Below are 144,179 nucleotides of genomic sequence, written 5' to 3' on the forward strand. Positions count from 1 at the left end.
CTTTGTTCTCAGGCGAAGTCTCACGACGCGAGACTTCGCCCAAGAGTTGGGCCTGCATAGGCCCGGCTGCTGATTGGTCCGGGCGGGGCTTGCTCGCCCTATTTAAGGGCGGGCAGGCCCGAGGCTCTGCCTTTTCGCCCGGACCATCACCCCGAGCAGATGCTTGTCAGTTCTGCTCGCGGCGGCCATTTTGGGTGCGGCCTCGTGCGCGGCCGCCAGTTTGTGGCCTGGTTGGTTCGGCGAAGAGGGCCTCTCGAGTGTCGGCAGCATTTTGGGTGGCAGGAGCAGCTTCTACAATAGCGGAGCCAGCATCGGCTGGGCTCCGCTCCGGTTTTACCCTCCGGTTGCCCCGGGATCGGGGGCGTGGGGGGGGTGCCCTTTGGGGGGTGCGGCCTGGTTTTCCCTTCAAGGTTGGGGGGGACATTTCTTCGCATCCAGGGAGCCCTTAGGGTGGGCTAGTTTCTCCAGGCCCCCTTGCTGAAGCGGTGGGCGGCGAGGCCTTGCTCCCACTGCTGGGGGGGGGAGTGGATTGGCCTTCCTGGTGAGGCCTACTGTACTTAGGCCGGCCTTGCTTCCCGGCTCGGGCCTTTTTTGGGTCAGGGTTTTTGCATTGGATCGTATTAACTGTGAAGGTATGGCCCCAAAGAAGAGGCAAGCTCGGGGCCCCCCGGCCCAACCGGTGGCATGGCCTAGGAGGGCTTTGAGGCCTTCTGCCTGGGCTCAGGCTGGTATGGAGGGGCCCCTTGGGGTGGCCCCGTCTGAGGGGGCGGTGGGATTTATGCCTGCAGCCCCTCAACCCGAGGTTTCTCCCTCTCTCTCTTGGGCCAGGGTCCTAGAGAGGCTTGATGACCTGGAGCGCTGGCGGTCCGGAGCGGGCCCAGGCAGACTCCCCCTGGCGGCATCGGCGGCCTGGGGAAGGGATCCAGAAGAGGAGGCGGCCCAGGCCGGGCAGATGGCCCAGACCGGGCAGATGGCCCAAACCGGGCAGATGGCCCAAACCGGGCAGATGGCCCAAACTGGGCAGATGGCCCAGTCGGGGCAGATGTCAGCTTTCCAGGGCCCAGCTCGGATGGGCCCTCCGTGGATGTCTTCCACCCCATATGGGGGCAGGTGAGGTTGCACCACACTTAGCCAATACACCACTCCTCCCCGTGCGGGATCCGGGGTTTAGCCCGCCTGCGTTGGGGAGTGGCACTAGTTTTTTGGGGTCCACTTCGGGCACATGTGGTCAGGTGTGGGCTCCGCCGGCCCCGCTGGCAGTAGCACCGGAGGTAGCTTTCCCACCTGGGGCAGGGGTGGGGGGTTGGATCCCTCCAGCGCCTGCTATTATGCCCCCGCCCCCTTTGGTGTATCCACCGGGGCTAGGATTGCTGGGAACGGGGGTATCCACTGTGTGGGACCCGTTCGCCAGCATCAAGCCTGGGGCCATTCCATGTGGGCTCCCCGCTACGCCTTTAGGGTACCACCTCCACCCATCAGTGAAGGAGGCAATTTGGCGGGGGGAGTATGTGGACCTCTTCTCCCTATTAAATAGGGAGGTCCCCAAGCAGGACAAAGATGTCGTGCCCGGGGAAAAAGTGAAGAAAACGAAAGTCACAAAGTGTTTCAGCTCTTGGCTGTACGCTTTTTTTACTTTTGCGTCCGTAGTGATTCAGAGGCAGCCGGTTAGGGCTGCTGCTCTGCTTAAATACATCGATTTAATTGCCAGGGCTAACTTTGAGTACGGTGGCACCATTTGGAGGCATTACGATAAGGGTTTCGGATGCGCATAGCCCATGACCCCTCCTTGCCCTGGGATATGGTGGTCCCGGACCTGTGGTTCCAGGCCACTTATATGTCCAGCAAGGAAGGTTGTGACAGGACCGACAGCGGTCACTTCATGGAAGAGGAGCCCGTGTCTTCCACGCCAGCCAAGGCGGCTGCGGGGGGAGCTGGAAAGGGGGTTTCCCAGGCGTGCCATGAGTTTGCCGCAAAGAGGACATGTTTTCGTCCCTTTTCCAGGTTTAAGCATGCGTGCGGTAACTGTGGGGGGAACCATGCCTCTTCCGTGTGCCCCCGCCCCAAGAAAGGGGCGGAAAAGAAGGGTGGGGGTCCACCAAAGCCTCCCCCACCAGCTGGGGGTAAAGGGGCCCAGCCCAATTAATTTACAGGTGCTTGAGGGTTGGTTAAAGGACTACCACCCTCGCTCGAGAGTGGCTGCTCTCTTGCTAGGTTTCTCTAAGGGATTTAGGATCCCTTACGTGGGGGTTAGGAAGGCCTTCATGTCCGACAACCTCAGATCGGTTGTTGGACATGAAGACATTGTTAGAGACAAGATTCGGAAGGAGGTGGCCGAGGGCAGGGTCCTTGGGCCCTTCCCGGAGCCGCCCTTCCAGAATCTTAGGGTGTCTCCCTTAGGTGTTGTCCCCAAAAAGGCGAGTGGTGAATTTAGGTTGATTCACCATTTGTCTTTTCCAAAAGGTGAGTCAGTGAATGACTACATTCCTGACGAGCTTTGTTCAGTCCGGTACGCGTCCTTTGACGCTGCCGTGGCTATGGTTAGGAAGTGTGGGGTGGGAGCCCTTATGGGTAAATGCGACATTAAGTCGGCATTCCGGCTCCTCCCCATACACCCAGATGATTTGAGCTGTTGGGCTTCCATTTTGAGGGAGGTTATTACGTGGACAGAGCTTTACCCATGGGTTGCTCTCTCTCGTGCTCTCTTTTTGAGAGTTTCAGTACCTTCTTGGAATGGGCGCTCAGGAGGCATAGTGGTCTGGGTTCGGTCGTTCACTACCTTGATGATTTCTTGTTGGCGGGGCCTGCGCGTTCGGAGCAATGTTTTGCTCTAATGTGGGACTTCGAAGCCCTTTGTGCTCAGCTAGGGGTGCCTTTAGCCTCTGAGAAGACCGAAGGCCCCACCACCAAGATTACCTTCCTCGGTATTGAATTGGACTCAGAGGAGCAATCTTCTAGATTGCCCCTCGATAAGTTACTTAAAATTAAAGGAAAGCTTGATGAGGTTCTGGGTTGCCGGAAGGTTACTCTCCGGCAGCTCCAGGAACTAGCGGGGATTCTCAATTTTGCCTATCGGGTGGTGGTCCCGGGCAGGGCTTTTTCAAGGAGATTGTACAACGTGATGAAGGGGCTGCGTTTGCCCCATCATCATACCCGCCTCTGCGCGGGGGTCAGGGCTGACCTCCGCGTGTGGCGGGAGTTCTTGGACAGGTTTAATGGCTTGTCTTTTTGGAGGCACGAGCTTCTTTTGGAAGCTGAGTTGCAGCTCTGCTCCGACGCTGTGGGGACTTGCGGTTTTGGGGTAGTGTTAGGTGACCAATGGTGCTGGTCGGCGTGGCCTTCGGAATGGAGTGCCTCTTCTCTGGTTAAGGACCTGACTTTCTTAGAGCTCTTCCCCTTGATAGTGGCCTTAGAGCTTTGGGGGGAGCAGTTTAGGGACAAGACTGTGCATTTTTGGTGCGACAACCTAGCGGTTGTCCATGTTGTGAACGCCCTGTCCTCTAAGAGCGACAGGATCATGCGGCTTGTCCGCCATTTTGTGCACAGGTCCTTGTCCCTAAACACGTTGTTTTTGGCTAGGCATGTCCCCGGGTTGGATAACGGGGTCGCTGACGCCTTGTCCCGTGGTCAGTTGTCCAGGTTTCGGCCCCTGGCCCCGTGGGCCCGAGAGTCACCGGAGGCATTCCCCGGCCACCTTTGGAGTCTGGGGGGGCTTCCGAGCGGTGGAGAGATGAGGCATCCAGGGCAATCTCCCTATCTGTAGCGCCCGGCACCCTCAGGGCATACCAGCGTGCAGGTAAGGAGTTTGGGGATTTCAGGTAGGGTAGGGGTTACCCCCTTAGTTGGCCTGCCCCTGTTGAGCACCTGGCAGAGTTTTGTGTCCAGCTTAGGCAGCGTGGCCTGTCAGTTAGGACTATTAGGTCCCGGTTAGCCGGCCTCGCCTTTCTGTCCAAGGCGGGGGGGTTTGCGGATTTTTCAGGTGACTTCCGCATCCGGAAGATGCTGGAAGGCTGGATGAGGGAGCATGCGGGGGGCCCTGGTGACACTCGTCGGGCTCTGACGGTTCAGCAGCTGTCTTTGATTAATGGGGCTTTTGACAGTCTGTGTGCCTCCTTGTATGAGGCACGTCTTTTTAGGGCAGCGACTTGTGTCATGTTTTTTGGGGCCCTCAGGGTCAGTGAGGCCATGGCATCGTCTCAGGCTGACACGTCGCTCCGTGCCTTCCAGTATGCTGATCTGGCCTTTAGGCAGGGGGGGGGTATCCCTTGTCATAAGGCATTCTAAGATGGATCAGCTGCACAGAGGGGTTAGCATCCAGCTTAGTGCGGCCGCCGACCAGTCGGTGTGTCCGGTGGCCGCCCTACAGCTTTATTGTGGCTTGCAAGGGTCTGGGCAAGGGTACCTTTTTAGGCATTGGGACGGTACCCCCCTGACCCGTTACCAATTTTGGGTGTTAGTGTCCAGGGCAATGGCCCAGGTAGGCATGGATCCCGCCGGTTATGGAACGCATTCGTTCCGTATCGGCGCCGCCACTAGCGCGGCACTTTCTGGTTTCCCGGCCCATCAGATTTGGGAGATCGGCCGCTGGCGGTCAGTGGCATATTTGGGTTATGTTAGGCCCGCTGAGGATTCTAGGCAGGGCTTAGGCTAGGTAACCTCTCTGTGTGTGCCCTCTTGCAGGTCCCCATGCCAATGCAAAACCGACGGCGCTGCTGTGTGGCCACAGCATGATTTTTTGGGCCAGCCGCTCAGCAGCCAGAAGCGCCATCGGGACCCAGTTGTCATTGGGACGGTGGGTCACTGTCGTTTGGATGGGCCGCAGAGGTATGCGGTGGGAGGGACTCCTACCATCTTTGCTGGGAGGGCGGCATCCTGTGGCTGCGCCCAGATGGCTGGTCTTGCACCTGGGTGGTAATGACCTGTGCCTGCTTGGGGGTCTACCGCTGATCATCCAGGCGAGCGAGGACCTACGACGGCTTCGCAATGTGTGGCCCACAACGCAAGTGGTGTGGTCACAGATCCTCCCAAGGATCGTGTGGAGGGACACCCTTTCCCTTAGGGCCATTCACCGGGTCAGGCGTAGAGTGAATAAGGCCCTGGGATGGATAGTTAGGGAACTAGGTGGGGTTGTAGTGGCCCATCCCCTCATCACTGTAGATCGGCCGTGGCTTTACCGGGCCGATGGCGTTCACCTGTCAGAACAGGGGAATGCCATTTTCTTACAGGACCTGCAGCGGTCTCTGCGTGAGCTGGCGCAGTTAGAGGGGGGAGTCGGGGGGCCAAGATAGAGATCTGACCCCTGCTCCGTGGCAGGTTAGGGGCAGAAAACTGGGTGGTGGTCTAGCAACTGGTGTTCTCCCTTGGGCATCTTTGGGGATGATTGACAGGTTCTCTCCAAGCTTGTGGTGGAAGCGACCTGAGCAGTTGGGGGGAACCTGTCTTTGGGTCACGCACCTTTAAGTCCCCTGTTAGGGGTTAGCTGGTGTGACCCCCCTCATGCAAGGCATGGCAGGGTCTCAGGTGAGGGAGGGGTCCCTCACCTGGACTAGCATCGAGCTACGCCCATAAGTTGCCCAGGAAGTTTATGTGACGTAACTTTTCCGTCCCGGAAGCAATTGTTTGACCCTGCAGGTCTATTGTTTGGGTCATAGTTGTTATGCAAATGTTATGCTAATTTATGCTAATTTATTTGAATAAATTATGCTAATTTAATAAAAATGACCCAGTTAAATCCAGCTCTTGTGTCCGTGTCGTTACTCCGCCTCTCCTGCAAAAGGTTTGATTAATAATTGTTGTGGTAATAAACAAAGGAGAAACCACACAAGTCGTGCCAGTTTCTGAAAAGTTTTGGAAAACAAACACACAATTCCACACACTAGATACAAATAATTAATATTAGGTCGCTATGTAGTTGACAAAATATGTCATTTATATAACAAATAAATATATGTATGTAGTGAAAGAAAATATTAATTGATGATAAGCAAATAACTATCTATGTACAAATATCGAATACCCCTGAAACTGAACACTTTATATGTTCTATAATTTTATAAGCTGATTTGTCTGTCTACTTTCTTTCATTTTTTCTTTCTTTTTTTTCTTTGTATGTTTTGTTTGTTTAGATTGTTTTTTATATGTAGAAACTTAATAAAGTTTTTTTTTTAAGTTCTGGATATAAAAAGGCACTAGTATTCAAGAAGCAAAACTAATCAGCTGAAATGTGAAGTGTCAGTTCACGTATACATACTTCTGGCATCTACGGGAATAATGTCATAATTATTTCAACGAGGCTTTCTTGACCTTGTAAATCTTTAGCACTGCAGTTTTAAAATATTAAGTCATGTTACATTTTAAAACAAATGTTTTACACTAAGACAATCAAATACTGGTTTTCTTGTCTTGGGAATGCAAGAACAGCGGCCATAGAACTCATATAAACAAGGGAATATAGATATGAACATGAAATTAGATAAATACAATTCTGAATCAAGAAAATATGTTATTACCTGAGAACATGATTCTTTGGATACTGGGATGTGACTAGTTTCCTTTAAAAATGGAAAAAGGCAGAAAAAGCCAATTATTTCTATATTCCATAAAAGAGGACAAAAAGCTCCTGCCACTGTGGAGAGCAATCAGTCATTGATGAGGTTGACCATTGATTGTCTATAGTTAGATAATTGAAAATAAACCCCCTCCTCTAAAAGACAATTGTTTTGACTGCACCATAGCCTGACATGAGGAATTGATCCCATATGATTTTTCACCGTATTTGTGCAAGACAATAGAAGGACCTGAACATCAGACTCAATTCTCCTACTTGGGGGAAAATATGATGTAAGAATTTTATATGCACTATAAAAACAAAGCTGATTTTCTTCAAATTTCACAGGCTAAGCATATATAAAAGAAAATAAAAGTAGGGATCCATCACTTCCCTCTTATGTGCACAGACAAGAGCATTTTAACAGAAATAATGATCAAAGACCATATGGGAAGATTGTTTCATGTGTCCCATAGAAAAAAATCTTGCATTTCAGGGACATTTGCAAATAGATAGATAGATAGATAGATAGATAGATAGATAGATAGATGGATGGATGGATGGATGGATGGATGGATGGATGGATGGATGGATGGATAGAGAGAGAGAAAGAGAGAGAGAAAAAGAATAGACAATAGACAATAGATAATAGAGAATAGGGAATAGGGAATAGGGAATAGAGAATAGAGAATAGAGAATAGAGAATAGAGAATAGAGAATAGAGATATATGGCAAGATGGTGGAGATGACTATTTAATTCAACCCCTCCCCCTTTTTAATATATCATAAAGGCTTTGATGGTTATAGGCAGGGGTGAGCTACTGCCTAGGAATGGAATGGGATAGTGAAAATGGAGCTCCACCCCAGAGCACCGAATTTACACTGAAAGATGTTGAAAGAAAATGCAAGGTGTCCTGATAAGCCACACCCACAGTGTGGTAATAAAAATTTTGGTAGCCTTTCACTGGTTATAGATACTATCTTAACTATTTGACATTTCTGAGAATGCCCCTGATATCAATTTATACTTTTTAAACTTTAACTCAGAGTATCTTTCTAGACCAGTGTTTCCCAACTTTGGATACTTGGAAATGTATGGACTTCAGCTCTCACAATTCCCTAGAAAAATCTGGGAGTTGAAGTCCACTCGTGAAATTCTAAATGTTGAAATGCCAGAATTCTATTTTGGATATAAGGAGTGTAAAATAAATCGGACATGGATTTCATCCATGATCTTCCCACAGTTTAGTAAGTAAATAGTTATTTTAGTTATTGTTTTGTGAGGGGCAGAAAGAGAGTACTTGGCAAAAAAAAAGTTTGATTAACAAACAGACTCAAGTAAAACCTTGAATGGATAGTAGTAAAGGGTCCATTAGCATTGTTCATTGTTCAAAATTCATAAAGAATATCAATGTTAGAGAAATCAAATCTAGCTATTTATTATATTTATGAATAGCTGCATTTAGGAAAAAATGTTAAAATAAGTTGGATATAAAGGTCTATATATTTAGAGAGATTCTAAATGACTGCAAATTTAAGACAACTGTAGGGAAAGGGTTTGGTTTAATTCAATAATTGCTTTATCTCAGCTGGCCTTATGGCTTACTGTGTCTATTTTGGTTAGTTGTTTTTGAAATTTGCTTACAATATTTATAGATTAGAACACAAAGGACCAAATTCTCATCTTACAACTCAACAAAGAGAGCATGAAAATATGATAACATTATGATGCAACATTTTGTTGTTCTGAGCTATTGTGACAGCTGTTTGGAGTAAAAGGTAAACTATCCATTTACAAATCAATTAAAAGAAAAATAAACAAAATAGGCATGTTACCAAGCCAACAGGAACCAGCAAGTGTCTGCAAATAAATAAATAGGAATCCAAGCAAGATTGTTTGTCTGATTCTAATGCAGGTAATGTAACCCTGAGCTCAGTGATCCAAGAGCAAATTTCCCAGCAGGCTGCCCTTGACAAGCAGATGTCAGTCAATCATGCACATTTTTGCCTCCCCGAGAGGACAGATGGTCCCAGCCTACTTAGCAATTCCAGCCTGTGTTGCCAGTCCCCACCCCAACTCTGCAACACAGTGCTATAATAAAGATGCTCTGAGATTTGTGTTAATCTGCAGTCTTTGGGGTAAACTGTAAACAAAGTGTGCAGAGTTATTGTTTCTCATTATAAGACTGCCCTCTTATCTTTTTATTCACCCATGGCATATAGATATCTTTAACAGCCAGACTCAGCTTCAGTGCAGATTACTTCCCATCATTTTGAAGCACCAACAAAATTACTTTGTCTGAAGAGGCTTGACCTAATCTGTGTGAGGCTTTGGGAAGAAAGTGAAGCACCCTTATTTCTCCTGACAAGAAGAGCAACATCTTAACAGTGTTCCTGTTGTTAGATTTTAAGCAAACGTATGTTTTAACCTCATTTGTACCTGTTCCCATTTTCCTATATGTATACTGTATACCCCTTTTTCTGAGAAAGATAGTGTCCTCTCTCTTTCCTAGATTTGAAAATTAGGCTAGCAAAGTGCAACGTATGTGTTGGAATGTCATGTTAGGCTCATAATTCTACCGTCACTGCGGTGTGAATCCTTGCTTCTTCCAATAATTCTCTGTACAAAAAGCTCACATGGTAACTTGTTTAGAATATCTGAAATGTTCTTGGGTGTGTTCTTCAATCAATTTTCTCAGCATTTTCATGTAAAATATAAACACAACATATACCTTCCATAGCTTTGGGGCAATGATATACATACTTGAACACCGAACAACAAAAATTATCTATATGCTTTCGTCCAACACTTGAAAGAGGGCACAGTAATCTGTATTTTGGTTGTATTTTGGGAGCTGTGAACCTTTAGGCTGTTCCATGTGTTTGAAAAAAACTTCCATGTATCTAATAAAATATTAGGGAAGGAAATTCAGGTGCACGAGTCAATTCCTTATTTTAATCTATCGATATGGCTATGAGATCAAGATGTGCTTTTAGAAGAAAGGCCAAAGGCCACCTTGACTCACCCTCCACAAATATAGGGAGAAGAAGGATTTTCTGAACACTTCACACACTTTATATATGAAGTTCATAATTCCCTCACCACTGTCAAACTATTCACTAAGGCTGCATTACTATTACTATTAGTCTTTTCATCGTTCTTATCACCCATCTCCTCCCACTTAGGACTATATGACTGTAACTTGTTGCTTGTATCTTTATGCTTTACATTAATATTGATTGTTCCCTGATTGCTTATTTGTACCCTATGACCAGTAATGGGCAGCCAATTTTTTTTACTGTCACACTGTGGGTGTGGCTTATTTTGTGGGTGTGGCTTAATGGTCATGTGACTGGGTAGGAGTGACTTGCCGGCCATGTAATTAGGTGAGAGTGGCTTGAACGATCATCGTTCAAGTGAACTGTTAAGTCCTCAACTTACAGCCTTACCAGTGTCGCTCACTGGGTTGACAATTTGCTTCACGTTTCCCACGCTCTCCTTCCTGGGTTGCCCCCCCCCCCGCCTTAGGCTGGGTAGCTAGGCGAATGGATGCTCCCAGAAGCATAAATGCTGCCAGCGCCGCTTCCACTCACGCCTTCCACTTGCATCTCAGGTGGGAGGTGGCCACTTGAGGCTGGAGGGGAGCTGGAGGGGAGCTGGTCAGGAGAGAGGGAAGCTCATCCGAGGCCAGGAAGGAGGAAAGAGGAAAAAAGCAAGGAGCGCAGACGCAGCAGGAGACCTGAGCTGAGACCAGTTATCCAGGAAGTGACAGCCACCAATCAGCTGGAGCTGCGCAGGAATCTTCATTTCTGCTGGTGGAACTGTGTTCCACCCCATCCTGCCTGCTGCCCACCTCTGCCTATGACAATCATTAAATGTTGTACCTCATGATTTTTGACAAAAGTATCTTTTATTTTATGTACACTGAAAGCATATGCACCAATGACAAATCCCTTGTGTGTCCAATCACATCTGGCCAATAAAGAATTCAATTACCCAGAAATACCAAGAGTGGGATGGAGCCCATTAAATGGCTTATGTGATCTGCTATCACTGGGTCAGGGGACGGAGGTGATTTTATTATAGTATACTGGTGTTATATTAATTTATTTGATTCTTTTTATTAGTTTTATTGTTTCAAATGAAGTTTTATATTCTGTAAGCCAGCTTGAGTGGCCATGGGTGAATAGGCAGCAATATAAACTTAGTTAATTAATTAAGCTCATTCCTTGTCTGTTGTATATTTGAAAGCTTGCAGGAGAGAAATATTTAGCCCAATATTAGTCTCTATATTTAGCAGCAAATATTAGTTTCTATATGCAGCAAAAAATAAGATATATTGTTATGGAAAGGTTGAGTTTTACATATATACTTTAGAGGCACATACCTCCTTAATTTTCTTTTTTCTGTTTTAGTCTTTCATAATTTCTCAAGAGTTTTTTTCACAGAGTTAGGTCCCACAGAGTTGGCCTTCTCCAGGTCCTGTCGACTAAACAATGTCGTTTGGCAGGACCCAGGGAAGAGCCTTCTCTGTGGCAGCCCCGACCCTCTGGAACCAGCTCCCCCCAGAAATCAGAATTGCCCCTACCCTCCTTGCCTTTCGTAAGCTCCTTAAAACCTGCCTCTGTCATCAGGCATGGGGGAATTGAGATATTCCTTCCCCCCAGGCCTATATAATTAATGCATGGTATATTTGTGTGTATGCTTGGTTTTTAATAAGGGTTATTTTAAATATTAGATTTGTTATATGTTGTTTTATTATTGTTGTTAGCCACCCCGAGTCTACGGAGAGGGGCGGCATGCAAATAACTAAATAACTAAATAACTAAATAACTAAATAACTAAATAACTAAATAACTAAATAACTAAATAACTAAATAACTAAATAACTAAATAACTAAATAACTAAATAACTAAATAACTAAATAACTAAATAACTAAATAACTAAATAACTAAATAACTAAATAACTAAATAACTAAATAACTAAATAACTAAATAACTAAATAACTAAATAACTAAATAACTAAATAACTAAATAACTAAATAACTAAATAACTAAATAACTAAATAACTAAATAACTAAATAACTAAATAACTAAATAAATAAATAAATAAATAAATAAATAAATAAACCAACAAACTAACAAACCAACAAACCAACAAACCAACCAACAAACAATAAACAAACAAACAAATAAATAAACAAATATGAATGAATGAATGAATGAATGAATGAATGAATGAATGAATAAATAAATAAATAAATAATGTGATGGATTTCTGGTTCCTTTTGTTACCATCACTCTTGGGCTGGTAGATAATGGTGCCACAAGTGGCCAACATTTGGCCATGTCTTCACATTATATATATATATATTTCCTTTTTACAAAGCTCTCTCTGTGGTTGTTAATGGAAACAATAGTCTATGGATTATGTTTTTTTTACAAGGAATTTCTTTGGATGGGATTCTGTATTCAGCTGCAAGTAATCATCCAGGTAGCCACACCTCTACCTGAGCATTAGGATTTTGATATTGTTGATAAATGCAAAAAAAATGGCAAAAATCAGAAGACACTGCAGAAAAAAAAACACTGGCAATCTTCACTCCCATCACTCTACTTATATTGTAAAGTATTCAACATCCTTATTCCATTGGGGGTTTTTTATAACTACATTGTGTGAAAGAAAAGATACTGAATCCTACTATGTGCAGTGAATTTTATACATTTGCAGGACAACATAACCATGGATGCTCTCTCAACATTGCCTGCAATCAATATGAAAGAGGGTTGGTTTTTTTCTTTTTTCATACCTCTGCCCTGGGAGGAGTGTGCATTCTCTTTAAGTCTCTTATCCTCTGGATGGGAGAGCCAGACACCATGCCTTGTTCCACGCCCCCAGCATTCAATTATAAAAATAGTGAGATCTGAAAGCAGTCTACAAAATGCAGCTGGAGGAAACAATCCCAAGGAAAAGAGGACTTGGGAGCAGCTTTCAAATCTATGAATGGCTGGGCTTAGAAGCAAGCCTTTTCCATCTCAACATTCCTGCCTGCAAATTGGAGGCTGAGATTCTGAAAACAGGGAATATTTTCTATCTGTATAGGCTTCCACACAAGTTACTGTATTTTCCAGAGTATAAGATGCACTGCACTGGAGTTTTTGCGGAGGAAAATAATAATAATAATAATAATAATAATAATAATAATAATAATAATAATAATATATAAAATATAAAGAGTCTGGGGGAAAGGTGTCTCAACTCCCCCATGCCTGGCGGTTTAGGTGGGTCTTGAGTAGTTTATGAAAGACAAGGAGGGTGGGGGCAGTTCTAATCTCTGGGGGGAGTTGATTCCAGAGGGCCGGGACCGCCACAGAGAAGGCTCTTCCCCTGGGGCCCACCAAATGACATTGTTTAGTCGACGGGACCCGGAGAAGGCCAACTCTGTGGGACCTTATCAGTTGCTGGGATTCGTGCGGTAGCAGGCAGTTCTGGAGGTATTCTGGTCCAATGCCATGTAGGGCTTTAAAGGTCATAACCAACACTTTGAATTATGACCAGAAACTGATCGGCAGCCAATGCCGGCCACAGAGTGTTGTAGAAACATGGGTGAATCTGGGAAGCCCCACAATGGCTCTCACGGCCGCGTTCTGCACGATCTGAAGTTTCTGAACACTTTTCAAAGTAGCCCCATGTAGAGAGCATTGCAGTAATTGAACCTCGAGGTGATGAGGGCATGAGCGACTGTGAGCAATGACTCCCTGTCCAAATAGGGCCGCAACTGGTGCACCAGGCAATCCTGGGCGAACCTGGGCATGGTGGTGGTGGTGGTAAATCTGCCTACCAGTATTTGACTGGTCAGCTTCAGCACATTATTTTATCTCCTGGTTAGGGATGGAAAAAACCTTATTTGGAATGACTACCAATTTTTAAAAAGCTTGTAAAAACAGGGCTGGAAAAAAGATTATTTAGAGAGAGTAGCAATGAAAAGCCTGCAAGCCAGTAAGAGCCAGGAAGATCATAAGTGTCTGCTTAGAGCTGGGGGAAAGAAGCTTTGAAAAACTACATTCAGGGTATAAGGCGCATTCAAATTTTTAGCCTCTTTTAGGGGGAAAAAGATGTGTCTTATACACTTAACAATACAATACATTTTATAATAGCAGGATTCTAAGATGTGCAGACAGCCGATGTATGAGATACAATAATACATGGAAAGGACAAAACCAAGAAGTTAATCATTTTTATTTAAAAAACAATCAAATGGCAGGTCACAAGAACAAGATTGGATGCTCTATAATTTAATCAACCAACAAACTGATCAATAACCTAATAGATTTGATAGGTATTTGGGGTCCTGAAATGGTTATTTGTTCAAAACAGCAATATCTTACATCTTAAACTGTCTTAAATCATCTGAAGAAATCTAAGTACATTCCTAACATTGCTCAGAGTTATATGTGCACATTGAAACTTGTGCGCATATTGAATGGCTATTGAAATACTAAAACCTTTGTTCAGCTGCAGACAGAATAGCAGGATTCTTCCTCATGATGACTAGCATTGTACATGTATATGGATTAATAGTGGTTCTAAAACCCATTGCTACCAGTTTGCGTGTGCACTCATGGGTGCGTGTGATGCTTCTGCACATGCATAGAATCTGGTGGGAGTGGCCAATACTCCAGAGGATAGGCTCAGGATACAGAAAGATCTAGACAGACTTGTACAGTGTGCCCAAACAAACAAAATGAAGTTCAATGTAGAGAAAAGTAAAATTCTGTACCTAGGTAAAAAAAAACCCAAAACATACATACAAACTGGGTGAAACCACACTCACCATAAGTGACTGTGAAAGGGATTTTGGAGTCTTGGTGGATAACCAACTAAACATGCGCCAGCAATGTGCAGCAGCGGCTAAAAAAGCCAACACAATCCTAAACTGCATGAACAGGGGGATACACTCCAAGACTAGAGAGGTAATAATATCACTCTATAATGCCCTGGTCAGACAGGAGTATTGCATCCAGTTCTGGTCACCACACTTCAAAAGAGACATAGAGACCCTGGAAAGGGTGCAGAAAAGAGCAACCGAAATGATAAAGGGACTAGAGACCAGGCCATACAAAGAGAGGTTGCTGGAACTGGGCATGGATAGTCTAGTAAAAAGAAGGGCTAGGGGGGACATGATAGCTGTATACAGGTACTTAAGGGATTGCCATGGAGAGGAGGGTTCACGCTATTTTCCAGGACACCAGAGGGCCGGACAAGGAACAATGGTTGGAAGCTGACCAAGGCAAGATTCAGCCTGGAGATAAGGAAGAATTTCCTGATGGTCAGAGCGATCAACCAGTGGAACGGCCTGCCAGCGGAGGTTGTGAATGCTCCAACTCTGGAAGTTTTCAAGAGGAGACTGGATGGCCATCTGGCTGGGGAGGTGTAGGGTTTCCTGCTTGAGCAGGGGGTTGGACTTGATGACCTGTAAGGTCCCTTTCAACTCTAATAAATAAATAAAAGATAAAAATCCCAGATGGAGCCTCCCACCATTGCTGCTGGTTTGGAGAATTGGGTCGAACTGGGAGAACCACTGATATGAATACCTAACTATTTCTGTGGCATAGTTATTAGAAATGCCTTTTGCTTTTGTTTTCTCTTCAAAAATGTATGAAAACATGTAATTCCCACCTCTGTTCTTGACGATTTATTTTATTTATTTATTTTGTCCAATACATAATGAAGGTTAATGAGAATATATATCAGAGAAAGGAGGGAAAGAAAGAAGGGATAGGACTGAAGATATAAGAATTTATGCAATACATCAATGGAGGATAGAGGAAGAGATATATGAGTGGAAGAAAAGAAATATGAGATATAGGACAGACAATTATGCACACCCCTTCTATCATCTTGTAAGTAGATATTCCATATATTCCAAAGTTTTCATACAATCTTCAAAAATTGACTGCTCATCTTCAATAATATCCAAAAATTTGTGTGTTGATGGTCATTTAACTGTTCAGATTGATAATGGTGCATAATAATCAATATGTGACACACGTTTCATATTCTATGTGTTTTGTTGCAGGTCAGCTAGAATCAATCCCTCTTGGAAAGCATACTGAGAATTGTGTTCTTTTGGCTTCAGATTATCATTAGCAGAGGGAGAAGCAGACTGACAGGTTGGCCTTGTTATAAGAGAAATCCTAGACTCTTTGGAGTCCTCGGTGCTCTCTGAGATTGGTTGTTTGCTCACAGCCATTTCATTATCTGACCAGGTAACATCTTCAGTGCTAGAAGGGAATGGGGTTTGCTCTCTGTTTATATACAGTAGCTTGGCTTGTCAGAGTTGGTAGTGCGTTGTGTATTCCTTGGTAGTCTCTTAATTAGGCTATTGTTTATTGCTTGATTGTCTGAGTCTTGCTTTTTGTTTTCTATTCTACTTATTTTCTTTCTTACAGTCTTTCTGCCTGTAGTTCTAGATCTTCTTCAAGGGTGGAAGAATGGCTCTGAAGTTGCTCCAGATTCCACTAAATAAAACAAAATACTGTAATTTAAATCATTGATTTGAATATTATATAATAAATAAGTCCTATTGCAAACTAAAGCATGTTGCATCAGCTGTATCAGCTACCAATACAAATGTCTAAAGCAATTACTGTCCTTTCTGTGATTCGCTTATTACAGCTTGGGATGCAATTGTGAAATTAATTTGAAGTTGATATATTATATTTTCATTATTTATTTGGTAATGAAATCATTAAAATAATGTAATAATTATCAATTTTATCATATTTATCCATTTAACTAATTAGATTTCCCTTTATTATATTCATAATACATGTTAAGTTCCTTGTTACAATATTATTTGACTGTTCCAATATTATTCTTTCCCCCCTCTCTTACACATACAAACACACACACACACACACACAACCCCACACACATTAGTGTAGTCATGTCATGTCATCCAACTGGTTTACTCTACTCTACTCTCTATTTCTTCTTACAGTCAAACCTTTCATAACAATAACTAGAGCAATACTGTTCTGACAGAGTCCTGACTCCCTTTAGAAAAATGATTAGGTACTGTAATTATATTACTAACTCCATCGATTATTTACAAAAGGTTTTCCATCTTCTTGCTGAGCTGATTCTCAGAAAAGTAAAACTTGCCAAGACTGGTATATTTTAAAAGCATGCCCAAATCTTTCCCTTTTTTCAGAATGTTCTGTTATCAACATGATATTATTTCCCAAATCAAGGAGTCAAGTGGTAAATATTGTATCACTCTTCCAAGACAATTTTAGACTTACAGATTTACATTGTTTTGGTTTAATTCCATGGATTGACCATTCTCTTCAACCTCAATAAGAAAGACACATTATGAATCCAAAGGAAAAAAATCCAGAAAAGATAATTCGCATGTCATCGGCAAATCTTTTATATCTCTTTCTTTCTGAGCTACAATCTCCATTAATGAGTTCTCCTGACAGGGAAAGTGGGGTAGGGAGGACAGTTAGCATCTGACAATATTTTATTTGTCACTCAACATAGAACTGAACTGGCATAGCTGCTTGCTTTAATTTATTATCTAACATGCTTTTAAAATGTTGGCTGCTGTATTCTTATTATTAGTCAGGATCAAAGTATGTTGCAGGATGACCATAGGGTGTGGTAAAAAGATTCAAGTTGGCATCCATGACAGTCTGACTAAAGTGTCACCTGGTTTTTAGGCCATCACACACTATGCCCTATGGAATACCTGTAAAGATCTGGATGGCTCCACTCCTCCCTGCCTTTCAGAAAGCTCTTAAAACCTGGTTTTTTTCACCAGGCACTGCCTCTCTTTTACTTCTCCTAACAGGCCTCTCTCCTGGGATAGGTTTGAACAACTAGTAGGCAAAGGCAGAAAACCAGTTTGGATGAACTAGACTTTTCGACTATCCAAAGCAAGATTGCCCTGAAAAGCCGTGTTCATGGAGGAGAGGAAGGGGCATACTTGCATTAGCATGAAGTACTCAGAAGGAATTGGGATGATTGCTACCGTATGCAGCACCAATGACAGAATTTGTGGTCAATCAAACAAGTCGGAAATACCCTCATTCATTCATTCATTCATTTATTCGACTTCTATGCTGCCCACTCCCAAAGGATTAAGGGTGGCTTACAAAATAATATAATAAATGCAAAAAGATACAAACAATAAAAAGAAGTTGAATATAATATATCTAAAACTAAACCCTGTAATAAAAACCCATGTATATAAAAAGCAGTCATAATCCTAAGCATACAAACAATTCATACAGTTTGGCCATGAGAGATGTACAATTCATGACCCCCAGTCTACCAGCAAAGCCAGGTCTTCATGGCCTTGCGGAAGGCTAGTAGGGTGGGAGCGGGACGGACATCAGTGGGATAGTTGGTTCCACAGAGCCGGGGCAGCCACAGAGAAGGCCCCACGGTTCTGCCAACCTACATTGTTTAGTCAATGGGACCTGGAGGAGGCCAACACTGTGTGCTCTTATTGGTCTTTGGGAGGTATGTGGCAGAGGAAGGGAAGTAAAGGATGACTTAAAACAGCCTTGGATGAGATAAAGACAACAGAATGACAGGGGGGGGGGGAAGCTTGCCAGGACATGTTTATGTAAGTGGAGGAAACCTTAAAAGCATAGGATTGAAACAATTTGGCTATAGAGGGGTAATACAGTAAACACTGAAAATCACTTGTTATGATCTTACAAGAGGGATGAAAGCAACCTATTCACAATCCATTGATATACCTTGGGTATGAATAAAATCTGAAAACCAAAGCAAGATTAATTTTATCATAACATAGGAATTGCATTAATTATTCATCTCAGATAATTTAGATAACTTCATATTTTGCTGTAAAGTCACTACAGATATTATGGCGCCAGCTTATCTGTTACTATTACAGCTGGGGGTTTTATATAGAGTGAACTCTATAAAACTCTATTCATAAAGCTCTTTGTATGACTGTCCAAGTGCCTTCCAAAAAACATTTCTTTCCCCTTTAGTCCTTCATGTACCCCTAGATATTCTTTTTCTGTTTGTTACAACCAAATGTCTATGGAAAAATGAACTCTTGGGTTGTTTTCCTAAAAATTCAAAAGTAGACCCAAGACATTAATCATAATCATTTCTAAAACTGAATGAGAGAAACCAAATTTTTGGTAGTTTGATGAACATCCAAGCACGTTAAGATACAAGCATGAATAAAAAGGACCTTTGTTCTGATACTTAAATTGGACATTTCTTTTTTATATATATAATTCCATAAGCAGTTTTCATTGTCCTTCACTTTCTCAATCCCCTACAGGAGAGATGATAGGTTAATTTGTTTAAATTGCTTTAATCTTCAAGTTCTGGATCAATGTTTGACTTAAAACAACTTCAAATGATTCCCTTTTTAAAATTTTGGACTTCTTTTTAGTAGAAATTACATCCCCAAAGTGCAAAATAGGAAAAGTGGCATTTAATAATGTATACAACTAGGAAAAAGTATGGAGTGCATGTGGGAAAATGATCTACATAAATAATTGTGCATTTTTGTGGAGTTTCAAATGTAAATTGATGTCAAAATTGAATGGGTTGAATTCATGGCTACATTCATACAGAACAAACATAAATGGAAGACAAACTGGTTTACTGAAACTTATATCATGGGATCCTCATTATAATTAATAAAAATAGATCAAAATCCCTTTTGACAACTGATTTTCTACATGCAAAGGTTAAAGATACAAAGTTCACCCATAATAATCCCCTATGACTTTTCAGACCATGCATAAAACCCCAATCTAACCATCTGGAAAGATGGGTGCAATAATAAAATCCATGGGGCTATATAATGCATATGCATTCTGGAAAATAACAAAATTGTCCCAATCTCTGCTGAACCTGTAGGATACGTTATAATATATTCTATGATGTTTAGAAGGAACAAGGCAGCTCACTTGGAGCAATAGGAGAGTTGCATTTTAAGCATTCTTATTCTTAAGATTCTCGACCAAGCACATGTACCTGTGTACGCATACATATTCAAAATTATGCACTCTAAAAAATCTAGTCCACTTGCTGAGGTTATTTTCTTGGCAGTAATTTGTCCTCTATCAGTTTTAAAATCAAGTAATCTTTCCTCTGCTACAAGTGCATAGGCTTTCGGTTTCCCTAATGAATAGCCAAAACAATTACTGATTCTTGTCAAGGAAAAAACTAGAGAAAAAACATTCTTGATGTGTTTGTATTTTCCTTGCACTGACTTCTCAAATCCTGGACATAAATTGTTTCAACTCCTGTCCTCAAAATGGTGCTATAAAGCACTGTACACCAAGACAACTAGACACAAAAACAGCCCACACCCCCACAAACACCATCACTCTGTTAAACAAATAATCCCCTCACCACTGTCAAACTATTCACTAAGGCTGTGTTAGAAACATAGAAACATAGAAGATTGATGGCAGAAAAAGACCTCATGATCCATCTAGTCTGCCCTTATACTATTTCCTGTATTTTATCTTAGGATGGATATATGTTTATCCCAGGCATGTTTAAATTCAGTTACTGTGGATTTACCAACCATGTCTGCTAGAAGTTTGTTCCAAGGATCTATTACTCTTTACTATTACTATTAGTCTTCTCATTGTTTCTATCACCCATTTCCTCCCATTTATGATTGTATGACTGTAACTTACTGCTTGTATCCTTAAGATTTCGATTAATATTGATTGTTTCTTGATTGCTTAACTGTACCCCATGACAATCATTAAGTGTTGTACTCATGATTCTTGACAAATGCATCTTTTATTGAGAGCATATGCACCAAAGACAAATTCCTTGTGTGTCCAATCACACTTGGCCAATAAAGAATTCTATTCTATTCTATTCTATTCTATAGTTAGGTTATATAAGGGTTTGTAATTTTTCAGAAAAATGTATAAAGAGAGGATGGAAGCACATTGGCTTAGCATTGAAGATAATAGAGTTATTGTTTGCATTAAGTACTTGAAGGAAGGTTAAATTAAAATACAAGATAATTGGTTTATCTTGATGACAAAATTAGAAAGTTGGCAACATGGAAAAATGATGTACACTGAAATCAAGTAACTATGAATTTAGAATTTTTGTGACTATATATGTCTTACAACCATGATACTGCCTTTTTTTGAAATGAAAATAGATGGTATTTTGCATTGTATGGTTGTATGTGGGGAGAATTTTTTTTTAAAAAAATTACCCCAGAAAGTGGGAGGGGCCTGGGAAGGGAAGGAGAAGTGGAGGGAGAACGGGATGGGAGGGAAGATTTATCTGGGGCACTTGCCTAAAGAGTTATTCAATAAACATAAAATCATTAGTGAGGTGGTGAAAATCTGAGCATTTCCCTTTTTTTTTTGCAAGTTAATTGACAGAACAGTGTAGTGATGGAGCTAACTTTGGCCTTTTGTTTTTAACCAGTTAAAATTAAGAAGACTTCATCCACATTGCTTAAATAGCCCAAGTGATGGAGATGGAAAAGGTAAGTCTAAGTTATGTTCTTTCTTCTTTATTTTGCTAGCCCATGAAGGGTCCAGAAGCAGGGGAATCTGCCAGGCTAGGGATCATAAAAAAAACCAGATCCATAGCAAGCCATCTTTTGTTCTGTCTGTTTTAAATCATGTTTAAGCTCTGCCATATCTTGCTGGATCAGCTCCAAAATTTGTACTTGATCTCTTTTCAGAGATTAGTAGAAGAATCATCATTCATCATCTTTCACAGCTCAGCAGACAGAGACAGAGCTGGAGTTAAGCTAATGGTTGAACATTCAGGTCTAGTTTGCATTCCTATAGCTCAATAAGAACAAAATAATATTTAATGAAAAGATCAATGTCCACACAGTCTGATAATTTGAAGTTTGAAGACACTTTTATCAGGAGAGAGGAGAGAGCAGTGGTGGGCTACCAAAATTTTTACTACCACACTGCGGGCAAGTCTTCAGAGAGGGGCGGCATACAAATCTAATAAATTATTATTATTATTATTATTATTATTATTATTATTATTATTATTATTATTATTATTATTATTATGCAGGATGCCCTGCATTTTGTTTCAACATCTTTCAATGCAAATTGAGTGCTCTGGGGTAGAGCTCCATTTTTGCTACCCCACTGTGTTCCCCCCTCCGGGCAGTAGCCCACCCCTGATCATCTATTATATAAATTATACACATTCAACTTCATTTACTGTGATAGGAAAAACATACCCAGAGCCCAGAAGGGAAAACAAGAAAAAAGAAATCAAAATTTTGCTACCGGTACTGTTTACTTGACCAAACCTTTGCTACCGGTACTGCGTATATGACTGTACCCATAGGAGCCCATCACTGTCGCTACCCCACTGTGTTGTCCCCTGTCCGGGCAGTAGTCCACCCCTGATTATCTACTATATAAAGTGTATGTGTTGGTTATGATCTATAAAGCCCTTCATGGCATCAGACCAGAATATCTCCAGGACCGCCTTCTGCCGCACGAATCCCAGTGACCGATTAGGTCCCACAGAGTTGGCCTTCTCTGAGTCCCATCAACTAAAGAATGTCATTTGGCAGGTCCCCGGGGAAGAGCCTTCTCTGTGGCAGCCCCGACTCTCTAGAACCAGCTCCCCCCAGAGATTAGAACTACTCCCACCCTCCTTGCCTTCCTTAAACTCCTTAAAACCCACCTTTGCCACCAGGCATGAGGGAATTGAGATATCTCCCCTGGCCTATAAAATTTATGTATGGTATGTTTGTATGTATGTCTGATTAATAATGGTTTTTTTAAAATGTTTTAAAATGATTAGATTTGTTATGAATTGTTCTATTGCTGTTGTGAGCTGCTCCGAGTCTACGAAGAGGGGCGGCATACAAATCTAATTAATAATAATAATAATAATAATAATAATAATAATAATAATAAGAAGAAGAAGAAGAAGAAGAAGAAGAAGAAGAAGAAGAAGAAGAAGAAAAAGTACACACACAAATGCCAGCTCTTCTAAAATTATACACACTCAACCTCACTTACTGCAATAGGAAAAACAAATCCAGAACCCAGAATGGGGAAAAAAGTGGGGGTGAAATCACAATTTTGCTACCGATACTCTGTACCTGACCAAAATTTTGCTACCGGTACTGCGTACCTGACCATACCAGTAGGAGTCCATCACTGGGAGAGAGACAAGCACCATCTGAAAGCCGAACATCAGACCACTACAATGGCCAAAAAGGAGAAGAAAGGAACTGAAATCTTGCAAACAGATTAATAACTGCTTAAACTGGCTTCATTTCCAGTTCATTCTTCAGTTTACACAAGGCAAGAAGCTAAAAGCTGCTGGATGGAAAAGCTCTGGAAAAGGAAAGGATAAGTTTCCAAATCTATGCTGTTCTGTTTGATTTTTTTTTTTCAGAAATCCTCCACTTCCCCAAAGGATTGAACAAAAAATGAGCCTATATGCTAGGCATTTGGGATATATGCTTGTCAGAAAACAGGATTATTTCAGATGCCGAGCATTTTGTTATTTTTTTTTATCTCCTTTTCTCTGTATCCTTCTGAAATAGCTAGCTACTAACTAGCAAAAAAAGGATTATAAGGGGTCAAAATGCTTTTCCCTGAATGCTTTTCTCTTCATCACTGTGAACCTTGCACTGCATCGTAACAAAGACTGTGGAATTAGCTATACGAAAGTGTGATATTATATTTACTAGTCCAGAAGAGATAGGTAAGAAGAAGAATAAATGTGGGTTTTTTACCCAAGATTTGAATGCTCCCTAGCCAATCTCTATTATATAAAAAAATGAATCTAGTTGCTTCAGTTTCATCATGCCAAATGCAGAGGCACAAATCTATTCTCCCCACTATATTATGGTATGTGTGTGCCTTTTTTCTTTACCTACTAGGACTGGTGACAGTACAAAGACATTAAACCAAAGTCTTCTGAGCACTGGTGATTCTGGGAGATCATAAGAGGTAGCCTCCAGTGGTGATTATTGTTTTTTGAAACTGCAGTATATTTTGTTTGTTTGTTTGTTTGTTTGTTTGACTTATATGCCACCCCTCTCCGTGCACTCGGGGTGGCTCACAACATTCCAATAAAAATACAATATAAAACATTCCTAAGATAATTAATAAAATAATTACTTTTAAAAATATCTTAAAAACTAATCATTTAAAAATCATTTATTGAAATTATTAGAATAAAACATGAATGGAATGGAATAGAATTCTTTATTGGCCAAGTGTGATTGGACACACAGGGAACATGTCTTTGGTGTATATACAGGGGGTGGACAAAAGAATGGAAACACTTGACTTTTTGGCATCATAATGTTTGAACATGTTCAAATCAATCAAAACTTGACATATTTTAATGTTTTTTTAAAAGTTCTGTTCTTTGATATGTTTTTTTTGAAAAACTACCTTTTTTTTTTACAGAAATTTAAGGAAATTGGTTATAACCTTCTAGAAATGGCAGACCTCTCAGACTTTCAAAGAGGCCAAAGAGGCTGGAATGTGCTTGAATGTTTGGCATTTCAAGAGGTAATGTCTCAAAAGTAATGACTGCTTTTGAAAGAGAAGGGAAAACATCCTCAGCCAAGCGCAGGTCTGGTCGAAAGTCAAAGTTGTCTGAGAGAGACCATCAGACTCTAAAGCGAATTGTTAGAGCGGATTGCAAGACCGCAGCTCCTAAAATCACTGCAGAGCTCAATAGACATGTACAGAACCCAGTTTCCACAAAAACTGTTTGAAGGGTGGGTGGGTGGATGGATGGAGATAGAGAGAGAGAGAGAGAGAGAGAGAGAGAGAGAGAGAGAGAGAGAGAGAGAGATATTTATGTTTACAAGTTACTTCCATGCAAAATTCCCTGTACCTCATGCTCATAAATGTATTAGATTTTAAGATGTCACAATACTTCTTAATATAAAGGCTACAATTTTTATTTACTTAGTAAATGTATAGGTTGCCCATCTCATATACATTGTTTTAGCAGCTCACAATTAAAACAGACTAAAAACAACCAGAATTAAAAAACAAAACAAAAATAACCTAGATATAACAGCTAAGAAACTCTATATATAACCACTTTACTGTATACCACATGCCATGTTGATTTCTCTTGAGTTTTCATTTTGTTCTTATTGTAGGCCAATTTGGTCTCTTTAGTATTCAATGAACCTTCCTGGGATGCTAGCTTCACTATCTTTTTCAATGTTCTTCAGATATTCATCTGATAACTCCTCTTCCTCCTCCTTCTCCTCTTCATCTCCCTCTGTCTTGTATACTATCCAGTATTACAGACTAATTCTGCTGAATGCCGACTGCCACAGTTGGACAGTTCAAGTCTCACTGGCTCAAGGTTGATCAGCCTTCCCTACTACCAAGATCGCTAAAAAGAGGACCTAGATTGTTGGTGGCAATATGTTGACTCTGTAAAATCACTTAGAGAAGGCTGTAAAACACCATGAAGTGGTATATAGGTCTAAGTGTTATTGTTATTGCTATGGCTACTTTTACCAGACTGGTATAATGCCTCCCTATTTTCCTTGGTAAGCAGAGTCTGTCAACATCACTATATGGATAAAAAGTATGATTTCTTGTCATCATTTTTATCAATGTTTTATCTCAAGCTTTTAATTCTGCTAGAGTCCAGTCCAGTGTTTCAGCTATGTATCTAATGACTGTAATTGTCCAGGTATTAATTGCCTTGATGTAATTTCCTTCACTGAGTTTGAAGTTTAAGATTTTCTTTACTCTCGTGATATATTCACTTGTAACCTTGGTATAATTCAATACCATTTGTGATTTAATTTGCATTTTGAAGCAGTGAGCATTACTGGTGCTAAAAATAGTATTTAAAAAGAAATAAAATGGCCCAAAGACCATAAAATCATCAGAGTATATTATATTTCAGCAATCAGATGATCTCACTTGAAGTTTCATAAAGATAGTGGTATCTAGTATTATCTTGATGAGGCTGTGAGGTTTTAGCTATTATCTTTTTTTGGAAACAAAATATGAACCTAGAACAGCATGGTATCCTAGTGGTAAACACACATCTCTCACTCAGAAGGTTGCAAATTCAATCCTAGCAGCAGATGTTTCTCTCCAGTGAAGGGCTACCAATTTTTTTACTATCACACTGGGGGTGTGGCTTAAATTGGGTACTCTGGGGTGGAGCTACTGCCTTGGAAATGCCCCTGGGTTGGGCCGAGAGGCAAATAAGGAGCTGTGATGTTCCTTCAATACAGCAGGGTGATTCGACACAAAAATATGTAACCCTTCCCTGGTGCAAAGCTGAAGGGATTGGATACTGTAGCCTAGAGAATAATTCTCTGCCTTACAAGGCAAAGGTTGCAGGTTCAAGTCCCAGTGGGTATGACTAGCTGATGAGGCCAAAATAAGGCCGAAATAGATCTATCCTGTCTCCCTTAATTTTCAAATTCAGCAAAAAACATGTGACACACACACACACACACACACACACATATATATATATATATAATCTTAGGAGAGGGATGTGTGTATATGTGTGTGTATGTTTGTGTGTGTGTGTGTGTGTAGATTTTCACAGGTATTGGTATGTAGGTCTTGGCATATTCAGATATTTTTCCATGTATTTTTCCAGAATCTTGGTGAAGGTTCGACAATGTCCCACTCGTCATCTTCAGACTGGTGCTTTTGGCTTTGTGCTCAGGCAAACAAGCATGGTCTGAGCTGCCATACTCTATAAATACTGGCGGGTGTGTAGTATTGGCATACATCATCTACATACATCATGATGTATCTACATACATCAACTGCATCAAATACTCAGGGTGTTATCCCACCAACTAATCAGGATGTTACAACACAGCCAACCAACCCGCTTGCAGCAGTTGAGTCAACACTACACACTACACACCCACCCACCAGTATTTATAGAGAGACGGCAGCTCAGACCATGCTTTGTTCACCTGAGCACAAAGCCAAAAGCACCAACTTGAAGATCAGGAATGGGACCTCGTCGAAACTTCACCAAGATTCTATCAATCTTATATGGGAAAAGACCCAAATACACCAAGACCTACACACACACACACACACACTTTTGTGTTTCTGTTGAGTCATCTGGTATACCATGTTTACCAAATATGGATACAAACCATATTTTCAAACTTACAAAGAACTGATAAAAAAATAAAGGGAGACTGGTATAGATCTATTTCAAGCTATTTAGCTCTCATCAGTTAGCCCTATCCTTCTTAGGCAGCCCAAGTTCGAATTCTAGAAGGGTATGGCTAACGGATGAGAGCTAAATAGCTTGAAATAGATCTATACTAGTCTCCCTTTATTTCTGTATCCGTTGTGTGTACGTACATACATACCTGTGTATGTATGTATGTGACATATTTTTGCTCATAATGAATTCGATATATATCTGCTGCGAACTGGCAGGAAGGGAATCCTGCCAGTAAATGCTCTGCTCCATCTAGTCTCCTCAATTCTACCCCAAATAGGGACTACAAGGTTGTAAAAGGGAGTTTTATTGTTATATAGCCAGGAATTCTCAAACAGAGAGTTAAACTGTACACCATAGAAGGTTGAGCCTATTTTAGAAACAAGTCTATTCTGTTCAACTATCTGCATCCTGACGCTTTCTGTGGGACATCTCTTTCAAATAAAAGACCAGTAAGAAACCAATGCTCAAAAATTCAAAATTCAGAACATTTAATAAAAGATCTTTTCTCACTATCATCACTTTTTCTATCTTAGAATGAAACCATAATAATGCTTTTCTTTCTTCGTTTCTCTTTTCGCCTCAGAAAAAGCTTTAATAATTTATTTTATTTTATTTTAAATGTGGCTACTGAAAGCAAACTATTTTTCTTAAGCTGCAAAACACAAATCAATGTCTTTTATTGTCCAGACCCACATCCAGACTCCAGTGCTTCTTGACAGCTGCAGGGCTTTCCCTCATTTTGGCCTTTTCAACCCTCATCTTGCAGCCATCTAAGACTCCCCTCCTTCTTGGCCTTCAGACAAGGAGTAACAGGCTTTTTCAACCCACCAAGACTCACAGAGCTCCAGCCGTTCTCTTTTATGTCCTCCTCTTTTCAAGCAGCTTCCATTACTGCTGCAACCTCAGCCCACATGATTATTTCATTATGAAACTTTTGCCTCTATTCCCTTATGAAGCAAGACAAAAGAGATCTGCACCGAAGCAGTCACTATAAATAATGAATTTTGCCTGCCTCTCCTGACCAGTCAATAAGAGACTGTGAGGCAAATGGAAAACATGAGAGACTTTCAAAATGTCCGCCATGAAAGAGGGATGCCATTGTTGGGAAGCTTTCAACCCAGGGAAAGGGCAGCTGGTAGATCACATTCAGTAATAAGTTCTAAAATCCATTGCTACTATTTTGTGTGTGTGCCTCATTCTGGGTGGATGGGCAGAACTTACTGCCCCTGCTCACAGAACTGAGCTAAACCAGGAACAACGCATCGCTGATCACATTACATTTCAGTTTCCTAAAGAACCAATTGAAGCACAACTGTAGTTTTTCTGCATCTCTCTCCTCAGCTTAGGGCTTCAGATATCAAGAGAACATTTGATGAGTTGCATGCTGTCGCTTTTTAAAACTACTCACAGAGTAACTTTTATGGTGGAGACAGGGCACATCACAGCAGCCTATCAGGCTTTATAAAGATGTTTGTCTCCCACGGCATTTTAAAACTCTGACGAAGTTAGCAGCACGCTAACGAAAGCTAAGTGGTTTTATTAAAGTTTCTATGTTCCGGTGATCGAGATGGCTGCTGCCTCATCATTCACGTATGTACCTGGAACTCGCATTTTTAGGACTATTCTTGATATATATATATATATATATACACACATACATACATACATACATACATACATACATACATATATATATATAACCACTATATCCATATATATATAACCGCCTTTAAACCCTACATGGCATCGGACCAGAATACCTCTGGGACTATCTTCTGCCGCACAAATCACAGCGGCCATTTAGGTCCCACAGAGTTGGCCTTCTCCGGGTCCCAGCAACTAAACAATGTCATCTGGTGTGCCCCAGGGGAAGAGCCTTCTCTGTGGTGACCCCGGCTCTCTGGAATCAACTGCCTCCAGGGATCAGAACTGCCTCCACCCTCCTTGTCTTTCGCAAACTACTTAAGACCCACCTATATCGCCAGGCATGGGGGAATTGAGACATCTCTCCCAGGCTTTTTATAGTTTTATGTATGGAATGCATGTGTTGCATGGTTTTTAAATGACAGGTTTTTAGATGCTTTTTAATATTAGATTTGTTTACATTGTCACACTGTTTTATTATTGTTGTGAACCGCCCCGAGTCTTCGGAGAGGGGCAGCATATAAATCTAATAAATTATTATTATTATTATTATTATTATTATTATTATTATTATTATTATTATTACATACAAATGTATCAGGAGTTTTAGAATTGAAGGTAAAAAGAAAAGTGTTGATTTCTTTTGAATTTCATATGAGATTCGTGCAGCAGAAGACGGTCTCAAAGGTATTCTGGTCTGATGCCATATAGGGCTTTAAAGGTGGTTGTATATATACTTACCAGCCCTGTTTCCTTGCTAGGCTTCCTTTCAGAAGGTCTGTTACAACTGTTCACTGCTGCGAGACTTTGCCGACTAACATCACAAGCACCAGAAGATAATTGTTCAGGTAATAGAAACTCTTGATGATGAACGGGAGACAAATAAGAAAAGTTGGGTGTATAGATAAAGATAAAGCAGCAAGTGAGAAAGACAATTGATTGTCAGAATACTATTACATTAGAACCAAAGGACTTTTCTTTGTGAATCTTAAAAAAATAAAATAAACCATGTAAAAAATTGTGTTGGAAGGCATATAATATATTTGAAATAAATATACTATTGACATGCCATACTTTTTATAGTATGTAAATATACAGTGATCCCTCGGTTAGCGCGGGGGTTACGTTCCAAGACCTCCCGCGCTAACCGATTTCCGCGTTATACTGGATGCGGAAGTAAAAAACCTTCTGCGCATGCACGCCCTGGCCGCACATGCGCAGAAGGTGGAGCGACGCTGGAGCGGCAGAGCCGAGCACGCCTTCCACCCAGGGAGTCCTGCCCTTTCATCCCCACCCCTCGCCCCTGTGGTCGGCGGGGATGAAAGGGCAGGACTCCCTGGGTGGAAGGCGTGCTCGGCTCTGCCGCTCCAGCCCCTTTCGGCCGAGCCTCCCTAGCCAAGCGACTGCCTTCCGTCGCAGCGGGGAACATCGGCGCAGGAGGCAGGAGAGGACCGGGTGACCGGAGAAGCAGCGCTGCCGCCGCCACGCCTGGCTCGACTTCCCTGGCTGCTTGGCCGGGGAGGCTCGGCCGAAAGGGGCTGGAGCGGCAGAGCCGAGCACGCCTTCCGCCCGGGAAGTCCTGCCCCTTCATCCCCACCCCTCGCCCCTGTGGTCGGCGGGGATGAAAGGGCAGGACTCCCTGGGTGGAAGGCGTGCTCGGCTCTGCCGCTCCAGCCCCTTTCAGCCGAGCCTCCCTAGCCAAGCGACTGCCTTCCGTCGCAGCGGGGAACATCGGCGCAGGAGGCAGGAGAGGACCGGGCGACCGGAGAAGCAGCGCTGCCGCCGCCACGCCTGGCTCGACTTCCCTGGCTGCTTGGCCGGGGAGGCTCGGCCGAAAGGGGCTGGAGCGGCAGAGCCGAGCACGCCTTCCACCCAGGGAGTCCTGCCCTTTCATCCCCGCCGACCACAGGGGCGAGGGGTGGGGATGAAGGGGCAGGACTTCCCGGGCGGAAGGCGTGCTCGGCTCTGCCGCTCCAACCCCTTTCGGCCGAGCCTCCCCGGCCAAGCGGCAGCCTTCCACCGGGAGGCTCAGCATTCCGTCAGTCGTAGCGCTGGCTGTCAACTTTTCTTTTTAGCACTGGGGAGGCAAGTCAGCTCCTACCCAGTTTTAAAAAGAAAAGTTGACAGCCAGCGATTGTTCCGCTGCCGCCAGCATGGCCTGGCTGGCAGCGGAAGATGTAACGGAGCCCACGGGGGATTCGCCTTCCTCCCACCCGCAGCCGAGACTAATCGTGGGCTCCTTCGCAACCTTGGAGAGCTTCCGGGGCATGAAAGCTCACGAAAACCAGGAAGCTCTCCGAGGTTGCGAAGGAGCCCACGATCAGTCGGCTGCCGGCGGGAGGAAAGCGAATGCCACGGGGCTGGGCTCGGCTCCCCCCTCGGCTCCCCCCCTTACCAGCCCCGCCGCGGAAGGCTCCATTCTGTTCCCTGCCGGCCCGATTGAGCGGCCGGCGGTCTCCATTCAGGGAACAGAATAAAAAAAAATTATTTTTTAATATTTTATTTTTTTAAATAATATTTTTTGAAAAACCGCTTTGCAGCGTTTCGCGCTAATCGAGAACGCGCAAGTCGAGGGACCACTGTACTATAAATCTGTCTGTACCAATGCAATTCTATGCTTGGCCTTAGAAATAAATCCTCATATAAAGCATCTTCTATTTTGCAGAAGAAAAGCAAAATAAAAATGTTTCATGTTTAAATTGGAAGCATATAATTTTTCAGTAAGTGTCCGTGTAAGTGTAGAATGCAGTGTCGAACACTGATGTACTGTGAAATTTCTCTCCTTTGCGGAGCTCGAGTAGATTTGTACATGACATATTCGGCCCAGTTTGACACTCCTGCTGTAGAACATATAAAGACTTCTTAAATCTCCTAACCTAAATAGTCACTAAGCCAATCAAATTTCTATATTAGACATTTTTGAAGTACTGTATATATTAACTGAGTAAAAAGAAATAAAGAAAAAAGCCCACACAATTTGGGGAACACTGAGCTCTTATCCATTTTCTTCACCACCTGTTATATCAGACATTAATACAATCGAGTTAGTCCAGAGGCATTTCACCAGAAGAGTACTCCACTCCTCTGCTCACAACAGAATAACTTATGCCACCAGGCTTGAAATTTTGGGCTTAGACAACCTAGAACTATGCTGCCTATGATCAGGCCTAAGCGTAGTACACAAAATTGTCTGCTACAACAACCTACCTGTCAATGACAACTTCAGCTTCAACTACAATGATACATAGGTAAACAATAGATACAAACGCAAGGTAAACCGCTCCAAACTCAATTGCAGAAAATACAACTTGAGCAACAGAGTGGTCAATGCCTGGAATGTACTACCTGACTCTGTTGTTACATCCTCAAACACCCAAAACTTTAACCTTAAACTCTCTAGCTTGGACCATACCACATTCCTTAGAGGGGTATGCATAAGTGCACCATTGTGCCGATCATCCCTGTCCTATTTTTATTTGTACTCATATCTTGTGGTCATATCCATGTTTATATTTATACTTGTTTTCTTGTACATGTCTGGTTTGAAAAACTAAACAAATAAAACAAATAAACAAATATCTCACAATAGCAGTATGACCATGTTCTTTCAGAACTGGGGCTGTATTTTCACTTGTAAGGATGGCAATTTGACACAGAGAAGCACTGGAAAACAATTAACAGAGAACAGTGGGAGCTTTTATGCTTTTTTACTACCTACAGTGAAGTTATTTAGAGCAAGTATTTATACCCAGCAGTTCTGACTTTTACCCAGCGTAAGGTTTCTTCCTGTCTCCCTATTTTCTTCCAGCAATTCGGCTAACTGACTTCCGCCCTCTTCACTCAGGCTTTTTCCTCTGTTTCTGGGCTTAGCAGAGAGAGTGAAAAGAAAGAAAAGTGAAAAGAGAGGAAAGCAGCATAATCTTTCGCCTGGATTGGCAGATTGACTTCACTGACCAATTTCTCCTCCACATTCTTCTCTTCCACATTCTTTCAGGTCTTCTATCCAGTCCTTCCCCAGAGATAAGAGCTTCACCAACAACAGACAATGCCTTTTTGTGTTGGGATTTGAATGATGATATCACCTCTTCAGGACTTCCATTTCATTCCTCTAGGCCTAGGGAAGCCACCTCTAGTCTCTTTCTCTCTGACCATGAACAGTTAACTCCTTTACACACTCATTTGTTTGTTTGTTTGTTTGTTTGTTTGTTTGTTTGTTTGTTTAATCCAATACACAACAATACACAATGAAGGTTATAGAGGTTATATTCGAGTAAAATATCTTAGAGAAAGAATAGAAGCGAACATTTAGGAATAGAATATATCAATTAGAGAATAGAAGGATATTATGAGAGTAGTATAAGAGGACTAGAATAGAAGAATAGTAGATATGATATATGAGATATAGGAGAGACAATAGGACAGGGGATGGGAGGCACGCTAGTGCACTTATGCACACCCCTTACTGACCTCTTGGGAATCTGGAGAGGTCAACTGTGGATAGTCTGAGGGTAAAATGTTGTGGGTTAGGGGAAGATACTACGGAGTCTGGTAATGAGTTCCATGCTTCGACAACTCGATTACTAAAGTCGTATTTTTTACAGTCCAATTTGGAGCGGTTAATATTAAGCTTGTATCTGTTGTGTGATCTTGTGTTATTGTGGTTGAAGCTGAAGTAGTCGTTGACAGGCAGGGCGTTGCAGCATATGATCTTGTGGGCAATACTTAGATCATGTTTAAGGCATCATAATTGTAAGCTTTCTAGACCCAGGATAGTGAGTCTACTTTCATAGGGTATTCTGTTTCGGGTGGAGGATATACTCTCCAACTTTTCCATTCTGTTCTTCTCTCCACTGTCTCTCCAAATTGTAGTCAGACTAGAAGAACATCCCCAACAGATGAGGACATGGATGGCCTGCCAGGGTTCTAGTCTCCAACATCAATATTTTATTTATTTATTTTTATATATTTATTTTGTGAAGTATGTATAGGTAATATACATAGATATAGCATTGTTTATATCCATAAGATGGGTACTGATAAGAGGGGATGTTAGGACAGGGACGATAGGCACGCTGGTGGACTTATGCACGCCCCAAATTGACCTCTTAGGAATTGGTTGAAGTCAACAGTGAACAGCCTAAGGGTAAAGTTTTGGGGGGGTTGTGATGAAACTACAGTCAGATAGTGAGTTCCAGACATGAACCACTCTGTTGCTAAAGTCGTATTTTCTACAGTCAAGTTTGGAGCGGTTTACTTTGAGTTTGTATCTGTTGTGTGCTTGTGTGTTGTTGTGGTTGAAGCTGAAGTAGTCATTGACAGGAATGACATTGTAGCAGAAAGGTGACATAGTTCTGAGCTTTCTAAACTTAGGGTTTCAAGTCTGGTTGCATAAGGTATACTGTTGCAATTAGAGGAGTGGAGAGCTCTTCTCATAAAGTATCTCCAGACACTTTCAAATGTATTTATGTCCGCTATGCAGTGTGGATTCCAGACAGATGAGCTGTATTCTAGGATTGGTCTAGCGCAGTGTTTTTCAACCAGTGTGCCGTGGCACACTAGTGTGCCGCAAGACATGGTCAGGTGTGCCGCGAAGAAGGAAGCTCGGGTTCCGGTCTCACAACTTTTTGCTGAGATAGAGAGAGAGAGAAAGAAAGCAAGAGAGAGAGAAAGAGAGAGCAAGAAAGCAAGAGAGAGAGAAATTGAGAGAGAGAAAGAAAAAAGAGAAAGAGAGAGAAAACAAGAGTGAGAGAGAAAGAAAGCAAGAGAGACAGAGAGAAAGAGCGAGAAAGAAAGCAAGAGAGAAAGAGAAAGAGAGAGAAAAGGAGAGGTAGGGAGAGAGAGAGAGAGAGAGAGAAATGAGCAAAAAGGGGAGGAAAAAAGAGAAATGAGAAAATGATTGAGACAGAGAATGAGAGGAAAGAGAGAGAAACAAAAGAGAGAGATAAGTGACTTGATTTAAAGCATATGATAAAAAGCACCCAAAGAATAAGAGAGAAACCCCCCCCCCAGCCTTCACCTGTTTTTGGAAATGGTTCAAGAGTGTGTATACACACACACACACAAGGGGGGAGGAGACAGGGATGGAAAAAGAGAGGAGAGTGTCTTAGGGTGTCATTTTGGTTGGTGGTGTGCCCCAGGATTTTGTAAATGTAAAAAATGTGCCGTGGGTCAAAAAAGGTTGAAAATCACTGGTCTAGCGAATGTTTTGTGTACTCTGCTTAGTAGTGTGATATTACTGGAGAAGAAGCTACATAAGACTAGGTTAACAACTCATGAAGTCTTTTTGGTGATCTTGTTGCAATGGACTTTGTTACTTAGGTCATTTAATATCAATATTCCAAGGTCTTTGTTAGTTGATATTTGGAATTGCCAGATGTTTGACCATTCTGACACAAAGTCAAGGTCTTTTTGGAGGGTAGCAGTGTTGTTGGTGGTGTTGAAGAGTTTTACATCATCAGCGAAAAGAATGCTGTTCAAAGTGTTTTAAATAATGTTGCAGAATGTTTTTGGGTGGCGGGCACTTAGAACACTGGGCACATTGTTATATGTTGTGTGTATGTTTTATATGTTATTGGTAAAACTCAATAAAAATATTTAAAAAATAATAATATTGCAGAATAACATTTTATAAAATTAACTAAAATAAATTAGATTAGTAATTGAAATAAGATTTATTTTCCCAAAATGATTACAATAACATCTTTCAGATATTTAAGGACAGAGAAAAAATGGGCAGGATGAGGAAAGATCAACATAGTTTTTTTCATTTCTAAAGCAAATATGTACAATACCTAAATCAATAAATTGTCTGGTTTCAGTATCACAACTGTACAATTTTGTCTTTCTTTAATTTACTAACTCCTACAATTGTTACATTGCAGCCAGGAAATATAATGTAAATATTGCTCCTTCTTTTAGTTGATACTTCTTTTGTAATCTCCAGAAGGGCAGCCAAATTTTGCTCAATCACTACTGCTATTCATTGAAATTACTTTATTGATGTTTTATTCAGGTGCATCTCTTCCTGCATTTGAATTTAATTATTTCTATCCCTATATGTCATATTCACTCGTTCATTCTTATTCTTTGCCTGCAAATACGATTTTTATTTATTTAAATAGTTTATAGAGCCATCTCTCTCACAACAGTGGGGTTTTTTTTGGGGGGGGGGTCTTTTAGCAGAAATAAACTAAGTAAACCAATTACCTATTTAGTATTTTCAAATGATTATTGTGTCTAAGCACTAGCTGGTAAGATTGAACATACATTCATACACACATATCTAATACATGGAAAATGGGGACGAATGACTTTGTAAATATAAAATTCAAGTTAGGTTGGTTTTCATTAATATCAAATAAGGAATGTTTCAGCCATTCCTATTTTCAGGCAATCAGAGTAAAGAAGAAAAGTCAGAAAAACACAAGGTCATACTTTCAGGAATTCAGAACAACAGTGTTATTCATTATTTATATTGTTACCTGTTCATCATGACATGATTACCAGATTGTGCTATAGGTCTCCTTCCAAGCTTGTAAAAAAAAAAACCAGTCTACATAGATTTCTGTTATTACTTTATAAAAGATATTTTGATATATGAGCTCTTTGGTATGCACTTAATGTGCCTCTCAAATACAAAGAGAAAAATCCAAGGAAATATTTCCTAGCTAGTAACTTCGGGTAGGCCTAGTGTCTGTTTCACTTATGGGATATATTTTTTGGATGCAAACATTTTTTCCCCTTAAATCCAAATACAGTGGAATAAATAGCTTCTCTATCTCTGATTCCCCCCCACAGTAATAACACACCAAGTACAACATGTTTGTAACAGGCCCCTTTGGGGCTCATGGATTTTGAAATCGTGCTTTGAAGATGAATCCCAGTTTTTTCACATTAGAAGGACTGAAATCCAACATTAACATTTCATTACTTTATTCTACAATTTAGCTTGTTACACTTTTGGTAAACCTCCACAATGCTAAGTAAATGTTGGAAAGAGAGAGAAGATATTTATTTCACTCTAGTTGGAATTAAGAAAAAAATGTTTGCATCCAAAAATTTTCTTCCATAAACGAAGCAGATATTATTACTCCAATTGCCTGCTCCCTACAGCAATACAACAAGGCATGAGGTAACACTCATTAAAGGCCTCCGCTGGGGACAACCCTAATTGCCAGATTTACATTTTGTAGGCAATGCATACTTAGACTAATAATTCTACTTTGAGGTGCTTTGCTAGCCAGAAAAGAAAAGAGCATATTCTATTATCCTCAGGGCTTCGAGAGGTGACTAGAGCAGGCCCAGAAGAGATCCTGAGGAAAGTCAAGCTTTCATATAATTGGCATCTATCCCACACAAAGACTTGATGTTTGACTCTATCAGTTCCCAAGAAGCCAATAGGATTCCCAAAGGATTCCTCAGCCTTTTATCCTTCTTCTGTCTTAGCAACCAACCACTCATCTCATCATTAGAACAATCGTTCCTTTGCTGATTGAAGTGGGACTGGGAAATTGTAGCTTTCAATTCCAAGTCTTATTACAGTGAAATATAAAAAGTCATAGTACTTGGGGGGGGGGAACCCTTATCCATAACCATTGTGTCTATTTTTATCTCTTTCTATATTTATTTCTACAATATTTATATTATCTATCTATAAACCTTCCTTCCTTCCCTCCTTCCTTCTCTCCTTCATTTTTTCTTTCTTTTTCTTTCTTTCCTATTTCTATTTTTATTACTATTTCCTTTCTCTCTTGACCTCTAGTAGTGGCCCTCATTTACTCCATTCCACAATAGAAATAAGTTCACAAAATAACAGTCTACATGGGACGCCCTAAGGCCCAAAGAACTGCTCTTGCAGCTGCATTCTGCACCATCTGAAACTTCCAGATACTCTTCAAGGATGGCCCCGTGTAGAGTCCTTTGCAGTAGTCCAAGTAGGAACAAGATTTAAGCGATTGAATGGAGGGATACCAAATCCAGGAAATAGTGCAATTGACACACAACATGAACTTGTGTAAAGATTTTCCTAGCCACAATTGTCCTGTGCTCATTGAGCAGGAGTCCAGGAGAAACTCTAGATTGCACAGTATGTCTGTCTGGGGTAGTGCAAAATATTAAAGTCCTGTAGCTAAAAGCACCATGTACCCAAAGCCACTCAGTTTTATCTGGTTTCAGCTGAAGTCTGTTGTCACCCATGCAGATCCCAACATCTTCCAGGCACTCTGAAAAGCAGCAATCATTTGGGTCACCCAAGGTGAAGATGTATTAATGCTATATTGGTTTGTTTCCAATTCTGGCATATTTCTTTCCTGGGAGATAAAGTTCATTGTGTTTTGTAAAGACTGAGGAAGTTCATCCTCCAAACATTTGTAATAACAACTTAATCATTCAACTGGTCCAGGTACCGTTCTTTCTTTCTTTCTTTCTTTCTTTCTTTCTTTCTTTCTTTCTTTCTTTCTTTCTTTCTTTCCTATCTATCTGTCTGTCTGTCTGTCTATCTATCTATCTATCTATCTGTCTGTCTATCTATCTATCTATCTATCTATCTATCTATCTATCTATCTAGCCTCACATCTCACAAACAAGTGACTGTAGATGCGATCTCCGAGACCGCCTTCTGCCGCACGAATCCCAGCGACCAGTGAGGTCCCATAGAGTTGGTCTCCTTAGGGTCCCATCGACCAAACAATGTTGGCTGGCAGGACCTAGGGGAAGAGCCTTCTCTGTGGGGGCCCTCAGGAATCAGCTCCCCCTGGAGATTCACACTGCCTCCACCCTCCTTGCCTTCCAAATGAGCCTAAAAACACATCTTTGCCATCAGGAATGGGGACATTAGACCTTCCCCTGTCCAACAAATGCCGTTAGCATGATTATTGTGTGAATGTGAATGAATGTTTTAAAATTAGAATTTTAAGAATTCTTTTTTTAGCATATTAATTGGACAAACTATTGTTATGTATTTTGCTATATGTTGTGAGCCGCCCCGAGTCCACAGAGAAGGTCGGCATACAAGTCCAATTAAAATAAAATAAATAAATACAACAAGGCTAAAAACCTTTAGCTAATGAATAGCAAACAATTAGGAGTGGTGCTAAAAAAGTAAAATTGTAAAATAACTATCTAAAAGAGAAACAAATATTAGGTGAAGAGATGTTAATAATAGTTATGCAAATCCCCAATTTGATTGCACTTCCAAGTTAATTATCTGATGCTTTCCCACTTGTTTTAAATGATTTTAGAACAATTGATACACTAGGAAAACAAGAGGCACAAAAGATCTCCCCCTTTCTTTCTTCTTCTGGATGATTGCGCAATAACAATGCCTTACCAAGAGATGTGTTCTTCTGCACTCTAATGCACACATGGCCCTCAAGTCAGGCATCATAGCATTTCATAGAACAAGTCCACTGAAAACCAGGGATGCACACTATGCCTGTGATTTGCCCTTGCCCACAGCACAAACACCTATTATGTGCTTATGCTGCGTATCCCAATTGGATTTAGCTAAAACAATTCCATCTGCTAGTAATGAGCCCCTTTTGTTTGTATTTTGATTTGGGATTACTTTGTCTCAGCAATAATTAATTGAGCCTGGGATTGAATAAATAGAATCCATTTGGATCCGAAGCTTTCCTGGAAGTGCCTCATTTGCTAAGTTAGACAAATGTATTTTCTTAAGTGGTGTTGTCAGTGTATCAAAATCTAAAACTGAATGGAGGACTCCTGAACAATAGTAAAATGTTCATTTTTAGACTGTTTCTTTTCCTCCCGATATTATTATTTTTTAAATAAATAACTCAAAGCAGTGGACAAACCTAATACTCCTTCCTCCTCCTGTTTTCTCTACCACAAACCTTGTGAAGTGAGTTGGGCTGAAAGAGAGTGACTAGCCCAAGATCACCCAGCTGCCTTTCACGAAGCAAGTTGGACTAGAACTCACAGTCTCCTAGTTTTTAGCCTGGAATATTAACCACTCAACCAAAATGTTCATTTTCTAAGCAGGAAGCCTTTAGTTGATTTTATTGAGGGTCGTATCAGAGTTGTGTTTGACCTAGGGCAGCCGGGGGTGGGGGCGGCATAGCCAGGGTGGGAGTGGGCAGCTCAATGTCACTTGTGTTGGAGGTACTTATGGTGGCCCAAGCACTCTGCCAGGGAAAACAGGCTCCCAAGCTCCATTTTTGACTGTGAGGGTGTCCTGCAACCCTCTGCTAGCAGAAACAGAACTCAGGAGGGCTGCACACGGACTTTGCAAGTTCCATTTTCATTGGCCGAGGCACTATGGGCCTTTTCTGTTTCCAGGGCAGCCTCCACGGGCCAGATCTAAGTACCTTATGGGCTGGATTCAGCCCCGGGCCTTGAGTTTGTCACCCTTCTTTTCATCTAACCCTCCCTTCTCGCATCCCATTTACAATGTAATGCTTACCCCTGCTTTATAAAGCAGGGGTAAGCCACCACCCATACAAACAACAGCCTCTATAAACTTTCAATTTGGCATTATTAGCATTAAAGGACAAAGGTGTTTACACAATGTTCAAGTAAAAAGTCTCGTACAAGAATGAGAATGAGGTTTCAATGCTTTAAGGTAAAATCTTCCATCAATACCCAAAAACTTTCCTCGAACTCCTCCTAATTAGCCTTTAGTTTCTCCAATAGTCCTAGGTGGAAGTAATGTTGCCAGTGTCTCCTGCAGTTTTCAAACAGCGCAGACCTCTGAGCCTGGCCAGATGTTTGTTGTGCAAAACTTACAAAAGCGACAGCTGGAGAAAAGGAATAGTGAGGCTATCAAAGTCATTCCAGAAGACAAGCTGCATCAGATCTGCTTTTGGGAGAATTTCAAGTCTCTTGTTAAGCTGCTGAAAGTGTGTAAATAATTTTTCGATCTTTCAGTGCTCCTGAGAATTTTAAATCTGTTTGGCAAGCTAAAAGAGGGGACATGAGAATGGGGTAATCAATAGAAATGGTTTTTCTGCCTCTCATCACAATGCACCTAAAGGGAAAATTTTAGATAGCTACTGCATTTGCAAAGGGTTTTCCAGCCTGTGAAATCTTACAGAGAATTGTAGGCAGAGTAGTCTCCTTTGCAAATATGCCTCTCCAAGTGACTGAAAGACATGATGCATTACAGTTTCTGAAAGTGCATTATTACAACAACATTTTAAAACTTTTCCCTTCTTTGCTTCAGGTCTCTGGTGATTGGCTATGCTGCCCTTTTATAGGCTTTTCAAATGGAAAGTTTCTTACATCCTTCACAGGCTGGGCTGATGGCAAGTTTCTTCTATACAGTGGTACCTCTACTTAAGAACGCCTCTAGTTAAGAACTTTTCTAGATAAGAACTGGGTGTTCAAGATTTTTTTGCCTCTTCTTAAGAACCATTTTCTACTTAACAACCCGAGCCCGAAAAAAATTTCCCAGAAAATATGAGAGCGGCACGAAGGCCCGGCCAGTTTCCTGCCATTCCCCCTTTAATCCTGGCCATCTCGGGCTTTTCTGGGCTGCCAGAGGAGCCTTTTGGTGGCACTTAAGGAAGCTTTGGCAGTCCAGAGTGAACAAAGCATTTTCCTTTCTCTGGGCGCTTGGAGAGGGAATAAACCTCTGCCAACGCCCAGAGAAAAGAAATGCTCCCTTTGCTCTGGGAAGCAACTGTCCTCCTCCTTTTTTCCTCCTCCTCCTCCCACCCAAATTCCAAGCTTTTATTTCTTTCCTAATGGGTTTGCACACATTATTTGCTTTTACATTGATTCCTATGGGAAAAATTGCTTCTACTTAGAAACTTTTCTACTTAAGAACCTGGTCACGGAATGAATTAAGTTCTTAAGTAGAGGTACCACTATACTTGGATTCTTCTTATCAAGGTCTAGATATGGTTGTTAAGCTCTGTAACCCGGGGCGGATGCCCATTCCCGCTGCTACCATTGCGCTACATGCTCAGCTTCTCTTCTCTTGTATATGCGTGTGTCCGCCCCAGCATGTTTTTGCTTCTGCGCATGCACGGAGAGGAAAATCTTGTGAGGAGATGCATGCGCGCGAGAGATTTTGGCTATTTTTTTTCCTTCTGTGCATGCACAGAAGCAAAAAAATCACCAAAATCTCATGCATGTGCACATCCCCTTGTGAGATTTTGCTTCCTGTGCATGCACAGAAGGGAAAAAAATGGACAAAATCTCTCTCGTGCACCCTGGGACATGCGTGTGTGCATGCAGGAGAAGTGAAGCTGCATGTGCAACTCAACCTTTGCTACTGGTGCGGCATCCTTTACTGTTCGGGTAGCAACCCACTACTGTCTGTAACAATTCACAGAAAAAAACTTGAGTGGCTGAAAATTCCCATTCCTCACACAACATAGAAACATAGAAGACTGACGGCAGAAAAAGACCTCATAGTCCATCTAGTCTGCCCTTATACTATTTCCTGTGTTTTATCTTAGGATGGATATATGTGAGAACAGCAAAGTCTGAACCATGTGAATATGCTTTAATTATTGGGGATCTAGTCATTTAACATACAATAGACCTGATAGGTAGCCAGACTCAATAGGAAGCTGATGATTATCTATAGCACCTCAGATATTACAATGTATTCATACACTTTTTGTTTTACTATTTACCCCATTTTGACTTTTGTTAAATCTAATTTTTCTACAGCCCATCATAAATCAGGCAAATGAAGACATTAAAAACAAAGAGGCTTTCAAATCAAGCCTAACATCTGGCATGGGCATCCAAGTAATTTAAATATGTTGGATGTTCCTTCTTCTCTTTGTATGTTATGGCTGAGAAAGAAAATCATTTGGCTTCCATTTGAATACAAATGTAGCTGATTTTTGCATTTTGACTGAAACTGAAATTCAAACTCTATTGTTCCTTGAAATCAAGTATGACTAAGTGTCTTGTTATATACCACCAGTCCAATTGGACTTTAGATTCTTCCCATTCAGCTGTGTTCATTTGAGTCTTTGAAGGAGCTTTTTTATGGGTAGTGGGCTAATAATCAAAATAAAGTTTATTGGACTAAAATAATAGCATGACTTTGATTGACAGTGACATTAAATGGCATTATAGCATTTATTGTCTATTCTCACACTGAAGAAGAATCTTTCAATATCACACTATCTCTTTAAAAACTGAAGATTCTACTAATAATTGTCCTTGAAATTCTCTTTTACTTTTACCTTGACAACAGGCAATATATTTCTTTTTCCCCTAAAATCATCCTAGTGATTCTGTAAATAGCCGAGTACTATATGTGGCCAATGTAACTTTTTCCAATAGAAAACAATAGCTGTAGCTTTCAGTTGAACGGTAGAGTTTTTGTTTGTTTTCATGCAGCTGTTTCATTACCTAACTAGGTAACATCATCAGTGTGAGTGCTCCTTGGTGAAGGTTTACTTGCATGCAAATTTCTCCTAGTTGAATCATTTCTGAAGTCTTTGACACCAGCTACAATAGAAGAGAATATCTGTGGAGTTCTTAATGTTCTTGAACTTGGTTAGTTGCTTGCAGATGTTTCCTTACCCAAATAGGTAACATAGTGCAAAGATATTTCCCAGTGGGGTAAGGAAATACCTGCAAGCAAAGAATTGTGTTCAGAGAATATCTATTTTTTACTGAATGTATATTTTGCCTGTCCATTGATATAAAATCTGGAAGCAGTTTATAACAACGTGTCAGGATTAGCAATCCTGGGTGATATTTCATTGTATTACCATATAAGGTAAAAAGTAGAATGTAATCAGGCTAATGCTGAGTGATAGGATGTGAACTGCAACCTGATTGGGCCAGAGCATTATAAGATGCAAATCAACTTCACCATGATTCTGTGGTTGTCTGCTGTTGTTTGCTGTTGATGGTGGTGGTTGTTAGTTGGCTGGCTGGAGCAGTTTGAGCATGAGTTAAATATTGAGTAGAGTAGTAATAATGATATGAAGAAATCTGGATTGGTTTAGTATCTATTAGAAACCTGAATTGGTTTAATATCTACTTGTAACCTGGATTGGTTGAGTATCTACTTGTAAGTAAGCTGAATATAGCTAATGTAAAGTTCCTCTATACAGAAGACTGAAGCAGAAGATATTTTGCACTGAAGAGTAAAACTATTGTTTTCTACAAACATGTCTTCATCATTTAGATTAGATTAGATTTAGATTAGATTTATTGGATTTATATGCTGCCCCTCTCCGCAGACTCGGGGCAGCTATCTGGTTCATTAATTGCCACATTATATTTTAGTATCTTATCTAGTCCTCCTGCGTCACTCTGCATATATTTGGGCATAATGAATACAGAACATAAAACTAATGATAAAGCTTATTAAATTAAAACCAGAAGCAAATTTTAAAATATCAAATATCTGTACAGTTATTTCAAATATTTAAAGAGATTTTCTTGGCCTTTTAGTATCATGCTTTGGGGCCACTTTCGGAAAAGAAATAACTAAATACAGGAAAGTGATTTATTTTAAAGTAATTTAAATTAAATATATTTATTATAATTAATCTTCATATATTTTGTATTCCCAATACCCATGCTAAGCTTCAATAGATAGTCTTGGTGAAAAACATCTTGTATTTGGGCACTTGACATTGGCTGAAAATTTAGTAGCATGATGGCTAAATCACACACTGAATCAAAAGATATGTTTTTATGCTTTAATCACATCTCCACATAAAATTTACTCTTCTAGCTGTATATAAATATTTATTTATTTTTGAAAAATACTATTCACCTTTATTTTTATGGTGATTGAGAGTCTCTATTAGAAAACAAATTGATTTCTGAAGCATTTGCTACAATAAAAGATAAATAATGCTTCAACTAACAAAGAGAAACTGGGAAAGAAATATTTCTATTCCACAGCAAACAGAAGGAATCATTTCCCTGGGATTCCTGTTTTTTCCTTCTGCCATCAAATATAAGTCATTCTGCACATTTTTCTCTTGTGGCTGCTAACTGTTGCATGCATTTTCTATTTAAAATATATGTTTTTTTCCTGCAATTTTCCTTTATAAATATAGACCTGTAGAACAATTAAAGCCAGGGTAGGCAACCAGTGACTTTTCAGCAATTTTTTAAGGTTCCTTAAAGCAAAGTTGCATTCAATTTGTCTTTAGTATGTATGCTCTCAGTGTACATAAAAGAAAATATACATTTGTCAAGAACCATGAGGTACAACACTTAATGATTATCATAGGGGTCAAATAAGCAATATAGAAACAATCAATATTAATAAAAATCTTAAGGCTATAAGCAACAAGTAGAGTCATACAATCATAAATGGGAGGAAACGGGTGATAGGAATAATGAGGAAAAAAATATTAGTAGTAGTAGTGCAGACTTAGTAAATAGTTTGACAGTGTTGAGGGAAATGCACGGCTGGCGGTTTTAGCGCCAGCCGAAATTACCTGCGGGGCCGGGAGACGCTGCCGGCAGCTCTTCTAAGTCCAGACTTCCGGGTTCCTTGGAACCCAGAAATTCGGCTTTTAGCAGCACGCCAGGGCGGCGCGCTGCCTGTTGGGTTTTGTGGGAGGTCTTGAATCGCCCTATTTAAGGGCGATCTGGACAAGACCTCCCCCTTGCCTTGGCTCTTAATGCTAACAACCTGTCGCTGGTTGTTCGCTTCTTGCACTGCGCACGTGGCGAGGCCTGTTACGGGGCCTCGCCCAGGTTTGGCGAATTCGAGGCAACGGCCTCGGATTCAAGATTTTATTTCAATTTTGCATTTGGGTGGCAGAGGCTTGGGTCTCTGCGGGTTTTAACCAGGCAGGGGTTGTTCAGGGTTTGGCTTGCCAGTCATCGGGAGGGGTGGGATTCAACACCCCCCCGCGCAACCACCCCCCCTCGTGTGACACCCCCCCTTGCGTACCCCCCCCCATTTTCACACACGCTCACACCCCCTTTTAATTGGGGGAGAGTAGGGTTGCTTGCCCTCCATTATAAGGGGTGGGAGTTTTGCCACGTGGTGGGGACTAAATGGGCCTCGCCTGGGTCGGTAGGCCTTCTGGGAGCGGAGGCCTAGGCCTCTGCTTTTTTCATTGTGCCAAGGGAAAGGGGGTTTTTCTGAGGGTTTTTTAATTTTATTTTATTTTATCTTGTTTTTGTCCTATTTGGAATAGGATCTGATTTTATTAATTTTCCTTTGATCCGGGATAGAAACATAACAACATAGAAGCTGGCAGCAGAAAAGACCTCATGGTCCATCTGGTCTGCCCTTATACTATTTCCTGTATTTTAATTTACAATGGATATATGTTATCCCAGGCATGTTTAAATTCGTTGCTGTGGTTTTGCCAACCACATCTGTAGAAGTTTGTTCCAAGGATCTACTCTTTTAGTGAAATAACATTTTCCCATGTTGCCTTTGTTTTTTCCCCCAATCGACTGCAGATAGTGTCCTCCTTTTCTTGTGTTCACTTTTCTGTTACGAACACTTCTCCTGAACCATTTAATCCTTTACATATTTAAATGTTTTTATCATGTCCCCCCTTTGGCTTCTGTCTCTAGACTATACAGATTGGGTTCATTAAGTCTTTCCTGATATGTTTTATATTTAGGACCTTCCACCATTCTGGTAGCCCATCTTTGGACCCTTTCCATTTTGTCATATTTTATGGTGAGGTCTCCTGAACTGAACACAGTACTCCAAAGGTGGTCTCACCAGCGCTTTATATAAGGGGATCCATTCTCCCTCTTCCTGCTTGTTATACCTCTAGCTATGCAGCCAAGCATCCTATTCCCTTTTTTACCGCCAACCACACTGCTCACCTATTTTGGTGAGGGGGCTAGGGGCCTTATCCCTTCCCCCCCATTGGGTGGGTGGGGTTACGGGCCCTTGGGGGCTTGGTAAAGCCAACCCCTTAAGGGTTTCAGCTATGGTCGTCAGGGCAGGGCCCCAGTGTTTCGGCAAGGATTTTTAGGTTTGGGGTTTTGCTCAATTGGCTTTCCCAACAGGGTTACTTGGGTTTTTTTCCTTTCAGGGGCCTCCACGCCCCCCCCCCCATCTGGGTGGCTGGGAGGTTTTAGGCCTTTGTGGGCCTACAATTTTGTATATCTTGAATTTCGTTTTTCAAGGCTCCCATAGGCATGGCCCCCAAGAGGCGAGCCTCTTCACAGGGTCTCCTGGGTCCTCACCCTCGGGGGGCCAAGGCCCCCATGAGGAGGGCCAGGGAGGTGGGGGAGGTAGTCCCTCCCCTCCCTCTGGGCCGCTCCCTCCAGGTAACCGGGCCGCCTTTGGGCCCGAGCCAATTTTATCTGCTCAATCCTTTTCTCCCCCTTTTAGATCGCCTGGACTGCATGATGCCCGCTGGGAAGCCGCCTTTGGGGCTCGCGGTGGATACAGGCCCTCAGCAGCGTTTGGAGCCCCTCCAGGCAACGAAGAAGTCCAGGATCCGGCTCCAGACCAGAGTGGCCTTGCGCCAAGGGATCTCAGTGCGACAGCTGCCCCCCCCTGGGGCCCCATTGGATGGCAAGGGTGAGTCAGTTGCTTATGCACTCACACCGGTTTTACAGGGGTTACCCACCTTAACCCCCCCCAGCGGGGCCAGCCGGTCTGGGGCCCCCTTTGGGGCCCAGCACTCCAACAGGGTGCTCCCAGGTTTGGGGCACTACTGTCCAACCAGCTTGACCCCGACCGGGGCCCCATTGGTGAGCACGGTTACATCGACAGGGGGGAGCCAGGGCGGGGTTCTCCTACACAGTGGGAACCCAGTCGGCTCCTGCAGTAGTGGGGGGGTTGGTGGCTGTACCGAGTGTTGCCCCCCCTTACGGCCGCTTTGTCTGCAGTAGGGATAGCCAGTAACAGCGTGGCCACTGCATCTGACCCAATGGGGGCGGCCCCCTTTTGGCCTTCCATCCACTCCCCTGGGACATCATCTCCACCCCTCGATCAGGGATAAGATATGGCGAGGTGAATATATGGATCCTACCCGTTGAATAGGAAGTGCCCAAGAAGGAGGGGGATGACGAGGCCTGGACTGAGCGGGCCATAAAGGTTAAGGTCTGAGTTTTCAGGTCCTGGCTTTACGCCTTCCTGACCTATGCCACCATACTAGTCAGAATACCTAGCAACATTGCGTGAGGCATTCCGATTGAGGATGGCCTATGATCCTGCCCTGCATTGGTATGGGAGGCGCCCGAACATGTTTCCGGGCGACCCGGCAGAGTGGGACTGGACAACGGACCGATAGCAGTCATCTGATGGAAGAGGAGGAGCCGGCCGCACCCCGCACTGCGGCAGGGCAGGGTGTTCGAGCCACCCAAATTTGTTTTGAGTCCTGTGCCAAGGGCTCTTGTGGACGCTCCTCCAGTAAATTTCAGCACGCCTGTGCGGTGGGTGGGGCCCCCCACACCACACACATGTGTACACCCCCCAAGTGGATAGGAACACCAGGGATAGGACTAAACAGGCCTTTCCCGCAGCCAACAGGTCCCAGCCCGGTCAAACTTGGCCATTTGAACGGGCGCCTGCAGGGAGATCACCCGCCCGAGGGGCGGACGCTAGCCCTCAGGGTTTTAAGGATGGTTTTCAGATTCCTTAGCAGAGTCCGGGAAGGCTTTTCTTTCTGAAAACCTTCGCTCCGTAGGGGGAAATGAGGACCTAGCCAAGGTTAGGATTCAAAGCGCCAGGGAATGCAGAAGGGCCATCATCCAGTGTTCTTTTGGGTGTAGAACTAGGTTGGGAAGATACGGCTCGGATTTGAGGAGGTGTCGGGCCTTGAGAAGGTAACCTTAAAACAACTCCAGGAGCTTACAGGGCTGCTTAATCTCACATGCCGGGTAATGGCTCCCGGTAGGGTGTTTTTATGCAGACTGTATTCGTTAATGCAGGGACTGAGCTCGCCCCATCATCATGTGCGGCTCAACACTGGGGCCAGGGAAGACTGGCAAGTGGGCAGACATTCATGGCCTGTTTTTTAATGTGGCTTCCTTCTGGCGGCAAGATTTGCTTTTCCAAGCAGACTTGCAATTGCACCCCGGCGCCTCGGACCCCTTGGCTTCGGGGTGATGCCAGGACACAAGTGGTGCTAGTCATCATGGCCAGCCAACTGGGGGTAAGGAGTTTTGGGACTTCAGGCTAGTAAGGGCTACCGCAGGTTTGGCCCATACCAATTGACCAGTTGTTGGGGCACAGTGTGCTGTACCCGACCTGGTCTGAGTTTTCAGACGGTCAAGGGTAGGTTAGCGGGCCTGGCGTTCCTCGCCAAGGCTCTGGGGTTTTCTAACACCTGTAGTGATTCCCAAGTCAGACGGAGGATGGAGGGATGGGCCCGGGAACGGCCGCTTTGGGCGGCCGACGCCCAACAACCTTTGTCCATAGCGCAGCTGGCAGCATTAGCTGAGCGTGGGTCAGGCTGTGTACTTCGCAATACGAAGCCAGACTTTTTCACGCGACAGCTACAATGCTTTTCCTTGGGGCAGTCAGAATAAGTGAGGTTGGCCACCTTGATTAGGGACGCCAGCTTGCGCATGCTCCAGGGGAGCGATGTGCTTCCGCAGGACATAGGGGTACCCATCCGCCTGTGCCAGTCCAAAACGGACTAGCACGGTTGCGGCATAGTATCAGGTTAGCCCCAACGGTCGACCGGGCAGTAGGCCCAGTAGCTGCTTTGGCCGCCTTCCACACTCACTGCGGTGAAGGCTCTGGATATTTCTTTGGTCATGATATGGGGCCCCCGTTTATTAGCTATCAGTTCTGGGCTTTCACGTCACGTGCCCCAGAACAAATCGGTGTGGATCCTTCCAGGTTTGGCGCACGCTCTTTTTGTATAGGTACTGCGGCTGCGGCTGCAACAGCTAGTGTGGCGGATCACCACATCATGACCATCGGCCGCAGGAGGGCTGCGGCCTTCTGTCTTATTTGAGGCCCCCCCTAGGGTCCCCGTTATTGTCTGTTTTAATTGTCTGTTTTGTCTTTCAGCCGTATCTGGTTCCCGGCCCATGGCGTGGCTCCGTGGCCACAGTTGGTTTTCTGGGCCGAATGTTTTGTTGCAAGGCGACTATCGGTCGCAACTGTCCCTGGGCTGGAAGATGGATGTCGCCTGGAGGGGTCACAGGGGCCTGCGCTGGGTGGGCTCCTCCCCCGTGTTTTGGCCGGTGTCGGACGAGAGAGCCCCCGAGTTGTTGGGGCCGGGAGACGCTGCCGGCAGCTCTTCTAAGTCTGGACTTCCGGGTTCCTTGGAACCCGGAAATTTGGCTTTTGGCAGTGCGCCAGGGCGGCGCGCTGCCTGTTGGGTTTTGTGGGAGGTCCTGGATCGCCCTATTTAAGGGCGATCTGGACAAGACCTCCCCCTTGCCTTGGCTCTTAATGTGAACACCCGCCCACCCTCCGCTATCAACAGTGTGTCCTAAGGAGGTCGCCTTGGGGCCGAATAGGAATTTTTTGCGGCCTCCCCTTTAGAGGCAGCCGTTTTTTCGCCTATTCCACACTGAGGGTATGGACTGGATTGGTTAGGGGGTGCGGCGCACTTAGTGGTATAGGCCTCCCTTTGGTCATTGTGGTTTGGCAGGTTAGGGGCGGAAATGGGCAATTAGAAGCAACTGTGCATGCTCCTTTCGGGCATCCTAAAGGGTGATGGACTGCCTCTCTCCAGGAACTAGAGGTTGAAACAACGTCGGGGATTGGAGAGAGGATGTCCATGGGAATCACCGGATCCAATTCCCACGGGGATTGGAGGGTGGACTCCTCCCACACGATGAAGGGGCATGGCCTGGACCCAGGTGAAGGTGGTACCTTCACCTGGGTCAGCAGGGAGTTTTTGCCCAATGTTGCCAAGGAATGTTATGGTAGGAATTTCCGCCCCATTAGTATTGGCCTCTGCAGGTCCTTAGTTCGTTCTGAATTTAAATATTAAAATTGGTGTATGCAAATTTATGCAAATTTATTTAAATTTATGTTAATTCAATAAATGACCCATTTTTAATCCACAACATGTCTCAACGTCGTTACTCGGCTTCCGGGGGTAATTATTTGTTTAGTAGAGTGATGGCCTTCGGGGGAAAAAACTGTTCTTGTGTTTAGTTGTCTTGGTGTGCAGTGCTCTATAGTGACCTTTTGAGGGAAGGAATTGAAACAGTTTATGTCCAGGATGTGAGTGGTCAGTAAATATTTTCACAGCTCTCTTTTTGACTCATACAGTATACAAGTCCTCAATGGAAGGCAAGTTAGCAGCAATTGTTTTTTCTGCAGTTCTAATTATCTGTTGAAGTCTGTGTTTGTCTTGTTTAGTTGCAGAGCCAAGTCAGACAGTTATGAAGATGCAGATGACAGACCCATTAATTCCTCTGTAAAACTCTATCAGCAATTCCTTGGGCAGTTTGACCTTTCTGAGTTGGCACAGAAAGAACATTCTTTGTTGTGCTTTTTTAATTATGTTTTTTATGTTAGATGTCCATTTTAAGTTTTGAGATATGATAGAATCTAGAAACTTGAAGGATTCCACTGTTGATATTGTGTTGTCTAGTATTGTAAGACGTGGTAATATAGGAGTGTACTATAGGTGCAGTGATGGGCTCCTATGGGAACGGTCAAGAACGCAGTTCCAGTAGCAAAATTTGGAGCTCTACCCCAGAGCACCCAATTTGCACTGAAAGATGTTGAAACAAGATGCATAAGCCATGCCCACAGTGTGGTAGTAAAAATTTTGGTAACCCCCATCATTGTATAGGTGGTAGTATAGGATGTAAGAGGTGGTAGTAGAGCCCTCTTTTTGACTCGTGCAGTATACAGGTCCCCAATAGAAGGTAGGTTGGCAGCAATTGTTTTTTCTGCACTTCTGATTATCCTCTGAAGTCTATGTCAGTCTTGTTGGGTTGCAGAACCAAACTGACAATTATAGAGGTGCAGATGACAGACTCATGCTTCGGGAGAAGTTTAAGTGCGCTATGGGAGTGGAAGTCATCAAGGTGGTTTTGGTTCTTAAACTTCCTCCCCTACAATAATTTGAAAAAAAGGCCAAAATTGTGTTACAATTTTCAGCACCAATATGGCTAAATATATTCAAAATCCAGACAAAACACAATCAGAAATAGAAATCTATACCACAAATAATTAGCAATATACTGGGTTTTCAGTAATTCACAAATTCCTAGTAATAATTGTTTTTGTCCTATATTATCAAATGGGAATTTTTGTTTAGCAGAATTCTGGCTCATTGTCTTTGGGACCTTATTATTAGCTCTTTGAAGCACATGTTCTAGATGTCTACCCAGAATTTCAGTAACCTTGCTGTCCTATTTGCTTGATTACTTTCCTTTGAAAGGTCATAACAAACACATCATAATGTTTTTATATCTTCTACTTGACCTATTGGAACTTTTAAGCTTCTAGAAAGGTGGTTCTTTGATTTATAACTCTGATGTCTCTCAGTTTAAGTGAATGTAAATCTTACTAAAGGTGCCTTTCCCCCAAGTTCAAATTATGAAATCAAGGCATATAAGAAATAGCTGTTCCCGAAAAAATTACCAAATTAGTTTTATACACAGTGATATAATTTCTCTTCATCTCTAATAATTATATTATTCTCCAGTACTGTGAATGATCTCTGAACTCTTAATTTCTTACTACCATGTATTCCTACTATGTTATTCAAATGTTGTTTGTTCATGACACATTTTGACAAAAGAGGGAGGAAGTTTAGACAAAAGGACTTAATTAGAAGCTACTAAATGAATTCAATTTGCACCTTTCATTTATGTGAAGCTTTTGTATACTCTATCAAATGAATAGGCCGCTAATTTAATTCATATCTCTATTTATGTCTGCCGAGATAGATGTATGAATCTTCAAAGCAACCTTTTGAACCTGGGGCCATCCAGATATAATAAACCACAAACTCTTTAGAATTTTAATGATTATGCTTGCTGGGAGTTTTGGAACATGTTGTTCAACTGCTTTGATCTACAATGGGTTGAGGAAGGATGTTTTAATATACCAGGAAGAATCAAGAATAGTGACACCCTCCCAAAGGACAGAAGCACACAGTCCCAGGTGGTCTGAAGGATGCATTGAGACAGAGCTGAAGGGGAATCATGAAAGTTGACCAAAAGGCACTAGCAATAGTCTTGCACTCAACCCACTATCGAGAAGTGACTACATTGCCAAAAATCTAGAGTGCTGGAAACTAGTAGAAGGGGAATATCCACAAGGACCATGGAAAAATATGACACAGGATAGAAATAACTTTGTATGTACAGGAGAAAAGCAGTGATTGATATCTTAGAACAATTTTAAAAAATCCAAAAAGGGCTAACAGCAGCTAATGTCAATGAACCTTTTGTACCCAGATAGTTGGAAGAAGAACAAACCAGAGAAGTAACTTGAAGATTAGGGAATAATAGATTTTAAGAGTGGAATGTTAGCAGGAGAGAAAATGGTTTAGATAATATAAAGAAATAGATGGGTGGTTATGGAAGGGAAAAGTTAAGTTCTCATTGCTTAGAATTCAGGGGTCTCCAACCGCCGGTCCGCGGACCGGGACCGGGCCGTTGGGGGTTTTCAGCCGGTCCGCGGCACCAGGGCCCCCTCGGCCTTTCCGCGCTGCCCACCGCCCGCCCGATTTGCCCCCTCTGCTCCTCTGCCACCTCCTGCCTTTCACCGCAGCTCCTCCCGCACCCGGAACGCACGCCCTGCCCGCCTCACATTTGCCGAGAGGACTTTTGCCCCGGGCTCTCAGCAAGGGGGCTGCATGAGAGGCGGGGCCGGCGGAAGGTGATATTCAATGTCGGGGGCGCACGGGCGGTTTTGCGCGCGCTCCCTATCTCCCTGCTAGCCCACTCGGAATACTGTATTCAAAATAAGAAAAGCCTTCGCCGGCAAAGGCTTTTCTTATTTTGAATACGTATTCCGAGTGGGCTAGCAGGGAGATAGGGAGCGCGCGCAAAACCGCCCGTGCGCCCCCGACATTGAATATCACCTTCCGCCGGCCCCGCCTCTCATGCAAACCCCCTTGCTGAGAGCCCGGGGCGAAAGTCCTCTCGGCAAATGTGAGGCGGGCAGGGCGTGCGCGCGTCACCGCTGAGAAGAACGGAGAGAGAACGAGAGTGAGTGAAATCAACAGACAGCAAGATAGAGAGAAAGTGAGAAAGAGAGAGTGAGAGAAAGGGGGGAGAGAAAGAGATAGCAAGAGAGAGAGAACAAGAGAGAGAAAGAGCGTGAGAAACAAAACAAGAGAGAAAGAGTGAGAGAGAGAGAAAGCAAAAGAGACAGAAAGAAAACAAGAGAGCGAAAGTGAGAAGAAGAGAGAGAAAGAGGGGGAGAGAGAGAAAGAGAGAGGGGGGAGAGAGAGAAAGAGAGGGAGAAAGAGAGGGAAAGGGGGGAAAGATAGCAAGAGAGGGAGAGAGAAAGAGAGAGGGAAAGGGGGAGAGAGGGGGGAGAGAAAGAGGAGATAAAGGAAGAGGAGAGAGAGAAAGGAAGAGAAAGAAAGAGGGATAGAAAGAGAGAGAGTGAGAGATGCTCAGTGAGCCTTTCTTTGAAGTTGCCTTTCTTTCTTTCTTTCTCTTTCTTTCTTTCTTTCTTGCTCTTTTTCTTTCTCTCTTTTACCTTTCCTTCCTCTATTTCTTTTCTTTCTCCTTCCTACCTTCTTCCCTCCCTCCCTCCAGTCCTTCCTCTCTTACTCTCCCCTTTCATAAGTTTCCTTGCTTCCTTCCTCTGTTCCTGTCCCTTCCCTCTTTCCTTCTTTCTTCCTTCCTTCCTTCCTTTCCTCCCTTCCTTTCCTCCCTCCATTTCTTGCTTTCCTTTTCCTTCTTCCCTTCTTTCCTCCCTCATTCCCTTCTTTCACTCCTTCCTCTCTTACTCTCCCCTTTCACACCTTTCTTTGCTTCTTTGCACCCTTCTTCTGTTCCTGTACCTTCCCTTTTTCCTTCCTTCCTTCCCACCCTCCGTCCATTCATTCACCCATTCCTCTCTTGATCACCCCTTTTACGGCGCCGCTGACAGCTAGCTCCCCCCCCCCCCACCGGGCCATGGAAAACTGGTCTAGCTGAAAGCCGGTCCCTGGTGCAAAAAAGGTTGGGGACCTCTGGCTTAGATAGAGAAAGAAACTAATAAATATAAATTCTACCTATAGAAATAAAGTTATAGTATTATAATAATAGAGAAATTCAAAGGTAGTGAAATACAATATAGAAGAAAAAATAATGATTAATATGATAATTTAAGGAGAAACCATAAATTATTGTTAATAATATTATTAAAAGTATTACTTATAATTTATATTTAAAACAATGCATAGATAGAAAAAGAAGACATACATTACAACTCAGAATAAATGAAATTCATTGCAAGAAAATTCTACAGTGCTGAAGAATGTTTGATGATTCAGCAAAGATGGTTAACTTCAGAATGTGATATGTGTATTTTATTTTATTATTTTTACTTAAATGATTCCTAAAGTTGTCCTTCTTAACTTAATGAATCTTTGTCATTTTTTTTATTCTGAGTTGCATGCAAAATACAGAGAAAGCGAGCTGATTAATAAACATTAATATCTAATTGGAAAAAAATAGGCACATATATCTCAGAATATATTTATTTATTATCACAACCCAACAGAGGAGAACAAAGCTAGGTCTCTACATGTGTTTAGAACCATAAAAAAGGACAGGACTATCCAAACTTCAAGAACAATTGTTCTAAAGGGGAAATAAAACAACAGAGAAGGCACACCTCCTAAATCTCATTATCAATAAATCAGAACAGAGCTGGAAGGGACCTTGGAGATCTTCTGCTCTAGTGATGGCAAATCTTTTTGGCTCTGAGTGCCCAAACTGGAACTTGTATGCATGCACACATATGCATACATGCAGGCCAGAGAACTGGAAACCCGCAGACTGGCTACCTGGTCTTTGGGTTTCCAGGGTGCACAAACACACCGGCTAGTTGGTCTTCACACAAGCCAGAGAGCTGGAAAACCAAAGACCAGGTGGCCAACATGTGCATGTGCATTGGCCAGCTGGCCTTCAGGTTTCCAGCACTCCCATGCACGCAAAGGCTGGTGCACATGGACACACCAGAAACCAGAAGAGCAGCTGGTAATGGCACGCGTACCCCCTCTTCTTTGTGGCAGCCCCAGGGGTGGATTCTAACTTACTAACTTCTAACTGGTTTGCTTCCTCCCATGCCATGTGGTGTGTGCACAATGTGTGCCACATGGCCATGCGGCTTGACAAAAACTCAGCTTCTCACTTGCGCAGAAGCAAAACCAGGCAAAAAATAGGGGGGGTAGCTGAAAGAAGAATGGCAGTACATGCATAGTGCTGAAAAGTCAGCTTTTGCACATGCACAGAAGCAAAAAAGCAGCAAAAAAAATCACACACACCCCCAAAAAAAAACCAATTCAAAAAATATTCAAATAGAAATGGAAATAGTCCATGGATCAGCACTGAAAGAACCAACTCTGTGACGTCACCTATAGAACCGTGCAAACTAGGAGGAACCCACTTCTGGGCATGCCACCAAATATTGGAATACTGGTATCATGTCACTCCTTTTCTCTAGACCAGGGTAGGCAAAGTTGGTTCTTCTATGACATGTGGACTTCAACTCCCAGAATTCCTGAACTAGCATGAGTGGCTCATGAATTCTAGGAGTTGAAGTCCACAAGTTATAGAAGAGCCAACTTTGCCTACCCCTGCTCTAGACAGAACTTGAAGCATGGTCATGGAAAATGTAGAAGTGACCAAAGGAGTGGTAGTCTTGAAAGTAATGGAATATTATGCTATGAAAGGCTTTATATGACTCTGCACTACATCCTACAGCATCTTGAATCTCCAAAGAGCTACTCAAGGATCCTCTTTGTAGACTTTAGTTCAGCGCTATTCCAGACACTCTTCTAATTAAGTTGAACCAGCTAGCGATACCTGAACACACTTGTAAATGGATCCTAGGCTTCCTAACAATGGCTGCATCTCTAATGAAGCTACTGAACTTCACAGATGACACAACAGTGATTGGCCTCATTTGAGACAATGATGAATCTGTATACAGGTGGGAGGTTGAACAACTAACCTTGTGGTGCAACCAGAACAATCTGGAACTGAATACACTCAACCCATACCACATCTCAGACATCAACATCCTTGAAAACATCCAAAGATATTTCACCAGAAGAGCCCTTCACTCCTCCACTCGAAACAGAATACCCTACGAAAATAGACTAACAATCCTGGGTCTAGAAAGCCTAGAACTACGGTGCCTAAAACACAATTTAAATATTGCCCACAAGATCATATGCTGCAACGTCCTACCGGTCAATGACTACTTCAGCTTCAACCGCAACGACACAAGAGCATGCAACAGATTCAAACTTAATATTAACCGCTCCAAACTTGACTGTAAAAAATATGACTTTAACAATCGAGTTGTCAAAGTGTGGAACTCATTACCGGACTCAATAGTGTCAACCCCTAACCACAAACATTTCTCCCTTAGACTATCCACGATTGACCTCTCCAGGTTCCTAAGAGGTCAGTAAGGGGCGTACATAAGTGCAATTGTCTTTCCTTTATCTCATATATCATATATATTTTCTTCCTTTCATATATCTTCTCCTCTATTTTTACATATTATCTTTATATATATTACTTCATGTCTATTCTCTTCCATATGTATTGTGTATTGGACAAATGAATAAATAAATAAATGAAATGAAATGGTAGAAATGGTGGTAGACTTTATGAGAAACCCGCCCAGATTTCCTCTTACATTTCTTCTTATATTTTCTCCTGTACATTGCATGAGTCAAAAAAGAGGGCAGTGAAAATATTTACAGACACTTCATATCCTGGACACAAACTGATTCAACTCCTACCCTCAAAACAACAGTATAGAGCACTGCACACAGAACAACTAGACGCAACAACAGTTTTTTTTCCTGAACGCCATCACTCTGCTAAACAAATAATTCTCTTACACTGTCAAACTATTTACTAAGTCTGCACTACTATTAATCTTTTCATCGTTCCCATCGCCCATCTCCTCTCACTAATGACTATATGACTGTAACTTTGTTGCTTGTATCCTTAAAAATTATATTGACTGTTTCCTGATATGATTTGATTGCTTGTTTGTACCTGGACTAGTACTAAGTATTGTACCTTATGATTTTTGACGAAGGTATCTTTTCCTTTATGTACACTGAGAACGTATGCACCAAGACAAATTCCTGTGTGTCCAATCACACTTGGCCATAAAGAATTCTATTCTGTTCTGTGTCATTTGCCTAAGGTGTTCTGGAATGGTGCTGTACCAGAAATTTTGAGCATTGTGTGAAATCTCGATTTGAGCTGCTCATCATTGTCAGAGTGCTGCTACAGCAGTTCATATCATTTGTCACCAAAGCCCTAAGGACCCTAGGAAACATTTCGCTCAGGTTTTTTAACTTGGAAGATGTAAGATCTGACACATAAATGGATTCTGAAAAGTTTTTAAAGTTTATCTGCCCACACTTACTGCTCCCTTCACTTCAAAAGATGCAATCATTTCTCACGTACAAAGAATTCTGTACATGGAAGAGAGTAGGAATGACACGGTAGCAGTGTTCTGTTATGTTTGCAAGTTGTTAAAATAAATGTGATTGCTGATTGGAGCAGGTGCGACCAATGAGAAGCCCGCAAGCACAACCAATGGGAAGCCGAGGCGCGACCAATAAGGAATCTCCAGGTGCAACCAATAGGAAGCCCCGGTGCGAATCCTTGAAACATTGTCACCAATCCCCAGCGCTGGTAACAAAGTATAAAAGGTGCGGTTTTGGCCGCTTGTCTTTAAGTCACTACCTGCCTGCAAGCTGGTCACTTTTAATGTTCCTGATTATTGAATAAAGAGCTGTTACCCTCTTCCTCGGCCTCCAGCCTCTGATTTAACATGTTCCAATATCTACTTCAGAGAAGACCTATTTTCCAAAGCACCTGAAGACAGTACAAGAAGCAATGGAAGGAGAGAAAAAGATATAACTAAGGAGAAATTTACTGACAGTTAGAACAATTAATCTCAGTGGAACAGCTTGCCTCAATAAGTTGTGGCTGCTCCAACACTGGAGATTTTAAAGAAAAAATAGAAAAACTATTTGTCTGAAATAGGCAAACCTATGCCATGTTTGCCACCAGTGGCACACACGGAGCTCTACCTGAGGCCACACGAAGTGTTGCCCTATGTCAGCTACAACACATATGTGCGCACTGGCCAGCTGATTTTCAACCTTCCAGAGGGCAGGGAAGGCTGTTTTCGCCCTCCCCAGGTTTCAGGAAAGCCTCCAGAGCCTGGGGAGGGCGAAACAGGCCCAATGGGCCTATCAGAAGTCCAGAGGCTTCAGTGATACCTGCTCCCATGTGGGGGGGGGGGCTCAGAGGTGTGTGTGTGTGTGCATACATGTGCAGGGGGGATTGCATTGTGTGTGTGGGCACGCACACATGTGCTATCACGTGTTCACGCACCCTTTTGGCACCCAAGCAAAAAAAGGCTCACCATCACTAGTATAAAACTTCCTGCTTGAGTAGGGGGTTGGAGTAGAAGATCTTCAAGGTCATTTCTGATTCTGTTATTCTAGACATACATTACTCTTAAAATATTATTTAGTATTAGAAAGTTGTCTTAATTCGACAGAAGCTCCAGGTGATATTCTTCTCCCCACCCACCATTACTAATGTGAGAAGACAGCAATAAGCATGAAAAATTAGTCAAGTTTATTCTTCCCCTCCCTGTAATCTCTGCAAAATAAATAAGTAAACAAACAAATGCCATCAAAATACATCAGTTATATTATTCTATATAAAGACTTGGGATCTAATTATAGGACTAATCAATATATCAGTGGGAAGCAGCTCCTTAAGCACCCCCCAAGCAGTCATAGATTTAGGGCAACTGAAAAGAACATAGTCAGCAACAGCACAAAATGGCACAGAAGCAAATGAGCCTCATAAAAAAGGATGAATGATTCTGGCAATGCAAGATGCTCTGAAATAATCTAGATTTCTTCCCTTCCTTTCCTTCCTTATCATCCCACTTTTTAGTTTTCTTCCCAGCAAAGCAAATTATAAAAACAAAAAGTGCAGTGTTGTTGCATGTTATCTAGTTCCAATTACCCAGGATAAATATTATACATCTTCATTTACGTCCTTGCTTTTTTTCCTGTAAAAGTGAAACTAACTTCACCATATTGAGGCACAATAAAATATTGTGTTTCAGTGAATTGTGCACCTGTCAGGTTGCATAATTTCAGTATTGCCAAAGCAAACACTCCTTTCCAACCCCCCTCACTGAACACAGAATACCAGCTGGGCTAACAACAACTTCAACACATGGCCGACATGCTTGAAGGCATGATATACCCAAGATGGAGTGGCTCATTTTGTTTTCATTTATTTGCTTGTTTAGTTAAAATAAATATCTCCTACCTTTCTTCTCGTGCATTTCGAAGGCAGTATACAAACTCAGCACTATTCTTTGGGACTGGAACAATCACTGCTGTTATCCAAGCCTTTTGAAATTCAAAATCTTTTATTATGGCAAAGAATGTTTATGTAGTGTTGAAAAATTATGACTTATTACTGAACTTCCACAGGTAATAGAAGCCCTCGATCATTACGGCTTCAACATTCTTGCTACATCTAACCCATAAGAATTGGGAGAAGTTCTGTTCCTCTGTATGAGCATCAATAGGCGAAAATTACTTTAATTGAATACTGCTTTGGCATAAATCTTTTTTGTGCTGTTATGTTGAAGGAGGAGAAAAATCTAGAATACAGATTTTTTAGGAACATGGGCCACTTGGAACTTCAAATTCTTTATTCAATGCTAATTTTTGGAGGGGCAAAATATGAAGATGAATGTTTACCTTTTACTCTGCTAGTAGATTTCCCAGAAATATTAGCTAGTCATCAAATACAAATATGTATTTATTATACATATTATACATACCTCTTTGCTGCTTCACTCATGAATCTTTCAGTGGCTTGCAGCAAAAGCTAGAATACTACAGGTATTATAATAATTCCAAATCATCAGATATGTCCCATAACAATAATAAATACCAGTAACATAAATCCAACATGATCATAATAGCGAAAGCTGTAACATTTTATCAAACTAAGCAACCAGACTCAAGTATATGCAATCCTTCTATTAATCATTAAAATAGGTGAATCCTTGGCCTTATGTTACAGAACACTTCCTATCAAAAAAGAGAGGGGGAGGGGAGGAAGAGACAGGGAGGGAGATTAAATAAAGGCTGTCTGTGAGTACCCTGAAAGTGTAATCTACCATTGAGGGAACAAAATATCGGTCATTCAAGTGAGGCGTAAAAGAGATATCAAGGTGTCACAGAGGCACTGACCTGGATCTGAGGATCTGACATTTGGTTCACAAATTTCCAATTAGGTTTAAATCCAAACATACTTCCTCAAATTTCTAATTAATGACCCATCTAAGAGGACAGCATTTAGAAGACAGAACATTATAGTATTTTGCACAGGAAACTGCAATGAGAACAGGAGAAAAAGAAAACAGGGGAAGTTGTCCAAAAGGGAAGTCTTCACTAGGGAAAGGAGAAGGAATTTTTTATTATTATTAACAGTTTATTCAATTTTCTCTTCACTTTTTTAGCAGCTAACCTGTCCCTGATTCTATCATTTATGGCCACATTCTGTGCCCTTTTAAGTTCCTTTGCTCATTCATTTTTACTGAGTAAAATAATATATGCGTGTAATAATTAGAAATAATTAATTAAGGTGTCTCCATATCACAACATGTCTCCTTTTCTCCCTGTACTGACTATATAGCAGAGGTCTCCAACCTCTGGGATGCAAATTTGTAGATCAAGCCACAGCTTTTTGAAAAGCATTTGGGGACGAGTGTGAAAGGCTTCATCTGCTCATGCACATGAAACCATCCCCATCACCAGCTCTATGGAGCCAGAAAGATCGGGGACCACTCTATAGCACACAGTAAATGGGGATATATCAGTATCGTTTTCCTTTCAGTACAGATGAGGATACCGCACTGGTAGTAAAACTGGAGCTGTGCATGCAGCTTTGGGTTTGTGGCATGTGTGTGTGTGCATACTAGCGAGATTTTTCTTCTGCGCACGCAAAAGCAAAAAATTGCAGAAATCTCACATGTGCATGTGTCCCCTTGTGAGATTTTGCTTCTGTGCATGTGCAGGGACATACATGCACACCAGGTACCCGAAGCTGCACGTACAGTGCACCAGTAGTGGCAGTAGGAGCAACTCCCACCTGGAATATATGTGTATATATCACTATACATAGATACTAATCAAAATAGGATATTAGGTTAGGATATCTTTCAATGGATGGCTACCACATCAAATCTTGAAGCATCGAGTCATATACAGTGGTACCTCTACTTTAGAACATAATTTGTTCTGTGACCAGGTCCTTAAGTAGAAACGTTCTTAAGTAGAAGCAATTTTTCCCATAGGAATCAATGTAAAAGCAAATAATGCGTGCAAACCCATTAGGAAAGAAATAAAAACTGGGAATTTTGGGTGAGAGGAGGAGGAGGAAGAATAGGAGGAGGACAGTCGCTGCCGAAGGAAGAAGGTGAGGTGAGGGGAATAAAAAAAAATCCAAAACTTTAAGGCTTAAAAAAAAAGAGTGACTCTGAGGTGGTGAGGAGGAGCACACGTCTCCCATGCACCTGGAACGAGGCTGCCTCCCAGACACTGCGCCAGAGAGAGAAACACAGGAGGAATGGCAGGAAACTGGCCGTACCTTCATGCTGCTCTCAAATTTCCTGGGAAATTTTTCCAGGCTCAGGTTCTTAAGTAGAAAATGGTTCTTAAGAAGAAGCAAAAAAATCTTGAACACCCAGTTCTTATCTAGAAAAGTTCTTAAGTAGAGGCGTTCTTATGTAGAGGTACCACTGTATTTTAAAATTTTTATTTATTTTCCAGTTTTGTAAGGCAATGTGTTTAGTCAAGCCTGGATCACTTTTAGAAAATAATGCTTTAATAATTAAAAATAGGGGGGGGGGGGGAGAAACGTCAATTTTTCTTTTCACGTTCAAGTTAAATACTATCAGTTATACAAATAGGCACTGGTTTAATAATTCTATTATTGCAAAATTTTATCATGAATCATGAATCATTTGCCCTTAGCTCCCTTCTTTTAAGCCAGTTGCCTGAGCTCTTGGTTCAGGTGGCCAAATTGTTAATCCCCTCCTTCAAGACTACTTATGTTGGGAAAAGGCAGAAATGTGTAGAATAAAATTATATGAGCCTATGACACATTGATAGATAAATATGAACACAGTGTTTATTATTATTGAGACCTGATTTGACAGTAACAGGATTGTTCTAATGTTTTTAGAAATTTATCCTTCCAGGATTTAAGTCACCAGCAGTCATGACTTAAGAGAAGAGTTGGGGGTCATACAGGAAAGTCTCTCAATAACAAGAATATCTCACAGATTAAAGTATATGGCCATAGAGATAAAAAACAACAACAATGCTACTGTTGTATATATTCCTAGTTGTCCATCCACAGTCCTTCGCCAGTTCCTATATATTTTTGCTCCTAGATATTATTTCAGGGTTGGGAAATCTTCAAAGCTATTGGCCTTTATTGATGGCTATATTCATCCCTGGGAAAGTCATCTGATGTTATTCAAGAGTTCATGGCTACTATGGCAACAAATGGTTTCTCACAAATAATTAGAAACCTGTCATGTGTAGGCATATACAATCTGGATCTGGTCTTCACTTCAAATCAATTGAGATGTGACTGAAGATAGAGGATATTAACATCTGTCTTTCTGGTCAAATTGTGGATCATCTAAGTCTTAGGCTCCTGCAAGAGTAAAAATCTATTAAAATGGACTTCTCATGAATTCATAAATTTTCCAGAGATCCCTTGAGGATTTTTGCATCAATTTCATGGATAGTTCAATGATTAAGCAAGGAATATATTAGCAAGTGCTTCATTTGCTAATAAATCCCTTGCTAAAGCATCACTTATCTAGTGGGACCTGGAACATGATGTCCTTGTCCAATCTTTTATAAAGGTATCGGGGTTGTCATCTGCTCTTTGGAATAATGTCCACAACCTGAGATAGATAGGTCCCACGTGGATTGGTGTTCTTCCCTATATTATATAACAGCATACACTGATGATATTGAGTTGTACATTTCTTCCCCATTTCTTTATGAACTTCACCATAAAGAGTGCTCAGTTAATAAAATAGGTAGAAATATGTCCATGTCACAAATGAAGATTTTCCCAGAAAGACGTTCACTAGAAAGATAAGAAGGATTATGCATGGGACTTTCTTTCTTTGCTATATGAGGGAAAGCAGACAGAGAACAAGAGAAAAACAAAGATAATGGAGGGGGGCATTAAAATAATGAGGCGAGGTGGTGCAGTGGGTAGATTGCAGTACTGCAGGTCACTAAAGCTGACCTCTAGATCTGCAGAGCAGTGGTTCAAATCTCATTACCGGCTCAAGTTTGACTCAGCCTTCCATCGTTCTGAGGTGGGTAAAATGAGGACCCGGATTGTGGGGGCAATATGCTGGCCCTGTTAAAAAGTGCTATTGCTAACATGTTATAAGCCGCCCTGAGTTTAAGGAGAAGGGTGACATAAAAACCGAATAAATAAAATAAATACATAAATAAATAAATACACTATATTTGAAAATGAGTGGGCCCTGCTTCCCCTCCTAGCCACTTACCAACTACTTCAGCCTATCTGTTACCACAATGCAATGCAGTGCAATCCCACCACACCTGCACCAGATTACTCCTTGCAACATTTAAAAGAAGTGTCATTTCTTGCTCCACTTAATGAACTTACCACTATATTTGTTGATATGGCACCTTCTCTCTAGAATGCTATTCCCTTAAAAGTTATCTCTGTCCCCACTCTGGGTCAGAGTGGCTGATGGATCCCTTATGTGATATTTTGGTCTTCAAATGTTATGGGTTCTTGCTTTCTGGACTTTCTAGCCACTATTTGAGTCTTAAATATTTGAGTCTTAAGTAATACAGCAAGACACATTTCTGTTAGTAGGCATCACTCAGAGACAGCCTACTCAACTGGGGATAACCCAACACATAGAATGATATTATATTCTATCTAACTGATCAGATTTGTTTACATGATTATGACATTTAAGATAATGGAAAACAGACATTTAAGACATTTATCTGAATGAGGGCTTTTTTAATGTAGTCCAAAAGACACTAACAAATGGGAAGATTCTGTTTTGTGTGCCTGTTTGAGATGTGGCCTCCTAATATAATATTGTATACAGTTTTTATGTTTTAATTGTACATCACACAGGGCTGCTCTGTGAATGACATGGGTGGTTTATAAATCTGATGAATGAATGAGTGAGTGAGTGAGTGAGTGAGTGAGTGAGTGAGTGAGTGAGTGAGTGTATGAATGAATGAATGAATGAATGAATGAATGAATGAACGAACAAATGATTTCAATAGTTTCTTATCAGCCCTACTTTTCTGGTCTATGATTATCATGGCAACAATTGATATTAACTATTTATTAAAAATATAAGCACTATTCTCTGGGAAAATGCAAAGATAGAATTGAGACTTTCATAATAAGTTTATATTTTATCCTTATGCTTTTTATATAATTTATTAATAAAATAAATAAGAAACATTTATGTCATTAACTAATCTGTTCTATGAGGTTCAGTTGATATGAAAAATAATAGCAAGAACCATTAGTATCAGGAAGGCATGTGTTTATCCTTTCACTTAAAGATGCAGGATCCAAATCAAAATGCAATAAAACTCTTTTCCTCCTAATAGAGGATATAATTGGGCAGAATCTCCAAGGAATTTGTTTGCCCCTTCTACATAAAACCCTATTACTGGCTGATCCCAGAACAAAGATTCATTTCTAGTGATCTCCTACCCTTAATCCGCCCAGCTTTCTCCCTAGTGGGTACACAGGTGCTCAGACAAGTTAAGAACCTTTCTTTGCAAGGAAGCTGTAATTGATAAGACTTAGGCACGCTGTAGAAATGGAAATTCATCAGTCAGCAGGAAAACGATCCTGTTCTATAGAGAGACAAAGAGAAGCTTTATGGCCCAAACAATAGCAGAAAGTGGGGAGCAGGGAGAAAAAGGGTGGGAAAGGACTGGACTCCATAATGGCAAAAAGGAATTTGAATTTTATCTGAATGTTATCTCAGAATACACTGCTATTGCTGTTATTTTACAAGGATTTGGCACTAATGAAGCACAAAGTGCATTTGGTGCTACAAAAGTGTACAAGCCAGAAAGCCCAACAAGCACTCTCCTACATTCTCTGCATGTCTATGTGGAAGATATCCATTCAGACCCAAAGGAGAGCTAGAATTTCCTCTGCAGTTTTCATTGTGCAATGAAGTTTTTGTATGTGGAGGAACAATGGGCCTTATTTCTATGCTATCTGTTGTCTGAAGTTTAGCAGCTTAACTACTAGATTAGATACTGCTTTAAATATTCAACCAATATTGATTAAAATAATCATCAGGTGGTAAATACATTACATCCAAGATTAGGCTAAAGAAGTGGGGTGTTTTTTCCCCAAACTTTAAGATGTGTATATTTCAATTCCCAGAATTCCCCAGCCATCACAAAAAGTTTTGGAAGTTGGGGAATTCTGGAAGTTGAACACACACAAAGCTGCCAATTTTTTTTTTAAAAGTCAATTTCTGCTGGTGGGATCCAGGACTTTTTAAAATTTGGCCCCTGTCCTTTTGAATATTGTGCACCCCCCAGGTGACATCTTCACTCAACCTTCTGACCTTCTTTAAGGGCCAATTTTGTTGGGATAATCTGTGGGCCCCAACAGAGATGCATTATTCTGGATGTGGTTAATAGATTAAAACAAGAGGCCACCTTACCCTGTGTGCATCTTGCTCCTTTCCTCACCATCTTTTAAAATGATGATGATGATGATGATGATATCATGAAAGTGGAGATACAAAACTTCACTGACAATCCAAACTGCCGACTTTGCAATGACAAAGTTGAAAATGTTTCACGCTTAATATGTGACTGCAGCAAAATCGCACAAACTGATTACAAAGCTAGACATGATCAAGTTGCTAAATTAATCCACTGGTCATTATGTAAAAAATATGACTTACATGTATCCAAAAAGTCTTGGGAACATAAACTGGAAAAAGTTGTCGAAAGTGAGAAGGTGAAGATCTTGTGGAACTTTCGAATACAGACAGATCATCATTTGGAACACAACATTCCAGATATTACAGTTGTTGAGGGCCAAATTGTACAAATTATTGATATTGCTGTACCAGGAGACATCAATGTTGGGGGGGGAAAGAACCGGAATAAAATCACAAAATATAACAGTGATACCCATTGTCATTGGGGTACTTGGTACCATGACCAAGAATTTTACAAAATACCAATTGCAGCTTCCTGCAATAACACCAGTAGAACTGCAAAAAATTGCAATACAGTACTTGGTTAAGAAGGTGCTTGGTAGATTCCTAGAATGCTGGCAGCAACGCATATCAACTATCAGCACCAGTCAATAATATTTGGGATACATTTTTAAATGTTCAGTTGACTGAGTTTGATGTGTAATGAATAAAAGATTATTAAGAGATTTATTATTATTATTATTATTATTATTATTATTATTATTATTATTATTATTATTATTATAAAACATGAAACACAATCAAGTGAACATTTTTAAAAGTGTCATAAATTCCATTGACTGGTGCTAATGGTTGATACAGGTTGCTGCCATTAGCAACAGTTAAAAATATGATGATGATGATGATGATGATGATGATGATGATGATGACGACGACGTTTTAGTGGGGGTTTACTGTTTGAAAGCTACCCAAAGTCATCTCTAGGTGAGATGAGCAGCATACAGGTCAGATAGATGGAAGTCATGCAGGTGGGGGGAGGAAGAGAGCGAGAGAGAGAAAGATGCAAATTACAAGTGGGAGGAAGGAAAGAGAGAATGAAGAAAGAAAGAAAGAAAGAAAGAAAGAAAGAAAGAAAGAAAGAAAGAAAGAAAGAAAGAAAGAAAGAAAGAAAGAAAGAATCCCTTCAAAGGCCATCAGGACAACAGCCAAATATCCACTGATTGAAAAATGCTTTGACTTTATATGATGCAGCTGGTAAATCTTTGCCATGCAAATGGATATATCTACTTTTCCATACAGCGACAAATCTAACTGGGTCATGTCTAAAAGCCTTCCTGAATAACAGATCAGATATCTGGAAAACCAAAATTTATAGCCTGGTGTCAAAGGGTAAAACTGACTGATTACATTTGCACACTGCAGTGTTTTGTTCAGAGTCTATTTAGTGGAACAGAGCAAGTACATTAATATTTATTCCATAGTTTTCTATAATGTTCTCATTATTTTGGTAACCTGATGACAAATATCAGGTACATGAGTCATTCACTAATGACTAAATTCCTCTAAATAAAATAATAATATGAAGTCTCAGAAGCACTTGTTTACTCTGCATCTTTGATGAAACTCATCTCCTAAATTTCATAATTGTCAAAAACTGTTGGTACAATATTTTTCTCTTTTTTTTTGAGGCAGAAACCTATAAAAAGCCTCTAAAGTAAAAACTCTCTGAATTGTAAAACAATTATCGCTCCTGGCTGAAAAGATTTAATTTGCCATGAAATCTAAGAAAGATTTGCTGGATAAATGACAGCAACTGCTGATAAAGATGTACAGAAAAAAAAAATGGAAGAAATGTGAAGAGGGGGATGGGCATAATGTGTCTGAACTAATGTGGTGTTTTATGACTCTCTGGTGATGTTGAAATCCAATCAGCATCACTCTGTTATTTTTCTTTAAAGCCCTCTGAGGATTTCAAAGAGTTTTATAGCCCTAACACCTTTAATTGGAAGTAAGTTGCATTGATTTCTATGGAACTTTGTTCCTTCCAAATAAGTGTCTGTTAGGATCTCAGCCTTAATGTGATTAACTCCCCATTAACACTCCCTGCCTGTGTCTGATAGCTACTTTGTGCTTTTTTCTGAACAGAATCAAGATTTTTTAAAAACATCATTTTATAATATACAGAATCTGCAGGGTCTCTGTAATCTGCTTTCTTTGCTGTTATTTTTTGTCCCACGTAAATAGATGAAGAACCACCTTGGTACAAGATATTGCAGAAACTAAATAGAGAACAAGTAGAGGTAAGGTATCTGCATACTTATCGATCCACAGCTCACATTAGAGAACCGGCTTTCAGCTGTGGCGAGGGGGGCGTTTGCCCAGGTTCGCCTGGTGCACCAGTTGCGGCCCTATCTGGACCGGGACTCACTGCTCACAGTCACTCATGCCCTCATCACCTCGAGGTTCGACTACTGTAATGCTCTCTACATGGGGCTACCTTTGAAAAGTGTTCAGAAACTTCAGATCGTGCAGAATGCAGCTGCGAGAGCAGTCATGGGCTTACCTAGGTATGCCCATGTTTCACCATCACTCCGCAGTCTGCATTGGTTGCCGATCACTTTCCGGTCACAAGTCAAAGTGTTGGTTATAACCTTTAAAGCCCTTCATGCCATCGGACTAGAATATCTCCGAGACCACCTTCTGCCGCATGAATCCCAGCGACTGATTAGGTCCCACAGAGTGGGCCTTCTCTGGGTCACGTCAACTAAACAATGTCGGTTGACGGGCCCCAGGGGAAGAGCCTTCTCTGTGGCGGCCCTGACTCTCTGGAACCAGCTCCCCCCAGAGATTAGAACTGCCCCTACTCTCCTTGCCTTTCGTAAGCTCCTTAAAACCCACCTTTGTCGTCAGGCATGGGGGAACTGAGACATCTCCCCCAGGCATATACAATTTATGCATTGTATGTATGTTTGTATGTATGTTTGCTTAGTAAATGGGTTTTTAAAAATATTTTAAATTATAATTATTAGATTTGTCATGAACTGTTTTATTTTGTTGTGAGCCGCCACGAGTCTACGGAGAGGGGCGGCATACTAATAGATAGATAGATAGATAGATAGATAGATAGATAGATAGATAGATAGATAGATAGATAGATAGATAGATAAATAAATAAAATGAACATGGCCATTGAAACCATTCATAGTGACTCTAGGTCAGTGGTTCCCAACATTTTTTTGGCCATGACCCACCCAAGCATCTCTAAAATCCTGATGCCCCTCACCCCCCATGACATATAATTCTTACTATTCAAAAAGTGAACTACTACACATGCAGAGGAAGTCTAAAAGGCCATTAACTTGGTTTAAACAAGGTTCCAATTGCCCCCATTAAAAATCAAATTGGCTGGACGGATTATGAATACCCAATTCAAAAATTTTATTATTGTATTGTATTTTAAGATTGATGGTATATTGCATATGTGATTGGTGTGGAAAAAATAAAAAACTTTTTCCTGAAAAAAAATCAAATTGGCCCCCTGTGGAGTGTGGGCCCCACGTTGGGAACAACTGCTCTAAGCAGATTACAGAAATAAAATCCAAATATAAAACCCAAAAAACCTCCACCCCAGTGCCAACAACCAAACCAACCATTTGATGGGCACTGTATCACCCTGGTTACCCAGGCCCACTGGCAAAACCATGACTTTGGGGCCTTTCAAAAGAGATTCAACGTATCAAGCCTATCTGCAGGTTAATACCTATCTGGTCAGATGTTCCACAGAGAAGGTGCCATCGTAGAAAAGGCCTTCATATGAACCTCTTCTAGAGAAGAAACCCATAATATACTTTTGTCTTTTGTCTCTAGTGGATTGGCTGTATGTAACTGGGAAAAGATGTCCTTCAAATAACTTAGTCCCAGACCATGCAAAGATTTAAAGGAGACGACCATCTATTCCATGGAGTCTGCTAGCAGTTCTTTTTTTAACTCTAATTATATAAAAGTCATAAACACATCTGACCAGACAGAGCAATCAATAGATGGATACTGTAAGGAAATCAGCTATCCTTGAAAAATTTACAACTGTCAGACCTGGAAGCCATCTTGGGTTTTAGATCTTCAGGCCTGCCACATTTAGTGTTGTGGGAAACTGGGAATGGGGATAGTGTGAGTGGGGAGATATAGTCAAAATAACATTCCTTTCTTCAAGAGTCATGGACACTCTGCCCTGCGCTTGGAGGGGTGTGCCTGGGAGGCACCTCCAATTGGGACGGTGCATTGATTGGACAATGTGATGGACATGTGGATGCTGAGGCAGGAGCTTGAACTTTCTTTTGGGTGTGGAAAACTGGAAGCTTTCAGATTTGGGGTTTCCCAGATATGCCAATATGACATCGCTAATAAAATGGAACTTTGAGGAAATCTATGCCTTGGTGTTTTCTTTCATTGGGGGTGTTACATGGAACCATGACAATAACAATATCTCCACATGTTGGTTTATTTTCCTTTTTCTCCACTGTCACTACAACTACTATCAGATAACTGAAATAAATTATTTCTTTTTTTCTTGTAATAGCAATAGCATTTATACTTGTATAACATTTTACTATGCATTACTGCTCTCTCTAAGTAGTTTACAGAGTCAGCATATTGCCCCCAACAATCTGGATCCTCATTTTACTGACCTCAGAAGGATAGAAGGCTGAATCAATCTTGAGCTGCTGAGAATCAAACTGCTGGCAGTTGGCAGAATTACCCTGCAATACTGCGTTGTAAACACAGTGACACCATGGCTCTTTAAATACAAGTCAGTTAATCAGACATGCCCAAAGTTCTTGTTATTGGATAAAAATGTTTATTTTTAAACATGTTTATTTTTACGTGAAAGGACTGCCCTTTGCTTGCAGCGCCGCTGCGGCATCCTTTTTCGTAAAAATAACAATGTTTATTTTTACGTGAAGACCTCCCTTTGAAGGAGCTGGGGAATCCCTCCCACGAAGAGATTCCGGGGATGGAGCTTTGACGTCACCGGCAGGTTGCTAAGGATGCCAAGGTGATAACTTCCTGGATTCCATGGAATCCAGGAAGTGATCACCTTGGCGTCCTTAGCAACCTGCCGGTGACATCAAAGCTCCACCCCCAGAATCTCTTCTTGGGAGGGATTCCCCATTCGGGTTCGAGTTCAGGTTCGGTTCGGGTTTGGCCGAATTTTGCGTAAAGTTCGTCCGAACTTGCCGATCCCGAACACCGTTGGGTTCGCCCATCACTAATGGGGAACTGAGAATGGAGCATTTTAATATGGAAAAGTTCATCATATGTTGGGTTGTTAAGGATTCTTAATTAAGCAAATTGTGGTTGTTCCTTGGTTTACTTAAAGAAGGGGAAGAAAATACCATTATTACATCTAGAGTTGGTAGGATTTGACCATTAGAGCTATTTTAGCAAAAACTTGCCCTACAGTCTTAGATGTCAACAATACAGAGGTCTTTAAATGTGCATCAGACTATGTCCTTTACTTTAAACAATAAACACAAGGAGAGCTAAGAAAATCAAGATGGTGGTCATTGCCATATGTTCAAACTCTGCTCATCCCCTTTTTAAAGCTATTTTTTAAATTGTGCAATGAATGTAAAAAAGAAGGTGGGTCTTTGTGAAGGACTAGCTGTCATTTGACATTTTAACTTCTCCCCTTGTGGATGCTCCTGAACAGAATGGTTCTGGAAGAGAACATGCAAGACCTTTTTTTGGGGGGAGGGGTTAATTACCACCCTATCATTTTCTTTTACAATATGCTCCTTCTGTTCTTTTGTACTCTTCCAAACTGATATTCGCAAACAGTTAAACTCAGTGAAAATCAGTAGTGTCCACTGAGTTTTACTTGAATGATTTATTGAATGGCAGAAGATTGTCAATAACACAGCTGTCTCAGATGAAAAACTACATATTCATTTGGATGGGCATTGTGTAATCCAGAATTCTCCAGAGAGTAGTTCAAATCTATGTGAAATTCCCACCTGAACCGCTGTAATCTTACATTTAGATTTCATTGAAGTAACTTACATGATAGATGGTGGCGGGAGGCAGAGAGTGGGGAAAGCTACATATTTCCTCTCCCTATCGATTTTTGAAGACACTACAGTTATTTCCAGAACTTCTGCTACATCCACTGTTATATGTTGAATCAACTCATTACAGCTAAACTAAACCGATCGCGCTGAACAGCATGCATGGTGAGACTGTCACAATAAAGATCACAAACAATGAAAACATTTGTGGCTATCTGCACATTACAAAAACAAATTCACTAGCTATGCACAGTGGACACAGCTTGGACCATTGACCAGAGTGCACAGATAAGAACCTATATTGCACTGCAGCAACTGATATTTCTCTATGCCCCATTCATTGGTAGAAAAATTTGGGGTCACAGATTTATGGACAAGGAAGAAATAATCTAATCCACTTAGATTACTAGTTTGCTAAAGTGGTGGAGAAACCTATTTCTTTCCTTGTCCAGAAATAGGAAAATTTGTTGCCTGAATTACGAAGAGAGACTGAGGGAACTGGGCATGGAAAGCCTAGAGAAAAGGAGGACCAGATCAGACATGATAGCAGTCTACAAGTATACGAGGGGATGTCACAGAGAGGAGGGGATCACTTTATTCTTCAGGGCACCAGAGGGCCGGACGAGGAACAACAGCTGGAAGCTGACCAAGGAGAGATTCAACATGGAGATAAGGAGGAACTTCCTTATGGTCAGAGCGATCAACCAATGGAACAACCTACAAGCAGACGTTGTGAACTCCAACACTCTGGACATTTTTAAGAGAAGATTGAACTGCCACTTGACTGGTGTGCTATAGGGTTCCTGCTTGGGCAGGGGGTTGAACTCGATGGCCTTCATGGTCCCTTTCAACTCTAACAATAAATAAATAAATAAGAAAATTTCAAATGGGACAGACAGTATGTAATTTTAAACATGAAAAAATGAAAACAAGAGGTAAAAATTGGGACATTTCCCCCTTCTTTTCATATTATGGGTGGGGTGATTGTGGACCTACTGAACTGGGCAGACAATGTTTGGCTTGGTTTTATGTTACATTATCTTTGGGCTGCTCATTGTTTCTTATTTTTCTTTTGTAATTTTTAATTGTAAAATTCTCTGAGTTATGTGACTTTGGCACGCTAAACAAACAAACAAACAAACAAATAAATGAATAAATAAATAATCAGGTTCTTTGGATTCCTAAGTATGAGAATTATTTTTTTCATTCCCATGGCAAACTTTCTCTCTCTTCTCTTTGCTTGTTCTGCATTGTGTATTCTCTACAACCTGAGGGATTTAATTTGTCTTTATTAAGAGCCTTGCATTTTACAAGCTGTGGGCAAATGCTATAGCTCAGAAGGTATATAATTGGGGAAGATACAGAATACCATTTAGCTGTCATCCAATGCAACTGTAAATTTGATATCTTTTATCTTAGACTCGCAGGCATGTCTCAAATACAATTATGACATTCAATAAAATGAGAACTATTCCAATAGAATACACACCACACACACACACACACACCACACACACCTGGGTTTAAAGTGAAGTTTTATTAATGGAATTCAGGGCAGATCAAGCTGTTGAAAGCACATTTTACACTAAAGGATGCAATTATTGGTGAGAGTAGTATTATTTATCATCATGCTAAACTGGGTGGGAAAACTAAATTATAAAGAAATCAATGGTAAAGCCAAAAATCTGAAACTGAATCATAATTCAGCTGTTATCTTTCCATTGGGCTCTTAATAAATACATGAAAATAATATTTTTTATATATAAAAATATATAACACCCAGCATCTCCTATTCAGTGAAAGAGAATACCATTACAAAAAAACCCCCACAAAACGAAAAAAACCTTTCAACTTTTGGTCCTCCTGGTTTTAGGGACCTTTCATCTTTAGTTCTGAATAGGGTACATGTGCAATCTGGGAATCCATTTGTTTAATCCATCTATTTATAAGTCTTATGAAAATGGTACGGTAAAGTTCATAGAAAAAGTTGATTGAGTGATTTTCCTGATTTCTTTTCATTAATTTAAAGGAATGACTAATTAGGCGAGGCCACCAAAGAAGATAATATGTAACAATGTAGTTACAATCTGACATAGTCTGGAAAGGTTACAATTTCTGTCATATAAACTTAGTGGAGTGGAGCACCATTTATAGATAATGTTCATGATCAGCGCTTGATGATTTGCTGAAACAGAACGGGGGGGAAATGATACTGCAAGGGGTTCAAGAAGGTTCATTGGGCTGGAATAAATAAACCTGCAATGAAACTGTTTAATGAAATCTCAGAAGCCCAGGGATGTGACCTGAATGATGAAAACTAGACACTGAGGATGGAGTTCAGAGACGTTGCAGTGATTTATTAACTCCCCCATATTGTTTTCCGTGCTCTCTTTTGAACCCTCTTTGCATTATCTTCCACTTAAGTAAACCTTTGCAAATTATTTCGTGTGTCCTTTCTCTGACTTGTATCCATGGCTCAATTGTTTTGCGTAGGTAGAGAAGGTATTCATTGGACACTTTTCTTCATAGAAAATTTCACCACCGAAATAATACACTATGCACACAATTAGCCGCCCTGAGTCCTTCAGGATTGAGTGGCATAGAAAAACAAACAAACAAACAAACAAACAAATAAATAAATAAATAAATATTGTTTTGGTTAGCTCTGGCCCAGCTCCCGCCCCAAGGACTGTGGATGTGGGGGAGACATCCACATGCTGCAGGGCTGTTTTGCCCCGGTGGAATCTGCTGATGAAGGCTTCTCTGACCAAGAAGACATGAGTGACAGGGAGGAGGAGAGTGTGGCAGACAGCTCAGAAGGAGATCAATTATCTAGCTCCTCCTTGGATTCGGAACAAGAGTTAATGATACAGCCACGCATGCGGAGAGCGATGCATAGGCAACAACAACTGAGAGATTATTATCGAAGAAAATGAGGCCACCTGTGGTTGGGTGGGGCTGTGGTAATTAGTGAGGCTGCTATAAATAGCAGCCTGTGGGTTTGGCCATTGTGGAGGATTATCTGATCGTTGTGTTTCGTGACTGCTTTACTGACTTTGACTTTTTGTGTGCTGATTTTTCCCCACTTTGAAAGTAAACCAGAGCAAAGTGTGTTTCACTTTGTGAAAGAAGAAGGACTGTGAATTACCTCACAGCTGCAAGCTAAGTATCACAGAACTGATAAGGGACTTGTACAAATTACCAGTTTGGTTGGAGACGAGTGCTCTTTGCTATACCAAAAGAGGGCTTGGTTTAAGTGAATTTTCATTATAAAGAACATTGTTTTGAATTTTCAAACATGTGTGTGTCTGAAATTTGTACCTGTGAATTTTTGGGAGGAGTCTACCAGAGAGCCCGACAGAACAATATATATATTCTGGAATTATATTGTTAAGTATAAATATGTTCATATTTGTTTTCATTTATTTTTCTATAATAAATAATATTATAACCTACACATATAACCAAAATAAAATACAATTAGATAAATTTATCTCTGCTGTCTATAATTTTTATGTTTTCTGATGCATATGATTGCTAGAGTTTGTTTCTGTGTTTGCTTTTGAATGTCTGGATAAAAAGAACTGCATAAAATGAAACTTCCCACACACATTTATTTAAGTGGATGGAAAGGCGAAGTTCCTTAAGTATATAATCATGTCTGACTAATACTATCCATACTATAACTGTACTCTAATCTATATATTACTTTACAAAATATGAAGTTGGTTGATTCACTATTAAAATGAGAAGAAAAGATCTCCCCCCTTTCTTGAGTCTTGCAAAGGCCTTAATCAGTGGTGGGATTCAAATAATTTAACAACCGGTTATCTGCCCTAATGACTGGGTATGTGGGTGTGGCCATGGTGGGCGTGGCCAGAGGTGTGTGACAAGCAGCACTTGACCTCTTGCACGCCGCTGAAAGCAAAAACAGGCTGTGGGGGGGGCATGCTGCCACCCCACATACCTCATTTTGGACCTTGGAGGTCTCCCTGCAGTTACCTGGGAGTCAAAATGGGGTTCCTGGGGATTTCTGGAAGGGGCAGTGAGAGAAGGGGATAGATGACAATTTAACTATCAGTTAGCCTGAACCAGCTGGAACAGGCCTTAATAAGTGTAATATGTTTGATGTTAGTTTCTTTCATGATAAATTAAGGTTAGTTTCCTTCATGATAAATTAAGCAACACCAAATATTGGTCAACATGTTTTTAGTCTTTAACACTCTGACATTACTGAAACAAGTTAAAACTGCCAATATTAATCCTCTTCCCTGAAAACAAACTCACTGAACTCACTGATATGCATAGTATTATGTTGCAACAATTCAATCCTACAGATGTCTACGCATAAGTCTAAACTGAGTAATACCTACTTCCAGATAAGTGAATAAGAAATTGCAGGCACATGGCTTACCAATTAAGGTTATATATTATGTCTGCACTTTCTACAGATTTCATTTTTGGCTATTGAATAGGAATCACAGAAAACTGAAACCAATGTAAATGGGTAAATGTGAGGGTACCTAATTTGGCTGGGGGATAACCTTAATCACAGCTGATATTGTTTCTGCAGTCTCTGAACAGAAACTTGATTCAAGAAACTATAATGCAGACTCAAATAAAAAATGGGATAATCTAACCCTTGCTGATTATTATTATTATTATTATTATTATTATTATTATTATTATTATTATTATTATTGTTCTGCCGGACTCTCTGGTAGGAGCCTCCCAAAAATTCAAAGGTACAAATTTCACACACACACACATTTGAAAATTCAAAACAATGTTCTTTATCACAAAATTCAAAATAAACTAAGCACTCTTTTTGTATTGCAAAGAGCACTCATCCCAAAACAACCTGGTAGTTTGTACAAGTCCCTTATCAGTTCGTAAGTACTTAGCTTGTAGCTGTGAAGAAAGTCACAGCCCTTCTTCTTCCACGAAGTGAAACACACTTTGCTCTGCTTTGGTTTCAAAGTGGTGAAAAGTCAACAAACAAAGGCCGGAGTCAGCAAGACGTTCATGAAACACAACGATCAGATAATTCTCCATCGGCCAAACCCACACACTTCTATTTATAGCAGCAGCACTAATTACAGCAGCCCCACCCAACCACAGGTGACCTCATTTTCTCTTGTAATAATCCTTTAGTTGTTGCTTCCTATGCATCACTCTACGCATGCGTGGATGTGTCATTAATTTTTGTTCAGAATCCAGAGATGATACAGATGATTGATCTCCTCCTGGGCTTTCTACCAAACTCCCTTCTTCCCTGTCACTCATGCTGCCTTGGTTAGAGGAGGCTTCATTGGCAGATTCCATCAGGAGCAAAACAGACCTGCGGCATGTGGATGTCACCCCCACATCCACCTGCACATTCATTGGGGTAGGAGCTGGGCCAGAGCTAACCACAACTATTATTATTATTATTATTATTATTATTATTATTATTATTATTATTCATTAGATTTGTATGCTGCCCTTTTCCAAAGATTCGGAGCGGCTCACAAGACATAATATAATATAAAACAGTGCATATAAACTGTGCCATTATTATATGGTGTTGATGCGCCTATAGATATAGCATCTTATTATTTCTTTGTGTCTATTTTGTATCCTATCAAAGCGGGGGGGGGGGAGAAGTATGAATCCAACTTTCTCAATTATCTCTGAAGCAAGAAAATATTATTAACAGTTTGGGAACAATGGGAATCTTACGACAACTTGAAACCACAGTTAATATTCAAACTAATTACAATTCTGATAGTTAGCATTTCAAAATTAATTGGAAACAAATCTGACAGGGCAGGAAGGATTACATGCAAAGTAGAAGTAGGTAAAGTAGGTTTGGACTAACCTTATTAAGATTGTAGTTCCCAAAATACTTACTAGGAAATAAACCAATCAATCAGAATAAGATTTATTTTTTATATAATATAAGACTGTGCTTTTATCCAGGGATGGATTCTACTTACCTTTCCTACTGGTTCTGATCACGATGGAAGTGCATGTTTTGCCCCCGTTATGCAAAACACCCAGAAATGACCCTCTGTGCAAGTGTAGAGGGGTTTTATTCCAAGCCACAGCTATCAGAGGATCGGTTTGGGAGCATGGACCGCTGATCATTGCTGCCGGTCCGACGAGCAGCGATAAATTTCCGCTACTGGTCTAAATCAGCAGCAACCCAGTTTTTATTTCCAACTCCAGTCTTCTGCTCTCAATCTGGTAGTGGCGTAGAAGAAAGAGGCAGATATTTCAAATTTTCAAATTTTAATATGAAAATATTTCAGCTTCCTTTCTTAATTGCAAATCACAGATATAGCTATACGAGTTTTTTTACTACTTTTCTTGAGTGTGCAGGAAGAAGCAATGAAAGAAGGATTAGTTGTTAGAGCTGTAACTTGTCTCTTTGCCCCATGGCCAGTCCTGCAGCCTAGGCTTTGTCCTTGTGGGATTTGAGAGAAACAAGTTAATTTTTCAAAATGACAGGGGCACTTTAGCTTCTTTACACCAGAAACTATTTTTTAATTTTTCAAAAAGGGAATCGGTTTCATAGTTGAATGAAAGTTTGAATATGGACCTAATGTCCTAGCTATTAAACTGGATTTCAGAATAGCTTTATGTTGGTTTGCTTTTGAGAAGGAGAGACTCATAAACAGCTAATGAAGATTATAAACAGCATAAAGATAAAGCCTTTGGCTTATTTAGCCCTGTAATTCTTCCTGAAAAACAGTTAAATGTTTCTAGAAAGTTCCACATCTGGTACTGTAAGAACAAAAGCCCTGTTGGCTTCTTGTTTACCCAAGGGCTGTGTTTCCTAAGCTAGGCAACTTTAAGATATTTTGACATCAACTCCCAGAATTCCCCAGCCAGAATTCCACAAGGGGTAGTGGAGTTTAGTTTCATCATTCATTTGGAAGCATAATTTAGTTAATGTTTCCAAACAAATGCACAGATCAGATTTCTTTATTCTCAGTAAAAATCAAAGGACAATTTCAGGTTACCAACATAAGATTACTGAAATAACAACACTAGGTTGCATGTAAAAATATATAAGGTTCTGAAATAAATGTTTACAACAGTTAAGAAGTCACTAGAAGTTAAGTCTAGTATAAGAAGCCTGAGCATAACCTGGAGGTTATGTGAAGTGTTGCTGATTAAAGGGTAATCTTGCATAGAGTCTGCTTTCATGGCTGTATTTTAAATCTTTATTTAGGCAACTATGAAAAGAATGGAGAACCCACTGGTTACTGGTGTGAAGAGATGTCCTGTACCTCTTCACATCAGTTACCAGTGGGTTTTCCATTCTTCAGGGCACAAAATACTCTTTTTCTGTAAAGAGTTGTCATCTGTCAAAACAGTTGCTGCCTCTGTAAAGAAAAGAGAATTAAACTGTAAGAAAGCTGGAATCCTCTTTGCATTTGCAAAGCTCATTGTACCAGTAGAAAAGTTTTAGTCAGGTACACAGAACCAGTAGAAAAAATGACTTACCCGGCAGCAGGCTTTGCTGGAGGGACAGGGAGACACCGGACCCTCATGGCGGCCGCCATTTTGGATCCCGAGCGAAGTCTCGCGAGGCGAGACTTCGCTCGGGAGTCAGGCCTGACTGGCCCGGCTGCTGATTGGTCCGGGCGGGGCCTGCTTGCCCTATATAAGGGCGAGCAGGCCCGAGGCTCAGCCTTTTCGCCCGGACAGCAGCCACGAGCAGACGTCTGTCAGTTCTGCTCACGGCAGCCATTTTGGGGCAGCCTCGTGCGGCGGCCGCCATTTTGTGCAGCCTGTGGTGGGCGAGAAGGCCTTCTTCAGCCTCTGGCGAAGCGGATTCATTGCGGAGCCAGCAGCAGCTGAGCTCCGCCCTGGTTTGCGCCCCAGTTTCTCCTGGGTTGGGGGTGTGGGGGTGCTTTCATCCGGTGGCCTCCTGGGCCCGCAGGGTCCCTGGGGGGGGAGGCCTTGGGATAAAAGGCCAGTTATAAAGCGGTGCAGCGAGGCCTTGCTGCGACCGCTGGGGAGGGAGGAGGTTTGACCTCCTTTGGTTTGCATTGGTGAGGCCTGCTGCATAGGGTAGGCCTTGCCTCGTGAGTGCAGGCTCCTTGGGGGTTGTTCCCCCCCCTTATTTTGGTTCTGTAAAAAATAGAATAAATTGAAGTAGGCCCATGGCTCCTAAAAAGAAGCAGGTTCGGGCACCCCCAGCCCAACCGGTGGTGCGGCCTAGGAGGGTTGCCAGGCCTTCTGCCCGGGCTCGGGCTGCTGCAGAGGGGCCCCTGGGGGTGGACCCGTCTGCAGGGGTGGTGGGGTTTGTGCCTGCGCCTCCTCACCCTGAGGTTTCTCCTTCTCTCTCCTGGGCCAGGGTCTTGGAGAGGCTCGATGAGCTGGAGCGGTGGCGGTCGGGAGCAGGCCCGGAGGGGCTTCCCATGACTGCATCTGCGGCATGGGGCAGCGATCCTGAAGAGGGACCAACCCAGGATGGGCAGATGGCCCACACCGCGCAGCTGGCCCATACCGGGCAGAGGGCCCATACCGGGCAGATGGCCCATACCGGGCAGACGGCCCAGACCGGGCAGATGGCCCAGTCGGGGCAGTGGTCATCATTCCAGGGCCCAACTAGGATGGGCCCCCCGTGGATGGCTTCCACCCCTTATGGGGCAGGTGAGGTTACACCACACTCAGGCACTACACCGCTCCTTCCCGTGCAAGGTCCAGGGTTTATCCCGCCTGCATTGGGGAGTGGCAATAGCTTGCTGGGGGCCACTGCGGGCACATGTGGGCAGGTTTGGTCCCCGCCGGCCCCGCTGGTAGTGGCGCCAGGGGTATCTTTCCCACCTGGGGCAGGGGTGGGGGGTTGGATCCCTCCTCCGCCGGCCATTATGCCACCGCCCCCTTTGGTGTACCCACCGGGGCTTGGAGTGCTGGGGACGGGGGCCACCACGGTGTGGGACCCGTTCGCCAGCATCAAGCCTGGGGCCATCCCTTGTGGGTTGCCCGCTACACCATTGGGCTATCATCTCCACCCGTCGGTGAAGGAAGCGATTTGGCGGGGGGAATATGTGGACCTTTTCTCCCTTTTAAATAGGGAGGTCCCCAAGCAGGACAAAGAGGTTGTGCCCGGGGAAAAGGTGAAGAAAATGAAGGTCACAAAGTGTTTCAGCTCATGGCTGTACGCTTTTTTGACTTTCGCTTCGGTAGTGATTCAGAGGCAGCCGGGTAGGGCCGCTGCCTTGCTGAAATACATAGATTTAATAGCGAGAGCCCACTTTGAGTACGGAGGTACGATCTAGAGGCACTACGATAAGGGGTTTAGGATGCGCATCGCCCATGACCCCTACTTGCCTTGGGATATGGTGGTCCCAGACCTTTGGTTCCAGGCCACTCATATGTCCGGTAAGGAAGGATGTGATAGGACCGACAGCGGTCATTTTATGGAAGAGGAGCCCGTGACTCCCGCGCCGGCTAAGGCTGCGGCGGGGGGCACGGGGAAGGGGGCCTCCCCGGCGTGCCATGAGTTCGCCGCAAAAGGGGGGTGTTTTCGTCCCTTTTGCAGGTTTCTGCATGCATGCGGGAATTGTGGGGGGAACCATTCCTCAGCCGTGTGTCCCCGCCCCAAGAAGGGGGCGGAAAAGAAGGGTGGGGGTCCCCCAAAGCCTCCCCCGCCTGTTGGGGGTAAAGGGGCCCAGTCCAATCAATTTACAAGTGCTTGAGCGTTGGTTGGGCGACTACCACCCTCGCTCGAGAGCGGCCGCTCTCTTGCTAGGATTCTCGAAGGGATTTAGGATCCCTTATATGGGTGTTAGGAGGGCCTTCATGTCTGACAACCTTAGGTCGGTTGTTGGTCATGAAGACATTGTTAGGGAAAAGATTCAGAAGGAGGTGGCCGAGGGCAGGGTCCTCGGGCCCTTCCCGGAGCCGCCCTTCCCAAATCTTTGTGTGTCTCCCTTAGGTTTGGTCCCCAAGAAGGCGAGTGGTGAATTTAGGTTGATTCACCATTTGTCTTTTCCAAAAGGGGAGTCAGTGAATGACTTCATTCCTGACGAGCTTTGTTCAGTCCGGTATGCATCCTTTGATGCAGCCGTGTCTATGGTTAGGAAGTGTGGGGTTGGAGCCCTTATGGGCAAATGCGACATTAAGTCGGCATTCCGGCTCCTCCCCATACACCCGGATGACTTTGAGCTGTTGGGCTTCCATTTCGAGGGTGGTTATTACGTGGACAGAGCCTTGCCTATGGGTCGCTCTGTCTCGTGCTCTCTGTTTGAGAGTTTCAGTACCTTCTTGGAATGGGCGCTCAGGAGGCATAGTGGTCTGGGTTCGGTCGTTCACTACCTTGATGATTTCTTGTTGGCAGGGCCTGCGCGTTCGGAGCAATGTTTTGCTCTAAAGTGGGACTTCGAAGCCCTTTGTGCTCAGCTAGGGGTGCCTTTAGCCTCTGAGAAGACCGAAGGCCCCGCCACCAGGATTACCTTTCTGGGTATTGAATTGGACTCAGAGGAGCAATCTTCTAGATTGCCCCTAGAGAAGTTGCTCAAGATCAGAAGAAAGCTCGATGAGGTGCTGGGCTGCCGGAAGGTTACCCTACGGCAGCTTCAGGAATTGGCAGGGATTCTTAATTTTGCCTGTCGGGTGGTTGTTCCTGGTAGGGCTTTTTCCAGAAGGTTATACGATGCGATGAAGGGGCTCCGTTTGCCCCATCATCATACCCGCCTCTGCGCTGGGGTCACGGCTGACCTCTGCGTGTGGCGGGATTTCTTGGTCAGGTTTAATGGTTTGTCTTTCTGGAGGCACGAGCTTCTTTTGGAAGCTGAGTTGCAGCTCTGCTCTGATGCCGCGGGGACTTGTGGTTTCGGGGTAGTGTTAGGAGACCAGTGGTGCTGGTCGGCATGGCCTCCGGAATGGAGTGCCTCTTCGTTGGTTAAGGACCTTACGTTCTTAGAGCTCTTCCCCTTAATAGTGGCCTTAGAGCTTTGGGGAGAGCAGTTTAGGGACAAGACTGTGCACTTTTGGTGTGACAACCTAGCGGTTGTCCATGTGGTGAATGCCCTGTCCTCTAAGAGCGACAGGGTCATGCGGCTTGTCCACCATTTTGTGCACAGGTCCTTGTCCCTAAACGCGTTGTTTTTGGCTAGGCATGTCCCCGGGTTGGATAACAGGGTCGCTGATGCCTTGTCCCGTGGTCAGTTGTCCAGGTTTCGGACCCTGGCCCCGTGGGCCCGAGAGTTGCCAGAGGCTATCCCCGGCCACCTCTGGAGTCTGGGGGGGATCCAGAGTGGTGGAGAGACGAGGCATCCAGGGCAATCTCCTTGTCTGTAGCGCCCGGCACCCTCCGGGCATACCAGCGTGCAGGTAAGGAGTTTGGGGATTTCAGGCAGGGCAGGGGTTACCAACTTAGTTGGCCTGCCCCTGTAGAGCACCTGGCCGAGTTTTGCGTCCAGCTTAGGTAGCGTGGCCTGTCAGTTAGGACGATCCGGTCCAGGTTAGCCGGCCTCGCCTTTCTGTCCAAGGCGGGGGGGGGTTGCGGATTTTTCGGGTGACTTCCGCATCCGGAAGATGCTGGAAGGCTGGCTGAGGGAGCAAGCAGGGGGCCCTGGTGACACTCGTCGGGCTCTGACGGTGGAGCAGCTGTCTTTAATTAACGGGGGTTTTGACAGTCTGTGTGCCTCATTGTACGAGGCCCGTCTTTTTAGGGCAGCGACTTGTGTCATGTTTTTTGGGGCCCTCAGGGTCAGCGAGGCCATGGCTTCGTCTCAGGCTGACACTTCGCTCCGAGCCTTCCAGTATGCTGATCTGGCCTTTAGACAAGGGGGGGTGTCCCTTGTAGTAAGGCAGACTAAGACAGATCAGCTACACAGAGGGGTTAGCGTCCAGCTTAGTGCGGCCGCCGACCAGTCGGTGTGTCCGGTGGCCGCCCTACAGCTTTATTGTAGCTTGCGGGGGTCGGGGCAAGGGTACCTGTTTAGGCATTGGGACGGTACCCCCCCTGACCCGTTACCAATTTTGGGTGTTAGTGTCCAGGGCAATGGCCCAGGTAGGCATGGATCCCGCTGGTTATGGAACGCATTCGTTCCGTATCGGCGCCGCCACTAGCGCGGCACTTTCTGGTTTCTCGGCCCATCGGATTCGGGAGATCGGCCGCTGGCGGTCAGCGGCATATTTGGGTTATGTTAGGCCCGCTGAGGATCCTAGGCAGGGCTTAGGCTAGGTAACCTCTCTGTGTGTGTCCTCTTGCAGGTCCCCAGGCTAACGCGAAACCGACGGCGCTGCTGTGTGGCCACAGCATGATATTTTGGGCCGGCCGCTCAGCAGCCAGGAGTGCCATCGGGACCCAGTTGTCCTTAGGGCGGTGGGTCAAGGTTGTCTGGATGGGCCAGAGAGGTATGCGGTGGGAGGGTCTCCTACCGGCGTTGCTGGGCGGTCAGCATTCTGTGGCTGCGCCCGGCAGTATGGTGGGGGCGGCTCCTTGGGGTCGCTCCCAGGTGGGTTTGGGTGGGCAGCGTCCCATGGCCGCACCCAGGTGGCTGGTATTGCACTTAGGTGGCAATGACCTGTACATGCTGGGAGGCCTAGCGCTGATCATCCAGGCACGCGAAGACCTGCGAAGGCTTCGTGAGGTGTGGCCCACCACGCAAGTGATGTGGTCGGAGATCCTACCTAGGATCGTGTGGAGGGATGCCACTTCCCTTAGGGCCATTCACCGGGCGAGACGTAGAGTGAATAGGGCCCTGGGCAAAACAGTGAGGGAGCTAGGTGGGGTTGTAGTGGCCCATCCCCTCATCACCATAGACCGGCCATGGCTTTACCGGGCCAACGGCGTTCACCTGTCAGAACAGGGGAACGCCATTTTCTTAGAGGACCTGCAGCGGTCTCTGCGTGAGCTGGCGCAGCTAGAGGGGGGAGTCGGGGGGCCAAGATAGAGATCTGACCCCCGCTCCATGGCAGGTTAGGGGTGGAAAACTGGGGGGTGGTTTAGCAACCGCGCATTCTCCCTTGGGCATCTTTGGGGATGATTGACAGGTTCTCCGCAAGCTCATGGAGGGAGCGACTGCCTGAGCAGCTGGGGGGAACCTGTCTTTGGGTGCTGCACCTTTAATTCCCGGATTTGGGTTAGCCGGTGGGACCCCCCTCATGCAAAGCATGGCAGGGTCGCAGGTGATGGAGTGGTCCCTCACCTGGACTTGCATCGAGATACGCCCATGAGTTGCCCAGGAAGTTTTTTGTCCTAACGTCATTTCTGCCCCGGAAGTATCTGTTTGACCCTGCAGGTCCATTTCCGGGTCATAGTTGATTATGCTAATATATGCAAATTTAATGAATAAATTATGCAAATTTATGTTAATAAAAATGACCCAGTTTAAATCCAGCTCTTGTGTCCGTGTCGTTACTCCGTCTCTCCAGCAAATTGATTTTTTTTTTCTTTTTTTCGCTTCTGGGCTCTGGCTATGCTTTTCCTATCACAGTAAATGAGGTTGGATGTCTATAATTTTAGAAGAGGTGTGTGTGTGTGTATGTACATACACATACAGTTTATATAGTAGATAATGTATATTTTTGTGTGCCTGTGTGTAATATGTATGTACACATATAGTATAATATACACAGAATTAAATAGTATATTTTGGATGTTCAGTAATAGTGAATAGATAGAGAAATTGTATCTCTTTGAGGCGACGAGAGGCCAGGCACCCTAACCCTAACCCAAACCCTTGACGTGAATGACATCAAGTTGGCCACCTTTAAGCCAGCCACATGACCATTAAACCACCCCCTGGTCACATGATTGTCAAGCCACTCCCACCTGGTCACATGGCCAGCAAGCCACACCCACAAAATAAACCATGCCCACAGTGTGTACAAAATTTTGCTGTTTTAATGTTGTAATGGTGATAAAGTTTGTATAACACAAGTATCCAAACTGGATTCCAAAGTGTTTCCTACATATCAATACAAACAGCTTCTTCTTATGGTGTCTTTGATGCTCTCCAAATTTGGTTGCTTGCTTGCAAACATTTTATTACCCAACTAGTCACATCATCAGTGCAAGTAAATATGGGTAGCTTACCCTGTTTTTTGGGTATGTTTTTCTCCTTGGTACTTCCTTGATTGTTTGTGTAGTGTTAATCCCCTTTTTATTGTCTCTTTTGAGTAGACAGAAAACTAGCAGACCACATTTATGACCACCAACCAACAGTTATTATAGAAGATACAATGAAAACTCCTTAATCTCACAAGACATGGGCAAGCTCAACCACAGTTTCAAGTGGGAAACTCTGAATATTCCAGATCAAGCTAAATCCAAAAATGCTAGTAAATTCCTGAAAGCTTGGAATTCAGACAAATCAACCATCAATAGACACATAGAAATAAACGATATTTACACACCATTCAAGAGACAATTAAAAAACTAAGGAAACAAAAATATGAGAACACATTTTCTCCAGTGGCTAACACTGACATAAGCAGCATTTTACTTCTCTGGAAGTAAAATGCTGAAAAGAATGTCAAATAATTTCTTTGATCTGGAATGCTGTTTGAGATCATATTTAAATATAAAAAGCTTCTTTAATACGCCATTTATGCTTTAAACCAAAAATCTTCTATAACAAGGATGTCCAACCTTTTGGCTTGCCTGGGCACCGAGTGAAGAGGAACTGTTTGTTTGTTTGTTTATTTGTTTGTTTATTTGTTCATTTGATAGACAGTCTGAAGTTAAAGATATTGGTGTTTGGGGAAGAAACCACAGTTAGGTAGTGCATTCCAGGCACTGACCACTCTGTTACTAAAGTCATATTTTCTGCAATCAAGTTTGGAGCAGTTTACCTTAAGTTTGTATCTGTTGTGTGCTTGTGTATTGTTGCAGTTGAAGCTGAAATAGTCATTGACAGGTAAGACATTGTAGCAGATAATTTTATGTGCTACACCTAGGTCAGATTGAATGTGGTGTAGTTCTAAATTGTCTAAGCCCAAAATTTCAAGTTTGGTGGCATAAGGTATTCTGTTGCAAACAGGACTTTCTCGTGAAATATCTCTGGACTTTCTCAATTGTATTAATGTCTGATATGCAGTCTGGGTTCCAGACAGATGAGTCGTATTTGAGAATTGGTCTAGCAAATGTTTTATATGCTCTAGTTAGTAGTACAATATTACCAGAGAAGAAGCTACGCAAGATTAGGTTAACCACTCTTAATGGCTTTTTGGCAAAGTTGTTACAGTGGGCTCTGGCATTTAGATTATTAGTGATGAGTATTCCAAGGTCCTTAACAGAGTTGAGGATCATCTACAAGGTCATGACCATCTAGCTTGTATTTTATATTCTGATTTCTTTTTGCCAATGTGTAAGCATTTGTTGGTTGAGATTTGAAGTTGCCACTTGTTTGTCCATTCTGACACATAATCAGGGTCTTTTTGAAGGGTATTGAATAGTTTTACATCATCAGTAAAGACAATGCAGTTGTTTTTAATATGATTGCAAAGGTCATTTATGTAAAGTATAAAGAGTGTTGGCCCAAAAATGCTGCCTTAGGGGACACCACAGTTAACAGGCACAGGATTTGATAGAGTGCTTCGATTTCATAATCGGGGTGCTGTAACATAGTAAGCAGGGGAATGTGGTATTTAAGGTCAGCTCGCAGATGATGGTCTCAGGAACTTAATGTGACTTAAATATTGTTTAGATTTAGGGGCTTTTTATAGAAATTAGCAACACCACCTCCTCTTCGGATTTCACAATTGGATCGGTAAACATGAAAGTCTCTTTCTATGGTAATGGAGTCAGAGAGGGATGCATTCAGCCATATTTCTCAGACAAATATAAGGTCATTATTTATTATTTAATAAGAGGATGAATTCAGATATTTTATTTACAAGTCTTCTTGCATTAAGTAGCTTGCATTTAAGGTCAGTGGTGGTAAGCATTGAGGTAGTTAGAGTCTAGTTTTGGATGATGTGGTGTTAGATGTTGGTTGCACAATTTACTTTTAATATAGTTTGCATTGTAGTCAATGTATAAGTCAGTCTCTCCATGGTTGACATCTTTTAAGTTCTGAGCAGAGTTCACAGGGACAGATTCATTGCAATATAGATAGGTCAGGCCTTGAGTGAAGTTTGTTATGTTTGTTTTTGGATTTGGTGATGGAATTAATTGTATGAATGAATTTACATTCGCTGGTCTCATTTTTGCAAACAACTCTGCAAAATCGTGGGGCCACCCAGCCGTCTTGAGCTGCATATAAAATAAATAATATAGTTAATGTATGCAAATCACATAATAATGTTAAATGGTTACGAACTTGTGGGGCCACATTGTTAGCTGTCCAGGACTGCATGGAGCCTGAAGACTGTGAGCTTTATTACCTGCTCTGCGGTATTCTGGATCCATGGTTACATCCTCAGAGAAAAAGGATTCCCAACTAATTTTAGCCTCTTCACTTCTAATTTTGCTAAAAGATATCAGGGGTTTTTTCACTATTAGAATAGTGGAATAAAGCAGGAACTGAGCAAGGCAGGAAAAAGCCTATTTACTCTTTCAATATTTGGATTTTCTTTTATTCAATGAATATAATACATGTCTTATAAAGACACCAATTCACCTTAAAATTTTAATTTTTCTATTCTTTTTTGTTATAGTTTCATGATGATCCCCCTATTATATTCAGGCACACTCAGGCCTCTGGGGCCAATTTGTCATTCTGCTTCTGTGAATAAAGCAATCTGAATTTTTCACATAACTACCTGGCATAGGATAATGTTGTCTTCTTTAAAAATTGAATGGGTCCAAAGACGGGCTACAAGAATGGTGGAAGGTCTTAAGCATAAAACGTATCAGGAAAGACTTAATGAACTCAATCTGTATAGTCTGGAGGACAGAAGGGAAAGGGGGGACATGATCGAAACATTTAAATATGTCAAAGGGTTAAATAAGGTTCAGGAGGGAAGTGTTTTTAATAGGAAAGTGAACACAAGAACAAGGGGACCCAATCTGAAGTTAGTTGGGAGAAAGATCAAAAGCAATGTGAGAAAATATTATTTTACTGAAAGAGTAGTAGATCCTTGGAACAAACTTCCAGCAGACGTGGTTGGTAAATCGACAGTAATTGAATTTAAACATGCCTGGGATAAACATAGATCCATCCTAAGATAAAATTCAAAAAATAGTATAAGGGCAGACTAGATGGATCATGAGGTCTTTTTCTGCTGTCAGTTTTCTATGTTTCTAAAAACTACAAATTCTGTGCAGGGGGGAAATTTGAGAAGGTGCTCAGTAATATGTCCCTTGTTGGAACAAGTCTCTTGGCCTCCCTTAAAGTAGCAGCCATAAAAAATTTCCAACATAAAACACATTTTTTCACAAGATGGAGTCAGCCACAGTTTGGCATGGTGACAACTGTACTCCTAAACCAGCCCCCTCCCCATTTCTTAGATGGAGATAAGATTTTGTGTGTTTCATTCCCTGTTTTATTTCCATGTACTCAATTTGTTCTACCCTTCAGAGCCTCTGCTCCCCCTTTTTCTTGCTGAATTCATTTGATGGTGAGAAATTTTCTGTTCTTACAGCAAGGTATTATGGCGCATCAGCACTTCTGTCTTGCAAAGGCGTAATGAATGGTGACATTTTAAAAAGGTAAGGAGGAAAAAGCCACAAATCTGAGTTTTCCTACGTACCTAAATATTGTTTCTGTGATACTATTGGAAGACCTCTCTTTTGAACTCAGGCTGAGGAATAAAATGTTGAGAAATGGAATTTAGGTAAGGCAGTGTTGGTGTAATTGAATTTATTTATTTATTTTATTTATTACTTAGATTTGTATGCCGCCCCTCTCCGAAGACTCGGGGCGGCTCACAACATGTAAAAACAAATCATAAGCAATCAGGCAAATTTAAAATATTTAAATATTTAAAAAACCCATATACTAACAGTCATACAGACAGACATACCATGCATAAATTAAACGTGCCCAGGGGGAGATGTTTCAGTTCCCCCATGCCTGACGGCAAAGGTGGGTTTTAAGGAGTTTACGGAAGGCAGGAAGAGTAGGGGCAGTTCTAATCTCCGGGGGGAGTTGGTTCCAGAGGGCCGGGGCCGCCACAGAGAAGGCTCTTCCCCTGGGGCCCGCCAACCGACATTGTTTAGTTGACGGGACCCGGAGAAGGCCCACTCTGTGGGACCTAATCGGTCGCTGGGATTCGTGCGGCAGGAGGCGGTCTCGGAGATATTCTGGTCCAATGCCATGAAGGGCTTTAAAGGTCATAACCAACACTTTGAATTGTGACCGGAAATTGATCGGCAGCCAATGCAGACTGCGGAGTGATGGTGAAACATGGGCATACCTAGGTAGGCCCATGACTGCTCTCGCAGCTGCATTTTGCACGATCTGAAGTTTCCGAACACTTTCCAAAGGTAGCCCCATGTAGAGAGCATTACAGTAGTCGAACCTCGAGGTGATGAGGGCATGAGTGACTGTGAGCAATGAGTCCCGGTCCAGATAGGGCCGCAACTGGTGCACCAGGCGAACCTGGGCAAACGCCCCCCTCGCCACAGCTGAAAGATGTTGTTCTAATGTGAGCTGTGGATCGAGGAGGACGCCCAAGTTGCGGACCTTCTCTGAGGGGGTCAACAGTTCCCCCCCCAGGGTGATGGACGGACAGATGGGATTGTCCTTGGGAGGCAGAACCCACAGCCACTCCGTCTTATCCGGGTTGAGCTTGAGTCTGTTGACACCCATCCAGGCCCCAACAGCCTCCAGGCACCGGCACATCACTTCCACCGCTTCGTTGACTGGGCATGGGGTGGAGATGTAAAGCTGGGTATCATCCGCATATTGATGATACCTCACCCCATGTCCTTGGATGATCTCGCCCAGCGGTTTCATGTAGATGTTGAATAGCAGGGGGGAGAGGACCGACCCCTGAGGCACCCCACAAGGGAGAAACCTAGGAGTCGACCTCTGGCCCCCCACTAACACCGACTGCGACCAGCCAGAGAGGTAGGAGGAGAACCACTGAAGAACAGTGCCTCCCACCCCCAGCCCCTCCAGCCGGTGCAGAAGGATACCATGGTCGATGGTATCGAAAGCCGCTGAGAGGTCAAGGAGCACCAGGACAGAGGATAAACCCCTGTCCTGGGCCCGCCAGAGATCATCCATCAACGCGACCAAAGCGGTTTCCGTGCTGTAACCGGGCCTGAAACCCGACTGCCGGGGACCTAGATAATCGGCTTCTTCCAAGGACCGCTGGAGCTGGAGTGCCACCACCTTCTCGACAACCTTCCCCATAAAGGGAAGGTTGGAGACTGGACGATAGTTGTTAAGTACGGCTGGGTCCAGGGAGGGCTTCTTGAGGAGGGGGCGCACAAGCGCTTCTTTATAGAGTGATGGAAAAACTCCCCTCCCCAAGGAAGCGTTGGTAATCTCCTGGGCCCAGCTCCGTGTCACCTCCCTGCTGGCCGAAACCAACCAGGAGGGACACGGATCCAGTAAACAGGTGGCAGAACTCACAGCTCCAATGGCCTTGTCCACTTCATCAGGTGTCACCAGATCAAACTCTCCCCAGACAGGTGGACAAGTACGTGCCCCAGTCACCTCGACTGACTCGTTGTCAGTCGACTCTGTTTTACAATTGGAGTCGAGGTCGGCTCGGATCCGAGCGACTTTATCAGCGAAAAACGTGTTAAAGTCCTCGGCACTACTCTGTAAGGGCTCCCCAACTCCCCCCTGATTAAGAAGGGAGCGGGTCACCCTAAACAGAGCGGCCGGGCGGGATTCCGCTGATGCAATCAAGGCGGCATGGTACGCGCATCTTGCCGCCTTGAGCGCCACTTTGTAAGTCTTAATAAAAGCTCTTACAAGTGTTCGGTCGGATTCAGACCTACTCTTCCTCCATCGCTTCTCTAGACGTCTCTTCTGGCGTTTCAACTCCCGGAGCTCCTCGTTGAACCATGGAGCTCTACGGGGTCTAGCGCCTCGGAGAGGTCGCAAAGGCGCAATCCGGTCAAGAGCCTCCGCTGCGGCCTTGTTCCAGGCCTCCGCAAGAGACTCTGCCGAACTGTGGACAAGTGCCTCTGGTATAACCCCAAGCGCCGTCTGAAAGCCCTCAGGGTCCATCAGGCGTCTGGGGCGGAACATCTTAATTGGTTCCGCCTCCCTGCGGGGAAGGATTGGAGCCAGGAAGTCAAGCCGTAGTAGGAAATGGTCTGACCATGACAAAGGCAACGCATCTAAGCCCCTTAGTCTCAGACCATTACTCAGTTGCTCAGAAAGGAATACCATGTCAGGTGCGTGTCCTCCCTCGTGAGTCGGACCCTGAACTACTTGAGTCAGGTCCATGGCTGTCATGGTGGCCATGAACTCCTGTGCCAACCCAGAGGTTTCGCCGAGTGACGGCAGATTGAAGTCCCCCAGGACAATAAGTCCGGGGAACTCCACCGCCAACCCGGCTACTTCCTCGAGTAGCACAGGCAGGGCTTTTGACACGCAGCTGGGAGGCAGGTACGTGAGAAATAAGCCCACCTGAACCCCTAAGTCCAACCTCATCAAGAGAGACTCGCAACCCGCAATTTCCGGAGCAATGAGTCTACGCAGGCAAAGGCTCTCCCTGGCAACAATAGCCACTCCTCCCCCCCTTCCCTGGGGTCGAGGTTGATGCCATATCTGAAACCCGGCTGGGCAAATTTCAGAGAGGGGAACACCTCCTTCCGGGCCCAGCCAGGTTTCAGTAATTTATTAGCAAAGATGTTTAATGGGGAAAACTACAGATGAAACTCAAAAAAATGAGAACATCGTGCAAAAGTTCATTTATTTTAATAAATTGACTGCTTTTAAATGTAATGGGATTTTAGATTATAGTTTTAACTATTAGATTTGTATATGTATTGTTTTCTGTACTGTATTTTGTGAGCTGCCCCGGGTCTTCAGAGAGGGGCGGCATACAAATTTAAATAACAATAACACTTAAAACTTAATATATGAGAGTGACTCATTACATGCAAGGCAAGATAGTTCGGGACCGCCTTCTGTCGCACGAATCCCAGTGACCGATCAGGTCCAAAAGAGTTGGCCTTCTCTGGATCCCGTCAACAAAACAATGTCGTCTGGCAGGCCCCAGGAGAAGAGCCTTCTCTGTGGTGGCCCCGCCCCTCTGGAATCAACTCCCCTCAGAGATTAGGACTGCCCCCACCCTCCTTGCCTTTTGCAAACTACTGAAAACCCACCTATGAAACCAGGCATGGGGGATATAACTGACCCTTAGCTGTTTCATTTTATGTATTGTTTAATTGGATGGTATGACTGTTTTTACAATTGGGTTTTTATAATTGTTTTTAATATTAGATTTGTGCTTTGTATTTTGTTGTGAGCCACTCCGAGCATAGTTCCCTCTAAGCTGAGCAGTGAGCAATCGCTCACTTAAAAATCATCATCAACTCAGAGTTTTCCAAACCTGCCCAGAAGCCGAGAGGGAAAGAGTGAGAGGGAAGGAGAGAGAGAGGAAGAGAGGAAGAGAAAGAAACAGATAGAAAAAAGAGAGGAAGGAAAAGAGAAAGAAAAAGAATGGGAGTAAGGAAGAGAGAAAGAAAATCAAAATCTAGTTTGAAACTAGCTCAACTATTTAAGTGGCATTTTGATATTGATAGAGTTGCCCTATTATGAGCTCACTGTTATAGACACACAGTACAGTATTTTATTTTTAAATTCTCTGACGCAAAACAGGGTGGGTTTTTTATTTGTTTGTTTGTTTGTTTATTTATTTATTTATTTATTATTTCTGTGCCGCCCAGTCCCGAAGGGACTGCCACTCAGACACTATACTTTTCCGCCCCCCCCCCAAAAAAAAATTAGAGGGAACACTGACTCCGAGTCTTTGGAGAGGGGTGGCATACAAGTCTAATAAATTAAATAAATTAAATTAAATTAAAACCACAAATCTACCAGTTCAGAAAATTAGAATGTTACAGGAGATCAATAAAAAAAAGGATTGTACATAGAACAATATTGCATTGGCATCCTTCAGTCTCGAAAGACCATGGTATCATGCTCTGGGTTCCCCAATAATATTGGACCTCTGTAAAGTATAAGCATGCATGTGTATTCAGTACTTGCAGCAATTACAGCCTCAATGCAGCATGGCATGAAAACTATCAGCCTGTGGCACTGCTGAGATATTATGGAAGGATGCTTCAATAGTGGCCTAAACCCTACAGACTGCAAAAAACAGCACAACGGCAAAAGAAGAAGTGCATTTTCCCAAACTTCTGGTTTGCCCATTTGGGCATTTTTTCCCCCATGTAACAGGGTTCAGAAAGGCCTGTGCACATGAGCGGGGGGGCAACACCGAGGGATGCGCATCCATAAGGGACAGGGAAGGGGTGTGGGTGCATACACACAGACTAGCACACCCACACTCACCCCTTTTGCCTTGCAAACCAAAAAAGGTCCGTCATTACTGTTGGTATGTCTCGGTGCAGCTAGGCTACCGAACTTTGACATACACTGAGCAGAGATTAAGGAAAAGTGTGGATGTGTGATACAGCCAATAATGACACAGACTTAGTATGCTGAATAAGTACTATTTACATATATACATAAAGCAGAAATAACCAACAAACTGCACATAGCAAGCACTAAGCAAAATAATCAACAAACCGTACATAGCAAGCACTAAGCAAAATACACTCCCCCCTCAAGGTAAAGGCAAAAGGTGAATGAGAAATCCAGCATCATCATCAGGAGAGAGTACTGGCGCCCTCTTATGGCTAGCCAGCCAAAGTCCTTAAAGTGATATTACAACTGTAAAAGCATAAACTACAAGAGGCAGTTTAACAGACATAGCAATCCCAAATAACAGTATGTACCAAGTACTAACAATTACTGCCCTATATCCTTCCAGATAAATGGCAGTCTAGTCTCTTCTTGAAAACTTTCAGTACTGGAACTTCCAGTATCCACAACTTCTGGAGATAAGCCAGTCCACTGACTAATTGTTCTCACTGTTAAGGAATTTCTCTCAGGTTCTAGTTTGGATCTCTGTTTAATGATCTTCTATCCTTAGTTCTTGTCCTGCCCTTATCTTCCCAGTTATGTATTTGATTATGTGATCTCTCTGGGAGGGGTTCTTCTTCCCATCTTCTAAATACCTCCTTCTTACCTCAAAAGATAATATTCTGCATTTAATCTAAAGGTTCACACAATTTCAGAGAGCAAATTGTGCCAATAATCAAGTGCTGGAATTTTTTTTCTTCGCAGATAAGGAGAGTTAGTTTGAGTACCCTTAAAAGAAGCCTGGGGGTAGCCACTAGAAGATTCTCCTTCATAATTCTCATAAATTACAAATGCAATCTTACAGAGAATAATAGTTATAGTATTAAAAAATTGAGATATGGGTTATTTTGGCCAAATCTGTCATCTTCGGGAATACATATAGTTCTATGCAATGTGATGGTAGCCACTACCAAAACCTAGACAACAGATTCCAGCAGTATACTTCAATTACATATCTGAGTCTTCAAATGTAATTACATACAGCAAAGATGGAATTGCTTGTTCTCTGATATGAATCTGTCTTGCCTGGGTTTCAATGTCTTAGTTAACCTTTGCTACTTGTGTTGCTAGAACTAATTATCAATAAAGGTAGATCTTTACTTTTGATAATGAGAAATATAATGTTATGACAATACTGATAGTACCAAAACAATTATCCTGGACAATTTCTCCGAGAGTTTTTATATAAATAACATGGTGCACAAGAAAGAAGTAGTCCACAGGGACAGAGGCATAATATTGAATAGAATTGCCCACTGTGAAATTGTACTTTTTAGAAGCACTACAGCCTTCAAGTTCCATTCCAGTCACACATCTTCAGGAGGATATTTACTTAGTTATTTATGTAATTGCTTATTTATTAATGGTATTTATAATTTCCCCCAATTCCAAAGTGCTATTGGTGATATGCAGCATCAAATAAATTTTAAAAGCCAACATAAAATGCAATTATTATTTTTTTTTAAAAAGAACCTTACCAGTGAAATCAGACACCACCCCTTCAACATTAAATTTAATAATTAAAATTCATGCAATTGCAAAAATAAATTAGTTGACACTGGACTTACAGGAAAGAGATGACACAGAATTCTACCAAACGTAGAGCATGTGGTATGAACTGGCTCAATCAGAAAAAATACCTGGAAGTTTAAAAACTTATAAATAGTAAGATTTCAAATAATCTGAAAGAAAAAAGAAATAACATAAGTAATTTTATTAATCCTTTAACCAAACTATGATGTGTATATAATACAAAGATAAGTCATTGTATGACAAATATAAGAAGTTATAATCATAAACAGTAATATGATTAAAATAGAAATAGAAAACAACACATTATATTCAAGTATATATTAATAGGCTGATATAAGTAGGCTGTAATAAATAAGGTCAACAAGGTGGTTGACGTTTGTGTAAATCATTGAGTGTTTAAGGTATGGCATACAGTTGTAAATATGAATATATATATATGTTTATGTGTTTATATGTTCTTTATGATGTGTCTTGTCTTTGTTTTTTATGGTGTTTTCTTTTTTAATGTAAATACTTAGAAAGATTTTTTTTTTTAAAAAAAAAGAACCTTACCAGTAGAATTAGAAGGTCCCTATATCAATTACTGATCCAGAGAATTCCCAAATATTCAAAGGTTATCTCATGAATTTCTACATAACTAAGCTAAGAGACTTCGTATTTTTTTGGAAGAAAAAACTTTACTGGAGGAGATAGGGAAACTTTGTTCCCTAATGTACATTCTCAGTGTGTCTTGGTAGTAAAGTATCTATTAGAATGGAAAAAAAACACAGGCCATTGTATCAATTATGCCATCCAAGGTAGCATGGAGATGTGCAAATTGGTCATCATAAGAGATAAAGCAATTGACATTTTCTTGTCATGGACCAAAAGGTAATTAGATTCTTATCACCTTCCCCCAAAGCTAAATTAGATGAACCACTGTAGAAAATGCTACTAGAGAAGAGTGATTGCTTCACCTTCATCACATTATAACATAGACCTTTGAATGAGTTCTACCCTGTGCCCATTTCAATTTATTCCATAATCATATTTCATTAGTCATAGATGTCCTTTGTTTATTTATATTTGGCCATTTCGGATGTGTATTTGTTTGTTTTCTTTTGTTGCCTGTAGAGATTCTCACTCATCCAGGTCATGGTTGACCTGAAGATGCTTCTTTTCAGGAGGCAACTGGACTTTCTTCTTTTTTCTCTGAAGATGTTTCCCTTCTCATCCAAGAAGCTTCTTCAGCTCTGACATATTAGTTGGGAATGGAAGTATTTATACTGAAGCACTTGGAGCTTTATCTGTATCCTCAGGGTCACCTGAGTAGTGCTTTGTTTCCTTGTGTTTCAAGAAGATTCAAGAAGATTCTTTTTTTTGTCTGGAGTTTTACTAATGAAGCACTAAAGGCTGCGCAGAATATTTGGAAGGCCACAGCATCTCTTGAAGGCTAGATGCTGTTTTTTGGAACTTTTTCCTGCAATTTTGCATGCATAAAAGTGTTGTGGTTAGCTCTGGCCCAGCTCCTGCCCCAAGGAATGTGGATGAGGGGGAGACATCCACATGCCGCAGGTCTGTTTTGCTCCCGGTGGAATCTGCTGATGAAGGCTCCTCTGACCAAGAAGACATGAGTGACAGGGAGGAGGAGAGTTTGGCAGACAGCTCAGAAGGAGATCAATTATCTAGCTTCTCCTTGGATTCGGAAGAAGAGTTAATGATACAGCCACGCATGCGGAGAGCGATGCATAGGCAACAACAGCTGAGAGATTATTATCAAAGAGAATGAGGCCACCTGTGGTTGGGTGGGGCTGTGGTAATTAGTGAGGCGGCTATAAATAGCAGCGTGTGGGTTTGGCCATTGTGGAGGATTATCTGATCATTGTGTTTCGTGCCTGTCTTGCTGACTTCGACCTTTGTGTGTTGATTTTCCCCCGCTTTGAAACTAAAGCAGAGCAAAGTGTGTTTCACTTTGTGAAAGAAGAAGGACTGTGAATTGCCTCACAGCTGCAATCTAAGTATCTAAGAACTGATAAGGAACTTGTACAAATTACCAGGTTGTTCGGAGACGAGTGCTCTTTTCTATACAAAAAGAGTGCTTAGTTTATTTGAATTTTTTGGTATAAAGAACATTGTTTTGAATTTTCAAACGTGTGTGTGTCTGAAATTTGTACCTTTGAATTTTCGGGAGGATTCTACCAGAGAGCCCGACAGAACAATAAGATATTTCCACAAAACACTACTAGCAAAGGGATACTTCAAGCAGTGCAAATAACTGTAAAAAGCATTTGTACAACACATTTCAAAAAGTAGGAGGAACAAAATGCAGTCAATGTGATTATATAATTGTTTCATGGCACTTTTGAAATGGCATTTTATCGATGTGTGAGAGAGCCTGTGTGCATTGACAGAACGCTTAAATTAGGGGGGGAAGCCCCACACACTGCAGTAATGTATGTAATGACTTCCAGATTGCTTTACTGCAATGTTTTATCAATACCTATAAGCACATCACTAATGCAGAGGTGACGAAGGGAACAAATGAATTGAGGGACAAATACCTGACTAAGACTTCATTGAGAGATGGAGCTACCTCCATAATTTTGAAAAAATAAATTGTTATAAAAATCTGATTTAAATCAAACTAAACTGTAAATGTCATTATGAGCAGGAGCCAGAAGCAAAGAATCCTCAGTTTACAAGCAGATTACAAATACCAGCCAAGAGTGTAATAGACTAATAAAAAGACTGCATAGTCCTGAGCTTTGTAGCAAGGCTTATTCCACATCGGTGCCACATGTTGGTCATCAATGTATAGGAAAATATTCATTTAAATTTGGGGAACTAATACATTATTGTATTCCTTAAGATGTGTCACATTTAAGAAATACAGAGTTCATTCTGATGTTACTTTTTCAGTGTCACACAAATTATTGCTGAGTTGGAAATGGAACAAAATTGCAGAGGACAACTAAGTAATTCCCCCTAGGATAATACCTTTGCTTAAAGACTTCCTGGGAGTATTTTTATTGCCGTCTTTAAAATTCCACATTAACATTAATCCTGACAACAGCACTCCTGACTGATATAGACAGAATGGCAATTATCTAAGCAAAAACATTGCTTGGAGATTTCTAAAATGGTGTGAGAGATTCCTATAGAAGAGAGAAGCAAGATGTGAGAACAGTAGAGGGTCAAAATAAATCAGCCCTTTTACATGAGTCTTTCTTCATCCACAGTTCAGGAAGAAAAATTTAGGGCATGAATTGACCTCTGATGAATGTTCTCATACCTTATGCTGTCTCATGGTTCAGAACACAGTGGGTTGGAAGGAATATGATTTTCAGTTCAATATTTTGCTGCCATAGTTCTTAAAAAGCAACGGGCATGGAGAACCCATCAAGCTGAGATCAAAGCTCAGAGAAGCTATAACTTGTCCTCATGAGAAATGGAAAGAGTCCTTCACTTCACTTCAAAAGAAAACCCTTCCTTTCTGTGAGCCACCTGTGTGAGTTGGACAGCCATATAAATTTTCTTAATAAATTATAAAATCCCTATTGGATCAAGTTATATATCTAAGATGCCTGGCATTATGTGGTCTTCATGATACTTCTGCAAAGCTCATGGATATAACATAAAACTATGTACCGGTAAGTGAATTTCAAAGAGCAAATTGTCAAAAAATGAAACATTAAACAGAGGGGAGAAGCCTCCTCCCTCCCCCCAAAAAATGACCTGTCATTTTGTTGTTCTTGTTGTGGGCTTATCACACTGCTTAAATGCTTATAACATTGCTTCACACCTCTTCCCGCAATAAAATACCTTACTCCGCCAGACTTGAAATTCTTCGGTTAGACAACTTACAATTCTATCATCTCCATTCCGACTTAATTATAGTTCATAAAATCATATACCAAAATGTCCTTCCTGTTAGTGACTACTTCACCTTCTACCACAACAACACACAAGCACGTAATAGATTTAAACTAAATGTCAACCGCTCCAAACCACATTGCAGAAAACACGACTTCAGCAATAGAGTAATCAACCACCTGACTCTGTGATTTCTACTCCTAATCCGAAAACTTTTAACCTTAGATTATCTACAATTGACGTCTTACTTTTTATAATATGCATGTATGTATGTATGTATGTATGTATGTATGTATGTATGTGTGTGTGTGTTTTCATAGATTTTCACGGGTACAGGTATGATGGTCTTGGTATATTCGGGTTTCTTCCCATGTAGGATTTAGAAATTTCTGGCAACCTCGTCAAAACGTCGCCAGAAATTTCTAAATCCTACACGGGAAGAAACCTGAATATACCAAGACCGTCATATATGTATGTATGTATGTATGTATGTATGTATGTATGTATGTGTATATATATATATATATATATATATATATATATATATATATATATGTTTTCGTAGATTTTCGACAAAGACCACCTGGAACCTGAATTACACAGTCTCACAAATGTATTAATTTCCAATGGATTCCAAAGAGAGGCAATCAACAACTTAATCCAAAAAGAGACACCCCCCAAGAACCAAGACACAGAACAGGACAATGGCATCGCCCTCCTCCCTTACATCAAGGGCACCACAGATAAAATCAGTAAAATTCTCCGCAGACACAACATAAAGACAGCCTTTGGTACAGATAAAAAAATAGCCAACATCCTAAGAAACCCAAAAGACAATATCCAACTTGAAAACCAGGGAGTTTATCAAATACCATGTAAAATCTGCCCAGCCACATATATTGGACAAACAAACAGGAGAGTTAATGCACGTGTTGCAGAACATAAGAATGCATTAAAGAAAAAAGAAAAAACCTCCTCCCTTTTCCAACACTTCAAAACCACAGGACATGAAATTGATTTTGACAGTACCAAATTAATTTCCAAAACAGAACACTACAGCAAAAGAATAATCATGGAAGCGATCGAGATAGAAAAACATCCCCAAAATATGAACAAGCGGGATGATACCTCTCGCTTACCAGACATCTGGAAACCAGCCCTCAAACATATCCCAGCCACAGAAACCAGACTCAGGACACACATTGTAAAGCAATCAAGCAGCCTACAAGTTCTAACTACACAGGACATCACGCCTAATCTACAACCATTAACTAACCAGCATACCTCAGCTACATCAACGACCCCAATTGTTACCCCTCTGACTCACCAGGAAGTTTCTACACAGCAGGCAATTACTGAGCCATCAAACCACACCCAGCCACCAGTATTTATAGAAGGAATGCAGCTCAGGTCTCGCAGTCTTCGCCTGAGAAAAAGGACAGAAACACCAGCCTGAAGATGATGAGTGAGACCTCATCGAAACGTCGCCAGAAATTTCCAAATCCTACACAGGAAGAAACCCGAATATACCAAGACCGTCATATATATATATATATATATATATATATATATATATATATATATATATATATATTCGTAAATTTTCACGGGTATATGTATGTAGATTGTTCTGAGTTCGGGTTTTGCCCTGTGTAATATTTTGCATGTTTATGCGACGTTTCGGTGAAATCACATTCACCATCATCAGGCTGAAGTTTCCAAGCTTCGTGCTGTTGTAAAATGGAATGTTTGCAACTGTCATTTCTTCCTAGTATATAGTGTGGGGGTGGAGATTTGGTTTGAATGTAGCAAATAGATTGGGTGATTATGTTTCAGTGATCTGATTGGTTGGTGTAATCATAATTATTAGAAGGATTGACATGGTGATTTTTATGAAGTGTTTTTTGTTTAAGGCTGGTTTCCAAATTTCAAAATTCCAAATTCATAATTATTAGAAGGATTGACATGGTGATTTTTATGAAGTGTTTTTTTTTTGTTTAAGGCTGGTTTCCAAATTTCTGGTAAGCGGGACGTGTCATCTCTTTTATTTATGCAAAGGGGGCTCCTCTCAATTTCTATGGCTTCTAGAGCAATTCTTCTATATAAATTCTCTGTTTTGTGAAGTAATTTAGTTTTTTCAAAGTCAATTTCGTGCCCTGTTTTTTTAATGTGCTGGACAAGGGAGGAAGTCTTTTCTTCTTTTTTAACTGCATTTACATGTTCTGCAATGCGTTGGCTCACTCTTCGGTTGGTTTGTCCAATGTATGTGGCTGCACATGTTTTGCAAGGGATTTCATAGATTCCTTGGTATTCCAATTGGATTTTATCTTTGGGGCTCCTTAGGATATTAGATATTTTTTGGTTGGTGCAAAATGAAGTTTTGATGTTATGTTTGTGCAGAATTTTACTAATTTTGTCTGTGGTGCCCTTGATGTAAGGGAGGATGGTGGTACCATTGTCCTGTTCTTGATCTTGTTTTTTGGGGGGGGTGTCTCTTTTTTGATTAGGTTTGTGATTGTTTTCTCTTCGAATCCATTAGAAATTAATTTCTATTTGTTTGTTTAATTATTTATTTATTTAGATTTGTATGCCGCCCCTCTCCGCAGACTCGGGGCGGCTCACAACAGAGTAAAACAATTCATAACAAATCTAAATTGTAGTTTAAAATATTTAAAAACCCCATTTACTAAACAAACATACATACAAGGGAGGATGGTGGTACCATTGTCCTGTTCTTGATCTTGTTTTTTGGGGGGTGTCTCTTTTTTGATTAGGTTTGTGATTGTTTTCTCTTCGAATCCATTAGAAATTAAACAATTGGAACTGTCAAAGCTGAAGGGTTGCCTGCTCTGGGGAGAAAGAGTTGTAGTACCCCGCAGCTTGAAGCAAAAGGTCCTAGACACTCCACACATAAGTGATTCTGGGATAGTATAAATGAAGGCATTGGCCAGTATCTTTCTCTGGTGGCCCAAATTAAACCAAAATAAATTTGGTCTAATTCACAGAATGAGTGGCAATTTGTATGTCCTGCCAAGAAACTAGACCATTGTTTCTTGGTACACAGACCCATTGGAATGGGAAATATCAAGGGCACTCTAGTCCCAAATCCATATAGACTTTGCAGAACCAATGGCAGGGCAAATCTTTTTAATCATAGTGGACATCTATTCTAAATGGCTGGAGGTTATGAGCATGCACACCACCACAACAAAAGCGACCATCCAAGCATTGAGGCAGATCTTCACAACCCTTCCAGATGTCCTCGTTTTGGATAATGGGCCCCAACTAACTGCTAAGGACATGGTCATTCCTGACCAAACTGGGCATAAGGCACATCCTTGTCTTGCCATTCAATCCAGACAGCAACAGCCAAGTGGAAAGAATGGTGAGAATGACCAAAGAGATACTCACCAGAATGAGTCTGGGAAACTGGCAAGACAGGATCAACCAAATCATGAGCATAAAGCTCAAAAACACAAAGAAAGAGGGTACCTTTTTGAAATATTTAACAAATCCAGAAGCATGGGGTGAGGTATCATCAGTACGCAGATGATACCCAGCTGTACATGTCCACCCCATGTCCAGTCAACGAAGCAGTGGAAGTGATGTGCCGGTGCCTGGAGGCTGTTGGGGTCTGGATGGGTGTCAACAGACTCAAACTCAACCCGGATAAGACGGAGTGGCTGTGGGTTCTGCTTCCCAAGGACAATTCCATCTGTCTGTCCATAACCCTGGGGGGGGATTATTGACCCCCTCAGAGAGGGTCCGCAACTTGGGCATCCTCCTCGATCCAGAGCTCACATTAGAGAACCATCTTTCAGCTGTGGCGAGGGGGGCATTTGCCCAGGTTCACCTGGTGCACCAGTTGCGGTCCTATTTGGACCGGGACTCACTGCTCACAGGCACTCATGCCCTCATCACCTCGAGATTCAACTACTGTAATGCTCTCTACATGGGGCTACCTTTGAAAAGTGTTTGGAAACTTCAGATTGTGCAGAATGCAGCTGCGAGAGCAATCATGGGCTTCCCTAGGCATGCCCATGTTACACCAACACTCCGCAGTCTGCATTGGTTGCCGATCAATTTCCAGTCACAATTCAAAGTGTTGGTTATGACCTATAAAGCCCTTCATGGCATCGGACCAGAATATCTCCGGGACCGCCTTCTGCCGCACAAATCCCAGCGACCGATTAGGTCCCACAGAGTTGACCTTCTCTGGGTCCCATCAACTAAACAATGTCGTCTGGCGGGTCCCAAGGGAAGAGCCTTCTCTGTGGTGGCCCCGACTCTCTGGAACCAGCTCCCTCCGGAGATTAGAACTGCCCCCACCCTCCTTGCCTTCCGTAAACTCCTTAAAACTCACCTCTTCCGTCAGGCATGGGATAATTGAGGCATTCCCCCCTCCTCCAGGCCTATACAATTTATGTATGGTATGTTTGTGTGTATGTCTGCTTTAATAATGGGTTTTTTAAAAAAAAATTTAATTTATTAGATTTGCTGTGAATTGTTTTATTGTATGTTGCGAGCTGCCCCGAGTCTATGGAATGAATAAATAAATAAATAAATCAGAAGATGAGATAAACCATGCAGATTGCCAAAATATGACTTTGCCCAGAATTATGTTTACAACTAGCCCTGCTTTTGGTTGGTCATTGGTTTATAACCCAGCCCACCTCCTAGGATTGTTATTGCGAGTAGAATAGGAGAAAGGAGCCTTGTGTAAGCTGCCTTCAAAATAAAGGTGAGGTATACATCTACTGAATAAAGAAAAATAAAATAACATGCATGACATCATTCTTACTTTTACCAGATGCTTTAAACTGTGGATAAAGTACAATAGAAGCAAAATCTTCCAGTTCCTGTACAGCCCTTCGAGAGGTAAGGAAAGGGGGTTTCTCAGCCTTGGATGTTCACTTTGCTTATTGTTCTGCCCGAATATAGTCTTCGCCTACAATACTAGAAATGAGTCTGTTTTCTATTCAAGAGGATTCCTCCCTCCTGTTTCCAAACAAAGACCCTGACAAATGCTTTCACTGCAAAAAACGCTTCGTGTCGCTATTAATGCTTATGAAAACGATGGAGCATTAGAGCCCAATCATTCCTTGCTCAAACTAGTCAATAAATTATTTAGTTTGCAAAATGTCATTATGTGTGGGGTTTACTTAATTGAATAGAATAATTTATGGTAAAACCTTGAAAAGAGATCAATGCAGATGGCATGTGAAAATGATTGAGTTTCAGCACAGGCAATTTGATTTTTTTTTTCCGGGTCTCTCATTATAATAATATTAAAGGAGAAGCATCAACTTTGGTAAAAATAAATAAATAATAATAATAAAAAAATCAATATTTGATAAGTGCCCAGGCCATGAATTTTAACTAGAGTTTTAGGAGCAAGGTAGACATAGGAGTAAATAATTAATGCCTTCCCTAGCCTGAACAAATAAGTGTTTTGTTTGGTAAAATAAAAAGTCCATTATCCAGAGATATTTAAGGCTTGTCAAAAAAGAGATGATTTAAGAACAACTGTTGGGGAATCTGACCTTTTTCATTTTAAAAAAGTGCAGCATGAGACACAAAAAGATGTTTGTGCTGTAGCCTCTTTAGATGCTTCAAAGAAAACTGAAAATGATTGTTTTAAAAAACATCATCCTTAATTTTGTAGTGAACCTCGTATGAGTTCTCTTGTTTTAAGCCTGCTAAATGGAAGTAAGAGAAATGTTTTCTGATTTTTACACAAGATGGAGCCATGCCAGGCAAAAAATAAAAAGAAAGAAAGAGTCTGTACACTTGTTGGGAGGGGGAACAGCCAGGATTAGAAAATTATTAATTTAAGAGGAAGAAAATTGAAAGATAAATCTGCCCATAGATTTCTACCAGTTATATGGCATAAATGAAAAAAGAATTAACCCTAGTAAAATGCGATCGAGCAGCACAGATTTGTTGCATTATAAATATGTAAATGAGACAGGCCATGGACATAAGGACATTTAAGGTTTTGAAGATGTGTACATTTCAACCCCCATGGTGGCTTAGGGAATTCTGGGAGTTGAAGTCCAGACAACTGCAAGTTGCCAGGTTTGAGGAACACCGCTTTAAATCATTAAACTACTTGGCTGCAGTAGCAACTACAGAGATTTGCCCAATACAAAATGATAACCACATCTTTCTTTTCCAGGACACTTATAAGGTAAAATGCAAATTATCTTGAGACCTCGGTATACTAATAACAAAAGATTTAAGTGCCAAAGCCCACTGCAACAACATAGCCAAGAAGGCTTCAAGAGTTGTAAACCTAATCCTATGTAACTTCTGCTCTGGCAATCTCACACTATTTACCAGAGCTTACAAAACTTTCACCAGACCCATCCGCGAATACAGCTCATCTGTTTGGAACCCATATCGCATCTCAGACATTGACATCCTTGAAAATGTCCAAAGATACTTCATCAAAAGAGCCCTTCACTCCTCCACTCGAAACGAGACTAGACTTTCAATCCTGGGCCTAGAAAGCTTAGAACTAAGACATCTTAAACAAGATCTAAGTATCGCCCACAAGATCATATACTGCAACATTCTGCCTGTCGGCGACTACTTCAGCTTCAACCACAACAACACAAGAGTTCACAACAGATTTAAACTCTCCAAGGTCATGACTGGTGGAAGTTGTAAACTAAGGGTTCTTTGTGGTGGTGGTGGTTGTTTTACATAGAATTGCTTTCTATGGAAAAATATTGAAAAATGATACTTTGGGGGTGAATCTTGAAATAGTATTGTTGATTTATATCAGGATTCTACCACTGCATTTTATTTCACATATAAACTGCAGACTTCTACAATCATTCTCCTTTCTGCTCCTGATGGAGAAAATCCAAAGGCCATTCACAAGAAATCAAAAGGGCGGGGAGGGAGAGAGAATACCCTATTTCAAGTGGTCTTTTCTACTCCAGCTATGAACCACAAGGAATACAGCACACACAAAATCTGTTCAAACCTCCTCTTCTTCCTTATCACTGCTGAGGGGTTCTGGATATTCTGAAGGCCAAGGCTTAATCTATGCCTCTGGCACCGACTGCTCTCCAGCCTCTTCACTGTACGACTCAGGTGCCAGCTGTAAAGGCCACTGACGCATCACCACATCAGTCTCTTCTCTGGTGGGATTCGCTACCAGCTGCACTGGCTGTCGGTGAGCCATGTATGTCCATGTGCTGCCTCTATGTTGGTTGAGGCAGGCAGGATTCCTTTGAGTACCATTTGTTGGGGGTCAGGGGAAAGGGAGGGTCTTGCCTCCTCTTTCTGCTCAAGATCCCCAAGGACAATTGGTGGGCCACTGTGTGACACAGAATGCTGGACTCTATGGGATTTGGCCTGATTCAGCATGGCTCTTCTTATGTTCTTATGTAACATGGTCCTAGTGCACGGGCAGTTATGGCATCTGAGTGAGCAGACAGCTTAACCTATTCTATCAAGTTAGCTGTAAATTGTCAATGAATTGTTCCTATTCATTATGTGGATGTATTCTTTGCTTTGATGTGGAGAAAGCTGCTTCACAGTGGCCAACACTGCTTCACCAGAATTATTAATATCTTGTATTTTCAGATCCATCCATCTAGCATGGGTCAGAATCTGTGCAGTAGGAGGAAAAATTATTCATTCATTCATTCATTCATTCACTTACTTACTTACTTACTTACTTACTTAATTAATTAATTAATTAATTAATTAATTAATTAATTAATTAATTAATTTGTTACTTAATTCAACTTCTATACCGCCCAGAAAATGCAGAGTATAGCTAACAGTGAGTAACCATTAACAGTGAGTAGCTTAGACAAAGAGAAACAGAGAGGGTGTCTCAGAGAAATAAGTTATAAACTCTAGCTCCCTCAGGTGGCAGTCTGCAACACCTGCAGCCAACATACTATCAACCCAACAGAGTCCCTAACATTCTGGAATGGCAGGAGAGCTGGGAAAGTTGTTTGCAAGATTGCAAGACTGATCCTTCCAGGCAAAAATTTGGTTGTGTCAGTTTGTTCTTGTACTCTATTAATTAGTTAGCCTGATACAGTAAAATCCACAAGACTGAAAACTCATCTATGTCGCCAGGCATGGGGTAATTGATCTATCCCTTGGCTAGTAAGATTTATGTATGGTTATGACTGAGTAGTATTGTTTGTTTTTTAATGATAGGAGGTTTTAGCTATAGTTTTAGTTATTAGATTTGTTGTACATTGTCTATTGTTGCTGTGAGCCACCCCAAGTCTTCGGAGAGGGGCGGCATACAAATCTAATAAATTATTATTATTATTATTATTATTATTATTATTATTATTAATAATAATATGTGAGTAGACTAGCAGATCATTAAGAGGCTTGAATAAAAAAAATGCCTTCTAGCAAAGGAAAAACAAAAGTATTTGGGCCAATACATCAGTAATTTAAGCTGTCATCATTTCAGTGATTAAAAACACTGTTTTTAATCTAAGATTTGGGCTGTCATCATTTGCTCAATTCATTTAGAAATGAAGTTTATTTCTATGGTGTGTGCCAGCAAGATTAGCCTTTCAGACCATATTCAGATTACTGATAACTATTTATTATTATTATTATTATTATTATTATTATTATTATTATTATTATTACTACTATTACTATTACTATTACTATTTTTATTATTATTATTATTATTATTATTATTATTATTATTATTATTATTATTATTAATTAGAATTGTATGCCGCCCCTCTCCGTAGACTCCGGCTAAAGTCCTTACTTGATTTGCAGAACCAGCATACATATCAGGGGTAAAATCCAGCAGGTTCTGGTAGGTTCTGGACAACCAGTAGAGGAAACTTTGAGTAGTTTGGAGAATTAGTAAATACCATCTCTGGTTGGTCTCAGAGTGGGATGGGAATGGAGATTTTGCAGTACCCCCTGCCACACACCCCAACCCATGCCCACAGAACTGGTAGTAAAATAAATTGGATTCCACCACTGACACATATGTAAGATTTTCTAAGGTTTATAAGAAGCAAACCTGACTGATCACATTAAGAAAGTTTAATACCAAAGTAGAAAGTGAATGAACCCAAAGCAATATTAAGTTTGACACTTTAAAAAATTCTGATGCACAGAGTTCAGTGTGGTACTAAACTCATTGGCCAGCTATTTATGGCAATGTCTGAGAGCCCATCACATTAGTGCAGTCTATTTCCATCCCACCATCCACATGGAAGTGAAGTTGCAGTGTTGTAAATTATCTGCAACAGCTCAGAAGGAGCGGGAAAAGCCATTGGATCTCTGAAGTGCTTTGGATTTCTGTAAAATACTTTGAAGCCAGTTGTTTCAATTTGGTGCTTTGAAGCAGGCTCCCAATTTCATTCACAAAGCTGCTTTGAAGGATAAATTGAAAGTCCCCTTCAAAACGTTGCAGAGCTCTGCTAAAAATAACGTGAAGTGGGCAATGCGATTTCCTAGGCCTTGACAACTATCATTTAAAATGTTGGTACCTGTTGTGATTCAGCCTGAGGCTGCTCAGGGACCAGCTGTGTCTCTGCTGGCTCCATGCCCGGAGGAGGAGGACAGCGAAGAGGAGGGGGCTGAACAGTCAGACGGGGGAGAGGAAAGTCAGGAATAGGATGAAGGAGAACAGCATGAGAGCCCCGGGGGGGGGGGGCTCTCCCCAGCCAGTAGCTTGGAGTCATTAGGTGATGATGCACAAGCTGTCATTGACATGCGACAGAGACGTTCAGATCAAAGAAAGGAGCAATTAAAGAAGTATTATCAGCACTGAATTAGGAACAGCTGGCCTTGGGTGTGGTCCTCCTTAGCAGGGTTTAAAAGGCAGGCAAGCCCTTGAAGCCATGTGGAGTGTTATCAGTTGGAGTTATGGTGTCCTGCTTTGTTCTCGACGTCTCTGTTCCTGGCTTGTGGCCCAGCAGTTTGGAAGACCCGTGGGAGGTGTAGGTCTGCTATCTACAGCCTCGTCTTGGCAGCAAGAATCCTGTATTGCTGCATGGACTTTTGTCTTCGTGGATATATCTGAAGATACAGCGTTTTCCTGTTTGTAAGGACATTTTCTGTTACCTGTGTTTTTCTTGAATTTTATAAACTGCCTTTGCCTTTTACCGGTGTGTCTGGCTTCTCTTTTTGGGTTGGTCTTGGCTTCTAGAGTGACTCAGACAGAACAGTACCTTTGAAGCAATGTTAAATTTCTTCTAAATAAACAAGCTGAACTAGGAAATTGCGTTTAAATTTGCACTAATGGTATTGTTCACAACAAGGATTTTTGGACAAAAGCATACACACACCCCTCTTATCTGTTTGTGCGATATAGTCAAATCTTCACTAAACATTGGCTTCCAAAGTTTGTCCAGGATCAGTTTCATTATCTAATTAATTATACAAAACCCAGACTATTTTATCTCACTGTTTGAATATTTTAAAGTTGATTAGGAAATTCTTCTGTTCCACACATAAACTCCACACTTGTCAAAGGGGAATATATTTGGCTTTATGAGCTAGAATAAGCAGCCTTTTTTAGAATATGATGAAAAAACCCGAGTGCTTGAAAAATGATAACTTTCATCTGAGATTGGTATAACTGTCAGATATATTTCAAGCCTTGAACAGGTGGAATGCTTCACGGAAGAAAACCACCATTATTACTCATTATTATGTAATTCGAGAATTTATGGCCGCATTCCAGCTATGGATATAGCAAGCTGGTTTTAAAACTTCTCTTCATTTTCTCTACCTGATGAGCTTTCAAGGACAAGATTCTTGAAAAGAAAAACCTCAAGGATGAATTGAGGCAACGCTGAAAGCTGAAAATCCCATCTGAAAACCTACGAGTAATACTTTTACCATTTATGTTTAGCTTTAGCAACAGAATGTCCAAGAACAAATTTAAACTCAGGTTTGATTCAGTTGGTGTTCTGTCGGGCTCTCTGGTACACTCCTCCCCAAAATTCACAGGTACAAATTTCAGACACACACACACGTTTGAAAATTCAAAACAATGTTCTTTATAGTGAAAATTCACTTAAACTAAGCCCTCTTTTGGTATAGCCAAGAGCACTGGTCTCCAAACAAACTGGTAATTTGTACAAGTCCCTTATCAGTTCTGTGATACTTAGCTTGCAGCTGTGAGGCAATTCAAAGTCCTTCTTCTTTCACAAAGTGAAACACACTTTGCTCTGCTTTAGTTTCAAAGCGGGGGAAAATCAGCACACAAAAGGTCAAAGTCAATAAAGCAGTCGTGAAACACAACGATCAAATAATCCTCCACAATGGCCAAACCCACAGGCTGCTATTTATAGCAGCCTCACTAATTACCACAGCCCCACCCAACCACAGGTGGCCTCATTTTCTCTGATAATAATCTCTCAGTTGTTGTTGCCTATGCATCGCTCTCCGCATGCATGGCTGTATCATTAACTCTTGTTCTGAATCCAAGGAGGAGCTAGATAATTGATCTCCTTCTGAGCTGTCTGCCACACTCTCCTCCTCCCTGTCACTCATGTCTTCTTGGTCAGAGGAGCCTTCATCATCAGATTCAACCAGGGGGGGGACAGGCCTGCAGCATGTGGTGTCTCCCCCACATCCACAGTCCTTGTGGCAGGAGCTGGGCCAGAGCTAACCACAACAGTTGGTAAACCTTAGTTCCAACAAATCACACTTTAATTTTTTATTGTTCTTAAAATATCTCTTTGTTTACTTCAAAACAAGCAAGCTGTTGTGAATGTGATTTCTCAATGGTATTGTCATTGCTGATTTTTCTACTCTTTTGGATTTAAGCACACAGCACTCCTGCAAATTTTCATTGTTCTCTTTCTTCCCTTCCGCACAGAATTCAAAAGCTAGGGCAAGCAAGCAGCCCCCATTTTAATATGGATAACAATCGGAGGAAATGTTATTGTTTGATGTAAGATGGGGGGGGGGAGGAAATAAATATGATGGGTTTTTTTAACTTTACAAATGCTTTGATTTATTCTGAGATTTCTTTCCCTTTGAAAGTTTAATGTAACAGGAAGGTTGAAGTGACTATGAGATTTCTATGTGCACAAGGTATTTATACTTATTAAAGGGGTATTGGTTAAAATAAGATTGAGAAATGTTGTTCTAGCTCATCTTTTTGATTGCCAAGTCCTCTGAATAATAGACCTATAGGCCAATTTAAGCATTCATATAGCAAATGCTGCAATTTTCATATTTTCACCTCATTTTACTTTAGCTTCCCTGAGGTTAAGTAGATTCTGCTGCTGATAGATTTATGCATTTAAATGTATGATTAGAAACAGAATTAAACTTATTTAGGTTGAGGGGGGAAAAAAACCAACAATTGAACAACCTAATCAAAGCATTTAAGGAACTGCCGGATTGTATATTATAAATCATAACATAATTAGAACTGAATTGATTTTTCCATTAACATGAAATTAAGACTAATTTCCTCATGCTATATTTACTCGAATATTCCCCAGATGCAAATGCAGAGTCATAAAACGTTTAGTAAAAATGATTTTCTAATTGTTTCCTGATCTGATCTTTTACATCACCAGCTTGGCTTTTTCTTGAAGGCTCCTAAATAATGTGTCTTTCATCCTTACTTTTTGACAGAAGAGACAAAAAGAAATTTTGAATTTAAAAAAATAGTAAGATTTTAATGAGGAGGGGAAAAAAACCTTCTGTTTCACGCACTGGAATTATTCAGAAATTGGTAATTTATAAATTCATCCAATCAACAATTTATATAAATGACAGCAAGTTCAGAAATTTATATAGCTAATAGACTTTTTATTTCCCATCAAACTGATGGCCGGGGCTCTTGAATGGGCCAGGGTTGTGTTTTATCATTCCTGGATCAGACTAGTTATTATTATTATTATTGTTATTATTATTATTATTATTATTATTATTATTATTATTATTATTAATTAGATTTGTATGCCGCCCCTCTCCATTGTGAAACTATGTAAGCAGGAGGAACTCATGGTCTTCGTATCCAACTGGTCCACTTTGCAGAATCCAAAAATTAAGTTTTAAAATGTGTGAATGTACATAAAGTATCTGAAAGATTTAATGTACCTATTTGTTAAAAAATAAGTAATTCTGCTTCAAACATTTGAGGGGGGGATTTTTAACTGAAGAGGATGAGGATGGCCTCCAAGGGATATGAAGTTGCAAAGCAAGTTGAGGTCATAGAGTCATCTGCTACCTTTATTATTATCTCATATTCAAAGATGATCAAACATGCTATTCAAATACTCCTGCAAGCAGGTGGCAACCTGATTTGAAAAGCTGGATAAGGTTTAACCTGCCTAGTATTTGAATGGGAGTACATCAGAACATTCCAGACTTTGTGGTAAGTTGAAATGTTGGGAAAATATTCTAGAAGAAGGCAACAATAAACCACATCTGTACATTATGGAGCAAATTTATGCTGCCAGGCTTGGGGTCACTAGACCACAGCCTCTGGCCAGTGAATGTAGAATGTAGAATGTTTTTTGAATGTTTGACTTTTAAACGCTTAGCTTTTTAAAAAATATTTAAAATTAATTGTTTTGTTAATTGGATTTAGAAGTATTTTCTATATTGTATTTTGTTATTGAATTGTTGTAAGTCACCCGAAGTCCATGGAGAGGAGCGGGATGTAAGTCAAATACATAAATAAGGAAGAAGGAAGGAAGAAAGGAAGGAAGGAAGGAAGGAAGGAAGGAAGGAAGGAAGGAAGGAAGGAAGGAAGGAAGGACTTGACCATGAAGCTATTAGAAGCCAAGCTCACTTTGAGGAAGACTTTACCTTTGGATGTCCAGCATTTATGGAAAGAAAACCCAGGAAAACCCAATATCCATAATTCCTCTTCCAGAAATGCATGACTGCCACTGATCTAAAGCTGGGAAGAGTTACGTAAGATTATTTTTAAAGGACCATAGAATTATGCAGGGATAAGCTTTAAACTACACTTCTCAAATGAGAGTGGGAGAAGTCATTTCTTCACATTGACATTTATTTTCAAAAAGAAAGAAAGAATTCACAACGTTTTTTGACGCTTTCCTTTTTCTTGTTGATTTTTAGATCTAGACCCTGGTGAGTCTAACTTGACTTCTGCTGACCTCATTCTGTTGAGAGTGAGAGAGGTGGAAGAATTAAATTTGGGACAGCAGGGGTGTCTGCAGGTGAGAGTAGGATCATTCTTTGTCAAATGGACCAATTCTCCACTTGAGTGATTTTTGCAGCCTTATTTGAAAAGAAACCATCACAAAAGCAACATATATGATAGGGAAAAATGTGCTCTTTCTAGTGAAATAAAAATGAAAATTATTGAAATTGAGAAAACAGAGAGCTCTGTTTCATCACCTTCAACCATCTTTATTAGAAAGAGACAGTTTTTTCTATCACTCTGTTTTCTCACCTTCAATCATCATCATTTTTATTTCATTAGAAAGAGGATGGTTATCCTATCATATATGTTGTTCTTTGTGATGGTTTCTTTACAAATAAGGCTTCAAGTTTAGCAGGTCCATTTGACAAAGAATGACCCAGTATCAAATCTGCAAGGAGGGTACAGAGTTGCAATTCCAACCTCGCCCTTTTATAATGCATATAACACATCTGCAAAAGTGTAGATTATGATCCACAGAACCGTCCATCTTGCAGTTTTTTTACTTCTTCCTGAAGGGACTGATGCATGATAGCCCTCTAAGGACAATTGAATGAATCATCATTCCATATAACATTGCTCAGACATCAGAGCATTTCTTGAAGATTCTCAATTCAAATCTAGCTCCAATAAGGTGGGCCATGCCCAGTTAAGGGAAGGGGGGGAGTCCCGATACATCATGTGATGAAGCTGTGATGATGCAAGATTGACACCCCTATTCTAGAGTATATCTTTAATGACGCAAATAGTTGCTTTAATTTGTGAGGTTTTTGTCAATAGATGAAAAACAATAAAAGAATAAGAATACATTGCTTATTCTAAAGAAAACATGGTAACTGTTTTTCTTGACTTTTGAAGCCTGACGTCAATCTTGCCAAACTAAAGCAATTACTTGCATCATTAATGATATACTCTGAGAATATTTAAGGGGGAGCTATCTTGACCTCTTTCTCCCAACCAAATTAAACTTCACTGTCTCTTGGTCCTCTGGAATGCAAACTACATTCTACCAGATTCAATGAGTTATTGTAAGTGAGGATGGACTTTTTTAAAATTAATTTTTTTATTAATTTTAAGAAATGGAATATAAAACTCACACACAACATAGAACAAGTGCTCAGTGATCGGTGTCCACTACCAGACAAACATTCACACCCCACCACCAAATTGGGGGTGTTTCTTATATATATCACTTTAACTCAAGAGAAATGTCTCTACATATTATAAAGTGATTCCAATTTATTCCTTATAGCTAGGTCTCAGATTCTACTAACCATATATTGTCTTACCTTGTCCCATCGTCCCATCAGTTGTTGCAAATCAGTTTCATTAACTGAATTCATCCTTTTAGCCATAATCTCAAATTGAATATGATCCACCATGAACCGGTACCAATTTTGCATTGTCCATTTTGTTGCATCCTTCCAACCCAATACTATTTCTGCCTGAGCGCTTTCCATCACTGCTTGTTTTATTTCTCTAAATTCTACCATCGCATTTCTTTTAACCAATACTGCGATTTCCTTTGTAATTATCCATCATGTGTTTAACATCCTATTAATATCCTCTTGCACTTTTTGCCAAAAGTTCTGCACTACCAGGCATTCCCAAAGCATATGCATAAACACTCCTTTATCTTGACATCCATCCCAACAATTATTTTTGACATTCTGCTGGAAATATGCAAGTTGGACGGGTGTGTGATACCATAGGTGAGGATGGACTTGAACAAAGATCTCCACCAGAGGCTGCCCAGTTCTAATCTTTCAATCTAAATATTGCACCTCACTAATTTTCTTTAATTTCTGTTCTGTCTGGGTCACTCCAGAAGCCAATACCAACCCAAAAAGAGAAGCCAGACACACTGGTAAAAGGCAGTTTTATAAAATCCAAGAAAAACACAGGTGACAGAAAATGTCCTTACAAACAGGAAAATGCTGTATCTTCAGATATATTCACGAAGGCCAAAAGTCCATGCAGCAATACAGAATTCTTGCTGCCAAACCAAAGCTGTAAATAGCAGACCTATACCTCCCATGGATCTTCCAAAGCTGCTGGGCCACAAGCCAGGAACAGAGATGCTGAGAAACAAGACAGGATAACGCTAAGGTGATAACACTCCACATGGCTTAAAGGGCTTGCCTGCCTTTTAAACCCTGCTGATGAGTACCACACCCAAACCCAGCTGTTTCTACTTCATTGGTGAAAATATCTCTTTAACTGCTCCTTTCGTTGCTCTGAACGTCGCTGTCTCATGTCAATGACAGCTTGTGCGTCATCACCTAATGACTCCAAGCTACTGGCTGGGGAGAGCCCCCACCCACCCCGGGGCTCTCATGCTGTTCTCCTTCATCCCATTCCTGATTTTCCTCTCCCCAGTCTGACTGTTCAGCCCCCTCCTCTGCGCTGTCATCCTCCTCCGGGCATGGAGCCAGCAGAGACACAGCTGGTCCCTGAGCAGCCTCAGGCTGAATCACAACAATTTCTAGGTACCAGATTGCTGTTTAGAGCATAAGCACAGTCAGGTGACATCAGAAGAAGCTCTCGCGATATCTGGGCAAGAGAGTGTTGAGCATCCCATTGGCTGTGCCTGCTTCAAAATAGTGTCAAGGAGCAGAGAAAACCTTTTACTTTCCCTTCACATTTTGCTTAGTTTTGAACATGGTCAATTTTAAAAATGATTGACTCCAAAATGATTTATAAAATGACAGCCTAGATTACCCAAGGACTTTCCTTCCAAAGTAAGTAAAAACACATAGAGCTGACAGCAAAACTGACAGCTTCCTCCAATGCTCATTAATCTAGAACAGTGTTTCTCAAACTTGACAGCCTGAAGATGTGTCGATTCCCACAATTCTTCTATTCCAAATCCCAGCATGCTGGCTGGGGAATTCTGGGATTTGAAAACTATACATCTTCAAATTGCCAAGCTTAAAAATCTCTGTTTGGAGTGGGAGAGCATTAAAAAAAAAAATCAGTCTTTTTCATGGAGAAATTCCACCACGCTCTCCCTCATACTTCTTCTCATTTCTCATTCCATGTTAATATGCATTGCCTTAGGCCCTTCCTTTGCCTTTTTCTGATGTAAAGTTTCTAAATAGTTGGAGCATATGGCTGAGAAAATTGGCCACTGAGACACTACCTCATTCAAGCACAGACACAATCAGATTTCTCAGACTATAATTTCATTTGCTCGAAAGGCCGCCTTAATCACCAAGGCATGTTTTTAAACAAACTAAGACTTTTTCCCTTTCCTTTTGTCAACCTAATGTGTCCTTGACCTTGATTCTAATTGGATCTATGTGACCAATGACCAGTGCCAAAGACCTATCACATTTTAAAACTGCAAGAACAAACAAAATAATAGTAAATTTTTGCAACAGCAGAACACTCTTGGTAGATGGAAGGACATGAAAGAATAACAATAGTCCAATTTTCATAGGCATATTTCGTTTTAGATCTGGAGTTTGACTCTGGGAAAAGTTTTAGAGAAACAACATGCTAGGAATTACCATGTCTCTTCAAAAACACAACCCACCTCAATAATAAGCCCAACCATATTTTTGAGTGGTGAGCCTAATATTATACCAATCCTGAAAATAAGCCCAGGGGGATGGGTGTTGCCAGCACCAGTGGCGGCACAGGCATTGAGGGTGGGATATCTGGCTGCAGCCGGCTGGCCTTTGGGGCAGCACAAATACCACTTTTGTCCTTCTCTTTCTGGATGTAGCACTTCTGCTTGTTGGGGGGCTTCCTGAAGTTGGCAGCTCCGCAGCCAGTGCTTTGATTTTTCCCTCTTTTTGAGAGACTCGTGGGAGGCTTTTTGGCAAACGGGAGGAAAATGAGGGGGGGGGTATTTTCCTGCCTGCTGTCCTTCCCTCAGTCTGTGCTGAGTTTGAGGAGTGGATGATAGGCAGGAAAATACCCCTCCCCATTTGCCAATAGCTTCCATTCCAAACGCTGAAGGTTAGGAATGGAAGCTTTTTGGTGAACAGAAGGGAAACAAGGGGGGGGGGGGTTCTTGCCTGTTATCCATTATACTCAAGCTCAGCACAGATTGAAGGTAGGATGGCAGGCAGGATCCCCCCTCACTTTTCTTCCCCTTTGCCAAAAAGCCTGAGTTCTGAACACTGAAGTTTTGCAATGAAGGCAATGGCGCATCCATGGTACATCCAGCTCACCGAGTCTGGCCTGCTACACTCAAAAAAAAGTAAGACCACCTTGAAAATAAGCCCAAGTGCCTAGTTTCAAGTCTAAAAATAAATAAGACTTGGTCTTATTTTATGAGAAACAAAGTAGGAGTTAATCCCCCAAAAACAATTGTGATCAGTCCACTACACCAAATAAATGGAAGTTCAAGTGAAGTTCCATGGGTGTTGGAAGGCCTTTATTTTGTTCCTCCCTATGTGTTGTGATTGGCTCTGGCCCAGCTCCTGCCCCAAGGAATGTGGAGGTGGATGCAGGGAAAACATCAACATGTCATAGGCCTGTTTTATTGCCGACAGAGGCAGGGAGTGAAGTTTCCTCGGAAGAAGAAGAAGATGGGGGTGACTTGGAAGAGGGGAGTTTGGCAGACAGCCCAGGAGGAGATCAATCATCCTTATCATCCCTGGATTCTGAACAAGAATTTATGACACATCCACGCATGTGTAGAGTGATGCATAGGAGACAACAACTGAAGGATTATTACAGGAGATAAATGAGGCCACCTGTGGTTGGTTGGGGCTGCTGTAATTAGTGCTACAGATAAAAGAGCAGCCTGCTGTTTTAGCCTCATGACAGTTTATCTGATTCATAGTTTCGTCAAGTTCGTGGTTTTTGCTGTTTAAGATTGTATGTGGACTTTCTGGACTTTAGAATTGGACTCAATTTCCCAGTTATTGGGTGAGAATTTGGATTGCATTTAACCTGTGCCTTGTGTGTACCAGAAAATCCCTTTGACATTTAAAAAGGGAGCTGTTTCTGTTTTTCTATTGATAAAGACTTTTGGGTTTTCCTTCTATCGTGTGGTGTGTGTCTTTCTGGACTAATTACCCTGAAATTACAGGCAGTTGAGACACGCCGGCAGAACACCTATGTAGAAGAAGAACCATGAATTACCTATATAATCTCTCTTCTCTAAGAAGCCATAGTGGCATGATTTTGCCATAGGGCCAGGAGCTGAAAATCCTCATGGATATTTATTAGCTTTTTTCTTTGGTTGTTTTAAGGGAACAACTTCCAGAACTCTAAGCTGACATAGAAAAAGACATCTGTGAAAGAAAAGGAGTGCATTTCTGCAGCTGGAATATGAAATTGTTGCAGCACAGAATTTCCACACTTGCTAAGTTGGGGAAATGTGCCTTGGGGAAAGAAAATGTTAATGAAACTTCACAGCTTGGCAAAAGCTATTACATTCTTTTTCCTCATTCCCTAATTATCCTTCTGGAGTGTTGCAATACATTGTGCTAAGGTTCTGTTTCTGATTGAAAAGCTGCTACTTCAGATGTGAAGCAAAGAGAATCATATATAGCAGCTGTATAGCCTTTCATAATACACCCACACAAAGACATCCCAATGTTTGTCCACATTCACTATTTTCAGGGTTACTGTCATTTGGGCACCATCCAAATTTACTTGGAAGGGGCATCTTCACTGAGTATCTTCAACTCAATCGGAAATAACATATTGAACATGACAAAGAACCACAATGAAATGCAAATAGCTTAGGAACATAGAAACATACCTTTTGTGTTGTGCTCTCAACCTTTGGAACAGCACACACACAAATACACTGTTAGGTATTAAGGAGTAAGCTGTGCTACCCCTGCACAGAGGAAAACGTGGAGATGGAGGATATCCAGATAATAATAATAATAATAATAATAATTATTATTATTATTATTATTATTATTATTATTATTATTATTATTATTATTATTTATTAGATTTGTATGCCACCCCTCTCCGAAGACTCGGGGCGGCTCACAACAATGATAAAAACAATATTATAGTGGCACAAATCTAATATTAAAAGAAATAACTAAAACCCTATCATATTAAAACCAGACAACACATACATACCAAACATAAATTATAAGGAGTCTGGGGGAAAGATATCTCAAATCCCCCATGCCTGGCGGTATAGGTGGGTCTTGAATAGTTTACGAAAGACAAGGAGGGTGGGAGCAGTTCTAATCTCAGGGGGGAGTTGATTCCAGAGGGCCGGGGCCACCCTCTGGAATCATATCCCAGAGATATGAGCAGTACTTCAAATAACCAGCCTACATACACTAAATGTATAAATATTATTTACATTAGGCAAATATCATAGTCAGTAACAGTCCTAGTTGTTTACAACTACAGCAATCAATATTCTCAATACATATTCAATGCAAGCCTTACTCAATACATATACAGTTCAAATTTGCTCCAAGTTCTCAGGTGACGCTCTAGGAAATGAAAGCAAGGGAAATGACACAGATGGGTAGTAGAGAAAGAGAAAATGTTTGTTATGAGAATGGAAGTCCACTTGTGCAAATATCTGAATAACATTAATTGTTAATAGGCATACCCTAGAGAACTTTGTAAGTTTTTAAAAAATCATTCTTCTGGTTCTTTCAAGGAGAAAAATATTGCATATGCCCCAAGCATTAGCTGAATTCAAGCCTGAGATTTATATTGATCCATCTCCGTAAAGTACATATTTTCTATTCAGTTAGTAGTTAGATATATTAAGCATCTGGCTACAGAGGCCACATTCCTTTGCTGGAGAGACGGAGTAACGACACGGACACCAGAGCTGGATTTAAACTGGGTCATTTTTATTAACATAAATTTGCATAATTTATTCAAATACTTTGCATAAATTAGCATAAACAACTATGACCCGGAAATGGACCTGCAGGGTCAAACAAATACTTCCGGGGCGGAAATGACGTTATGCCAGCAAACATTCCTGGGCAACTCATGGGCGTATCTCGATGCAAGGTCCAGGTGAGGGCCAGGCCGTCACCTGTGACCTTTTCTGCCATGCTGTGCATGAGGGGGGTCCCACCGGCTAACCCGAATCGGGGAATTAAAGGTGCAGGACCCAAAGACAGGTTCCCCCCAGCTGCTCAGGCAGAAACTCCCTCCATGAGCTTGCGGAGAACCTGTCAATCATCCCCAAAGATGCCCAAGGGAGAACGCGCGGTTGCTAAACCACCAAATTTTCCGCCCCAACCTGCCACAGGAGCGGGGGTCAGATCTCTATCTTGGCCCCCCGACTCCCCCCTCTAGCTGCGCCAGCTCACGCAGAGACCGCTGCAGGTCCTGTAAGAAGATGGCGTTCCCCTGCTCAGACAGGTGAACGCCATCATCACGGTAGAGCCATGGCTGGTCTATTGATATAAGGGGATGAGGTACTACCACTCCACCCAATTCTCTAACCGTTTTACCCATGGCCCTATTCACCCGTCGCCTAGCCCGGTGAATGGCCCTAAGGGAAGAGGCGTCCCTCCACACAAGCCTAGGTAATATTTCTGACCACACCACTTGCGTGGTGGGCCAGACCTCACGAAGCCTTCGCAGGTCTTCGCGTGCCTGGATGAGCAGCGCCAGGCCTCCCAGTATGCACAGGTCATTGCCCCCTAAGTGCAATACCAGCCACCTGGGTGCGGCCACAGGACGCTGCCCACCCAGACCCCTTTGGGCGCGACTCCAGGAGCCGCCCCCCATATGGCCGGGCGCAGCCACAGAATGCTGACCGCCCAGCAACGCCGGTAGGAGACCCTCCCACCGCATACCTCTCCGGCCCATCCAGGTAACGTTGACCCACCGCCCCAGGGACAGGTGGGTCCCGATGGTGCTCCTGGCTGCCGCGCGGCCGGCCCAGAAAATCATGCTGTGGCCACACAGCAGCGCCGTCGGTTTCGTGTTAGCCTGGGGAACTGCAAGAGGACACAGACACAGAGAGGTTACCTAGCCTAAGCCCTGCCTGGGATCCTCAGCGGGCCTAACATAACCCAAATATGCCGCTGACCGCCAGCGGCCGATCTCCCGAATCCGATGGGCCGGGAAACCAGAAAGTGCCGCGCTAGTGGCGGCGCCGATACGGAACGAATGCGTTCCATAACCGGCGGGATCCATGCCCACCTGGGCCATCGCCCTAGATACTAAAGCCCAAAATTGAAAACGGGTCAGAGGGGTACCGTCACAATGCCTAAACAGGTACCCCTGACCTGACCCCCTCATACCACAATAAAGCCGTAGGGCGGCCACCGGACACACCGACTGGTCGGTGGCCGCACTAAGTTGTAAGGTAACCCCTCTGCGTAGCTGATCCGTTTTAGACCTCCTCACTACAAGGGACACCCCCCCTTGTCTAAAGGCCAGATCAGCGAACTGGAAGGCCCGGAGCGAAGTGTCAGCCTGAGACGAAGCCATGGCCTCGCTGACCCGAAGGGCCCCAAAAAACATGACACAAGCCGCTGCCCTAAAAAGACGGGCCTCGTACAATGAGGAACACAGACTGTCGAAAACCACGTTGATTAAAGACAGCTGCTCCACCATCAGAGCCTGACGAGTGTCACCAGGGGCCCCCGCTTGCTCCCTAAGCCAGCCTTCCAGCATCTTCCGGATGCGAAAGTCACCCGAAAGATCTGCAAACCCCCCCGCCTTGGACAGAAAGGCGAGGCCGGCTAACCGGGACCGGATCGTCCTAACTGACAGGCCACGCTGCCTAAGTTGGACGCAAAACTCGGCCAAATGCTCTACAGGGACAGGCCAACTAAGCTGGTAACCCCTGCCCTGCCTAAACTCCCCAAACTCCTTACCTGCACGCTGGTATGCCCTGAGGGTGCCGGGCGCTACAGACAAGGAGATTGCCCGGGATGCCTCGTCTCTCCACCACTCTGGATCCCCCCCAGACTCCAGAGGTGGCTGGGGAACGCTTCTGGCAACTCTCGGGCCCACGGGGCCAGGGTCCGAAACCTGGACAACTGACCACGGGACAAGGCATCAGCAACCCCGTTATCTAACCCGGGGACATGCTTAGCCAAAAACAATGCGTTTAGAGACAAGGACCTGTGCACAAAATGGCGGACAAGCCGCATGACCCTGTCGCTCTTCGAGGACAGGGCATTCACCACATGGACAACCGCTAGGTTGTCACACCAAAAGTGCACGGTCTTGTCCCTAAACTGCTCCCCCCAAATCTCTAAGGCCACTATTAAGGGGAAGAGCTCCAAGAACGTCAGGTCCTTAACCAACGAAGAGGCACTCCATTCCGGAGGCCATGCCGACCAGCACCACTGGTCACCTAACACCACCCCGAAACCACAAGTCCCCGCGGCGTCAGAGCAGAGCTGCAACTCAGCTTCCAACAGAAGCTCGTGCCTCCAGAAAGACAACCCATTAAATCTATCCAAAAAATCCCGCCACACGCCGAGGTCAGCCCGGACCCCAGCGCAAAGGCGGGTACGATGATGGGGCAAACGGAGCCCCTTCATCGCATCATACAACCTCCTGGAAAAAGCCCTTCCAGGAACAACTACCCGACAGGCAAAATTAAGAATGCCTGCCAATTCCTGAAGCTGCCGTAGGGTCACCTTCCGGCAGCCCAGGACCTCATCAAGCTTCCGCTTAATCTTTACCAACTTCTCTAGGGGCAATCTAGAAGATTGCTCCTCTGAGTCCAATTCAATACCCAGAAAGGTAATCCTGGTGGCGGGGCCTTCGGTCTTCTCAGAGGCTAAAGGCACCCCTAATTGAGCACAAAGGGCTTCGAAGTCCCGCATCAAAGCAAAACATTGCTCTGAATGTGCAGGCCCCGCCAACAGGAAATCATCAAGGTAGTGAACGACCGTACCCAGACCACTTTGCCTCCTGAGCGCCCACTCCAAGAAGGTGCTAAAACTCTCGAAAAGCGAGCACGAGACAGAGCACCCCATGGGCAAAGCTCTGTCCACGTAATAACCCCCCTCGAAATGGAAGCCCAACAGCTCAAAGTCGTCTGGGTGTATGGGGAGGAGCCGGAATGCCGACTTAATGTCGCATTTACCCATAAGGGCTCCCACCCCACACTTCCTAACCATAGTCACGGCTGCATCAAAGGATGCATACCGGACTGAACACAACTCGTCAGGAATGAAATCATTCACTGACTCCCCTTTTGGAAAAGACAAATGGTGAATCAACCTAAATTCACCACTCGCCTTTTTGGGGACCACACCTAAGGGAGACACCCGAAGATTCGGGAAGGGCGGCTCCGAGAAGGGCCCGAGGACCCTGCCTTCGGCAACCTCCTTCCCAATCTTCTCCCTAACAATGTCTTCATGACCAACAACCGACCTAAGGTTGTCAGACATGAAGGCCTTCCTAACACCCTGGTAAGGGATCCTAAATCCCTCTGAAAAACCTAGCAAGAGAGCGGCCGCTCTCGAGCGAGGGTGGTAGTCGCCCAACCAACCCTCAAGCACCACTAAATTAATTGGGCTGGGCCCCTTTTCCCCCAGCAGGTGGGGGAGGCTTTGGGAGACCCGAGCCTTTCTTTTCAATCCCCTTCTTGGGGCGGGGGCACACGGCTGCGGAATGGTTTCCCCCACAACTTCCGCAGGCGTGACGAAACCTGCAAATGGGGCGGAAACACGCCCCCTTTGCAGCGAACTCGTGACACACTAAAGAGGCCCCTTTTCCAACGGCACCCGCCACGGCCTTGGCCGGCGCGGGCGTCGCAGGCTCCTCTTCCATAAAGTGACCGCTATCGGTCCTATCACAGCCCTCCTTCCCTGACATATGTGTGGCCTGGAACCACAGGTCCGGTACCACCATATCCCAAGGCAAGTAGGGGTCATGGGCAATACGCATCCTGAACCCCTTGTCGTAATGCCTCCATATGGTGCCCCCATATTCAAAATGGGCCCTCGCTATAAGGTCGATGTACTTCAGCAAGGCAGCGGCCCTACCCGGCTGCCTCTGAATTACCACCGACGCAAAGGTCAGAAAGGCATACAGCCACGAGCTGAAGCATTTCGTGACCTTTGTCTTTTTAACCTTCTCCCCAGGGACCACCTCCTTGTCCTGTTTAGGGACCTCCCTGTTCAAAATGGAGAAAAGATCAACGTACTCACCCCGCCAGATTGCCTCCTTAACTGACGGGTGAAGATGGTACCCTAAAGGTGTCGCGGGCAACCCACAAGGGATGGCCCCAGGCTTGATGCTGGCGAACGGGTCCCACACCGTGGTGGCCCCCGAGCCCAGCACCCCAAGCCCCGGTGGATACATGAACGGGACCGGTGGCATAATGGCCGGTGGAGGAGGGATCCAACCCCCCACCCCCGCCCCGGGTGGGACAGGTACCCCTGGCGCCCCCACTGGCGGAGCCGGCGGGGACCAGACCTGTCCACAGGTGCCTGCAGCAGACCCCATGAAGCTGTTGCCACCCCCCAAAGCTGGCGGGATGAACCCGGGACCCTGGATGGGCAGGAGCAGTGATGTGCCTACATGTGGTGCAACCTCACCTGCCCCGTAAGGGGTAGAAGCCATCCACGGTGGGCCCATCCTGGTTGGGCCCTGGAACGATGACCACTGCCCAGGCTGGGCCATCTGCCCAGCGTGGCCCGTCTGCCCGGTGCTGCCCGTCTGTCCGGTGCCAGCCATCTGCACGTCGTGGGCCACTTGCCCAGCTGGGGCCAACTCCTCTTCGGGGTCTGCGCCCCATGCTGCGGTGGCAGCCGAGGAAAGCCCCTCCGGGCCTGCCCCCGACCGCCACCTCTCCAAATCGTCGAGCCGCTCCAGGACCCTGGCCCAGGAGAGAGGACACCTCGGGTTGAGGGACTGTGGGCATAAACCCTACCACCACCCCCACCGGGATCCCCCCCGGGGGCCCCTCTGCCGCCGCCCGAGCCGGGGCAGACGGCCTGGCAGCCCTCCTAGGCCGCACCACAGGTTGGGCCGGGAGGGCCTTAGCTTGCCGCTTTTTAGGGGCCATACCACCAAAATCTAATATTATAAAATAAGGGATAGGGCGGGACCAAGCCCTCCCCCAACGGGCCCTGCACCACTTGAACAAGGCCTGCCTGAAGCAGCAGGCCTCAGTAGTGCAAAAAACCCACCCAGGAAGCTAATCCCCCCCTTTCCAATGGGCGACAAGGCCCAACACCAGGCCTTTATCCCAGGCCTCAAGCCACCCAGCGACCCCCGCGGGCCCGCGAGGCCAACAGAAGGCAGCACCTCCCTCCCTCTAAAAGGACAATGAGGCTCCAAACCGGAGCGGAGCCCAGCCGATGCTGGCTCCGCTGATGCTGTAAAAGGCTTTTCGCCACCCCACAGGCCACAAAATGGCGCCTCGCACGAGGTCGCCAAACAAAATGGCCGCCGGAGCAGAACGACCGAACGTCTGCTCTGGAGCTCAGTCCGGGCGAAAAGGGAGAGCCCCGGGCCTGCTCGCCCTTATATAGGGCAAGCAGGCCCCGCCCGGACCAATCAAGGACCTGACCAATCAGGTCCCGCTCCCCCGAGCGAAGTCTCGCGTCGCGAGACTTCGCCCGGGATCCAAGATGGCGGCCGCCATGAGGGACCGTGTCTCCCGGTCCCTCCAGCAAAGCCTGCCAGCCTGGTAAGTCCGGCGCTGCCCTTCTCTCAATCACAGCAGAAAATGCAACACACTGATTATATTAGTAGAATGCAATTTACATTTACATTGCATTTACCTTCTTTTGCATTTAACAAAGCCAAGTCCTTTAATCTTTTGTGTTTAGCAAAAAGAAAAAAGAAAGAGATTTTCTAAAGTAGGCAAGAAAGCTTTTTTTTAAGAGGGAGGGGGACTAATCACATTACTGTGGAAAATTCTCTTTATGATCGCTCTAATTTGTATGTGTCAAAAAAGTTCAAAGAAAAACTGAGATTAAATATGCATTACAAATCCAGAAACACAAAAAAGAAGATCCTAGATAAATACGCCATCATTTTATGTAATTCTTTGACTGCACTATTAGTTAATCATATACTCTCAACCCAATTTCACATCCTGCCTGCACTTCATGTACCGCCCACAGCAATTACCAGGCAGATATTATGGAGAATCTCTTCTGCCCTCCCCCCTTCTGAAACATTATCATTAGAAGATCATTTCCGTCTAGATTTTTAAAGGCAGCCTGTTGAAAAAGTTACACTGTGTATATGGAATTTTGTTTGTTTGCTTTATTAACAAGTATTGTAGAAGACATGCTAATGTCAGAATTCTTCTGATATTTTCAGTATGTAGTCCTAAATGCAAATGAGGAGTGAACTATTTTCCCCACTCATTTATCAAAAGGAATCCTTTGACATGAAAGGCTGAAGATTTACCAAGACTCATCTCATTAGCTACACTCATCAAACACAGATTCCTTTCACAGTGTGTGACACATTTAGAGATTTAAGAGCACAACCTGCAATTCCTGTTCCCTAAAAGGGGGCATATCTTAAATATCAGAGAGCAAAAATAGATGTTATCCGAATCTTGCCTGATAAGGAATTATGATTTGCCAGCTATTCATTAAGGCACTGCAGTTTCTGTTTTTCAGCGAAAATGTATTTCAAACTTAAAAAACAAGTAAAGAAGCTTAAAGATGTAGCAAAATTATAGGTCATCATCTGCCTTCCAGGCAATAAAGGGCTACCAAAAGTTTTGCTACCACACTGTAGGCATGACTTATGCAGGATGCCCTGCATTATCTTTCAACATCTTTCAGTGCAAATTGAGTGCTCTGGGATGGAGCTCCATTTTTGCTACCCCACTGTGTTCCCTCCCACTGTCCGGGCAGTAGTCCACTCCTGATTATCTACTATATAAAATGTATGTACACACAGGCATGCACCGTTCTTCTAAAATTATACACATTCAACCTCATTTACTGTGATAGGAAAAGCAAACCTAGAGCCCAGAAGAGAAAAAATGAAAAAAAAAACCAAAATTTTGCTACCGGTACTGTGTACCTGACCGTACCCGTAGGAGCCCATCACTGTATGTAGTATGTTTAGAGAGGTGGAGAGTGTTGTAATTTATTCTTGTTGTAATGATGGTTGGAAGTCACTTATTCTTATATTTCTTTTCTCTTTATTATATTTTTACATTTCTTTTCCCTCCTTCTCTTCCTTTGCTCTTTCTACTTCTTTCTATTCTTCTTTCATTAAGTTTAGGTTGCATTAGATTTTAGTATTACAGTGAAAGTGTGTGTGTGTATATATACAATATATGCATTTTGACTATGATAGTACATTTTATGCACTGTATATGTATATACAGCCACATGAATCTCAGCGACCGGTCTGGTTCCACAGAGTTGGCCGTCTCCAGGTCCTGCCAACTAGATAATGTTGCTTGGCAGAGCCTAGAGGAAGAGCCTTCCCTGCAGTGGCCCCGGCCCTCTGGAATCAGCTTCCTCCCTGGATATTCGCACTGCCTCCACCCACCTTGCTTTCTGTAAGAGGTTCAAGACTCATTTATGTCACGAGGCTTGGGGCTATTAGACTTCTGTCCCTGGCTAACAAAGGTTATGTGAGTCAGTAGATTGAATGAGTATGAGTGTTTTTACGGTATTTGGGATTTTAGATTATTAATTATTGATTGGATTCAGGATGTTATATATTGTTTATTTTGCCCCCAGTCCTCGGAGATGGTCGGCATAAAAGGCAAATGAATGAATGAATGAATGAAGGAATGAAGGAATGAATGAATAAATAAAAATAAAAATAAAAATAAAAATAAAAATAAAAATAAAAATAAAAATAAAAATAAAAATAAAAATAAAAATAAAAATAAAAATAAAAATAAAAATAAAAATAAAAATAAAAATAAAAATAAAAATAAAAATAAAAATAAAAATAAAAATAAAAATAAAAATAAAAATAAAAATAAAAATAAAAATAAAAATAAAAATAAAAATAAAAATAAAAATAAAAATAAAAATAAAAATAAAAATAAAAATAAAAATAAAAATAAAAATAAAAATAAAAATAAAAATAAAAATAAAAATAAAAATAAAAATAAAAATAAAAATAAAAATAAAAATAAAAATAAAAAATATTATAGTATTGAAGAAATTACATATACTTATATATACAGTATAATGTGTGTGTGTGTATGTGTACGCATACATACAAACAATTAGAGAGGGAATAGCTTAGTTTTTAAAAGGGCGTTGCAGTCACTTCCTGGAGCATGGAAATGTCCGCATGAGCAACAAAGCACTATGTTTCCACAGCATCATTAGATTTCTGCAGCTAATTAATTTCAGTCTGAGCTCTGTAGGTTAATGCTGAAGTTGCAAAGTGTACCATTTCCCATTGGTGAGGATTCTCACCTTATCCCACCTCCTGGTTCCTAATTCCACTCATCCTAATAAAGTCAAGATGTCATGGCATCTCAACCTTATTTCAAATTGCTTTTTAAACTGCATGGTTCTTCCTCTCTGCTGAAGGGAAGACACCAAGATGGCTCATCACCAGTTTATCATGCTTCTTAAACTGGTTGGATGCTTTCCCTCTTTTGTGCAAAAGCAAACAGAAAAACAACCATGGGCATTATAGGCAGTGACCAACTGGCTAGAAGCCTGTTTTTATGGAAGATAGATAATCTAGGGTGCAAGGTGGTGCAAAAATATGACAGGGCACAAGATGCCTTTGAAGGTTTAGAAAGGGGCGAAGCCTATTGACTTTGTAGAAGTGTCCCTTGTCACTTTAAAGAATCAATTAGCTGTTGATACAGTTCTACAGAAGAATTCATGAGTCTGTCATCTGCATCTCTATCACTCTCTGATTTGGTTCTGCAACACAACAAGACAGACACGGACTTCAGAGGATAATTAGAACTGCACAAAGAACAATTGCTACCAACCTGCCTTCCATTGAGGACCTATGTACTGCATGAGTCAAAAAGAGGGCTGTGAAAATATTTACAGACACTTCACATTCTGGACACAAATTGTTTCAATTCATACCCTCAAAATGATGCTATAGAGCACTGCATACCAGAACAACTAGACACAATAACAGTTTTTCCCCAAACTTCATCACTCTGCTAAGCCAATAATTCCTTCAGTACTGACACTACAGTCAAACTATTTCCTAAATCTACACTACTGTTCCCATCACCCATCTCCTCCCACAAATGACTGTATGACTGTAACTCTGATGCTTGTATCCTTATGATTTATATTGACTGTTCCTAATATGATTTGATTGCTTATTTTTACCCAGACTATAATTAAGTATGGTACTTTATGATTCTTGATGAACATATATTTTATTTTATGTACACTGAGAACATATGCACCAAAGTCTATGGAGAGGGGCGGCATTCAAATCAAATCAAATCAAATATCAAATCAAATCAAAAAATAAATAAATCAATACAAATTCCTTGTGTGTCCAGTCACACTTGGCCAATAAAAATTCTATTTTATTCTATTCTATTAGAATAAGAATAGAGGTGGGTTCCTCCTGGTTCAGACTGTCTCTAAAGAACCAGTAGTAATTTGGTGGCCAGAGTCAGTAGAATCGGCAGTGACCTAGGCCTGCCACACTCCTGAGTTGGTTCTCCCAGTGGTGCTATAGCAGTGATGGGCTTCTATAGGTACGGTCAGGTACGCAGTACCGGTAGCAAAATTTTGATATTTTTTTCTTTTTTTCCCTTCTGGGCTCTGAGTATGTTTTTCCTATTGCAGTAAATGAGTTTGAATGTGCATAATTTTAGAAGAGCTGTATGTGCTACTGCCTGGATGGGGGAGAACGCAGTGGGGTAGCGAAAATGGAACTCCAGAGCACCCAATTTGCACTGAAAGATGTTGAAACAAAATGCATAAGTCACGCCCACAGTGTGCTAGTAAAAATTTTGGTAGCCCATTACTGTGTTATAGGCACCACCATCTTGTTTTTAGCTTCTGCGTATGCAGAGAAACTTTTTTTGTGTGCGCCCCTGATTAAACCGTCAGCAGAAGAAACCACAACCCACCCCTGAATTAGAGACATGGGCTGCTTCTGTCACTCTGCAATTCACTAAGCTGAATTACAAGATCATCAGATGATTGCAGTACTTATGAGATCCAAGAGGTCTCTGTCCTTTCAGCCTTCCAGGGAGCTGTGGAGATCTGACTTTTCCTTCCAGCATTGGGCTAGCAAGGCTGTTTAGTCTGGTGCCTGGGCTGTGGCACTTCCATTTTTATCTGTGTTTTTATGTCTTGTTGTGAGCCTCCAAGAATCATCCTTAGAAAGACAGCCATGAAGGCCTTGTAAATAAATAACTAGTGTTCTTATTCAGCCTCGGGAGCCATATTACAATTAGATACATGGATTGCTTTTGTTATTTGATTCCCACTAAGCTGAACTGCAAGATGATCCTCTGATCCCAATAATAACAACACTAAAGCACAATAGAAAGCCAGATAACAGCTTCTGCTTTGGGCAGTCATGAAGAGGCTGTGTCTAGTCGCCAATGTTTTTTCAGACACAATCTCTGGCCCAGCACGATGCTAAACATGTTGCATGCTGATGCTCTCCAATGGCTGCTCTGTCGCATCCTAATTCAAAACTGACGAAGGGGAAAAAAACAAAAGCTGTTAACTGGTCATTTCATATGGATCAGCCATAAGTGCCGTGATGCGCATATCATCACCTATTTGATTTGAAAAGTTTCATTATACACCAGATGCCATTTGAAAGCTTTGGATTACAAAATAAATGACAAGGATGGTATTGGAACAGCAGGAATTCTGGGACAACATATTGCAATTTTCTCTAACATACTGATAAGGATAAAAAGGAATGCAAAGGCATCTTGCCTCTTTTCAAGAGCATGACTTTATACTTCTAGTTCCAGGGCTTGAAGAGTTCTTGTTTATTAAGTAACATTGTGACATTGAAAATCAAGTTCTAGAAAATGATCACAATGAACTGAGGGTGATGATAATGATGATGATGATGATGGTTGTTGTTGTTATTATTATTATTATTATTATTATTATTATTATTATTATTATTTCAATACTACACAGCAAATGAGATCACTATGCTGGATTTCGTATTTCATCACCAGTCGGGCGCTTCCCAAGCACCTAGGACTGCGTGATGTAGCGGCGAATTATGTTTGCCAATCCCAGTAAAGCAGCCTTTTGCAATTGACAGATGGATATTTTGTCAATTCCGATGGTTTTCAAATGTCCGCTGAGATCCTTTGGCACTGCGCCCAGCATGCCAAGTACCACTGGGACCACTTTCACTGGCTTATGCCAGAGTCGTTGCAGCTTGATTTTTAGATCTTCGTATTTCACTAATTTCTCTAGCTGCTTCTCCTCAATTCTGCTGTCTTCTGGGATTGCGATGTCGATGATCCATGCTTTCTTTTTTAAAAAAATTATTATTATTATTATTATTATTATTATTATTATTATTATTATTATTATTATTATTATTATTATATCAGTACAACACAGCAAACGAGATCACTATGCTGGATTTCGTGTTTCATCACCAGTCGGGCGCTTCCCAAGCACCTAGGACTGCGTGATGTAGCGGCGAATTATGTTTGCCGATTATTATTTCTTCTAGGTTGCTGGATATTCTGGTTTGGTTAGGATATTTTGAAGGGCTTTAGTTGGATTGTGTGTTACGTTGATTCCATGTGGTTGTAGTAACCTGTTGGTGATTTCTGATATATTCTTGATGAATAGCACTGTAATTTTTAAGGGTTTGTGTTGGTTGTGCTGTATTGGGTTCAAAGGTCAGGGACTTTTTGATAAAGTTGTGTGGGTTTCCATTTTGTTGGAATGTACTGTATACATGCTCCATTTCCTTTTTCTGCCATTCTAGGTTGCTACAGTGTGTTTGGGCTTATTTAAATAAAGTTCTTACACAGCTTCTCTGGTAAGAAGTTGGGTTACTGCTTTAGTAGTGGAGCACGGGTGGTTTTTCTGTAGACTTCCACTTCTAATTTGCCATTCTGGTCTCTGCTGCTCAGGATGTCTAGGAAGGGTAGCAAGTTGTTTTCTTCTTCTCTAGTAAACTGGATTCCTTTAAAAATATTATTGATGGTTCTGTGGGTTTTCTCAAATTGGTCCTTTTTTATTATGGTGAAGGTGTCATCTACACATCTTATTTTCAGTTGTATTTGTAGAAATGCTGTGAGTTCTAGATGAGTTTCATGATGACCTGTCTTAAAAGGAATCCATATTCTGTATTTTCAGATCATAATATATCTCTAATGAATTATTTTTAATAAGATATGAAAAGCTCTATCCCAGGAATGTCAAACTCGATTTCATAGAGGGCCGCATCAGCGTTGTGCTTGACCTAGAGGGGGAGGGGCAAGTGTGCGGGGCCAGGGTGAGTGTGGCAACTTGATGTCAGTCATGTCAGGAACATCTGTGGTGGCCTGAGCATTCTGCCAGCAAAAATGACCTTCTGGACTCCGTGTTCACTGGTGCTAGTTCTTCTCTGTTTCCAGGGCTGCCCTGTGGCCAGATCTAAACACAGATCCAGCTCCTTGGCCTTGACTTTGACTTCAACAAAAATTTGTACTCTACCCTGCACTAGCTTGGGCTTTAGAAAAGATTTGGTTAATCTTGAAAGCTAAGCAGGGGTCAACTAGATTATTATTTGAATGGAAGGCCACCAAAACTGGGAATAAAAAAAACACCCCAAAACACCACTTTCCAATGCTGCCAACAATACTGCATGGATATAGTCCCTAGGAGTTGAATGCAGTTCAAGGACACCTTTATCTTTTACAGACACAATTATTTGCATTTAAGAGTCAAACTTGATTTTCAGAAGATCGCTTTCAAAGACTTCACAATCTTACTCAGCACAACATAGAAAGTATATCTAATCCTCTGTTTGAAGCAAGAGTTCTAAGCTGCTTGCTGGTAGCAGACCAACATGAAATAGAAAGGAACAGTATTGTTGTCTTTTTTTAAAAAAAATCCCTTTATTTATGCACAGTGAAAGCAAATAAATACAATTCTCAATCTGTTTTAAATTTGACTAGGGTTTAGAGCAGGAGGAGGGCCAGAGTGATTATACTCCAATAGATTCTCTATCCCAGCTGGCCCTTCTCTTGCCAAATCTCAGTTAACAACTTTTCTAGATAAGAGATTCCCAACTTCCAAAGGACTCATGTTAAAGAGTTTAATCCTTTCACTCTTCTGCTAGTTCTGATTAAGAACCTATCCCTCTGCTCTCAGGAATTTGGATTAATTACCAGACAGTTAGCTGAGCTTTTGGGATTCCTTTACCTCCTGAGAAAGCATTTAGCTAACGATTATGCTGTATTTTAGCAACTTTCCAGAAGAGCCCAGACACTGGAAAACAGAAATATTTCAGCCAACAGGCATCTTTTATTCAATAAACTTTAATCTCTAAATGAACATTGAACTGCAACATGGAAATATGCATAGGCAAAAAAATCAGTTAGCAATATACAGGAACAGTTATAAAAAAAGGAATATATACAAGGAATCGTGCCCATAGAAAGAATAGTGCAGATTGTCTAAGATATTATTTAAATATGCTTACGATTATGCTTGCCTGATGTCTTATGAATAATCATAAAGAGGTTATACTCATCTCTTCCCTGTTTTTCCTCCAGAAATGGGGGGGGGGAATCAAGGCCGCTCAGAGCCTAATTTGCAATCTCATAGGAGCCACGTTGATCAACCTTGACGGACACTGGTTTTTAGAACAACAAATTTGCTAAACTGTTTTGTTTTTACAAATGCAGATTAGTTTAGTTTAGTTTAGTAAGCAACATCTAGTCTGACTTAGAATATTGTCTTAAAACACTGTCTACATCTGTGAGTTTTTATTATTTAAATACCTCAGAAGACAATAGAAGGAGTAATTGGGAATAGCCAGTAATCGGTTTCAATTATCTTTGCTAATGGTTCACTATTGGAAGCGCACACATTGGCACTTCTGTGCATGCACAGACATGTCCAGGGGGATAGATGGAGCCTTCCACCACTGCTTCCAGTTTGCCCAATATGGGGCAAACCAGTTGCAACTCACCACTGGGAATATCTAGCCCAATACAGTGGTACCTCGGTTCTTGACCACAATTCGTTCCAGAAGTGTGGTCGAGAACCAATTTGGTCGAGTACTGAATTAATTTATCCCATAGGAAATAATGGAAATGGATTTAATTGGTTTCCAGCCCCTGTTGACTCACTGGGAACCAATTAAATCTATTTTCTTTATTTCTTGTGGGATAAATGTTACCGCCGGGGGCAGCTGCAATCCCGGCAGCTTCGGGGGGCTCCTTTTCTCAGTGCTTCGTCTTATTACCTGTAAGCAGCTGCACCAACTTTCTCCTTCCCGGCGGCGGCAATGGCGGCGGCTTCCCTTCAAGTAGCAACAGCGCCGGGAACATCATGTAATGAAGGGAAGCTGCTGGAGAGGTGGCAACTGCTGAGATTTTCTGTGGCTGTTCGGTATCCAATTTTTGTTCAGATACCGAAGCAAATTTTTGCCAAAAATTTTGTTCGGTATCCAAAATGTACGAGAACCAAAGCGTTCGAGAACCAAGGTACCACTGTATATATGTCCCAAAATGGAAGTGAACAAACTGCATGCAGCCCCAAATCACTCTTTTTATAATCAAAAATTATACAGTTTGAATCAAATCCCATGAAGAGAAGCTGGGGAGACCAAGAACTTTGCCGTAAAGTTCGGGTGAGTTCACCAAACCCAAACCCGGACAGCAGCAGCACTGCTGCGGCATCCTTTTCTGTAAAAATAAACAAGGAGGTGGGGAATTCCCCACCTCCTTTTGCTTCTCTTTATTTTTACAGAAAAGGATGCCGCAGTGGCGCTGCAAGCAAAAGGAGGTGGGGAATACCATGATGGGATTCTGGGGGCGGGACTTTGATGTCACAGAGACTCCTTCCTCCCCGTTTCGGCTGGCCAGGAAGTAGTCTCCGTGATGTCAAAGCCCCGCCCCCAGAATTCCATCATGGGATTCCCCACCTCCTTTTGCTTGCAGCTCCACAAGCAAAAGGATGTGAGGAATCCCATGATGGGATTCCCCGCTCTCCTCCCAGGTGGTGGCGTTTCGCGGTGTTCAAGCGAACACCGAACCCGAACTTTTAAAAAAGTTCGGGTTTGGGTTTGGCATGCCGAACACTGCAAAGTTCAACACAAGCCCGAACTTTGCAAGTTCGGTTTGCCCAACACTACCCATATGCTCTGGCATTATTTTATTTTATTTTGTTTTGTTTTGTTTTGTTTTGTTTTATTATTTTATTTTATTTTATTTTATTTTATTTTATTTTATTTTATTTTATTTTATTTTATTTTATTTTATTTTATTTTATTTTATTTTATTTTATTTTATTTTATTTTATTTTATTTTATTTTATTTTATTTTATTTTATTTTATTATTTTATTTTATTTTATTTTATTTTATTTTATTTTATTTTATTTTATTTTATTTTATTTGGATTTTTTTGTTTCAATAATTAATTAATTAATTAATTAATTAATTCATTCATTCATTCATTCATTCATTCATTCATTCAACTTCTATGCCGCCCAATCCTGAAGGACTCAGGGTGGCTTACAATAACAATATAAATACAAAACGATAAAAATAAGTCAAATTTAAAATCTAAAAAATTATAAAACCCTAATTAGAAACCCATAAATTAACCAATTACAACAACATGCATACAAAACATTCATACGATTTGGCCATGAAAGTTGTTAATTTTGTATGAATCTGTTATAAATTTGGAGGGTGTTTTTTCTATTCTACACTGGGTAAGGTTTATGATATTTCACTGTAAATGTCTGGAGGTTTTTTTAATAGACAAATTGCCCAAATATAGGGATTAATAATAAAGTACTTTGTTCAACTCAAAAAGTTGTATCTCTGTAGTCTACCCAGCCAGATAGATAGCTATTGTCTTCCCTGACCTAATTTTCTGGAACTTTAGTTATTACAGATTAAACGTGAAATTTGTTCCTGTGATTCAATTGGATAGAAATGTTATCAAGCATTATTTGGAATTAGAACTATTTTGATGCAACACAGCAGAAATATCCAAACTCTCCAATGAAATCATGCCCCTAAAGGATGAAAAGCCTATATTTTCAAAGAAAATTTAATCTCTTTCCAAAACAAGAAAGACAGAAAAACATGATCAAATAGTGGGGACTAGAGATTAACTTCCTCCTCCTTTACCAGAAAAGCAACAAATATAACAATGATATTTCTAACATATTTATATTAATAAAAAAAAAAAAATCTCAAAGATGTAAATGCCTTATCAGAACAACAGAAAACACCACAATGTAGTAGTGTGTTTAAAATAATTTACTTTGATAAACATAAATCCAAACCCATATTATAAAAGTTAAGCCAATTACTATGATAAAATGAACCTGATTCACAAAGTTGCTGTTATTGACCAGTTTTATTTAAGAGATCTCCATATAAATCACTTTGGTGGAGGAAAAGAGGGAGCAGGAAGAGACTGTACATCTTCAAACATCCCTATTTATCTTTACATCTCAAGAAAATTGAAGTAAGCAAAGATCCCATGGCAAATGTTGATAAGCAACCAAAGAAAGGAACGTAAATAGTGATGAAATAAACAATTAGAAATTAAGAAATTCAGCAAGAAAAGAACATTTTAATTTCCCTGGAAATTCAGGTTGCTACTTTTAAAAATATCATAGTCTTTTATTTTTCAGGTCAAGAACATCCTACAATAAATTAGGAGAAACCTCATGTAAAATAGATGAGCATGCTTTGCTTTCTGTAATGTTTCCTTTAAAAATTAATTATGTGAGTTCTGCATGCAATTTATTTTATTTGCCTTCCACTCCACCTCGCAGGTTCTGCAAATTTGCATTGAATGACAGGTGCAAATGGGTCTAATAATATAGCTCCTTCCATGCTATAGTGTAGTAAAGAAAGGAGGAGTATCCTTCCAGAGACCAAACCAAAACTCCCTTGACATCTATACAATCACTGGAGTGGGTGGGGGAGGAGAGTGGTAATGTATTATTATAGACTGGGAAATATGAAACAAAGCAGAAAGTCTATAGAGAGCTAAGTAGAAAGGGAATAATCCATTCAGAAAGAGGAAAAATGCTCCTAAGTAAGCTTTAATCTCCAAAAAAAAGTAAAGGCTAGAATGCTAATAACAATCTAGTCTTTACATTCAGACTGCCAGAATGACCCAGAGCTGACAAGCGTATCAAGAACTGAGAGTTCTTCTACACTTCTGATGCATCTATTGAAATGAACAAAGCAGTTTCAGTATGAAGTCAGGTTTTGAGGGCAGATTGAAATGAACTAAAATTTAACACTTCACTCATTACCGAGTTAGGCTCAGTGACCTAAATAGCCCCTTTTAGCTCTAGGTTTCTGTGATGCAAGAGCATCTGGAAATACCGGCCATCAATGACTTAAACCCAGTTAGTGGTAATGCAGTATATTTCAACCTCTTCCAACCGGCTCAAGATTTTCTCTGCAAACTTCAAGTGTCCCTATTCTTCTTTCTTTATACATATCTGCTTACTGTGTTTTCCGGCTTTCAAATTATATTAAACTTAGAGTGTCAAAAACAATACTGACCAATTTGTTTGTTTGTTTTGTATGCCACCCATTCCTGAAGGATTCTGGGGGACTTACAATAACTAAAAAACAATGTAAAAACAATTTTAAACCCCATACAACCATACAGTCTTATTGTTCCTGGATGTAAAGGTGTGTCAATTGACCACGGCCCCAGGCCTGCCGGCAAAGCCAAGTCTTCAAAGCTTTACAGAAAGCCAGTAGGGTGGGGGCAGTATGGATCTCATGGGTTAGTTGGTTCTAGAGAGCTGGTGCCACCATAGAGAAGGCCCTCCCCCAGGACCACGCCAACTGACACTGCTTAGCTGACAGGACCCAGAGAAGGCCAAATCTGTGGGCTCTTATCAGTCACTGGGAGCAATGCATCAGAAGATGGTCCCAAAGATACTCTGGCCCTAAGCCATATAGGGCTTTATATTATTAGCTTATGTAAACTAATATTATTAGTTTAAATATACTGTCTCCAACTTGAAAACTTCTAATGCAGAAATTCTGTAAATTATCTTAATATGTTATATACTTACATACTTATATTTGTATCCCATCATTTTATCAGTAGAACAAAAAAAAAAGGCTCAGTTGAGACATGGTGATGACTCAAAATCCCCCAGTGAGCTCCATGCTGGAGTTTGGACTTGATCCCAGATCTCTCTGGCCATGGATCTACTGCAACATAGTAGGAAAGGCATAGTCTACATTCTCAGGTTATAACAACTGAATCATCCAAATTGAAGAGGCCAAAAGTTATTCTAGATATTTCTTTTGCCTAATTATCATGGATTTTGTTCAGAGGCTAAATCCTAACATGAGTCTTTGGTGAATACCATCTAAACATAGCTTCATATAGAGTTCTATAGGTCCATAAGTATTAATAATTATGTCATTGCTAGTCAGACTAATGAATACAGATGTGACCAGGAAAGCGATATGTCTTAAAGATGGCTTGTGATTGAGGTAGTGTTCCATCCTGGCACTCCGGGATCTCTTGTTGGCTTTTGATAACATAAATTCAGGCCTTCTCTTGAACCAGCTCTGGGTTTGGGGCAGGATCTGGGTTCCACAGTGGTTCTTTGTCTTCCTTTGGTGCCAGTTCATGTGAAAGGAAGAGCTTGAACACAAAGTGAGATTGCATGGGTATGCCGATCATACTCAGCATGATGTCCATCCCAGTCTATACAAGTGATGCCATCTTACCCAGTGCCTACACTAGAACCATTGAAAGTCTAAATAGGACAAATAGATTGTTATCAATGCTCACAAAATAGAATGGCCATCGGTTGTATTGTCCTCTGGGTCTGGAAACCCCTCTAGCTCTGAGCGGGTTAGTACAATCTGGGTGTTCTCCTTGACTCACAAGTTCAACTTGAGAACCATTTGGCAACTATGGCTAGGAGGACCTTTGCACAAATTTAGCTTGTATGATAGCTGTGCTCATTCATAAGAAAAGAAGAAATGTTTTAGCCAGTTTTCAGTTAGATTAATGTAATGTACTCTGTATGTGTCTTCCTAACTACACCCATGTTTCTACAACACTCTGCGGACTGCATTGGTTGCCGATTGGTTTCCGGGCAAAATTCAAAGTGTTGGTGATGACCTATAAAGCCCTACATGGCATCAGACCAGATTACTTACGGGACCGCCTTCTGCCGCATGAATCCCAGTGACCAGTTAGGTCCCACAGAGTTGGCCTTCTCCGGGTCCCATCGGCCAGACAATGTCGTCTGGCGGGGCCCAGGGGAAGAGCCTTCTCTATGGCGGCCGTGGCCCTCTGGAATCAGCTCCCTCCAGAGATTCGCATTTCCCCCACCCTCCTCGCCTTTCGCAGGAGTCTTAAGACCCACCTATGTTGCCAGGCATGGAGCAGCTAGACTATATCCCCCCCCCGACCATTAAATGTTATGTGTGGATGAGACTGAGTTAATTGACTACTTCTTAATGTAGTGTGATCTTAGCTGATAGTTTTAACTAATTAGATTTGTATACATATTGTTTTTGTATTTATCCTTTTAGCCGCCCGGAGTCTTCGGAGAAGGGCAGCATACAAGTCTAATAATAATAATAATAATAATAATAATAATAATAATTATTATTATTATTATTATTATTATTATTAGTGACTATGCTTGAAAAGTACTTGGAAACTTCAATTGGTCCAGAATGCATCAAGTTTCATCCAAGTGATATGACTTCTAGACAAGCTTCCTAAGCTCAATTCAAGGTCCTGGCTATCATTTTTAAAGCCTGGCATGGAATGAGATGGCATGGTATGGCATAGTTACTTGCAGGATTGTCTGTCCCAATGGTTTCAATCTATTCTACCTGAGACCTGCCGCATTTCTTCTTTCTGAAGCAAATCCCACCTTCAGGATCCCAGCAGATGTACAATCTCTGTCATAGCAGCTGCCCCCTGATATCTGGAAAGCTCCAACTCAAAAGACTGTGAAGATCTGGTTCTTTTCTTATGCATTAGGACCAGGATATTAATAGAGGTCAATATGCCTGGTGGTTTATGAATTTTTCTGAGATGCCTTGGATGTAGTATGTTGATTATTCTTATTAATCTTAATTGCTTTTTATATTGTTTTATATTTTTATTACTATACTTTTGTTACATATTCTTTGTTCATTTCCCGGTTGGTAAATGAACATTTGCTCCTCTTATGATCCCAAAGAACATTTGAACATTTGAAAAAAGGAGCTCATAGGAATTGTCTGTTTTGAGTACAATTTTTGAAGAACCAAGCTTTTCTTTAAATCACACATGAAAACCTCCATTGATGATTGCAATGTCAAATTATTCTTCATTTCTCTTTATAAGGATTTAAAATTGACTAAATTCATTTAGGTATCATAAAGTTCGCTTTGATTCTTGGTGACTATGTAGACAAAGGCTTGCCGCCCTGACATGTCTGTAGCTCTTCCAAGAACACTTCAGTAATCTCAATAATATTTAAACCATACTTTGCATTTTCTAACAGTTAAATCCACTTTGCACTGTCAGACGTGGATACAATAGCATCATGGACTTTTGTCCCTCATTTAATTAAATTGGCATAGATGTATAGGGAATCAGGCCTGGATATGTAATTGATTTTCTTTTGTTGATTATAAGAAGTGCCACTTGGAAGAGGATTCATTTTCTCTTTCCCTTTAAAAAAATTCACAACTACGAGAACATTATGACAGCTGCTGAACTATATACTTTTAGAAAAAAATATTAGATATATTTATGAAGAACTAACTTATTATTTCTCACAAAAGTTAAATGGAAGCTCCATGTCCAGAGGCAATGTATCAGTGAATGCCTGAATGCCAGGTTGAGTGAGTAAAAATAGAAGTACAGTATGTTCCTGCTTTAATCTCTATGGGTTCCCAAAAAGTATGAAGTTTTCAATTTCTACTGGGAAAAAGACTAGATGACCTCTATATCTGATCTCATGTCCCCCAGCCTGATGCCATCCAAATAGGTTGGGATTAAAATATTTTCAGTGAAAAGCTGTGATGCTTAGAATTCTGGATATTCCAGATTCCTAAGAGGTCAGTAAGGGGCGAGTGCAAATGCACTAGAGTGCCTTCCATCCCCTGTCCTATTGCTCTCCTATATCTCCTATACCTTTCTTCTATTCCTATATCTCTTCTTCTATTCTTTCATTGATATGTTCTATTACTATATCTTCTTTTCTATTCTTTCTTAGATATATTTTACTATGAGTATCTCCTCTATAACCTTCATCATGTATTTTACTATGTGCATATAGATATATACCCACTAAAACCCTCCTTGTGTATTGGACAAAATAAATAAATAAAATAAATAAATATTATCATTCCTAAAAATCTAAACACTGCCATGTTAGACACATTTGGGCTCATTGAACTAGGATCTTCTGCTGTCTTTCATTGGACATTTATTTCAGTTGAAACTCACCTAAAAATAAAATCAAAAAGTCCCAGTAGCGTGCTGTCTGTCTATAATTTTAACTCCATGAAACCAAAACACTTTGAGGTATTTAAAGCATTGTGAACCTCTCTTCAAAAGACTACAGTGGCTTCTTTGTCTTGATTTTCTTTCCACTCAGCACATGTGTTAATCGGGCCTATTTATTAACAAGCCAACAAGCCAAGATCAGCTTTTAATGGGAATGATTAAGTACTGTGTAGCACTTAGCTAAATAAACAGAGTACAATTACATTCTTGTCAGTGGTTTCTGTCCTGAACAAAGGTGGACAAAGTCAATTCTGAGATAGCATACAGGGTTTCTACACTTTGCAAGAAATCAATGCCATGTCCTCCCACTCCCTAAACAAATCCTGTATTGTTTTTCTAAAATTTCTCCTTCAATCTCATTGATAGAAAACTGATTAATTTTTCTTTAATAAAGTATGATACTTACTTACAAGGTAGCCAAGGCATGTGAATGAATTTAGAGAATAAGGTAATAATTGACGTTTGTGTACCTTGAATTCAAAGGTCAGCTTCTTTTGAATACAATTTTCATTTAGCTCTTACGATTAAGAGTTAATAATTTTTGTTAGAAAATCAGAGATAATCAGAAACTATTTGATTGACATTTATAAGGAAACTAATCTGATACACATGTCCTGGCTTAAGAGGAATTTTGGAACATAAGGACTCTTCAAGTTTTCATATTTTATATTTAAATCATGATGCATATTTTAGGTTAAGAGTGAAAAATCAAGTTTTCTTACAGAATTAGGGTTCATGTTCATGTTTTCTTTAAATGCAAATTAATGCAAAAAGATCATATAAATCTATGCTCATTTGTTGAAATTGACACATGCTAAAATAAACTGACCAATCTGTACTTAAAATATAAGATGCTTCAACAAGACAGTCTGAAATCTTTTAACATTTCCTATTTACATTTCACTACAAGACAAACAAATGTAGACTCTGAGGCAGCAGAATACAAAGAATATTAAAAGCAAAACATCAATGGAGAATGGTGAACAACCTTAGGAAAAAAATCAATTGAGCTTGCTTCTGAGGATAGCATTTCTATGTTAAAAATTTTCTAAGGTAAAAATTCTAATAATGAAATCATTACAACTGAAATCACAAATTGCTTTTATTACCATACATTATGATAGCTATAATGCCATTCCTAAGTTTTCTGGGAGGGATCAGAAAGCCTTCAGTTCAAAAGTAC

This window comes from Erythrolamprus reginae, chromosome 1, assembly GCF_031021105.1.
Source record: "Erythrolamprus reginae isolate rEryReg1 chromosome 1, rEryReg1.hap1, whole genome shotgun sequence".
NCBI lineage: Eukaryota > Metazoa > Chordata > Lepidosauria > Squamata > Dipsadidae > Erythrolamprus > Erythrolamprus reginae.